General features: G+C 41.9%; 4 protein-coding genes and 1 pseudogene across 5 annotated transcripts; 2 read left to right on the plus strand and 3 right to left on the minus strand.

The window, feature by feature from the left end:
* The first annotated feature begins 4,097 nt into the window (after nucleotides 1-4,097).
* Nucleotides 4,098-6,998, plus strand: LOC147883195 (uncharacterized). Its single transcript, XM_087400051.1, has one exon. The coding sequence runs from the start codon at nucleotides 4,577-4,579 to the stop codon at nucleotides 6,896-6,898; it is 2,322 nt and encodes a 773-aa protein (XP_087256177.1). The 5' UTR covers nucleotides 4,098-4,576; the 3' UTR covers nucleotides 6,899-6,998.
* Nucleotides 6,999-22,328: 15,330 nt separating this feature from the next.
* On the plus strand, nucleotides 22,329-35,166 carry ATERDJ3B (DNAJ heat shock family protein). 2 transcript variants are annotated; one of them, XM_087399360.1, is made up of 11 exons: nucleotides 22,329-22,417; nucleotides 22,533-22,914; nucleotides 23,093-23,241; nucleotides 23,402-23,525; nucleotides 28,719-28,833; nucleotides 28,926-29,042; nucleotides 29,158-29,244; nucleotides 29,395-29,454; nucleotides 29,622-29,699; nucleotides 29,952-30,023; nucleotides 34,775-35,166. In XM_087399360.1, exons 2-11 carry the CDS (start codon nucleotides 22,844-22,846, stop codon nucleotides 34,934-34,936), a joined length of 1,035 nt encoding a protein of 344 aa, XP_087255486.1. In that variant the 5' UTR covers nucleotides 22,329-22,417; nucleotides 22,533-22,843; the 3' UTR covers nucleotides 34,937-35,166. The 2 variants fall into 2 exon arrangements, with proteins under 2 accessions (XP_087255486.1, XP_087255487.1); XM_087399361.1 differs by having other exon boundaries at nucleotides 22,339-22,417; nucleotides 22,536-22,914.
* Nucleotides 35,167-51,026: 15,860 nt separating this feature from the next.
* Nucleotides 51,027-71,006, minus strand: LOC147883197 (large ribosomal subunit protein eL20z-like). The gene is made up of 4 exons (XM_087400069.1): nucleotides 70,129-71,006; nucleotides 69,584-69,662; nucleotides 52,952-53,066; nucleotides 51,027-51,451 (listed from the first exon to the last, which is right to left on the minus strand). The coding sequence occupies exons 1-4, from the start codon at nucleotides 70,346-70,348 to the stop codon at nucleotides 51,401-51,403; spliced, it is 465 nt and encodes a 154-aa protein (XP_087256195.1). The 5' UTR covers nucleotides 70,349-71,006; the 3' UTR covers nucleotides 51,027-51,400.
* Nucleotides 71,007-87,641: 16,635 nt separating this feature from the next.
* On the minus strand, nucleotides 87,642-111,266 carry LOC147883198 (uncharacterized; annotated as a pseudogene).
* Nucleotides 111,267-113,544: 2,278 nt separating this feature from the next.
* On the minus strand, nucleotides 113,545-116,114 carry LOC147883199 (uncharacterized). Its single transcript, XM_087399778.1, has one exon. The coding sequence runs from the start codon at nucleotides 116,029-116,031 to the stop codon at nucleotides 113,710-113,712; it is 2,322 nt and encodes a 773-aa protein (XP_087255904.1). The 5' UTR covers nucleotides 116,032-116,114; the 3' UTR covers nucleotides 113,545-113,709.
* Between the last annotated feature and the right edge of the window lie 28,065 nt (nucleotides 116,115-144,179).

The following is a 144,179-nucleotide window of genomic DNA, read 5'->3' on the forward strand; positions in this document are numbered from 1 at the left end:
TGACACGGCCAACTGTATTCCCCATCTTCTGAAAAATCCTCATATTAGTCCTCCAATGCTCTAGCCTTGCTCCTCAACTTCTTGATCTGAGATACTTCCTCCCCTGATCATGCTCTCTATGCCATCTGCATGCTTCCCTCAAGGTTTCTCTAAACTTCTCTTATTTCTCTCCACATTCCTCCTCGTCCTCATCAGCATACTCTTCAAGCTTCTTTTTAGTGCGGCGAAGCTTGCCTTTCAAGACATTGGCACAATATTCTAACGTATGCCCATATTCCGCGTAATACTGACAATACAAGCAATTGGCCAAACCGATGCTTTGCATCACCGCATTTGCCGCAAAGCTTCACCATTGGAGTGGGGATAGTCGCAATCATCATTGTTCATTCTCATAAAGCTATCGTGGTAGCCAAAGTGTTTATGGAGAAATCCATAAACATGAAATTACACACACACACACACAAATTTTGATTAGTAAATGTATCTCACAGAAACACTTATTTCTTTACACACACACACAAGTATACTTCCGCCACTATGAATTATTCTTTTCTGTAACCCCCCATGAAATCTCTCCTTTACACTATCTTTTTAATCAACCCATGCACCAAGCACACTAATCCTCCCATACCTTCACGAATCCCTTCTGAACCCATGAACTCATTTGCTCCTTAGTCCACTTGTGACTTAAACATTATATAGATATATATAATCTAAGAATCCATATGGTTGTCTATGTTCCTAGGTAAAGCGATAACAAGCTAGGGAAAACATGCATTACCTATCTACCCAATCGTAACTATGATTTGTTTGGATGGTCACAGGTAAGTGGACCCTAACCTCGGAACGTGGACTGCCTGAGGATTCGACATCCTTTTTCAATATCGTGTTTGTCAAACTCAATATTATTGAAAATTCTTAATTTTGGTGATTTTTTTTTGCAAACTTTGGATATTGCATTTTTCAACTTAGTTGTCTTAAACATTTTTTCCTCATATGTTTCCCTTTAAAAAAAACTTTTTATCCAATTGATGGAATTAATTGTATGGCTCAATTATTGATGGGACTTTTTAATCTAAACATACACTTTGATTTCCAAGCTAGCCTTTGGTCAGGGCTAGTGGCATATAATTAATTCACATCCATTGGATAATTCTTTAGCATGGAAAATCCCTGGTCATTTTATTATCCACCTTAGTTTTTACTAACCTTTATATCTATTTTGCAGAAGTGGTTTACGCATTTACTATTGGCATCATTTTTTTATTTTGACACTTATGATATAGATCCACTTTTATTCACATATAATCAATAGGTGGGGAGTAAGTTCCACGTGGTGGGCTTACTCCCCACCATGTGGTCTTACCCTCTAGGTTGGGGGTGGGCCACACACACACACAAATTTTGATTAGTAAATGTATCTCATAGAATCACTTATTTCTTCACACACATACACACACACACACACACACACACACACACACACGTATACTTCCGCAACTATGAATTATTCTTTTCTGTGACCCCCCATGAAATCTCTCCTTTATAGTATCTTTTTAATCAACCCACGCACCAAGCACACTAATCCTCCCATATCTTCACTAATCCCTTCTCAACCCATGCACTCATTTGCTCCTTAGTCCACTTGTGACTTAAACATTATATATATATATATATATAAAATCTAAGAATCCATATGGTTGTCTATGTTCCTAGGTAAAGCGATAACAAGCTGGGCAAAACAGGCATTACTTGTCTACCCAATCGTAACTATGATGTTCTAACATCTAGTTTGTTTGAATGGTGGCAGATAAGTGAACCCTGACCTCGGAACGTGGACTGCTGCCTGAGGATTCGACATCTTTGTTCAATATCGTGTTTGTCAAACTCAATATTATTGAAAATTCTTAATTTTAATGTTTTTTTTTTGCAAACTTTGGTTATTGCATTTTTCAACTTAGGTGTCTTAAACATTTTTTCCTCATATGTTTCCCTTTTAAAAAAAATTTAATCCAATTGTTGGAATTAATTGTATGGCTCAATTATTGATGGGACTTTTTAATCTAAACATACACTTTGATTTCCAAGCTAGCCTTTGGTCAGGCTAGTGCCATACAATTAATTCACATCCATTGGATAATTCTTTAGCATGGAAAATCCCCAGTCATTTTTTTATCCGCCTTAGTTTTTACTAACCTTAACCTTTATATCTATTTTGCAGAAGTGGTTTACGCATTTACTATTGGCATCATTTTTTTATTTTGACACTTATGATACAGATCCACTTTCATTCACTTATTATCAGTAGGTGGGGAGTAAGTTCCACGTGGTGGGCTTACTCCCCACCATGTGGTCTTACCCTCTGGGTTGGGGGTGGGCCACGCACACACAAACATTTTGATTAGTAAATGTATCTCATAGAATCACTTATTTCTTTACACACACACACACACTTCCACAACTATGAATTATTCTTTTCTGTAACTCCCCATGAAATCTCTCCTTTACACCATCTTTTTAATCAACCCATGCACCAAGCACACTAATCCTCCCATACCTTCACTAATCCCTTCTTAACCCATGTACTCATTTGAACCTTAGTCCACTTGTGACTTAAACATTATATATATATAATGTAAGAATCCATATGGTTGTCTATGTGCCTAGGTAAAGCGATAACAAGGTAGGGAAAACATGCATTACTTGTCTACCCAATCGTAACTATGAAGTTCTAACATCTAGTTTGCTTGGATGGTGGCACGTAAGTGGACCTTGACCTCGGAACGTGGACTCCCTAAGGATTTGAAATCTTTTTGTCAAACTCAATATTATTGAAAATTCTTGATTTTGGTGATTTTTTTTTGCAAACTTTGGTTATTGCATTTTTCAACTTAGGTGTCTTAAACATTTATTCCTCATATGTTTCCCTTAAAAAAAAACTTTTTATCCAATTGATGGAATTAATTGTATGGTTCAATTATTGATGGGAGTTTTTAATCTAAACACACACACTTGCAAAGAATACACATGGATTACTACCATAATCGTACTCATTGCATTACCATAGCCATTGCACAATGCAACTGCAAGAGGAGGTCGAGAGAGACAACCCTCACACACACACCCTTTGACATCTTACTATGTGCATATGCCCTAAAATACTAAGGGTGAGTTCCTACAATTAACATCCTTCCCAAACATATTCTATAGAAACACAAGAGATTACCAGATCCCCCCACACACATCGTATGAAAAAGTCACCCAATGGGAGCTCACAAAAAAGGATAAGAGTGAAAATCATGGTCTGTCAGGTTTTCCCTCTACATTGGTGAGAATGAGAAAAGGACAACTTAAAGACAAAGAACTGCATGCCAGAGATGCAATTGTAGACGCAACATTGAAAAATTATTGCAGTCAAACGTTGGATATAGTGACTTCACTTGCCTAAGAACCTCATTGGACTATAAGCACAAGCTCAAGAAAAACCGGTTTGTAATGTTAAGGCAACTGGGGCCTCCTTCATTCTTCATCACATTCTCGATTGAACAGAGGCAGCCAGCATGACCATGGCTTGCTGTGGGTCGACAATGCACCAGCTTAAGGAAATTCTTCTAATGAAGAGGTGATTAGATTCATTGACATACATAACAACAAGCCTTTCACTACTGGACTTGCTGAGGCAGGACCTTTAGACGCATAAACACCTGAAAACTTGCAATAAACGTGGCAAAGGATGTAGATTTGAATTTTTCAAGGGCTCCTATGTGAACCACACAAATATTACTTCCATTAGAGCAAGAACTTCCAGATCAAAAGGATAAACAAAACTTCGAGAGGATTATCAAACTACATCCACATTGGAACTTGACTTTGAATCATTCATAGATTACAACTATTAGCCCTACTCTCAATGACCAAACAATGGAAATTTTGCTTAAAAAGGCAGCCCAAGGACTCACACACTAGCTTGTGATTGGTGGATTGTGTGTTTGTGGGATTTTGATTGTCCACCGTTCGATTTGTTGTGATCGTGTGGTTGTTGTGTGTGATATATCTATTGTGTAGTCTTTGTGTTTGTTGTGGTGAGGTTCTGACGGGCATGCTCGCCCCAGAACAAACGTTTTTGTTCTGTTGATTAAAAGTTTTTGCTTGGTCGGGATTCTCTAGAGGCTATTGTCATGGCGATGCTTTTGCATTTCTCTAGAGGCTTTTCTTGTGGAGTGCTACGATGGGATTTTTGGTTCGGTTTCCAAATTTTTGTAGCTTCTGCGTTCTGTGGCTATATATTCGATGGATGGCTTGGTTGGTTTGTGGGTGTGTCTTTCAGTTTGGGAGTTGAGGCTAGGGAAGTTGGGGGTTCTGTTGTAGATTCTATTGTTAGTGATGTCGGGGTTGCGTCTGCTGGGTTGGATGGACAGGCTGCTGGTAGTCATTGCGGGGTTGCATCTTCTGTAGGTCGTGTAGCTGTGGGCGGGGGACACTCATCTTGTTATTCTTTCTTTTGCCACACAACAGATTGGTTGTGTTCAGCTCTCTAACTGTTGGCTCCCAGCAACAGAGCCTCTTCTGAAAAAGCATGGGCGACGACCGGCAGTGCTTACAGGAGGGCTGGGACAAGCGGAAGCACACCGTTGCCTTTGATCCTTCGGAGATTCTGACTTCGGACAATGTCCGTCGTTCTCGAATCATTAGTGCTGTGGTCGCCAGTGGGGGCACCCTCTCTGAAGAAAGGGTTACGATTTTGATGGACAGAGTATTTAAATTTCCTCCACAGACGTTACAGCATATCTTTGCGGCACAGAACATAGAAGAATGGATGCAACGGATCATAGAGAGCTTGGTTGCCATTGACGATGATAAAGCCGACGCTCCCGCCCAGGGTCTTTCTCCAACCGAGCTGGATCTTCTCGAAAAGGCCTTCGACAGACAATATGAGGACCCAGAAGGCTTCGTTGTCTCCTATGTTCAGCAGTATATTGATCGGTGTTTCAGAAACTGGGCTCAAGATACTAAGACCTGGTATGCGCCATGCGCTCCAATAGTCCAGTCTAGCGGCTGGGGAAAGTCTAGGGCAATGAAAGAGGTTGCACATGCTGCTAGCGGTATGGTGGTATTCTATTTCTCGTTGCTTCAAGCCACATCGACAGGGTACCCTCCCTCGCACCCGCAATTGAGACAGCACTTTGTGACGATGACCAAAGTTGAGCAGGCTTTCGCCATCTTCCGGGCCTGCTTTGATTGGTTGGCCAACGAAGAAACGTTTCCAGATAGAGCCGAGCTGTTTCACAGACAGCAGACCAAGGACTATGGTGGCATACTAGACAGACTTTTAGAGCGACCAGAGTGCTCTTCGGACGAGATGAAGCTTGCATGTTCTGCTGTTTGGAACAAATTCGAAAAGTCCCTCAAAAAATCTGATGTTCAGTTTTTGTTCGTGATAGACGAAGCCAGGGAGCTTCTTACTCAAGCCCATGGTACAGGTCAGAGAAGCTTTACTGTTTTTAGAAGAGCCTGCGCAGAGCTGCCTCTCAAGATTGATGAAGCTCAATGCATGGGATCGTTTGTGTTGTTTATTGATACAACTGCAAGGGTGAGCAATTTTACCCCTGTGAATAGGGAGGACCCAAGTGCTAAAGTGAGGATCGGTCTCCAGCAACTTTTTGGGCCGTTATCAAGAATGCCCACGTTTAATATACTTGCTACATCACAACCCACCACTCTGAACGAGGCTGCAGCACCAAAACGTTTTCTCGTTCGTGGCAGGCCATTGTGGGCTGCTTTTCTGGAAGGTCACAATACAAAAGAATTGGTAAATCTGGCAAAAGTCAAGCTTCTTGGAGGGCTAGAAGTAAAGTCAGTGCAGGGGCAAGAAAAGCTGAAGTCTCGAGATATGTCATTAGTGTTTCTTGGCCGTCGAATAGGTGTGGATGTTTGCCCACAGTCAACGGTTGCTCAAGAGCTGGTTGCATCACATATGCGCATCTGTCTGCATACATCAGCAGCTAGAGATTATGTGCTTACCCATGCGCTACCTGAACCTGTTTTAGCTGAAGCAGCAGCACAGGTTCTGCACAGTGAAGTCTTGGTTACTACACAACTTCGACATTTAAACTCTCTACTCCTGAATGGCATTGCGAGTGCAGGAGAAAGAGGAGAGCTAGTAGCACGGTTTTTACTACTTAATGCCATGGACAGTTTACAGAACTGGGAGGCTTTCTCTACTCCTCAAGGGTTGGAAGAGTTTCTTCAAGCTTTCTTGAGGAACTGGATGGGGTTCACAAAGTCAGGCCATCTGCAAAAAGCACGTGTGTTTTTCAATGCATTTTATCGCTTTTATGGTGGATACCCTTCAAGTGGCGTTCTCAAGACTTTTATAAGGAATTGTGCGGCCATGATATGCATTAAAGGGCAGGAGGCATATGATCTCATCATACCTTTTGTGTTGCCTAATGGTAAGGGAGAATATGACATTGGTGATAACAGCTGCATAGGTTGCATAGCAATCCAAGTCAGAAACAGGAAAAATGTGGTTGATTCAGTAGGCACCCTAAAGGACATGGGCACTTATCAGAGAAGAGTCTTTCTTGAGGGGGAGGCCGTGCCTAGTGTTTTGATTTTGTTGCATGTGGGGCAGACGATAGAAGCAACAAAAGATTCTCCTAAAAAAAGAAAAAGATCCAAGAGAGAAATGAAGACACAGTTGGTAAAAGAGACAGTTAATGTGGTCGAGTTTATAGTGGAGAGTTTGGATGAAGTCCAGTGCCCAGATGAATATATGGAAGTGCTCCAATTAGTGCTCAGAGAATCACCAGAGCCCATGAGCATTTTGGAGGCAGAGAATGTTGAGGTGTTAGAGTTGACTGCACTACGAAGGATAATGCAGGATGTGTATCCATAGGAGGCAGCAGATGCTCTGGGAAAAAGAAAGGGTAGTTAAGAGTCTTTCTTCACGAGAAGGCTGTGCCTAATGTGATTTTGTTGAATGTGGGGCCATGACAATATACTGCTTCAACTAAACTTTTAGAGTCTAGTAAGATTACAACTAGCAAAACCTCAATGCTAAAATACTACCAAACCTTTACCATGGTTGTAATTTAAGTTAATAGTATATTGAACTTAAGAATACTCCCAATTATTTTTTAAAAAAAACTTGCAAAGATGGAGATGTGGATACACTCACTCAATTTAACAACCGTATAGAACTCAAGACCTTTCGTTTGAGCCTTTATAGGTGCTTTCAAGAAAAGTGAAGTACAACTCAATTAACTTTAATTAGAATTCAGCTCTCCTTCCTTGCATAACCAGAAATCCTATAGACAGTTACACACTAATACCAAAAGTCCTAGACAGTCTCATGAAACTTCCCATTCTCAAAACAAAATCAAGTATCTTAACATAGCCCTTAACGCCTGACTCTAATTGATGAGGTCCAAAACCTTACAGACATATTTTTTTACAACTGGATTGTTAAGGAACCCTTCTTACAGTGATTGGGTCTCTTCTTGATTAAACGAGTTTATTTAGAACTATTGCAGTTTGCTCTCGAGATGAGAACATCTCGTTTGTTAAGAGGGAGTGAATGTTACATACCAACTATTTCAGAGTTCGACTCTAGTTAATTTTGGAATTACTTAGAGACTTATTTCTATTTATTGGTATTTTTTGTATGTGAAGCTGATGAATCCATTAATGAAACCAGCTTCTTCCAGCCCTCCGCCAACATTACCAGAGGTCGATGCCCTCCCTCGTCCTGCCACTCTCTGAAGAAAGGGTTAGGATTTTGATGGACAGAGTAATTAATTTTCCTCCACAGACGTTACAGCATATCTTTGCGGCATAGAACATAGAAGAATGCATGCAACGGATCATAGAGAGCTTTGTTGCCATTGACGATGATAAAGCCGATGCTCCCGCCCAGGGTCTTTCTCCAACCGAGCTGGATCTTCTCGAAAAGGCCTTCGACAGACAATATGAGGACCCAGAAGGCTTCGTTGTCTCCTATGTTCAGCAGTATATTGATCGGTGTTTCAGAAACTGGGCTCAAGATACTAAGACCTGGTATGCGCCATGCGCTCCAATAGTCCAGTCTAGCGGCTGGGGAAAGTCTAGGGCAATGAAAGAGGTTGCACATGCTGCTAGCGGTATGGTGGTATTCTATTTCTCGTTGCTTCAAGCCACATCGACAGGGTACCCTCCCTCGCACCCACAATTGAGACAGCACTTTGTGACGATGACCAAAGTTGAGCAGGCTTTCGCCATCTTCCGGGCCTGCTTTGATTGGTTGGCCAACGAAGAAACTTTTCCAGATAGAGCCGAGCTGTTTCACAGACAGCAGACCAAGGACTATGGTGGCATACTAGACAGACTTTTAGAGCGACCAGAGTGCCTCAATGCATGGGATCGTTTGTGTTGTTTATTGATACAACTGCAAGGCTGAGCAATTTTACCCCTGTGAATAGGGAGGACCCAAGTGCTAAAGTGAGGATCGGTCTCGAGCAACTTTTTGGGCCGTTATCAAGAATGCCCACGTTTAATATACTTGCTACATCACAACCCACCACTCTGAACGAGGCTGCAGCACTAAAACGTTTTCTCGTTCGTGGCAGGCCATTGTGGGCTGCTTTTCTGGAAGGTCACAATACAAAAGAATTGGTAAATCTGGCAAAAGTCAAGCTTCTTGGAGGGCTAGAAGTAAAGTCAGTGCAGGGGCAAGAAAAGCTGAAGTCTCGAGATCTGTCATTAGTGTTTCTTGGCCGTCGAATAGGTGTGGATGTTTGCCCACAGTCAACGGTTGCTCAAGAGCTGGTTGCATCACATATGCGCATCTGTCTGCATACATCAGCAGCTAGAGATTATGTGCTTACCCATGCGCTACCTGAACCTGTTTTAGCTGAAGCAGCAGCACAGGTTCTGCACAGTGAAGTCTTGGTTACTACACAACTTCGACATTTAAACTCTCTACTCCTGAATGGCATTGCGAGTGCAGGAGAAAGAAGAGAGCTAGTAGCACGGTTTTTACTACTTAATGCCATGGACAGTTTACAGAACTGGGAGGCTTTCTCTACTCCTCAAGGGTTGGAAGAGTTTCTTCAAGCTTTCTTGAGGAACTGGATGGGGTTCACAAAGTCAGGCCATCTGAAAAAAGCACGTGTGTTTTTCAATGCATTTTATCGCTTTTATGGTGGATACCCTTCAAGTGACGTTCTCAAGACTTTTATAAGGAATTGTGCGGCCATGATATGCAGCAATAAAGGGCAGGAGGCATATGATCTCATCATACCTTTTGTGTTGCCTAATGGTAAGGGAGAATATGACATTGGTGATAACAGCTGCATAGGTTGCATAGCAATCCAAGTCAGAAACAGGAAAAATGTGGTTGATTCAGTAGGCACCCTAAAGGACATGGGCACTTATCAGAGAAGAGTCTTTCTTGAGGGGAAGGCCGTGCCTAGTGTTTTGATTTTGTTGCATGTGGGGCAGACGATAGAAGCAACAAAAGATTCTCCTAAAAAAAGAAAAAGATCCAAGAGAGAAATGAAGACACAGTTGGTAAAAGAGACAGTTGATGTCGTCGAGTTTACAGTGGAGAGTTTGGATGAAGTCCAGTGCCCAGATGAATATATGGAAGTGCTCCAATTAGTGCTCAGAGAATCACCAGAGCCCATGAGCATTTTGAAGGCAGAGAATGCTGAGGTGTTAAGAGTTGACTGCACTACGAAGGATAATGCACGATGTGTATCCATAGGAGGCAGCAGATGCTCTGGGAAAAAGAAAGGGTAGAGAAGAGTCTTTCTTCACGAGAAGGCTGTGCCTAATGTGATTTTGTTGAATGTGGGGCCATGACAATATACTTCTGTAAGGTTTTGGACCTCATCAATTAGAGTCAGGCGTTAAGGGCTATGTTAAGAGAGTTACTTGATTTTGTTTTGAGAATGGGAAGTTTCATGAGACTGTCTAGTACTTTTGGTATTAGTGTGTAACTGTCTATAGGATTTCTGGTTATGCAAGGAAGGAGACCTGAATTCTAATTAAAGTTAATTGAGTTGTACTTCACTTTTCTTGAGCACCTATAAAGGCTCAAACTAAAGGTCTTGAGTTCTATATGGTTGTTAAATTGAGTGAGTGTATCCACATCTCCATCTTTGATAATTTTTTTTAAAAATAATTGGGTGCATTCTAAAGTTCAATATACTATAACTTAAATTACAACCATGGTAAAGGTTTGGTAGTATTTTAGCATTGAGGTTTTGCTAGTTGTAATCTTACTAGACTCTAAAAGTTTAGTTGAAGCATTTTTTCTTACAACTGGATTGTTAAGGAACCCTTCTTACAGTGATTGGGTCTCTTCTTGATTAAACGAGCTTATTTAGAACTATTGCAGTTTGCTCTCGAGATGAGAACATCTCGTTTGTTAAGAGGGAGTGAATGTTACATACCAACTATTTCATCGACTCTAGTTAATTTTGGAATTACTTAGAGACTTATTTCTATTTTCGAACTCTAGTTAATTTTGGAATTACTTAGAGACTTATTTCTATTTATTGGTATTTTTTGTATGTGAAAGCTGATGAATCCATTAATAAAACGAGCTCCTTCCAGCCCTACGCCAACATTACCAGAGGTCGATGCCCTTCCTCGTCGTGCCACTACAAATGCAGCTTCCTTTGCTACCCCCAAGGGCACCCCAATTGCCCCTCGCAGCCACACCATGCCTACTCCTGTGCATAGTTACCAGCCGAAACGGAAACGGAAAAAACGGAAGAAATGGAGTTTCCGGGCCCCGTCGAAACGGAAACGGAAGAAACAGCAATATGATACAATTTATGTATAAAAATTTATTTTTTATACATAATATAATTATCAATAGAGTGCAAATCATACATAATACAAATTACAATTATCTATACTTGAAGGCTGAAGCTTCAGCCTTCAAGCATCAATGCATCATTCATGATTCATGCCTCTATGATTCTAAATTCTTGAATGATGCTTCAATAATCTGAAATCAACATGTATCATAGAGTCATGACTAACAAGTATGGCATTACAAGAATCTGAAATTTAGAAGTTTGAAGTACTTTAAAGTTTAAACTTAGCACACAAGTTGAAACTTGAAACTTGAAAGTATTCAATGTCCAGACTCCATAGATGATCATGATTCATGATCCACAAATTTCATGATCATGACTCATGACTCATGAGTCATGCAAGACTCAAAATAAAAGCACCCATGGATGATATAAAAAAAAGCAGCAGGACTATTGATCATCTGCATCATCCATGGACTCCTCGTCATCGTCATCCTTTGCGTCCTCAGATAAGCTTGAGGCATCTGTATCACTGTCTAAAGAAGAATCATCAACATCATGATCAGGACCATCGGGTGCAACTGAAGTACTAGCACCATCTCCAAATGGTTGAGTGTATGATCGTGTGTGGTGTGCTAGTGCTGACAGTTCCTCATATAACATGGTGTATATGTCCAGCTCCTCCCGTGGGATATCTGGTATGGCCTTCATCTTCTCCATGTCCACCTTGTCTACATTCACTTGGCAAGGTTCGGGGCAGCCGGCGGTGAACTCAAGGAGACGGAGGTTGCAATGACAAAACACCAACCGCTCCAATTAAGCCATGCTCAATCTGTTCCTCTTCTTTGTGTGAAAGAGGGCCCAAGTGCTCCAGTTCCTCTCACAAGGACCGAAACTGCAGTCCTGTGAGAGAACACGTATAGCAAGGCGTTTCTGCCATAAGCCAATTAAGGTGAGATAAGTATCAGGAACTTGATAACTTTAAACATATTTGTAGTAGATAAAACTTCAAATTACTGAATGACTAAGCTCCAACTAGTGGCGTTGGAACTTGTCTCTTAGACTCTTACCAAAGTAGGAGTACAGTTGCCATATTTCTCCCACCAGGAGACAGGTTGCAACTGTGTCTCTCGGAGCCTAGCCGTAGGTCGACCAAAGGAGAGGCTGTGATTGCGGAACAATAGAAGTTCATCCTCCATTCTTCGTTGCATCTCCAAGTCACCACCCGTCCAATTTTGTAGATACTGTTGCATCCCCTCCTCCAAGTCGTCATTCTCATATTGCTCTTGACTACGCCAGAGCGGATGCAATACATGTGCCACCGCATGGATTGGGCGGTGGAACCAATTCCACCGCTTATTCCATATAGCACGGATGGACTCAACCCTAAATCATGCCACAAGAAATTAGAATGCATTATGCATGCAAAATTCATAGACTATAGATAATAGTACATACATAATATATATCTGAAAATTCCAGGCTTCATGATAACAAATTGCCATTTAGTAACTGCAATAATTATACATATTACAAAAGTAAAAAGTCTTACTTATCAGGCGATAGGGAAGTGTTTCTATTGAGGGTTTGCATCTTGCATTATCCTCTATCTCCTGAAACAAAACAACACCTTCGATTAGTGAGTCACCTGTATGCAAAAATTTCTTTAAATGAGAAACATGAAACACTAGATGCACCTTACAATCCTGTGGCAATTCTAATTTATAGGCTACCTTGCCTATTCTTTTTAGAATTAACCATGGCCCACAATATCAAGGTGATAACTTAGCACACTCTCCTGCAGTCAAAGACTTACAGTGCGAAGGAACTCTAAGAAAAACTTTTTCTCCTTCCTTAAATTCTCTAGCAGATCGATTTTCATCCGCATACGCCTTAGCTCTATCCATAGCTTGGCGGATGTTAGCTCTCGCAAGTGCTAGCATCTCCCGCATTTGAACCACAAAGTTTGCGGCACTAGGCACTTTCTGAGGTATTCCAACTATAGCTGGATTCGCTGGTCTATAACCATAGTTCAGCTCAAACGGACTGAACCCTGTAGATGAATGTTTTCTATCATTGTAGGCAAACTCCAACAATGGCAACCACTTGTCCCATGTATGTTGCCTCAATGACACATATGCTGTAAGCATATCCTCTAAAATTTGGTTGATTCTTTCTGTCTGACCATCCATTTTTGGATGATCCCCACTACTCATTCCCAGCTCAGTCCTTAGTGTCTCAAATACCGCAGTCCAAAAATGACCGGTCAATTTGACATCTCTGTCTGACACTATGGATTTGGGTAATCCATGCAGACGAAATATATGTCTAATAAACAAATCTACTACTTGCGGGGCACTAACAGACTCTCTAGTTGGAATGAAGTGAGCCATCTTGGTAAGACGATCAACCACCACAAGGATAGAATCATATCCACCTTGTGTCGTAGGCAGACCTACAATAAAGTCCATGGAAATGCTCTCCCACTTATCTAGTAGTATCTCCAAGGGTTGTAAAAGTCCGAGTGGCTTCACCCGTTCTGTCTTACTTACCTGACACGAAAAACAACATGTCACATATTCACCTTTTTTCATGTTCCACCATGCAGCAAACATAGCATCAGTAGCAAGATCTTTATGATTAAATTGGAAATTATTTCTGAATATCCAAATGAACCAGAGTGCATGGGCCCTGATGACGAATCAAGGCTCATGCCTTATCCTGCAAGCATCTCCTAATAGAATGGCTTTCCAATTAAGAGGTTCACTACATTCCATCTGGATAAATTTCCATACTTTCTTGGCATGAGGACAGGCAACAAACAAGTGGAAGACATCTGCAACAAGGTTAATGCATCTCATACACTTGCCATCCCCTTTGCCAATGCTGAGACCTCTTGAGTTAGACCATACAGATTTATGAAGTATTAGCCATGCCAGACAAGACATTTTCTCAGAGACATTTTTAGTCCAAATTCTGTGGGGATCTGTAGTACCATTTGGTTCTATCATCATTCAACTTCCATCTATTGTTGAGAGTTCTGAATAGATCCTCCATATCAGCAGTAGGAGTTGGGATGGGTAATAAAGAGGAACATCCCACCCAGCTGAACTCCTTGCCATATGCACAGTACTGAACCTCCCTTCCAAGACACCTCCGCTTGCCAGAGATCCAATCTTGCCATAATCAGTCCTTGCCGTTGGTTAGATATAGAAAACTCTCTTCTTATTTCAAGACAGGTTTTCCATCTGATATGTTCTCTACTCCACAGCTGGCCCCAAGTTTGAAGCCCTTTCTTGAATAGCTTAACTGCAACTGTAAATTGCTCATCTGTCAGAGTTGTAGATCTAAAAATGGAGGACAGCCAGATAGAATCAAGTAACATGAAGTTACCTTTGCCAGTGAAGAGAATGTAGGCTTTTATTTCTTCAAAAGCTCCCCAAATGGATTTCCACAGGGGACTCCCCTTGGGTTTACAAGGTTCGAGGTTAAAAAGAGCAGAAACAAAGGGATGCCTTTTCCAAGTGGGTGCTCTGTAGGGTCTAATGTAATTCATGTTTCTCAAGAGAAGTTGTGCCCAATCTTCCTCAGGATGAAGAGCAACTTTGATGATCCAAGTGGCAGACAATTTTTTAGCAGCAGAGGAGATGTCAATCACTCCTAACCCCCCCTCCTCTTTGGGTTTAATACAATACTCCCATCTAACCTTAGAAATCTTAGTGGACCCCCCCCATAAGAAAGATCTACATAATTTGATCAATCTTTCCAAGGCAGTCTTGGATGGAGACCAACAAGATAGATAGAAAATGATAATAGAAAATAATCTGAGAATCCTTGACTACCAATTCCCAAGCTTGAGATGCTGATGTGTGCTGAGAGAAAAATCTGTTTCAGGCCACCTTAATTAGTTTTTGTACCCTCTTAAGTTGAAAGAGTTTAGGGTCAACTTTGAACTAGGATGGACTCCTCTCCCCAAGTCCAAAATCATATATCAGTGGACAGGCTTGTGGTCAGACAAGCTTAGAGAAGAGTATGTTACAACTCTTAGAGAAAGCTGTCTGTTCAAGAGATTTTGCAAAATATAGAATCTGTCAAGTCTAGCCTCCCTTCTACAATCCCCTATCTGACTGTTGCACCAAGTAAACTCTCTGTTATTACTAACATCCACCATCTGCCAGTGTTCTTTACATTCTTCCCAAGCAAGTATTTCAGATTCTGTGATGCATGTGCCCATCCCCTTCCATCTGTCTACTTTGCTCTCTACCATATTGAAATCTCCCATTATAATGCAATTGCCATCTGGGTATTGCAAGGATTCCCATAACTCCCTCCTCTCTAGAGCTGAATTGGGAGCATAGACAGAAATGACAAAAATGTCAATTTCTTTAACACAACATTGCAGCATTAACCATCTGTTGTGAGCATTTGTAATGACTTGAGAAATACAATCCTTGTAGTGAGACAAAATACCTACAGTTGTCCCTCCTTTGCCATCCTCATGGGAAGTAAAAAAACCAAGTCCTTCTTCTATCTATGACTTGTAGCCTGTCTTCAAGAGTAGACCTACTTGCCTTGACTTCTTGCAATGCTAAAAAGAGAGGTGAGAGTGAATTAGCTCTTAGCCAAAAAGCTAATTCTTCATTCTTCTTCTGTCCCTTTTTAGCCCTGGGGTTGGGGCTATTCACTGGCACTGAGGTTACCTTAGATTGTCTTCTCTTATTTTGAAATACTATGAAGGATTTGTCTTGACTAGTGAGTTCCTGAGAAGGTATAGTATCTTGAGCAGCCTTTCTTGGATCATCCTTTGTGTCTTCTTCACTAGCTTCTGCCTCTTCCATGGCATCTTCCCTGTTAACATCCTCTTCAAATTCTTTTGACCAACCAGCCTCTATGACCATGTTATCCTCTTGATTGACAGTGGCTTCCTTCTCCACACTTTCTTCTTGCTCCTTGAGTGAATCAAAGAAATTTTTGCTGAATGTTTCTGTCTATCTGTTGTCCTTTTCACTCCTCTTGTTAGACACCTGTCCAGTAGGCTAGCCCTTAGAAGGAGGGTTATGTGTTTTAGGGACCCACTTTTCAGTAGGGGAATGCTATTTTGTAGCATTGGCTTCTGGCTCCTTGGCTTTGGGTCTCTTTAAAGGACACTGCTTGACCACATGTGTGGATAGACAACACAAAAAGCAAGAATGAGGAGATTTTTATAAGAAAGGGGTTGTTCCCTGAATACACTACCATTTCTATTAAGAATGGTACATGTACCTGGCATCTCTTCTGCTATGCCCATTTTGATGCAAATCTGAGGATTCCCCCTAGGGTTGATAAAGTTTTCTTACTCTACTCCAAGAACTTCTCCTAGCCCACTACATAAGAGGGAAGCGGGTTACATAAGTACAAAGGCAAGTCTGAGAGCTCTACCCATATAGGAATCTTAGTAAATCTAGGAGAGTCAGGAGAAAAATCTTGGACCACCACTCAAGATATAAAGGCTAATTTCTAATAGTCCAAAGACTGTTTTGCATGGCTTTGGAAGCCATTTCTGGTTTCTCAAAAAGAAAGACAAAAAAGCCTTTCTTGAGGAATCTTACATTTAAAACATTTATACCTTTCCTAATCCAGTTCATCTTGATCTAGGATTCAATGAAAGTGAGAGGGGGTCTTACTCCAGGCAAAAAGCCTACTAATGCATGAGTTCTAAGCCAGACTAGGGAGTCTTGAAGAAGATTGTCATCTAAAAAAGCTTTTACCGACTTACCTCCATCTGCTGAATCCTCTCCATCAGGATGTTGTGCTCCGTCCTCATCTGGTTGTGAAGCATGTCGGGGTTTTGAGATGCCCGATGACGGGTGGTCTTCAACTTCTTTCTCGCAGGCTGAGGGTAGCCTCTTGTCTCCCATAATCTACCCAATATCTTCTCTATCTCCTCTTGTGTCCTGGCTTGAGGAGCCTCCACTGAGGGAGGGAGCTCTGTCTGCTGCCTTTGGTCAGGGTCCGTGTTATCTCCTACTTTATCATTTTGCACGGTTCCAGTTTCATGTGTAAGCTTGGAGGGAGAGCTGGTACCGGTGCCTGTAGCTCCACCTTCACCTTTGTCATCAACTTCTCTTTGCTGGAGGGATTGCATGAGATGCTCCTTGTGTAAACCTCTGGCCACCAAGGGCCTGTCTGCACTAGAAGGGCCAGTAGAAGTACACGTTCTCGGGGGGGAGGTTGAAGAAGCCACCCCATGGCTTCTGAGCTGCATGCACATAAGAGGGGCACACAGCTCCTCCTCGTCCTCCTCTTTCGCCGCAGACAACCAAGCTAGTTCCATGTCTCAAAGGTGGCACTTCTCATTCCGGAGTCTGTTTGAATACAAGTGTAGGGAAGCGAGTATCATCTGCTAAATTGAAGCGTTCTAGCAACTGAGGTAAGCGAGTGTCAACTTCTGAGAAATTCGACAAGAAGTCACTCTCAAAAGGTCGATGAGGTAAGTCAAAAGCGATGTTTGGAGGGTTGATGGAAGTGGAGGCATACGAACGAAGGGATCTAGCATCCCCCTCATGGCCTCTATCACTATCTCCATCATCCTCTGTCTCCATCGCTTACTACCCTTGTCTCTGAATCTACAGTTTTAGTAAATCAAGAATCAAATATGAGATCATCAACAGGTAGAGCATGATTTGCTATGCATTTTTGCTTTTTATTGGATGCAAGATTTCCTTTGGGATCAAAGTTACAACAATTGAAGGGCTATCTTTGTTCCACAGGGTGACGTGACAAGGTGCAGCTAGGTAGCAATAAATGCCACATGTCACTATGAATGATTAGATTAGGCAAGTGTCTACTAAGGATGTGGCTATGCCATATGCCATGAGTGATTGGACTATTGTGATCTCAAAAGTGGTGACTAAGCACTCTAGGAGATGTGTCAAAATGACTTTTATGTAGATTCAAGAGTGCAAAATTGCCATCTGTCAGGTGTGAATGATTGTATTCTAATGTAGTAGTAATGATATGGAATGGCACTGGACTACTAGATGATGTAGTAGTGTATGTGTGGTTCTTAACATAGCAAAATACCACATATCATATGTCACTACGTGTCTTGCTAATGGTTTGTTGGCTATGTTTTGTTGTTGTGTCACCACTAGATTGCTTGGATGATGAATAGAGTCTAGACGATCATGTCTAATGAGTAGAGTCTAGACTATAATATCGGATCATCACTGTAGCAGGTTGCAATGGAGCTAAGTAGAGTAGGACAATTGACTAGCAGGTTGCAATGGAGCTAAGTAGGAAGATAGAGAAATAGACCTAAACACAGAGGGCAGACGTAGAGCAAGAATGGTGTGAATCCCTACACAATGGCACACACCCAAGATGATGGCACCAATTATAGGGCCTGTTGCAATATCTGTCTGGTGCACTCTATGTGGCTCTGGTCTAGTGGCTCTAGTATGGTCCTAGGTAGAGGCTTGTTGTGGGTAGAGCTAGGCAAGCAACAAGAAACTATAGGCCTAGGCAAAGGGTATCCCCACCCAAAAAATGTATACCTGCATAGTGTAGAGGGAAAGTGATGGCTCAAGGCTGAGGAAGGAAAAAGTCATGGTGAGAGAATTGAGGAGGTAGCTAACAGAAATCACGGGCATAGGTACTAGAGGCACGGAAGACGTGGCGATGCACATAAAGAGGGAGTCTTTCAACTGAGCTATAGCTAGCTGGAATAGAGGCATTGCTATTGATTCAGAGGTAGCTACATGGGGGACTGTGGAAGAGGTTGAACCTACAACCAATGTGGGTAGACTATAGGAATAGAGGCATTGCGTTTAGAGGTAGGGGATTGAGCTACACAGGAGACTATGGACGAGGTTGAGTGGGTAGAAAATAGGATTACAGAGTATATTGAAGGCAGCAATAGTCTACTACAAGGATGAAGAGGCTGTCAAAATCATCAGCAAAAACTTTGGGTAGCTAAGTAGGTAGAGATAATGATGCTACAACCTATGGTAGTTGTAGGTTGTCATAATTAGGCCATGTTGTTCAAGGTGGTTGTAGGGTTGCGAGATTGGAGAAGGCTTACTATATTGGTAGGAGGGGTGTTGAAGGCTTAGGATTGTTGAAAATACTGAAGTTGATTGAGCTTTTAGACAAAGCTGAAGAAGACATTGAATGGTTGAAAAAGCACTCTCCCTCTCACTATCTATCAAATTGATGACAATCTTGGAACACAAGAAGCTAAATCCTCTGAACTAAAGTATCTAGAGCTAAAAAGCTTAGATCAAGGTGATGTAAAATCCAAAAGTGTAGCCCTCTCCCTAAGCTACAAGATGAGCACAAGAGTTATTTGCAAAGGATACAGGCTATGAGGATGCCTTAATGAAGGGCTTATGGCCCATTCCTTCTTTGTTGATCCCTCTAATGCACTTTGTGTAATTGCTCGGATCTAGTGATATCGAACTAGATCAATGATGCCTTGATACACTCTCCATACAAAGGGCAAAGCACCATGGGTTATGATACCATGTTAAGGAAGTAGGGGAGAGAGGAGTGCACATGATCTGTAACTGTATTCTACTTTGTATTATGAACATGATAAAAAATATACACATCTTTACCCCTTCTAGAATAGTGCAATTTATATATTCTCAACATTCTACACACATAAATGGGACGTAAATGTCCATGTCCACCAATTGAGCAACTAAATTTAGCTACATGATTCATTAGATTGTGCTTGCTTTTAAGCATTCAATAACTTTCATAATCTAGTAAGTTTATATATCAAATGTGCTATCAATAAACTTCACTTGATTATATTTGAAATTGACATTATGCAATTTGATGTAAAAATTATGAGCTCCTTGTTCATGTAAGGGCAATTTGTGTGTTGGAACTAGCAAAGATGACGTCAAATTTGCCACACGTTGATGTAAAATAAATGATTGCCACCAAATTTGCTAGTGCCATTATTACATCTCCACACAATAACATCATTAGCATGACATAAAATATAAAAATGACATGAAGTCCGTAGGAATCACATTAGTATCTTGATCCTTAGTTAAAGACAACATTTGAAAGTACTTTTCACAATCTCCAACAAATTGATTTGCGAAGAATGAAGACACACATCAAAGCATTTGAAGACTATAGCATGGCTCAATGATAGGTAACAATAAATGACTCATCTTACTTTAGACTTAAATTTGGATACAAGAGTAGAAGTGGAAAGTATATGGGTAGGCAATAAGAATGAAAGAGCTTACATATGGTCACATATGTTATAACCACCAACACAAATGGTGAATCATTTTCAACTAAGAAAGCCATGAACATCAATTAACTATGGTATAGGGAATATGCATATGTATTTATGTTTCTTGGCATTGACAAACTTATGACTTGATGAGCATCATTTTGTAAACTTTATCTCTTGTCTTGTTTTTTTTTCTTTCCCATTTCGCATTGGTCTACAATCTCGAGCAGACCATGCAAGGAAGTGGGGGGGGTAGTAAAGGATCACTCTATCAAGATACCCAATACCACATCCATTCTACGGTTGAATGAAAATGCCTACTTACATATGGTTTTTCAAATAGACGTGAGTTAACCAACCCCTTTTGTTTGTAAATTTTGTGAAAAGTTAAGAAATATCCCCTCTTGATGATGCCTGTTCCAAGATGACTTTTGTTGAGGCAGCTTGTAGAAGGAAGGAAAAGTATTAAAAGCTAGTTGGAAGCAATGACAAGCAGTAATATACAAAAATTAGGGAGCAATATTGCTTAATGGGTATGACATTCATGCTTTTATTATTTTGTGTACCACATCATAGTGAAGCAATTGCTCGAACTTGGTGCAAGAGTTTGTGTCTACTTGGCGATGAAACTTAGGGTTGTATCTAAGGTAGCAAGCCATGTGATCAATGCAATTGGACGTCAAGGTGAACATCATTATCAGTAGTGAGAGGTTTCAAGGGTAATAGGTTGCATTCTTGGAGCTAGCAAGATGTGGACACAACTTTTGCAAACATTTGAAAGTGAATGAGTCATTAAAATGTTGGGTGAAGGTTTAAGGCTCATGCATTCAATTGGTTAAGACATTGGTGCTTGGTTTAAAAGCTTTGGTTCATAAAAAATGTAGTGAATTCATGATATATTGGGGTCCTTTTAACTAAAGTCTTTGTCATGGTTGATCAATGTCTTGTAAATGCTATTTTCTCTTGTGTTAGATTTGTATCTCTCTATTATTATGATTGACTTTTGCATTTCAATTATGAGGTGCACATAGTGGGAAACCTTAAAGCCATTAGCCATACGTAAGGGCTTTCTCGATGATTTATGTGTCCAAAATATATGGTTAATACCATATCCAAGTTGCTCAAAGTCAAGCCCTTTGTAGACATATTGGGGTTCACCTTAATGTTTGTTTTTAGATTATACTTTGATAGAGGATTTGTCAAGCTCAGATCTTGATGTAAAATGATAGCCTCCACATGCTCGTAAATAATTCCTCTAGTTGCTAGATCATAGATGGTTTGTGGTTTGCTTATGTTGGGCAAGAACGGTTGACCATGCTTGTCAAAATTATTAAATAGATTTTGTTGTATTAAAAGCAAGTCTAGTTGTTGATGGCACTCATTATGTTCGGAGCTTTTGTCATCCCCATACTTTTGGTTAACTTTGTTTGTTTAAAATCAAAAGGAAAATTGGTGAAATCTTTATGTTTGAATAACTTGATGATTTTGTGCCTTATCACAACAAGATGTTGAATCAAAGTTTAAGCAAGCATATAAGAAATGAGAGACACAAGCGAGGTAACATAGAATTGCTAATGTGGTTGTTGCATGGTGTAGGCCTATTTATGTTGGGATGGAAGCTCTTGTAATTGTGATGATCAATTTTTGACCCTTAGGCGTTGCAAATTCTTTCAAAGTTAATAATGTTGATTTTTAGGTCATCTATTGGGTTGTAAATGGTTTCGTTCATATTCAGTTGTACCACTTAAAAGGCCACACAGATGCGATCTTTATTCCTTATTTAATAACATGTATATATATATTTTACGAGTGCCTTGACCCCTAGCTAAGAAGGAAAACGCGATGCACGGACCGACTCGACCGTGTGGGGGATTGGGAGACTTGTACCACGGTTAGGGAGGAAAGCCGGGGTTAATCTGTACTCTAGTTTGAAGGGGGGGGGGGGGGGGTAAAGAAAACCCATTGTTATTAATGCCCGTTTTAAAAATAAATAAATAAATAAGAAGGGGCCAATGGGACACGTGGCGAACGGTCGGGAAGCTTGGTGTTTAGAGGGCGCTGATTGGCTGGGGGGGGGAATGGGAGATGCTGATTGGCGGAGGCAAAATATTTTCCCGAATTTTAAATAAATGGGGGCAGGGGCATTAAAAAAAGAGATGGAGGAAGAAAAATGGAGGGTGGGATGGGGTGACACGTGGAGTAATGGAGGGTGGAGATGGGGGAGGGGTCGGTCAAAAGAAGAAAGTTTGTCATTGTCGTCGTCTAAACTCGTCTTCTTCATCGTTTTGCCTTTCAACCAACGAAATCGTTATCGTTGCTTATTAGAGTGTGGAGCAGACGCAGAGATCCGGCATAGCAGAGCTTTAGATTGGCAAGCACTAACATTTCCTTTTCGTTTTGTTGCATCCATTCCTGCATTTCTCAGTAGCTCCTCCTCCCGTCCTCCAGAACGTAACGAAACGACCATCTTCGCTCTGTTGAAGCAGCAGGAAAAACTCCTGTGAACCAGAACAGGCAGCATGCTGATGCACTACAGAAAGTGAGAGAGACGGAACCAGACAGGCGCAGAGTCATATTGAGGCAGACGGCCACCTGCTCGCAGAGAGAAAGATTGTATATTTTTCGAGAAGTTCCTTCAGAGTCCTTCTCGGCGCACAATTTCACCTGGTCTCCAAGAGCTTCCACAGACATATACCCCCATCAGAAGCATCCACATCCCTTCCCAGTCGCTCCGGCAATGACCGTTTCGGTTCTGTGGATTTGAGCCTTTCTCCTTGAACAATTCCAACCTAGCACCATGCGGTTTTTCAGAGCGTTTCTTGTTGCGCTGGTTTTCACCGCAGCTTGCGTGCAAGACGCTTGCTCTGGGTAAGCGTTCTCTGCATGCCCTCATAACTTTTGTGCCAGATCCGTCGTTGATGGTTCAATTCAACTGACAACGACATTGATCCGTTTGTGTCGGCTTAAAAGCGCTTCATGTTAGAATTTTTCTCTAGCAGTAAATATCAGAATCGGAACGACCTCAAGTACATCGATTTTTGTGCAGGAAAAGCTACTATGATGTTTTGCAGATACCTAAGACCGCTTCAGAGGAGCAAATAAAGAAGTCTTTTAGGAAATTAGCTTTGAAATATCATCCTGACAAGAATGCTGGGAATGACGAGGCCACGAAGAAGTTTGCGGAGATAAATAACGGTAAGCAGACCTGAAAGGCACGAAGACTTCCAGATAAGTGTGCTTTCACCCGAGACCTTCGCAGTGTCTTCGTTTGCGTTTATATGCGGCTGACTTTCGAATAGGAGGCACGCACGATATTGTGCAAGTTTAACTTGTTTTCCTGATCTCATGAATGCAGCTTACGAAGTGTTAATTGATCGAGAAAAGAGGAACATATATGATAAATATGGCGAGGAGGGCTTAAAGCAGAGTGCTGGTAACAGAGGAGGTGGTGGAGGCTTTGCTCAAGATATATTTCGGCAGTAAGTTCTTAAGCATGCACGATTTTGTAATCTTATGCGTAAACTACTAATCAAAATTGCAAAGGAAACCCCTAGAATAGAGAAAAAGGAGCTGTGTCTCCTGCCAAAAAGTATTGGCAGTCCAAAGAGCTTGAAAAATAAGTATATTTACCTTGCTATTGAATAGCGACGAGATAGCTCCTTCATTTGAAGGCATCTCTCCCTGTGGCCCTTTACACTGATGCCACCTGTATGCATGCAAGACATGCAGATCGCAGGAAGGATCTGGGGAAGCTGCATGATTTTGCATCCTCTTTGAGACAGGTGCTCGGCCCGATGAGCACCATTAAGGTCCATGCATCCTAATGAGGGTGATTCACCTCAGGAAGTATCTGCAGTGTTCAAAGATGTGGTTTCCAGCATCTTTTAGCTTTTCCCCTCCCAAGGTGTTTTCATGTTCCTGCTGGAATGAGCATGTTTCTCCATAAATCTGCATGTTCCTAGAGCTGCTTCGTTGGGAATATCCATGGTGGGCACCTTACTTTGTAGTCATGCCCCTCTTGAAAGGGCAGAAGGCTTGAGGCCATTGAAGAGAAAAGTGTGAGCATCCTAAGGATCAGCAGTGAAAAGTGCCTACAGTGGAAGCTAAATCAAAAAATTCCTCCTATAACAGTGCGACCACATCCGCCATGCTGGCAAGGTCAATTGCCATTGGATTATTTTGGCTAGTACAACACGCACAAAACCTGTTATGGTTGCTTTGTGAATGTCAGTGCTTAGCCTATCATGCTTTGGTAGTGGAAGACTTTCATAGTGAACATAACAGAAGAAAGGAGTTATGTTGGTAGTGATATTATTCATTTTTGGACTCAGGAAATTTTTCATATGGGGAGCTTTGTGGGCCGATCTGGTTGGATGAGGGGCCTACAGTCTGCTGTTTTTTGGCCAACCCATTGCCTGACAGTCCCACCATCTGGCCGATTAGCTGGTCCACTGCTTGGATAACTTTGTTTTCAGCCATTGTGTTGATGAAAAATCATCCCTATAACTGTCCTGGTGTGGCCCAGTGACCCAAGCTATGGCCTGTTGGTGGATGGCTGGCTTCAAGGGAGGAAAGTCAAGCCCCATATCACCTCCCTCTAAGTACGCTGATATCACAGTACACAAGAGTTGTGTACTGTGTTGTGTTTTTAGAGGATCAGTTTCGGCATGTTCCTGGATTCATCTAGATATATGCTTCTGCCTTATTAGCGGATATGCAAATTTCACTGTGTGAAGTTCATGTTACGGCCTACTGATATTGCGATAAATTCTTTCAATCTTAAGTGGTGTGTTGCCCTATCAACTACATCGTCTAAGCATTTTTTTGCTTAGATGTTCATCTGGGAGAGACTAAAATGAAATCATTTAGTCTTCACAAGCAGTTGTAGCTTGAACGAAGAGTTTTGATTAGCCTTCTCTTGTAGTGCTAGCCTTTGTCATAACTGAGTCGGCCCTTCACCTCTGGAGTGCCGATAGAAACTCAATACGAAGACCTTTGTATACATGGATGCTCAAGTATGTGTGGGTGTGTGGATTTGTATTTGTGAGAGCATATGTTTATACTATGGTCTACACCCACTGTTGGGCGCTGATGACGTCAGTGGGGATGCCATAGTAGCTAGTCCCTGCTATTTGTGATGGAGTTTATGGTTCTCAACCTTATGAGTGACTATCATGAGATTCAAACTGCACTATGTGTCGTGTTCTTAGAGGATGAGTTTGGGCATGTTCCTGGATTCATCTACACACACACGCGCGCACGCGCACGCGCACACACACACACACACACAAGAGTCGCCTATGATACCAACAATGTGAGATCTCAGGTTTGGCTTCCAGATTGCAGACGCAAAAGGAGGTATCAAGAACATAAGGCAGGAAAAGGAAAGTTTGGAATGGAAAAGTAATGCGGCTCCACCTAAGCCATGGTCACAAGAGCTGATGATGGATGGGGCTTTAATTTTGTGCCATGAACTAGTTATTCTTTTATGTGGCTTTTATGGTTGAGGCAAGAAAGCCCCAGCCAGCTTCTTGCATCTATTTTGGGAGAAATTTTATGGTGATCAACATCTCTTGAACATTCCTTTGGAATTTGGGAGCAATGCTTTCTTATTAACCATATCCTACCTGAATGGTGGCTTGGAGTGTGATGCTTTTGGCAAGACAAGGGGACATCCTCTGCTTTGGATGGAGGTTGGAGTTGCCAGTCTTAATCATCACCCCCAAGTTAGTTTATTAAACGTGAAGCTCCCTTACATCGTCTATATCTTTCACATGCATCAGTGCCACGTAGGATGCTTTGTGGCCATACACTTGTTTGTGCATTTGTACCCTAGTCCTGACAGTGCAATGCCCATCCAAATGGGGTATATATAATCATGGATCCTTATGCAGACAACGTCGTTCTTTTTCACATCTTTTAGAGGATCAAATCCCTCTCTAGATAATTTCCTAGTTCCTCACAATTAATTAACTCACAAGGATGCACTAGTAATGTGTGACCACCATTGCTTCCATGTTTTTTGACCACCTCAAAACGCCATTCCTCTCTATATTATACCTTCTGTCCTTCCCTGCTTTTGTCTGCAGGTTCCCTTTCCATCATTGCTGCAAAATTAGGTCTGATACAAGCTAGCTCAAACCTCTCTCTCTCTCTCTCTCTCCCCCCCCCCCTCCCTGTGTGTGTGTGCGCGTGTGTTTATCATTGGCCCATTTAATGTAAGTTGTGTACTCACTAGAGAGGGAAGTAGAGCATGCAGGCTGTATTTAGAATGAAGGCCTTGCTCAGATGCAGGGCATATGACAAGTCGTTGTGGTAAACTGATTGTTATTAGAAAAAGAAGGGACCATTCTGAGTTTTTATCCCACACACTAATTGATTGTTTTTTTGGGCCCCTTTTACTTTTTCAGTTTGTAATGGAAAAAACTATATCAATGACTTGAGGTATCTTTACTCCTTGCTCAGACATTCCAAGGTTTTTAAGGTGATCTAGGTGCCACATGGCAGCATATGGTCCATGTCACCCCATCAAATATAGCACTAGGGCTTGTTAGTCGGCTTAAAATATATAGGCATAGTTCCTCAATTGAGCCCTCCCTACCTTCTCCTCGCAGGAGTCAGTGTCATTATTTATCTTGTGATGTAGATGTTTTAGATCATCTATGTATTCTTTATGCTTCTCTATGTGTCATGTGAATATGTTCCCCTTCCCCCTTTAAAAAAAAATGTAAAGCTTGCACCTTGAATTTTCAAAAATAAAATTCTTCTGAAGCTTGTGTCCGATTCCTCATTCCCGAATGCTACGTACCTACAAGCATGTATATATATATCTAGATGAATCCAGGAACATGCTGAAAATCATCCGTTAAAAATAGAACACATTGTGCAGTTTCAATATCATGGTAGTCACTCATAAGGTTGAAAATTTTAAACTCCATCACGCATAAACTACAAGCATGAGCCTAGATGTACGATAAGCACCTTGATTTTTGTTGCTTGGCTTCTTACAGCAAGCCAAGGCTCTTGTTTCCTCTCCCTTCTCTTCTTCTTTCACCTAGAGGTACAAAGGACACTAGTTTTAGGAAAAGCGTGGGTATTTGGCTTTTTTTTTTGCTTCAGGCCTGAAGAGTTAGTTCCAATCCACACTTAGAAGAGCAGCAGATCTAGCCTTTTGACAGCCCAATCGGCAAGTTTGGGTAGGATAGCTTCTATTTAAGCAGCTGGTCAGTGAGTTTTTTCTGTTGTGTGTGTGTGGGGGGGTGTGGGAGGGGGAGGGGGGGGAAGGGGAAGACATCAACAATCAATGCATGGAAAGCATTAGAAGTAGCTTCTATGCAAATAACATATCTAGAATCATAATGCTTCAAAATCAGTTCAACAATGCAAGGACATTGTCACCTAAAATAGAGCCAGATGATCTTGTTTTGACTGAAAGACATTGTAGACCAATTGACATGAAGTTTTACAGTGAGCTTGAGCAAGCAATTGGGTTTGACATCCTCACACAATCCTAGATGGAAAATCATCATTGTTACAAGTTTTGTTGCTCTTTTCTTAGCTACAGCAAGCGTTTTCACTAAGATGCTCATCAATTTGTGATTATGTTGACATTTGGAAAGTTCAATATGAGTATGGATCCTCTATCATGTCAAGAGCATGAGGAACTTGGGTCGCTCCACATCATGAGCTTCATGTTGATGGACATTCACATATTTTTGACCCCCCTCATACCCGCCTTGATGTTTATGATATGGTATCCCCATCCAACAAACTCAACATCAGATTGCTTCTTCTCAACAGCAATCTTCAATAAATCTGCTACAGATTGCCTCAAAATTGAGTATAGCTGTTGGTGAGCTACCTGCAGAAAAATCAAGACTGTATAGCTGATCCTGTAACGTGACAGCCCGAATAGAATAATTCCGAGCATAGAGATCTCTAACTTGAACCACAGTTCATAAGCACTGTTTAAGGTTTGCACCACCCTTAGGCCTCGTTCGTAATGGTCCGTACCAGTGCTGAAGTGTCTTGGAATCAAGGTCCTCCAATTCCTCAAGTCTGAATCTGTTCTCCAATGCTTTCCCTGTGTTCACTACTAAGGAACTTTTATCTGGTGATCGTAATTATGTTGTCCTTGATATTGAAATTGATGAGTTTTAATGCTAATCGAGCTTTCTGTTTTGTGAGATCTTTTGCCTCATATACTACCAAGCATGTTGTTGAGCGTGGTGTAGGAGGTTTTGTTCTGTTACTGAATGACTAAACTCGTTTTTTTGAAGTAAAGGTTGAGATTTTGCACTGTGAATGAAGTAATGCTGAGTTTTCTGTGGCTTTCAAAATCAAGATAATCACAAAAGTGGTGAGATCTGCTGTCACAAGTTTGACTGTATTGTAAATAAGTTTGTTTGAAAAGTCTGTCATTTTACAAGCACAATGAAAGAAGTAATGCTGAGTTTTCTGTGACTTTCAAAATCACATTAATCAGAAGAGTGGTCAGGTCTGTTGCCATAGGTCCAACTGTAGTGTGAATAGGTTTGTTTGAAAAAGTCTTTCATTTTACAAGCACATATCTTCTCTTTAGTTTTCTTTTCAGACATGTGAGAGTTTAATTATAACGCCTTTTTTAGTCCCTTCTGATTGGAAGATTATGTTTGACTATGCTTCTGGTCTAGGTTTTTTGGTGGTGGCATGGGTGAAGAGGAGGAAGAAAAGACTCCTAAAGGAGATGACGTGGTCGTGGAAATATATGCAAGTTTGGTGGACCTGTATGTTGGAAACACAAAGAAGGTGAGCCAGAATATTCTTGTAAGCTTCAAAAATTAGGCTTTCGATCAAAGTAATGTTACACGGAGTTGCTAACTGGATAGATTTTCTATCAGATTTGGAGGGAGAAAAATGTTCTAAAGCCTGCACCAGGCAAACGGGACTGCAATTGTAGGAACGAAGTGTATCACAAGCAAATAGGGCCTGGAATGTTCCAACAGTTTACTCAACAGGTGCTGAAGAGAAAAAAGGAGTATATTTTGCTGTATATCCTGCACTATTTGGAAGTGACTTATTCTTATGCACGTACAAAATAGTCTTTTTGATGCTCACAGAATTCCTTTTCAGGTTTGTGAGAAATGTCCAAATGTGAAGTTTGAGCGGGAGGGGTATCATGTTACATTGGACATCGAAAAGGGCATGCCAGACGGACATGTAAGGCCTTTTCCCCTCTCTTTGTGTTTCTAACTGCTTTCGACCAAAGTAATGTTACACAGAGTTCCTTGGCCGGATGATTTAGGAAGGTGGCATATTCACAATGGTGTACCTTTTTTACTTTTTGGATTTACTGTTGTCGATATGCAGGAGGTTGTTTTTTTCGAAGATGGGGAACCTATAGTAGATGGGGATCCTGGCGATTTGAAGGTAGTATAGATCAAATGGCCATATTAATTTTTTGTTTATGCAGGGGTGTCTGTTATCTCTCTTTCTTTCAAACTGCAAATCAGATATTAGTTTTGAAGATGAAACTAAATTTGAAATAAGTTTAACAGTGGAGTTCCTTTATGATCTGACAGTTTGTGTTTTTCCAGTTCAAAATCTTTACTCAAAAGCATGACATATTTCAGAGGGATGGCAACAATCTTCACACCTCTGTCACTATTTCTTTGGTATGAAGAGTCTTGGAAATTCTAGTTTGCAATGTTGCTTTGAGCTTTGAGTGTGCTTATGTATTCATATAAGAGAAATACACATGCACACAGTTATCCACACCGTGTGAGGCCACACGTGTGCACACGGGGATGAGAGAGAGAGAGAGAGAGAAAGAGAGAGCCACTTGGTGGAGTTTATTGCAGATGTATAACTTTTTGTTGATAATTTTTCCCAAGTTTCTTGTGGTTTAATTATATATATCTCTGTAGTTGGATGCACTGGTGGGCTTTGAGAAAGACCTGATTCATCTGGATGGTCACAAAGTCAGCATAGGTACAAAGGTAAGTCAATTTCCAAGCTTGATCACTGAATTTCGGTTGATTAGATCTGTAGTTGCTAACAGCCAATACTGCTTATGAGGAACCTGGACCTCCTTATTCTTTTGTTTCTAGGTGACTACGCTGATGAGCTAACCAGTCTGCCCCAAGGGGGGGGGGGGGAGAGAGAGAGAGAGAGAGAGAGAGAGAGAGAGAGAGGATTTCTTTTTTACCCAGATCAGGCTCCATTATTCGAAATTATTAGTTGGGATAATGATAGTGCATATAGGATCTTTTAATGTTTGTGAGATACAGTTTTCATGTTGACCAAAAGATCTCATTGATTTATATGATGGGGAATCACACACTACTTATGCAGGTCTGCTACTAGCATGCGCGCACGCACACACACACACACAGTTTTGCATTAACGTCTTCGGAAGTCCTTTCGAACCTATTAGATTAAGTACAATCAAGAAAGTAACTTCTACAAGCCACTGTGGGCTGAAGCAAAGGGCTTGCTAAAGCCCTTGCTGAGTACTAAGCTAATAGTAATAATCTCAAAATTAAGACATGCAAGGCTAGTGCTCCAAATACATATCTGGCCGCCATGGTGGTTCTTTGAGGAGGCACGAAGATGTCTCGTATCAATTTGGACGGTCTCCTTTGAGAGGAGCAGTGATGGGTTGGACCTCCATCGTGCGTGCTTTGGTCAGCCTTTGCATCATGTGTGGTGGCTCCACCGCTCCGCTATTGATCCATGCTGCCCTCATGTTGGCTATCTCGTGCTCCTCTACCCCACTATGTCCTGGGGCTGACTCAAAGGCATAGACGTCGGTGACATCACTGTGCTCGATCTGTCTCATGTGGCATTGTCACCTCCTGTTGTCTGTTTTGCTGCAGTAAAGTCTCTTTGTGTCGTAGCATCTCCATCAAATAGTGGCCAACGCAGACCTGTTCATGGAAGTTGATCAGCCGAGAGTGGCCTGACCCAATGTCTTTCCTGAAAGAGACAGTGGTACCATCCTTGGGGGCGCAGGAAATTGAGTTCTCTTTAGAACAAGTTACTTCCAAGGTACCAACAACAAATTGTCAAGAGTGGCAGCGGAAGATGTAAGCAAACTGAAGCTACAGAATCACACAGAGAATACTAGAGACAACAAGATGTGCCACAAACAGATCTGCTGTAACTTAGCCCATAAACCAGGGCAGCAACTGTAATACAAGGAGTCCTGAACAGGATGAGAAACAGGAGCTGCAGAAGGGGCTGAACTGGAGCAGAGGATCTGGGCACAAAGAGGCTGGAGCCTGAGAGCACGGAGGCTGGAGGAGCCTGGAACGAGGAGCCTGGATGAGACTGGAGCGAGGAGGCAGAAGCCTGAGGTGAGGAGGCTGGAGCCTAGGAACGAGGAGGCTGAAGGAGCCTGCAACGAGGAGGCAGGAGGAGCCTGGAGCAAGAAGGCTGGAGGGGCCTGCAACGAGGAGGCAGGAGGAGCCTGGAGCGAGGAGGCTGGAGGAGCTGCACCAGAAGATCTGCAGAGGGAGCGTGGGCAGCCAACAGAACTGCTGAAGGGAGGCTCCGGTGAAGATGGCCAGGAGCAGGCTGAGACAAGAGCCTTGAGGAGCTGCTGGAAGAAGTGAAGGGAAGGAGGCCCTTTTATAGGGCAGGCCAGGGGGGAAGTCGGCCAGTCTGGCTGGACCGACCAGCCTGGTCGGTCAGGCCAACAGGGCCGACCAGCTGGTGGTCGGCCAGCCTACCCCCTCTGGCCCCCCTTGCTGCATGGGGGCTGGTCGGCTGGCCACGCCTGCCACGCCTGGAGATGCTGAATCTCAACACAAATAGCTAGGCACAACAATAATCGGCCACTGCCAAAAGATTAGGAGGACGAAACACAATCATACGAAAATTCTGTAGAACCAAACACAGACGTTGGGGATCTCATAGTAGGCGGGGCAAGTACATAGGAAGTACTCCTTTGTCTCCACCTCTGTCAATGTGCATAACCTGCAAATCCGCTGCTCTCTAGGTACGCTTGTGGCTCTCCCTGCCTTGATCCTCAGTTGATGGGATGAGACCCGCATTTGTCCGATGGTGATCCTCAGTACGTGTGAGGCCCGTCTGTCCTCCGAATACTGGGGCCTGATAATCACTCCATTATTTGATACACTCAGGAAGTGATCATGGCAGAACTAGATCTTTATAGAGTTATGCAATTGTATGATACGGTTGATCTCAACTTGCAGGATCTGGAGAGATGGGGCAGCCAAGCTGTATTGAAAGGGTGAATGTCAAACCATCTAGATATGTGTGCGTACGAGGCTTTGCTAACCCCACTCTCAGCTCGTCGTCTGGATGACTCTATACCAACCTTTGTAGCCTCCAACTAGGCAAGGCACATACCCTATGAAGATATGTCATCGTCTAGAAGATGGCATCAAGCTGAAGTGGGGTCATAGCGAACTGTGCCTGTATGATTTGGAGGGACCAAGGGCTTACTCCGGATCATCCTTGACCCCATAGTCACCTGTAGCCTCTCGAATTTCCGCCAATGGGTTGCCGATAGGTTGTGCTCCTAGAAGGGCACTACATACATGGCTGTTGGCCTCACAAGTGTGTTGCATAGACATACCTTCGTCGGGGGGTCCTGGAAGTGTGCCTGAAAGCACTGTAGCTCTAGTCGATCCGAGCTCTTTGCCCTCATGTGAATCGAGCTCTGGCTGCACGAGTCATCGTGAAAACCGGCTCCGCAAAGACTGTAGGTATATGACTGTATGATCCCAATTTGCTCCCCTTGGTAAGTGAAGCTGTGTTGATGAAGTACCGCCCATGAGGTGTTGAAGATCATAACCTTGGTCTTGCCAAGTTTGATTGTCAGGTCTCTAAATCCCTCTAGGGCCTCTTCATGTCTCTGTAGTCCTATCGCTAAAGAGGAAACAAGGACTATGTCATCTGCACATAGCAGTATCTGATCATTAGATCAGCAGGCAAGGATCCCTCCCCTCCTGAAAGTTTGATCTCTTCAATGTAGAGCCCAAAGAGTGTCATTGCAAGGGGGCATCCTTGCTTCACTTCGGTCTCATGCTACCCTTATACATCCCGAGGTATCAAGCCTCTGAGCTCTCCTATTTGGGGGCTTACAGGTGGGCCATTGACCCTATACTTCCATCATCTGCCAAGTGAAAACGTTTCAGAGGTACTAGGGTTTGCTTGCTGTTCTCACAAGTAGTTCTGGAACACCTACAAGAGTGGAGAAATATGCAGACAAGTAGACAGCCAAAATCAATATATCTTTTGTGCTCCAAAATGGACAGATCATAGAAAAGAAGTTACCTCTGAGTGTAGTCCACACATATAGTGCAAGGCTGCTCGGATGTTGGACCAAAATGGGCCCTTACTGTCCTACTGCTGCAAAACTACTGCTGTTCCTTCAACTGAAATCTTCTGTGGCTGATGGGAGACCTCCTGAATGATACTCTACAATGTTGGACGGGGGTCTATATATCGGTGGATCTCCCCCGCCCCCCTTCCCTTGCGACCTCCCCCGTTGCTGGCCAAACCCTAGAGAAGGCCTGTAGCCACCGACCAGGGTTTCTGAATTTACCCGTTTTGATGAGCCAGATGGCCGACCAGGTCTGTGGATTTGCTGATGTGTTCAGTGTCTTACCAGGCCCAAATCTCATCATGTGTGCCTATGAAAGGCCTCTTCCAGCCAGTCCAAACCGGCCGACTGTTTGGGCCTATGGACAACCCCAGAATGGGCATCCTCCATGACAGTCCCTCGTGAAGTGTTGCATCCTTATCATGGCACCACCAAATCCAACCAGGAGCCTCCCTTTACTGCCCCATGTGGCAGCCAATTGTACTACCCACATGGCAAGCTGCAGTGCTGCCCAGGTGGCAGCGATGACTTCTCAGATCTTTCCTTTTGGCATGAGCTTTAGCTGCTGATGTGCCAGATATTTCACCCCACCTTGTCCTTCTATATGGGGGCTCATGTGGTGAGTCGACCCTGTTCCTTGAATGATATTGGGTGATCTTCATTGTACTTCCATAGATTTGTATGTGTGAGAGCATATTTTTATACTATGGTCTACACCCGCTGTTGGCCCTGATAATGTCAGTGGGGATGTCATAGTGCTAATCTACGCGCTAAGCGTGATGGAGTTTATGGTTTTCAACCTTACGAGTGACTATCATGAGATTGAAACAACACTATGTTGTGTTTTTAGAGAATGAATTTGGGCGCGTTCCTGGATTTATCTAGATATATACTTCCAATGTAAGCATGGACCTCGTGAATTTTCAATAGAGGATAGGTATGGGGCCTGGGCACGTCCTATATAATGGGGCCCAAAAAACTAGTCAGCTAGAATGCCCATTTAGTGTTTTGTCCTTGTGTATGTTCCACTTGTTTATGCTCTCTTATCCAGGGACGGAAGAGATAATTTGTGATTATATGAGGACCGTTTGTTGTTTGCTGTTATATTAAATTCTGCTTTTACTGCAGGGTGTGACTAAGCCAAGGAATTTAAATTTTTCCTTTGACAAAATGATATGTTTTTGGCTGAAGCATGGACATCTTTAATTTTCAATAAGGATAGGCATGTGCAAAGCCTACATAGCGGGACCCAATAAACAAGCCAGCTAGAATTCACATTTAATGTTTTTGTCGTTGGTATGTTCCACTTGTTTATGCTCTCTTATCCAGGGAGGGAGAGAGAGACTTTTAGGAGCTTTTGTTATTTGCTGATAAAATTTTCTGCTGTTACTACAGGGTGTGACTAAGCCTAAGGAGGTGAGGCGGTACCGAAACGAAGGAATGCCTGTTTATGAAAGTTTAAAAAAGGGTGATTTGTTTGTTACATTCGAGGTGGCTTTCCCAGTCTCACTCACAGAGAGTCAAAAAGCTGCCATTATTCAAGTATTTAATAAATAAAGCCTGATTTTTTATGAGCGCATCCATGCGACTCCAGTTTTGTCCTATACAAGCACGCAGAAGCTCCCAAAGTTACTGTTTTAAAACATAATTAGAGTTCCAGTTGCATCTGTGCAAGAAGGATATGCCATCCTGAAGAGCAAGACGGATTTCTTTGATGTGGATGCCTGTACGATGTACCATTAAATTTCATCAAATTTAATTGAGCTGCTTTAGTAGGCTTTATCCATTTACTGTGCTTTGTGAAAGGTTCTATGGTCGTCTTAAAGGGCTCGATTCTTGAAGTGGAGAATAGGACAGCAATATAGTCAGGAAGGGGTATCAGTATGGTGATTAAGTCCTGATTGGATTCTCTTTCTTGGATCAATCTTTGTTTTGTTCAAAATCGAGGGTGCTCAAAGTAGGCGTCTTCACAAAATAGTAGGACATTAGACCTAGTCTATGTTGAACAGATTTACAAGGCTTTGGTTGATGGAAAGAAGCCAGTAGTGTCAAAGGTGGTTGTCCCTCTAAAGGCATATTGGCCAAACAAAGACAAAAATAATAGTATCAGTTTTAAGAAACCTGAAGATTTTCTATTAGAATTCACCAACTTCATCGGACAACAGGTTCCTTCTTTGTAGGAAGGACAAAGTACAATGGCAGATCCAGACCGACGGATAAAGGATGCCAAGTTCTATTTCTTAACTCATTGCACTTTCTTTGGAGGCCTTCAGTCAGTTCCTCAATTCCATTGGTACGCTGCATGCATATGTATTTTCAAGAATTAAAAAAATATATCTGATTGAGTCAAAAAAACTTAATCATGATATTCATGCGTTGTGAAAGATCACTTCTACTTCAGAGATGTTGGAGAAAGCACAAACCATATGGGGTTATGTCCATTCTCCCATAAGCACTTTAAAATGAATTGCTACTAAAGCTGAAATTAATGAAAGCATGGTTCATATTAAATGAAAATTTTCATGTCATGTTATCTAATTTTTAATAGTAATTAATGAAATTAATGAAAGCATTGTTCATATTCTCATGATATTCATGTGTTGTTCAATGCCATCTCCTTTCTGATCTCTTCTCCTATTTCTACTCACATAGTCAGTTCAATTCTCGAAACAAATGCTGAAATAATTTTATGGCTCTAAATATCATCCACCTCTATCTTTTCTTCCTCTCTACCTTTTTGCAACAAAAACATAGGTGAATTGTGAGACAAAAATATAATAAAAATACAATTTTCAAAGCGAAATCACTTCATTACCTTGAAACTATGTGTTTTTTCTTTTGAAGTTGATTCTCTATGCTCCAATAAGGCAGAGAAAGAGGCAAAAATGATGAAACACCCTTTTTTGTACTTCTTTTGAGAAGAATCAGGTTGCACCTTGGGTTTCTAACCTCTCTCTCTCTCTCTCTCTCTCTCTCCTCCTCCCTCCCTTCCTCTCTCTCTCTCTCTCTCTCTCTCTTTCTCTCTCTCTCTCTCTCTCTCTCCTCCCCTCTCGAGCCCTCTCGCTCTCTTTGTCCCTCCTCTATCAGAGAAGAGGCAAATGTCAAAATAATGTTATGGCTCTAAATATCATCCACCTTTGTCTTCTCTTCCTCTCTACCTTTTTGCAACAAACATATAGATGAATTGTAAGATGAAAATGTAATAAAGAGACAATTTTCAAAGTGATATCATTTCATTACCTTGAAACTATGTGTTCTTTCTTCTAAAGTTGATTCTCTAGGCTCCAATAAGGTAGAGAAAGAGGTGAAAATGATAGAACACCATTTTTTTATACTTCTTTTGAGAAGAATCAGGTTGCACCTTTCGTTCTCTCAGAAGAGAGTAGTAATGTACGGATGAATGAAAGTGACAATGAATGTATGGATGAATGAAAATGATAATGAAATAGGAGAGAAAAGGGGCATATAAAGCATGGATGGAAGTTTTTCTTGAGAGATTTTTGCAAGTGTAAGAAAAATGTGAACAAAGAGGAGGGAAAATGACTAATCAAGAGTAGAATAGAGATAGTTTGAAATAAGGTGCTAGAATATGGTGGGAATGGCTAGCCCATTATGCAGGGAGGAGTTTGAGAGGTAGCACTCATATGCCAACCAAAGGTCGAGGATTCTAAAGGACGCATGCTAGGTCAATAGACTCACTTTGGATGGGCACAGTGGGGCAATGGACCAGCCACATCCTTCGGGGCTTGGAGGCATATTCCTAGAGACGCAGAGGCCAGAATGCATGCCCTCTCTTATCTTCAAGGGGTAGGCACCTAGGTGGTGGAGATTGAGGCAACAATCCTTGATTTGTGGCCAAAGGGATTACAGAGTCCTTGGACCCCACTCTGTCAATCAGGATAGTTCTCATGGACAGGGGTACTTCTCAAGATAAACTTCTTTCAGGAGTCTCTTGGATCTTGCCATTGTCAATTTTATAGGGTGGGACCTAGAGGCTTATTGCAAGTAGATACGAAGTTGGAGGGTTTGGAGTGGCAGAGGGTTAGGATAGTGGGCTGCTTGGGCAGGACTTGGTACATAGATCCCACCATAGTCTTATCGACCCCAAAGGGAGGAGTGTGGCACTTGTGTCTTTGGAAGGACCCTCCGTGATATCCAATGGGATCCCGGAGAGTATTTTTGGTTCAAGGCAACAACGTGAACACCTCCAGGGAATGACATTGGTAAGAGTAGGACGTGCCAAGGGAGGTTATTTCTCAATTTTGGCTTCACCTCTAGACAAGCCTGCACCCATGCAAGATTTCCTACCTTTTTTGGCTAATGGCTCACGAGGGTCTACCCATCGACCCCTAGTTGAAGGAGATGCAGGTAGATGGTAGATGTATATGTTGCACAGGAGTCCTGGAAACGATCCCTCACTGTCTATGGGGATACCCAATCGCACAGCGGATATGGTTGGATTCCCTTTAGAATTGTGGCTAATACACAGAGGATGATGAGGGATTTCACTAGGGGGATGACAGCCTCGCTCACAGAGGGAGGACACGCTTTCTCGATTGATCCAATCTCACTGTCATACAAGATACATGCACATCAAGTCTCTTGAATAGAGATCTATGATGCATCTCTGCCCTCCTAATCATGTGTGCGTTGACTCTACCAGAGGATAGCATTTGGGAGACAGTGTCTAGCATTATTGCTTGGAACATTTGGGTCGCTCAGTGCAGTTGGGTGATGGGAGAGCAACTAGTCTCCTCGATGGCTACCTTAGTTACCATTTGGCAGGACATCATTGTAACTTTGCCACCATTTGGGAGCACGGTACTCCAGGTTTAAGAGCAACCATTGAAAGGCAAGAGCGTCTCTGCAAGGCATGGCCTAAAGGAATCTTGTACACCCTTTCCACCATGAGAGATATTCAGTAGATGTATAGATCACCACCGTGGTTGCTAGCCCCTATTTCAAAATCTCTCCAAGCAATGTGCCAGAGATCTAAAAGTAGGCAAGCTATCCTATAGCTAGCAACTTGTCTCTTTTGTATTTACCATCTACAGGTCCTTTTGGAAGCTATTTTGTGCAGTGTATTCAAGCATCAATAGAAGTTTCTTTTTGCGGGGAAAAAAAAAACCTCTAATTTTATAATTTGAATTTGGGATGTTGTATAGCAGATTCTAACTTTTTTTTGGCAAACACTTCCCCATAGCACCAAATATTTAGACATGAGTTTTGAAATAGTCCTATAAGCTCTCAGTTGACTCTTCTCATGCCTACTTTTCTTGAATATTTCATTCATTGGATGCAATTTCTTCCATCGAAATATATTTCATGAATGCTAATGTTTTTTGCAATTTCCCAATCTCATCATTCAGAGAAGTGTTTTGCATTTGTAAGTGAATTTCATCTCCCGATTAAGCATCTGATGTTTGAATCTTACATTCAATTTGTGATGGTCCTTCTCTATGCGAGCTTATACTACGTTTCGTTCTCAGTCATCTGAACACTTGTAGCTTGCACAGATGATACCAAATGTTTATCCCAAGCCTCTAACATTGCAATCCTTCTATCTCTTTTGCCAACAAGATTGATATTGGGTGTGAAGGCTACTTGCTCCATGACCATTTGACCTTTGACAACTAGCAAACCATTCGTATCCTTAAATAAGAAACCTAATAAAGCTAGTCAACCCCTGGAATTGTGAAGCCTGATAAGAATGTGGATCTACTAGCTATATCTTCCCATCTAGCTACAAATCCGTATGTGTTTTTCCTTAATTTCAAAGACTTAAAAAATCACTTTCACTTGCTAAAGACAATTCGTTCCTCTTTGGAAATGGCGCATTATCAACATCAATTTGAAAATGGATTTCCACATGTTTCTTACTCTTAGGGACCTCTGTGGTATCACACTTTCCACCTAACATAACATAACATTGACATCAGTAAACATCATACAAAATTGACATGTTTCACAAAGCATCAAATTAAGCAAGAATAAAAACAATCTACAAATTGAAATCTATAGTATTCAAAACACATCTACATGGTAAAATGACAGCAAACAATCTAATATTGCATATAAAGGCAACTTATAAATAACAAATAAAATAAGCTTGCATTAAGAAAGTTTAGAAGCACACGACTTCGTGAATTATAATTATAAACTAACACAAATTACATTTAAAAACCACAAACATTGAATCTAAAACAAAGAAATTTTTTATGAATGGACCACATTAGATTCTTGGAATAGGGACCTTTGAAGAGGAAACGTGATCCAACAACTTGTCCTACTCAGTGGTCCCTCTATTCTAGGCTAAAGTTAATGGAGCTTGCTCCAAAACAAATTATGTGCTTCCAAATATCTCAAAATATATTTCAAGCAATCTTTTGTAGAAAACTACAAGTAATAAGAGTGTGTGTGTTTGAAACTAGTTCCAAAGTGACTATGAATTTATGCTTTTATTACCCTCCATAAAATATTCTTGAAAATAAATTAACTAATTAAACATTTTCAGATAATGTAATATAAAAATATCCACCCAAAATATCATATGTCAAGAAAATTGTAATACTGTAAATATATCCACTAAAAATATCACACGCTATGAAAATATATAGTTGCCAAATAAAGTTGACTTTCTTTAGAAAATTTAATAGCATAGTAGACTTATTAAGTTCTAATAAATACGACACATGTTACATTTAAAACCAAATTCCAATAAATATAACACAAATTATAGTTAAAAACAAAAAACATTATTAAACTATTAAATCCAAAACAAATTTAGAATATACGAATGAAACTTACTAGATTCTTGAAGTAGGAACCTTTGAAAGTGACATGACATCCATTAGCTTTCTCTCCTAAATGGACTCCATTGTATTGGAATCTGGAGTACATGGAGCTTACTCCAAAACAATTACAGCTCCCAAATATCCCAAAATCTTTTTCAAGAAACTTTTGTAGAAAATCACATATAGTAAGAGTATAAGTTTTTGGAACTATCTACTTGCTTGAAGAGGACTTTTAAAAAATAGGTACACTATTCTCCCATGTTTTGGTGCATGGAGGCTTAATTAACCTATGTTTATCTATGGCTTACTTTATTTATACTTTAATTAACATATGTTTCTCTATGGCTTAATTTATGTATGCACTTAATAACCTATGTTTCTCCATGGCTTAATTTATTTTATGCATAGACTATGTCCAAGGGGGGCTTCCCCAAATGTTCAAGAAAATATTCAAACCCAAAACCTTCTTTTTTCCATGCGTGAGCTCTACCACCAAGCTATAAAGTAATATTATCTACCCCTTTCCTTATAACAATATTATAAATCCTCCCTCATTCCCTCTGCCCTATGTCCTTTCCTCTTTAATGCCCTTCATAAAGTAGTCCCCCCTCCCCAATCTCACACATACCTTCCAACTTTAATGCCCCTCCCCCTCCCCCCTTTATTCAATTCAAGATTTCCCCCCTCTGCTCGCGTGAGACTAATTATTGCCCCTCCCCGTCCCCCTTTATTTAATTCAAGCCGTCCCCCCTTTATCCCTAAATATTTTGCCATCATATACTAGTCCCCCCTCCCCTTCCCCTTCCCCCACAACACTAATTAATTAATAGGGGTTTTTTTCTCACTAGGGGGTCTTATTCTCCCTTGTTTGAACAAGTACTGAACCCGTTCTTTACACGGGTAGAGATACATGACCATCCTCAATCACTCCTTATCTGAAGGTGGATGTTCCCTAAACTAGCTAGAAGAAAGCATTTTCCTTAGGGAGTCACGTTCATCATTCGATCAATTTCTTATGTGAACGGTTTCATAACTGGTTGTGAATGCAAGAGGTTGCAAGGGATCCATTTTGTGCATTGGAAGAGGACCATCATCTCAAAATCAAGCAGAGTGCATCAAGCACTTTGTTAAAAGGCACACAGATGATCACTCCTTTTAGCTCCTTCTATAAATGCAACCCTATTCTTCTAGAGACTATCCTATTTTAGTCAGTGGAAGAGTTTCCAGTAATCCGGCAATGGTGGTGGTTTATAAATTAAATGGCACAAGGTATACCTCATTCTCCTCTAGATCTTGAATGATTTTGTGCTAGCTTCTTTCGTCAATGCTAGATTCAGGAATCCAATTTGCTTCCTTTGTCTAGATCCAATGGAGCTCTTGTTTGTCTGCTTTGCTAGAATCAAGGAAATGGATCAACCAAAAATTAATTCATAAATGGCCAAGGCTGAAACAAATGCATATTTTAAACACTCGAAACTCCTTTTTGCACATGCATTGGTCAACATCCTCTTCAAAATTTCATTTCATCATGATGCATGATGTTGATCATTAGAAACTTGGATTGGCTTTTGAAATTGTGGCGACGTCTTAACCCAAGGCTCTGAGACCTTCCATCTCCTCCCTTCCTTCCCTTGACCTTCCATATCCTCCTTCCTCCCAAAGTTGCCTCTTGTCTTTCCACCTCCTCACCAAAAAAGGCCTGCCTCTTGCTTTTCCACCTCCTCTTGGCTCTCAAAGCCTCCATCTAGGAGCTCCTTCTTTGTGACACATGCCAAGCTCTTATTCTCTAAGCTACCACGTGTCCTCTCTTGTTTTTTCCTTATGTCCATGGTTAATAGGTTAAAGATGACTCTATCAATTACCCTCCATAAGAATTCCTTGAAAAAAAACAAAGTCTCCAAGCGCAGTCAGCCTCTGTATCTAGATAAGTGGTCTCCATCCTTCAGCCCAGATAACCCCCATTCCACTGTTCTCTTGATCTGGGTAGAGCTTCCTGATTTTCCTTTCTCGCTTTGAAATCAAGTGGCTTCGATTTGAAATAGCCTAGGAGAGGTAGTCAGTGTCGAAAGAGAGCAGTTCATTAATCCTAGGGGGAATCCTCAGGTGTGCGTACAGCTAGATCTAGCTAAAGAGTTACCTAAAACCATTGTAATCCTCAATCGAAGGGGTGGAGTGATCAGAGAACAAAAAGTTCTATACAAGAACACACAGTTAAGAACTGTCCGACCACACAGTTAAGAACTGTCCCTTAAAGCGATCCAATCCCAAGGGAACGCTGAATCTCCTCAGGTTCCTAAGGAAAAATGGACTCCCAAACGGCCAAAAGCTCCCTTGCATCCAAACATCCCTACCAAACCCAAAAAGGACAGCATCCCACTGCCTGAACCCAAGCTTACTCTTGACACCCCTATGAAAAATGCTTTCAAGGCGTTATCAGAGATAGTCCCTAACAGCTCATTCCCAAGCTTGAACTGGGAGAAGAATGGGCCAAGGATTTTGAGGATGAAGTCAACAAGAGCGATGATATGTTGACAGAGGACCTTGATGAATCGGAGGAAGATCTTCCTCTTCCTCCTCAAGCGGATAAAGATATAGTGTTCAAAGGAAAACCTATGGCCATGGCACACAGTAAGAGGATATTATGGATAGCCAAAGGTCCTACTGCGCATGGAAGTAGCCCAAACCCAAGGGGTATAAAAAGCATGGTAACTAAACCCATTTCATTCCTGTCCCTGAACATTCATGGTCTCACTGACCCCAACAGGGCAGGTATCTTGGCCACTTGGCTGAGAGAAATTTATCTTTCTCCAACCTTTCTGGCTCTACAAGTGGTTAAAACTACAGGAGACGCTCTAGTCGCACGACTCAGATGTATTGATAAGAGGAGGACTTGGTATGCCACCTCTCACGAAGAAGGTAGAAGAGGATGTGCTATTGGAATTTTGTCACAGTATTCCCAGAGCGTCCTTGATATTGTGGTTGACACAGACAACAAATGGAACTTGTTGAAATGCCTTCTCAAAGGAATCAAGTTCTCAATAGTGTTAATTTATGCCCCCACAAGCTATCGTGAGAGAAGCACTACTTGGCTATCCTTATCAGATCTAAGTGATGAGGTTGTTTTGAAAGGAGACTTTAACGTGGTGGAAAGAAGCACTGATAGATGGCTGGGTAAAGGCACCACATTAAGAGGTTCTGAGATCCACTCATGGAGTGACCTTACAGATTCTCTTCATTTGGTTGACATGAAATGTGCAAGGGATCTAACATGGTCCAACAGGCAGATAGTGGAGGCAAGGAGAGAAGCAAGGCTTGACAGAGCCTACCTCTCTTAGAGTCTCCTACAATCCACCTCCAGCTCCAAAAATATTGTCTATTTTACCCTCTCAATTTTTTATCACAAACCGCTTTTGGTTCAGTGCAACTTTGGGTCACGAACTAGACCCTCATCCTAGTTTAAGGCTGACCCTAGCCTTTTCCAACTAGGAACTGTACAAAACAAAGTGAAGCAGCTATGGAATGCCCTCAAATTCAATGATGAATCAGCTGCAGACTTTTGGCTTACGGAACGTTCTTAAAACACAGGAAATACTAAAGCAGGCTAGAAAGCTCAGAGATAAAGTTCGCCGCAAGAGACTAGATGATGTCCAAAAGAGTCTCGATGTTATTGAAACTCATGTGTGCAGCAAAGACACTCAAGCTCAGATTGACCTTTGCCTTGCCAAGAGTGAACTGGTCAGACTCGATCTCATAAGATATTCTCCAACTAGACTATACACCAAAAGATGGTGGGCAGGCAAACCTGATAGACTCACCAAAAAAACTTTCAAGCTCATTCGCAAGAAAAGAGCTGTTAAGGAAATTCCTCTTCTTGAAGTCAGTACAAACAGTTAGGCACAGTCTGACATTGAAAACAGTGACTTCATTTGTGAACATTTTAAGAACCTGTTGTCAAATACTATGCATTTAGATGAAAAAGTGGTATGAGCAAGAAACAGATGTCAGTCTGCATGACAAGGAGTAGTCACAGGTCTAGATCATCAGAGTTTGGAGGCCCCTCTTATGCTAAGGGAACTCAAGGAAGCAGTGCTATTCATGAATGAAGGCAAAACCTCGGGAGAGGACAGTCTGCCGATTGAGTTTCACAAGGTCTTTTGGGATTGGGTAGGCCCCAGGCTCCTAGAGGTGTGGCAAAAAAGTGTTTTTACTTTGTGTCTTCGTGAACACCTGAACAATGAAATAATTAAGCTGATTCCCAAAGAAGAAAGAAAGGACTTGATTAAAAATTGGAGACCTCTAACTATGCTTAACTGCAGCTACAAAATCTTCGCTAAAGCTTTAGCCCTAAGAATTCAACACAAGATGGACAGATGGATCTTGCAAGACCAGAAGGAATTTATAAAAGGGAGGCACCTCCTGGAGGCTATTGTAAATATATGGAAAGGCTACGAACATGCTAGTGAGACGAGTCAAGATATTTGCTTTATCAAAGTAGATTTTGATAAAGCATATGACAAGCTTGACTGGGAATTCCTAACGCAATCCATGAAAGACATGGGTCTTGGTCCAAATTTCATTTGCTCGATCAAACTTTTGCTTTCAAATGCCTCAGCCAAGGTATGCATTAATGGTGAGATGTCCTCACCTTTCCCATTGAGAAGATCCATTAGACAAGGCTGCCCCATTGCCCCTCTCCTCTGCCATAGAGGTGGAGTTTTAGCACCAGACCCAAGAGTGAAGGAGGACTGGGGGTAGTAGACATCAAACAAGTGGTGGCGAAACTGGCTGCTACATGGATTCTCAAAGTACTCCTAAGCCCTGAGCTTGATTGGGTGATGCTTCGTGCATGGAATTTCAAGCATATTCGACCTGTCAGAGCCAAGGGCTGGAAAAAATACCCAACCTTGTCTGCTGTTTTTTGTCGCGAACCCTGCTCAACAAAGGGAAGTGACTTATGGAAATCTATTTGGAAAGCTCTCGAGTCAATCAAAACCCTTTATGCCTCTAGACTCCATATGGGCTTCCGCAATTCACAGAAATGCTTTACTCAGCAACAGTGACTTTCTCAAAGCTTGCTTCCTTTTCAACAAGGGCCTACAATCTTGGGGTCAGTTGTGGCACAGGGACCAACTCACATGGAAAAGCATGCTTGAAATCAAAAGGGAATTCAGACTCACCAATCAAGATGGACTCTTTTTCACCACTAGATTATCACCTTGGGAAGGAAACATGCAGTGGAAAGGGGGCACGGTTCTTAATTATGCCTTAGAGTTTAGTTGGATCCTCTCCCCCCACCTGCTTCCTATGTCTTACCCCTTCGATGATATTGAAGACTTGATCCCCATTCTAAATTCCCATTGGAACACCTCCGACTTCGCTCAGTGTTGGAAGCGGAGATTCCTGTATATTTGGTCAAAAGCCATCCCGAAGAAGATGTTAACCCTGCTCTGGCTCGTCATGCATAAGGCAGTATGGACCAATGTAAGGGGGCTGAGGATTGGAGAAGGTGATGGCAAATGTCGACGCCTCCCGGGATCTCAAGAGGATGTTTTTCACTTATTTGTGGCATGCCCTTCGGCTAGGAAATTCTGGAAAAGAGTGGAGTTACAACTAGGAGAGCCAGTCACCTGGAAAGAAATACTTCTTGGGGATGCATCAAAATTCAAGCACACACATTGGGCACTCGTGCAGGCACATGCCTTGTGGTTTGTTTGGGTTTCTTGAAATGAGTTTCAGTTCAACTCAAATATTACTAACACAGAATGTCTATTTTCTAAATGGTTAGCAAGCATCCCAGATCTATGACAGTGACCTCGAGCGTTTCTTCACGGAGATTTAGGACCATGAACAAGAGCACCTCAAGTCCTTTAACCAAGAATGCCATTTCAAGGGATCCATCTACTATGATACTGACTCAGATTGATCTTGTGATTGATAACCAACTGGCTGTATCGGGTTGTGCAGAACTTCTGTTATAACTGTACTCTTTTGATCATGATTGTATATCTTCTGAACCGCTTAGAATATAATCTTTTTTTTCTCAAAAAAAGCGTGATGGGCGCAAGCGGGAGTCTACATAAAACTTTCGCCAATTGAATAAAAACTTCCAATATTATAGTGGCCTCCACTAGCCAATATTATGAATAGTTTTATTCACCTTGTCCTTCCATGTCACTAATTGAAGGGATCTCTTATAGGGCCCCTTTTTTAGTCCAAAATTTTAATATTGTGTTGATTATCTTCAAAGACGGAGATTTGCAAATCTTGCCCTCTACTACCTCTGAGCTTTGAGCACCATCATACTATCAAACTTATGGATAGCCTAGATTCTCATGATGCCCTACTAACACTCCTAAGGATAAGAGGAGGTTGCACCAAGCAAAAAGAGCATTGCTAGTATATGTTGACAACAGAAGAGTGATGTGTGTTTGGGATGCTAGATGGACGTTGGCTATTTAGTGAAAGCTAGACCATGCTGTGAACTAAGACGAGCTCAAAGTTTAGGATCTAAAAGAAAAAATTGAAGCTAATCCACCCCAAAGAGAGGCAAAATTGCACTTCAACCCCTTCCTTCAAGAGGGTAGGTTTCCATTAAATTATTCATAGGTGGGTCAATCTTATGTCATGGGAGGAGGCCCGCAATGCCATAAGGGGCTTGAGAATTTGCCTACATGCCACTCGTATACTACTTAAGAAACTCCATGTCTTCGTCAAGGGAAGGTCACAAAGAGTGCCACCACGTCATTGAGTAGCGGAGTTCTAGGAAAAGGCTCGGATCTCTAAAGTGGCACTAGCATGATGCTCGACTAATGTCTTCATTAAGGAAGCCAAAGCTAACATTGCCCTAGGTTGGCCACATTGACGACTTCTTCATCCATTAATATTTTTGAGTGCTCAATTAGTAGTATTATCATCAATTGGAGTTCGGTTCCCAAACCTAGAGTGAGCCAAATGCACGACCTAATTCACGGAGCATTAATAAAGCCTCATGGCTTTGATCATCCACCTACGACTAGAGTGGGCAATGTTTAATGTTGGTCGTCCTCACTCCTTTACATTCCCTAGGATTGTTAAGTTCTCAAGGAGCACAACCACCATCAATGGATAGTGCCAAACCTAGGTTGGAGCTAAATCCATGATCCATCTCACATAGCATCGGAATGAAGCCCCAATAGCTTCACTCCTCCAATCATGCACTTACAACGAACAAAGTGGGCAACATCCGAAGCTAGCCACCCCCACTCCTTTGCATTCGATAAGATTTTCAAGGTCCTCAATAGCACAACCATGATCAACGCATTCAAACTTGAGTCCCAAACCAAATCTTTGACCTAGCTCACGAAGCATCAAAATTATAATTGCATCCCAAACCTAGAGCAAGCTATCGTCCTCAAGGCATGGAGTTCCTTCTCTTCTCCATCCCCTGACCTCCTTAGTTGGGTGTCCAGCAATAGCAAGTAGCACAGTTTGTTCATGACCAAGGCTCCCATCTACAATGACGCTAACATCGTTCGAAAAGAGGGACTCAATGGAAGAAGGCCACACCTCAAGTGGTTTGATGTCCCAATTCAACTTCACCTTCAACAACACTTGAATCACCACATCATCGTCAACTTTGCAATGGATCAATTGCCATGTCATGCGCATCGTCTCCCATTGATTTGATTAATAGCCATGGCATTGCCAAACCCCAAGCATTGTCATCATATTTGATGCTTGGATCCAACGTCAAATCATCACCTTTTGGGAGCTTGACCTCGACTTATAAACTCGACTTCCATTAGCATCAATATAGTCCATTCATGTCATAGATTGATCGTTGCCACATCATCTATCACCGTGCTCAGATTCGACTTGATCAACCTCCTCGATCCATTGACTCTGTCGAAGGCCATGTCATCACTTGGATGAATCGAGACCAAGTCATCAAGTGGCTCAAGCGACTCATCAATGCCATCTAAATCTTAGCTCCAATTCCTTGGCCGTATCAGAGTTACCAAGAGCAACTCTATGAGAATGTGGGTTTGGTATCTGAGCAGCACTCCATACACAGACATTTCAAGTAGACTTCACACTATTACATCAAATAGCTAGGGCTTTTCCATTTCTCTCTCTTATCTTGTGTGAAAGGATTATGGAACGATTAGTGCCCATGTATTTGACATTAGAGGGTTGTAGCTCCATTTCCCCTCTATGTTTCTGGTTCAATGTGATCTTCTGGTTTAAGTACCATCAAGCAAAATTCGACACCCTCGTTTTTTTAATTTGCAACCTTAACCACAGTTAAAGCGCCATTGTGTATCGATCGATTCACATAGTCTTGGATCCTTCTATCATGTTCTTTTTCATAGTCGTGCACTTTGAGCACCTCACCCTTAACACAAAAGTACATTAGTCTTAAACTTCAGTAGACGAGCCCTCATACCACGGAGCCAAGATTTTTAGAGGGATAGTGGCGAACCCTCATACATTAGAGCCGAGGTCCATTTAGAGGGGGCCCATCTTCCTCACATAGTAGTCCAAAATACTTCCCTACTTGCTCCATAGGCCCCAAATATTTCATGAGCCATGACACATGCAAGACATAATGAACTCTGGAAGTACGAGGAATCTCCAACTGATATGCCACTTCACCAACTTTCCTCAATAGCTTCTATGGTCCTTATAATACTTATGGGCAAGCTTATCATGAGTTTTTCCTTTCAAAGATGCATATCTTGATTTGTGAAGCCTTAAGATAACATAATCCACCTCAAGGTGAAGATCCCTTTGATGTTGATCAAGATATTCTTTCACTCGGGCTAGAGTCCTTATCATATTGTCCTTGCACTGTGTAACAAGGCACTATATTGGCCAGATTATCTTTAGCTTGCTGGTTGGTACATGCCTTATCAATAATGGCGGATGGAACATGGGCTTTGCAACCATACATCGCCTCAAAGGGACTCCTACCAATTGAAGTATGTTTTGTGTTGTTGTAACAAAACTTAGCTACATGTAGCCACTTGTCCCATTCATATTGGGTCAAGCAATAGCACCTAAGGTACTCTTCCAACCATCTATTAACTCTCTCAGTCTGCCCATCTATCTAAGGATGATCTGTTGTACTAGGTGTCTTGCAAAACTGTGCCATAAACTTCACCTCATAGTCGTTGTAAGCTGCAGTTTGAATACACTTTCAGTTTGAATACACTTTTCATAAATTGTTGAGCAACCGTTGGGGCTAAATATTGAGTCTTCGTGGGAATGAAATGGGCAACCTTAGTGAGCCTGTCAACAAACACAAATATGTTGTTCCAAACCTTCGAAGCCATAGTCAGACCTAAAATAAAATCCATGGGAATGTAAGTCCAATTCCCTTCGGACGTAGGCCATGTTGGAGAGACCCAACAGGACTAATGTTCCACTCCCTGTTTTGTTGACGTGTCTTACAGCTCTGCCCATATGTAAATACATCCCTGTCCCTTCCAATAAAAACTTTGCTCGACTTTTTCATAAGTTTTGAATAGGCCTATGTAGCCAACCATAGGAGATGAATACACCTACCGCAAAACTAGCACCTTTGAAGTTAAGTTCTCAACAAGAAATTTTCTTCCATTTTATACAATAAACCATTGTGCAAATTAAAGTTTGGAATAGTCGTGACAGTCAGGGGTTTGCAAGGCCTGTTGAATCCAATCCTTGTAACTCTCTGAAATTGATGATAAAGAGCAACCCACATCTTACAAAGTCTCTGTAAGTCTACCACTATTTCTCTTTGCCCAGTTTATATCCAATATCAATATCATGATTTTGCACCACCGTCTCTGCTTAAGAGATAGCTAGGTCCGAGATAGGAAGTATCTGAGAGTACTATGGTCAATTTCGGCCATAAAATAGCTGCTATAAATGTCATGATGCCACTTTTAATTGCATGCAGCTAGGTCATAAATGTGATACTTTGACTCCTTGACATCCAATTAGCGGCTTTCATAGGCTATAACTTCATGAGTGGTGTTTGCCCTCTGTTTGTGGGTGGCTATAGTGGTATTCGTCCTCTGTTTGCGGGTGGCTATAGTGTTGTTTGAGCAGGTGGCTATAGTGGTCTTTCAGCTATCGATCTCCACGGCCCTTTACTCCAGAGCTCTCTCCCGGTAACACTAAAGAAGAAAGCGATTGACTCCGCTTAAGAACAGCCCCGATGCCACATCCACCAACATCTGCTTCAATAATAAAAGGCTGGGAAAATTCTATGCATACAAGGATGGGTGTTGATGTCAGGGCATCGTTAAGGTTTTGGAAGCCTTTCTCTGCAAGGGCAAACCAGAAGAAAGCTTTTGTCTTTGACTGGTCAATAAGGGGTGCAACAAATTTCTGCAAAGCCTTCCATGAACCTCTTGTAGAAGGAAGCTAGCCCAAGGAATCCCCTCAACTGTGTGGGGGTGGGCCAAGTGGGCCAATCCCTTAATACACTTCACCTTCTTGGAATCTGCTCTTATTCCATGGCTGCAACCCAATCCCACCGCAGTTTCAACACACCCCCACACAGCAACAGCACATATTTGTGTGTACTCTTTACAGGTCTATCTCTATTCAATCAGCAGTTAGTAGGCGACAGAGTGAATGAGGCTTCTCCCTATTACAGTTGTAAGCAAACATACATAACTCACAAGAAAAAGATACGAATGTCCATCCTATATTGCCGCATTCTATAGATCCACATGCTGAGTTTTATTTTGAAAACTTAAAGCTTTGACTTAGCAGCATGAGTTATAAACTAACATATTAGGGCACTTTGGTGATCGTCATGGATACACAGATCCAGGAATCTGCAGACCTCTCAATCCCTTGGACCAAAGACCCTAAGAAAAGGCTGCAACCTCAAAATCCATGACAAAAATTTGACCATTATGAGAAATAAAATAACATTATTTTACAAGCCGGGACATGAAAACCCATCTAGGCTCTGCTCACTTAAGAGACTTGACAAAAAACAAGGTACACATAGATGAAAAATGAAGCGTACTTAAACTCAAACATCTATTTTAGGTTGACTTCTACAAGATTAGCAACTTCCACACAACAAAATTAAGTTCAAACAAACGTATGCAGCAAGTATAGCACAAATTTATCGTGCATCCACTTTGAGTACATGCCAGCTGCACTGCACAGAAGTAGACCCTAGAATTGAATACATCACTGTAACATATTCATTCTTGGTCGAGTCTTCGGTTTTGTCCTCCAATAATCAACCGGCGTGTGTACTACCAACAATAATGGCAATGAGTGATAAAATAGCCTGTCATAACGGTACAATTTCAATTAGATTGCTTCTTGCATACATCCTATATAAATAAAATATTTTCAAACCACGACACCTATAACAATTTATTACAAGATTTACTCCTGCTACAAGTGTTGCGAGCTTTGGAAGATGGCTTCGAATTGAAACTTGGCAACAATTCCACAGAAACAGAGACAGAACAGGATGTCATGCTAACCAATCCAACATAAACAGGCAACTCCGGACTCCAAGGGGGGAGGAGAACCATTGGAACACTCCCAGGCCAATAGCCACACAATCCGATGTAAGAGTAAAAAAGTAAGTCAGGGGTGTGGGGAACAGGATATCATGCTAAACCCATGCCACATAGAAGCACAACAGGTAGCTATAAGCCCTCAAAATTGTTACGTTAACAGTGACATAAGTAGCTCCTCATCAATTTAACCAAAGCTGGAAAGGATTAGTCTTCGGTCTATCATAGCAACTGCTGCTGCTATTCTCTTCAAGCTCGTGCTTTCAAGAAAGACCTCATTAGTCTTCTGTCTATCAGAGCAACTGATGCCGCTGCTCTCTTCGAGGTTTTGCTTTCAAGAAAGACCTTAACGAAAAGCCCTTCAAACAATAAAGAAGACAAAACTATCTTTTAATACCTAATTATTGGAGGAGAGGATTGGCCTTCACTCGATCATGGCAAAAAATTTCAGAACCACCGCTTCTTCCCTCCTCAAGGTGGTTGCTTTCAAACCAGACCTCTTGACCAAAAAAATTCACCATACACAGGGCAAGCTTGCAGAACCAACAATGAAACTTAAATCATTGAACCAACAATGAAAATTAAATCATTGCAGGGGAGATCATCAAGCTTGCTTAACCAACAATGAAAATTACATCATTGCAGGATATTCAATCTATCATGGCAGATGGCAGCTTAACTCTTGGAGTTAATGAAATGAAGATTAAGCTCACTAAGTCTGAGTCTTCAACAGCTCTTACTCTCTGACACAATGTCCAGAACAAGCTGCTTGGGAGATACTCCCAGAGCCTCTGCAACCTTAAACTGCAGATGCCAGGGTTGGTTATTTCTGAGATTATCAAGCAGAGGTAGCCCTACCCTTTGGGGCAAGTAATACCTTCATCAAATTAAAAACATTTTGTCCCAGTCTATCCTGGTCAAGAAGACCTTCTCAAGCCTAAGTAGTATGTTCAAGAATGGACAACCATGCCCAAACTCTCAATAAATTAGCCTTTTGCATCTGACTTCCTTTCCCATTCCTGTGTTTGTGGCTTAGAGTAACTAAAACTTAGTCTGAATAATGTGCATGTGACACAAGCCATGCAACATTGATATACCTTCTTCCTGTCTTCCCTTTTCGCTTCTTTCTAATTAGGATTCTTCCTGTGCATAATATTTTACTCATACAAAAAAGATTGACTATGGAGAAGATTAGAGAAAAATCTCATGCAAAATATCACATCCACAACGAAGGAACTGACAGTTATTGAAATGACACTTACAGCTACGGTGCAACAGACAAGGCCAACACGCTCTCGGTGGTCATGCCTTGTGCAAATCAGAATGATGGCTCCAACATACCATGGAATTGAAGCTAGAAACCATCCAATAATAAACCTGCCATGTAACAGAGAATTGTGCTTTAAAAACACACACTATACAGCAGAGAAATGTATTGAAGTTTTTGACACAACAAGAAATTTCTAAGCAATATAATCACTTCAGTAAACTTCAATATGTATTTGTAACGAGAGAGAGAGAGAGAGAGAGAGAGAGTTCTTACAGAAAAAAAGTGTGTTGTGAGAGAGAAAGAGAGAGAGAGAAAACACACACGTGCACACGCATTCTTCATGATCTTGACTTCTTAAAAGAAACAATTTGGTCCTATGAAGGTAGATATGCTACGCTGGGATCATTGCTGTCCCCCTTGAACGTAACATAAGTATGCTTTCTAAGACAATCTTTTTGTTGGAGAAATCATAGCCAAAGAGTGTGTTGGTGTGTAGTCTGATGTGCTGTACTAGGAGATCTAGTGGTTTGATGTATGAGTGCCACCTGTCACCATGGGACTTATCCCATATGCACTAGGTACTTGAGTGTGTCTGTCTAGCCTATAAAGGCTTGTACTTCACTTGTCCCATTGATGATGATGAATGAATGAAAGCCTTTCATGGTGTCTACATTTCAGTATCATTTCTTCTCTCTCTCTCTCTCTCTCTCTCCATGTTTCCTTTATGGTATCAGAGCCAGGTTAGTCCTGCCCTAATCTGCCCTGCCACGTCATCTTCTTTTCAACCCTAACCCTAATTTCGCCTATGCTCTCCCCTCCTCTCAGCTAGCTCTTTTCGCCTCTAGTCTGCCTCCTCCTTGCAACCATTTACTTCTGTTTTCACCTCCTAAATAGCCAACAGCCTCTTCATTCCTTGCTGCCTTCATAGCCGCCTTCATTCAAGCCCTCTTGGAACTGTAGCTAGGCTCTTGGGCAACCTCCCTGCTTGCCAGTCAGCGCATTTCCCAAGGTGTTTCCTGCACGCACGGTCATTCAAGGGTTTCATCACCGAATCTAGGGTTTTCTGAGCTGCTGCTGTATAGCCACCTTCAGCAGAGCTATTTTCAAGCTATTTCCAGCACTCCAGCACACCCACAGCAAACGTTTTGACCTGCTAGAACAGTTCAGAGCGGTCCTGCTATTTCGGACCTGCTGCAGCACTTCGAGCAGTTATAACGACCACAACAGCTCCTTTTTCTGGTTCAGTTCTGGTTTTCTTGCTGTGTTTTTAGTAGGGTTTGCATTTTGGAGCCTCCCAGGCCATTGACCATCTGCTGGAAAGGTTTACTCAAGCATTTCTTCGACCGCCTTGCATTTGTGAAGGCTGCTGATCCATTTCAGAGCCCGAGACCAGCACATTTATTTTCTGGTTATTCATTTCAGTTTGCTGCCCGCCTTCACGAAGCCATTTTCCATCATGACTTCCTTGTCTGCTGGTTCCTTGCTCATGGAAAGTTCAAGGGGGAAGGCTTTCCCACATGGCGAATCAAGATGCAACTGCTCCTTATGTGTGAAGGAGTTCGGGATGTTGTTGAGGACGACAAAGTTGATACCTTGATCACCAACAACGCAAGTTATGGAAGCAGCATAATGCAAGAGCCATTGCCCTCATTGGTCTTTGCTTGGCTGACCCTCTCATCCATCATGTGGACTTCAAGTCAACTTGTAAGGAGATTTGGGATCGCCTTGAGACATTATTTGGTAATAAAATCACCAACTCCAAAGTCTGTTTGAAGCTCAAGTTCTATGATTTGAAAATGGAAGAGAGTGATGAGTTGAGTGATCATCTCAATCCCTTGTTCAACAACTCTTAAGTTTGAAAAGCGGGCCTCATGATGAAGATAAGATGGCTGTCCTTATGAAGATTATGCACGGGATACCACACTTTGAACAAACACTTAAAGTCCTACGCCTTGCCACTACCACGTTTGATGATATGGTGGCTCTACTCATTGAGAAGGACCGTCGTAATAAAGAAGCTATTCGTGCCTCTGCTGGTGATCAAGCATTTGCTTCCACAGACAAATGGAAGACCAACAAGAATATTATTTGCAGGTTTTGTAAAAGAAAAGGATATATTGAGGCTAATTGCTTCAAGAAGAACGAACTGAACAAGAGAAGCACCAAGCCAATCTTATTGCTGAAGAACGAGCCAAACTTGAAGAGTCCCCTGAGGAGATCCATGCAGCCACAGCTGAGGTTCACGGCCTCTCTCTTGAGGAGCATTATGACTGGGATTCTTGGGCTTTCTAGGCCCTATATGCTATGTGTTTTTGTGTAAAGGTTCTCAGCCTTGAGTTGTCCCACTAAAATGAATGCGTTTGGAGTCAATAAGAGGTACTCTCCCATAGGTTGTCCCCAAAAAATGATTGTATGGTTTTTTACTTTGGTATGATGGTGTTGACCACCGAGTTCAGAGTAAGGGGGGGTGACGCCGAGTCATGGTCTACTTTTACCAGTCGCATTGAATGCATTTGGAGTCAATAAGAGATACTCTCCCACAGGTTGTCCCCCAAAAATGATTGTATGGTTTTTTACTTTGGTATGATGGTGTTGACCACCGAGTTCAGAGTAAGGGGGGGTGACGCCGAGTCATGGTCTACTTTTACCAATCGCACACTGACTGAGAAGTCACTATTACACAGGAGGTGTTGGATAGTTGGACTTGCTCTTCACAGTATTGCGGTGGAGGGGGGATCGGTCGACTTCTAAACGTGTTGGGTCTCACACTCTTTGCTCTGAAGGGGGATGCTGGAGAAATCATAGCCAAAGAGTGTGTTGGTGTGTTGTGTGATGTGTTGTCCTAGGAGATATAGTAGTCATTTGATGTGTGAGCGCCACTTGTCACCATGGGACTTATCCCATATGCACTTGGTACTTTCAATGAGTGTCTAGCCTATAAAGGCTTGTACTTGACTTGTCTCATTGATGATGATGAATGAATGAAAGCCTTTCATGGTGTCTACATTTGAGTATCATTCTCTCTCTCTCTCTCTCTCTCTCTCTCTCTCTCTCTCTCTCTCTCACACACACACACACCATGTTTCCATCACTTTTATGGGAAACGTTTGCTGAAGCTTTACAACGTTATAATTTAGGCATATTGATATTCGATATTTCTTTGTTACCAAACTTGGAATAGTATCACTACTCATACTCTTAGAGGTTGTGTGTAAAGATTCTCCTTCCTGGACGAGATCGACATGATGATTGAATGTAAGAGCATGTGGCAACAGAATGTGTAACTTGGGCTGCAGCAACCTGCAAGTCATGAATGGATGGCTTGTCAACAGGTCTCCCATTGAGTTCCCAATGGTAGTCACCTGTATGTGGCTGGTCACACAGTTCACCTCATGTTATTTTGCCAACCTATACTCGTAGTCATTTCAAGGACTCCAGTTTCAATATTAGCTTCACCCACAGGCTCACTGCCGCCCATTTGACAAAAGCATGTGTAAAATGATGAGGTGGAAATACCCTGAGCGTCTTCTTGGCTACATTGGCAGCAAAATTTTAAGCATAGCATTGAAGCATTTAAAATTAGGCCACTCCAACCTTTGGTCAATGATCATCGGAGCCTTCATTGCAAGTGCTTTACAGATGGGAGATGACAAAGGTTGGAGAATTCTAATTTTAACTTAGAATTTAATGAGAACTTGTACCATAAACATGGTCATATAAGGTCTAAATAAATTTTCTATTCAACAAATTTACAACATCAAGTTGAGGGGTGGAGAATTAGGCATTTATGGTTCTCATATCTCTAGTTCTGTGGGAAAGAATGAAAAGTACCATGCTACTTGGAATGTGCAGCTTCAACTAGGTTGACAGACGAGAACAAGGAATAGACATGACATACATATATATACGTGTATATATGTGTGTGCGTGCCCCGCACACTTTTTTTATTTTGGGGTGAAATCCATCTGTCAATATATTACAAAAACCGTCCCAAAACTAAGAACTCCAAACATCATAAGACATCTTTACAAGACAAGGAGGCCGGATAATCTATGTCCCACGCTTGCAAACAATCATTAAATGATTGTCGTAAAGAGGCACGGAAGAACTGATATTTAGCCAGAGGGGGATCACACCAGACCCGATGATTGTGGTCCTTCTAGAGGGTCCACTTTGGAGACAGCCTCTTTGTACTATAAAGACACATGGATTTCACCCCAAAAAAAAAGTGTGTAAATGGCTGTCCCTTTTCATGGGACTGTTCTTTGTAATATAAGGACAATTTAGTTTCACCCCAAAAAAAAGTGTGCACGCGCGTGTGATGTCCACGTATGGACAGAACATGGCTAGTGTTACGGAAGTCAAGTTAACCTATGGTCTCGTGTTCTAACCGTATGATAGTTAGGACACGTGGTACCTTGGTACACTAAGGGTGGTCTTACGCTTGAGACACCTAAGACAACCTACATCTATATAAGTGAGTCGTTACTCACTTGGGTGACGAGTCATTCTTGGGAGTGGGGCCTTCCAAGAATACCTAGGTGGGTTGAAAGCCTGTCTAGACCAGTGTCTCCTAACGCATCTGTGCGCAGATGGTGCTGTGTGCTATCGGACGCGTTGTATTATCTGGGATGGACTATGGTCAGAGGTGCCTGAACTCTAGCTTGGGAATGATCCTAAGGGATCTACAGTTGGGTGGTGATGCACTAGCTAACACCATATGTGTGACCGTGTTTGTATACAAACGATCGATTGTGTTTGCAGCTTAGCACAAACATAGAGGAGGTCCTAGAGCCCTAGGTAAGCGATGACTAACCTAGGGGTTGTTTCATTTGGTATCAAAGCCATATCTGACTTCTTGTTTGTTATAGCTTCGTTTGTTTGCATGACTTCTACAATTGCATGTGTGTGTGTGTGTGTGTGCCAGACACAGATGTGGAGAATTCGAGGATGCTTGAAATCGATTTGTTTTGCATTGAGGTATGGCAGTAGGGGCTGTTTGCAACATGCTTTCTTTGGATCGTTTCAGCTTGCTGGAATTTATCAGATATTCTTGTTGAAGTCCTTGCGAGGGTAGAAGCTAGGAAGCGATTAGAGCAGAGAAAGGGATGATTCCCTGCACAACTTCATAGTTGTTGTAAGCTCTGAAGTTTGCGCCTTCTTTGCAGCCAGGAATTCAAATTTAGAGCTGATTTCAATGTTGGGGTAAAGGCACTGGCCACCCTATGTAAATAGTACTTTATGTTGTACTTTAGTGTAGGACACTTAAGTACACTAAGTACACATTTGTACTTAGATGTACTTAAGGGTTACTACCTTATCCATAATATATATGTGTGTACTTGGGGAGGTACCACTCACTCATTGTGATTATCCCCACTATTGTGTGTGTGCAGTGAGTCTCTCTACTCCCTACTCTATCTCCCTCACACTCTATTAACTGGTATCAGAGCCAACGGGCTCTCTCCCTCCACTTCCACTCCCTCCTCTCCCTATCCTACCCCTTCCGTACGGACCGATCCGTACGGCCGTACGACGTCCGTACAACCGTACGGACGGATCGCGAAGGGCGGCTGCAAGCGCGGGTCGTACGGACGGAACGCGAACGGCGGCTGCAACGGCTGCAACGACGGACGGAACGCGAGCGGCGGCTGCAAGTGCGCAGGGTGCAGCTGCAACAGCGTAGGCAACGCGCAAAGGCGCGCCTGCAGCGGCGGCTGCAAGGACGCAGGGCGCGGCTGCAAGGCGCAGGCCACGGCTGCAAGGCGCGGCTGCATCGGCGTGGCCAGGACTGTAGGTCGCAGGCCACGGCTGCAAGGCGCGGCTGCATCGGCGAGGCTAGTGCTGTAGGTCTCCTCCTCTACGTGGAATCCAGCATCGAAATCCAATGTGCTGAAGATATCTTGCAACAGCTGCGTGCACTCCAAATCAAAGCAGGAACAAGTTCTCTGTCAACATTTCGAAGGTACTGTTTTGCACTAAAATCGAGTGCATAGTACAGCAGGCAGGGTACCGTGCAAAGGTACGCAAGGTGTTCTATTTGGGGCAGGGCTTACACTCGCACTGAGGCATTATGCCGCAAACAGTGTTGAGACAGGTCTTATCACTTGGCCAGTGATTGTACACAGTGGTGGCACTGAGAGTATGCATTGGACAGATCTGTACTTGATACTTGCAGTGTATGCTTTGTTGGATGCAACTAAATGGATTTGCAGTCAAACGCCTTGTGTGAGCAGTAGCAGTTGATGCCATTTACTGTGTCCATGCACGGAATGTGCTGCCAATTCAAGGGGCTTTTGATGCTATTATGCTTGTGACAAATGCTTTAGCTTGTTGCTGAAAGTCCAATCGCATTTGGTACAGATTTGGTCGATTTTGACCAAGTTTGACTTTAGTCAAATTTGGGGCTTTTGTAGCCTGACCGGCAATTTGTCAAGTGGGAGCACTCTACATGCATCAGGCTATCTTGTGGAGCACTATTATGCTTTGAAAGTGCAAATTTGACTTACACTGTTTGATCAAAGGTCAATCTCTCAAATTGGAGGTCACATTCCTGATTTTCTTCATGCATTCAAAGGGCTTTTGAGCCACCTTACTTCCAAACTGCAAATTCAGTTGGGGGGGAAGTATCTGAAGCATATGAAGGTCTAAAATCAAAGATTTTCATCAAAAAATCAGAGATTTACAGTTACTGTTTTTTGACAGTCCGGGACTGTCAAACAGCAGGTTTGACCATATTTGACTATCAGAAAAGTCAAAAAGTACTGCTTTTTTTTATTATATCAGTTCTGGATTTTTCTGGAGCGATTTGACGCAGCTGTACCGCACTTTCGCCAGCGAAAAAAGACAGGAACAGCTTGCTGTACTGTTTCTGCAGCAAGTGGGAGAAAAATATTCAGTTGGTTTTGTGCCACTGAAACAGTACCAAGTTCACTTTTGATCGTACTTCCGCTGCGGGGGAATTTTCTTGGAGTGACTAGTGCTTAATTGCACGACTACAGGGAGTCAAACTCTACTTTCTTTACCATGAGTTCCGGCAGCGACGTGTCGTCCTTGTTTCAGATAAAGAAGCTCGAAGGAGCTAAAAATTACGACATATGGAGGACACAATGCTACAATGTGCTGATGCAGAAGGACCAGTACAAGCCTATAAAGGAGAAGGGTGTTAAGCCCTCCAACGTTACTGATGAGCAGTGGGAGAAGATGGACGGCTTGGCCAGGTCTACCATTATGCTTACAGTTGTTGATTCACTGGTTGTAGGCATCAGGGATGAACCTACTGCGTGGGAGATGTGGCAACGTCTTGAGGATACTTATGCCAAGAAAAGTGCCACGGGAAAAGCTTACTGGCTAAAAAAGCTTGTTGGTCTTCAAATGAAGGAGGGGACAGCTATGTCCACTCATATTATTGAGTTTAACAGCATATTCAGCCAGGTGATCAACCAGGGGTTGAAGCTCGATGATGAGCTGAAAGCTACACTCATCCTATGTTCTCTACCTGAGTCATGGGACACATTCAGGACTTCTACCAGCAACTCAAAAGCCATTCTGTTATTTGCAGATGTGGAGAGTGCTCTTCTACAGGAAGAGATGAACAGAAAGAACAATGCTATTGGGAAGTCAAATGCTTTGAATGCACGCAGCAGGTCCAAAACACGTGGAAAAGACAAAGAAAGAGAGAGGAGCAAGTCCCGCTCTAAGAGTGATCTTGTATGCAACTATTGTGGCAAGAAGGGACATATTGAGAAAAAGTGTTTTCAAAAGAAGAATGACCAGAGAGCCAAAGAAGGCAAGGCTCAAGGCAAGTCTAAGGGCAAAGAAAAAGAGGAGCTGAATGTTACTTATGTTAGTGACAGTGACAGTGGACATGAGATATGCTTCACCTCTTCACTGGAGGCTCATACACTTCATGCTGGTGATGGATCAGATATGTTTTCCTGGATTATAGATTCAGGTGCTTCCTTTCATGTGACATCCTACAGAAATCTGTTTGTCAGATATGCAGGAGGGCAAAAGGGAGTGGTCTTTCTTGGTGATAACCATGCATGTTCTATCATTGGCATAGGTGATGTCAGGCTTGTGCTTGAAAATGGCCAGCAGTTAATGCTCAAAGGGGTCAGGCATGTTCCTGAGGTGAAGAAAAACTTGATTTCCACAGGGTTGTTGGATGACGATGGTTATCAAACCACCTTTGGCAGTCAGAAATGGAAAATCAGCAAAGGGGCAATGGCTATTGCCAGGGGTCCTAAGGTTGATACTTTGTACTCACTTCATGCTGGACATTGTCCGCATTCTGATGTAAATGCCACCGAGCTGCCAAAGATTTCATTGTGGCATAGCCGGCTTGGCCATATGAGTATTAAGGGAATGGAGCAATTGGCTCATTTTGGTTACTTGCCGAGTCTAAAATATTCAGATTTACAGAAATGTGAATTTTGTCTCTACGGTCGTCAAGTACAAATACCTCATAAGAGAAGGTCAGATCAGAAATTACAGCTCTTGGAGCTAGTACATACAGATGTGTGTGAGATGCCTACACTCTCTTTAGGAGGTTCAAAGTACATACTGTCATTCATAGATGACGCCACCCGCAAAGTGTGGGTTTACACTCTCAGAAAGAAGAGTGATACGTTCAAGGCTTTCACTAAGTTTGTTGCACTGGTCGAAAATGAGACAGGCAAAAAACTGAAAGCCTTACGATCTGACAATGGTGGAGAGTATTTGTCCAAAGAATTTCAAGAATTCTGTGAGGCAAAGGGTATTCAAAGGGTGTTGTCTGCACCATATGATCCTCCACAGAATGGTACAGCTGAAAAAATGTTCAGGACCATTCAAGAGAAAGTCAGATCCATGTTGTCACATGCTGCATTGCCCCACACATTTTGGGCTGAAGCTGTAAAGACAGCTGTGCACCTTATTAACAGGTCACCAAACAAGAGACTATGTGGCGGTGTGCCTGAACAGGCATGGACAGGCAAGCCTCCGTCTTACAAACACCTACGGGTCTTTGGTTGTGTCGCGTATGTGCATGTACGCAGGGAGGACAGAACTAAACTGGATCCAAAGTCTCTTAAATGCATATTCCTAGGTTACGGTGACAAAGGTGAGATGGGCTACAGGATTTGGGATCCCAAGAACAGAAAACTTATACGCAGCAATGATGTCGTGTTTGATGAAACCATCATGTTCAAGGAACCTGTTGTACAGCAGGGACCTTTAAAAGTAACTATTGATGATAACAGGCATCATGGGCAACACGAACAGGCTGTAAATCAGCCACAACAGCAGCATAACCAGCCATTAAATGATGCTGCAGCAGGTCCTAATGGACAGCCAGGTATGGCAGAAGACATCCCAATGGATGAAGCACAGTTAGGTGATCTTCCTGACATGCAAATGCAGCCAGGAGACATGGGACAGCCACCTTATCTGGGTGATGAACAGGCTGGACAGCCAGCTCAAGACGATGGTCATTGGGTTAGAAGGTCAACTAGACCGACGCAGCAGCCAGAAAGATTTGTTCCAGGCATTGATTATTTGATGCTCACTGATTGTGGAGAGCCTTCATGCTACAGAGAGGCTAGGCAGAGGGCAGACAAGGTTCAATGGGATCTTGCTATGAAGGCTGAAATGGACAGCCTTCACAAGAATGGCACTTGGGAATTGGTATCCTTGCCTACTGGTAAGAAGGTACTGCCATGCAAATGGGTTTATCGACTTAAGGTCACACCTGGTGAAAAGCCAAGGCATAAAGCCAGACTGGTTGCCAAGGGGTTCAAGCAGGAATATGGTGTTGACTTTGACGAGATATTCTCTCCTGTTGTTAAGATGACAACACTTAGAACTGTATTAGCATTGGTTGCACATGCAGATATGGACTTGGTCCAAATGGATGTCAAGACAGCATTTCTTCATGGTGATTTACATGAGGAAATTTTTATGCAGCAGCCAGAGGGTTTTACAGTGAAGGGCAAAGAGAAGCTTGTATGCAAACTAAAGAAAAGTCTTTATGGTCTAAAGCAGGCACCCAGGGAATGGTATCATAAGTTTGATACATTCATGCGAACCCAGGGTTACAGGAGAAGTGACATTGATCACTGCTTGTATACCAAGAAAGCTTCAGATGGCAGTTTACTTATCCTCATTTTGTATGTGGATGACATGTTAATTGCTGGAAAATCTCATAATGAGATGAATGCCTTGAAAAAGAGATTGCACCAGACCTTTGATATGAAAGATCTTGGTGATGCCAACCATATATTGGGTATGCGGATACTTCGGGATCGGGAAAAGCGGTTGCTATACTTGTCTCAGAAGGAATATATTGGCAAGGTCTTGCAGAGATTTCACATGGAGGGGGGGAAGAGTATTGGTACTCCATTGCCTCCTTATGTGAAAATCAGTGCTTTGGACAGCCCTCAGACAGATGCTGAAAAAGCTGAGATGTCAAAGATTCCGTATGCATCAGCATGTGGCAGTCTCATGTATGCTATGGTTGCAACCAGGCCCGATATTGCGTTTGCAGTGGGAGTGGTTAGCAGATACATGGCTAAACCTGGCAAAAAGCATTGGAATGCAGTAAAAGGTGTCATGAGATACCTGAAGGGTACACAGGACTTGTGTATATGTTTCGGCAGTCAAGATGCAAAAGTGCAAGGTTATACAGACTCTGATTATGCCGGTCACCCTGATACCCGGAAGTCTACTACCGGATACGTTTTCACTTTCACTGGAGGTGCAGTGTCGTGGGTATCTAGAATGCAGCAATGCGTTGCATTGTCTACCACAGAAGCAGAATACATTGCAGCCACTGAGGCATGCAAGGAGGCTATATGGCTATCTCGGTTAGTGGCAGATTTGGGTTATCCATTGGAGATTCCATTGTTGCATTGTGACAGTCAGAGTGCCATACAGTTGGCACGTAATCCTGTCTTTCATGCAAAGACGAAGCACATAGATGTGAAATATCACTTTATCAGGGAGGTGCTTGAAAACAAGCAAATTAAGCTTGTTAAGGTGCATACAGATGACAATCCGGCAGATCTGTTAACCAAAGGGTTAGCTGCAGAGAGGTTTGCACACTGCAGATCTCTTATGGGTATTGGTTGAGGCCAATATTCTTTCTCTCCTTGAGGGCACACTGCCTTTAAGTGGGAGGTTGTTGGGGTAAAGGCACTGGCCACCCTATGTAAATAGTACTTTATGTTGTACTTTAGTGTAGGACACTTAAGTACACTAAGTACACATTTGTACTTAGATGTACTTAAGGGTTACTACCTTATCCATAATATATATGTGTGTACTTGGGGAGGTACCACTCACTCATTGTGATTATCCCCACTATTGTGTGTGTGCAGTGAGTCTCTCTACTCCCTACTCTATCTCCCTCACACTCTATTATTCAAAGTCCCTGGTTGAACACAGAAGTTGAAACCACCAATTTAGAAAATGCTGAATTCCTTAATTTTCCCTTTGAGAGGAACTCGAACCATCACTAAGACCTTCCCCGAGGGTAGGCCAAAAAATTCCATCGTTGAACTGGTTGGACCTGTTGGAGGTGATGCGACTGCAAATAACGGAAATCCGCAAGCAATTTGGGCGATGAATTTCCCTGTTTGCAGTGGATCTACCAGCCTGGAACTGTCACGAATCTGTTACAGGGCTGTAGAAGGCAGATTAGACAGCCTAAAACAGTGCACATCTGTTTTAAACAACCAGGTTGCATGTGTAACATGTAATTACCTTTTTAGGTTGGTTGCATGCCTTAAAAAAGTTACTTTAGCAGTCGCGACTGCTAAAAGCCTCTACTTTACGACATGAATTGTGTGTCAGTAAGCTTCATGCAAGCACAATGCGTGCATGCGTGTTTACTTGCCATGCAAACTTTTCTGGGACTGCCACATGAGTTCTAAAGTTGACAAGTGGCTACATGCCTGCATGCAAGTAGGAGTACTTTTGTGTAAAGTGCCATGTGTGGTATGCATGTTAAAAGTATCCCTACTAGAACTAAAGTTCTACCATTCATTTTTAGCAAAGCTAAATTTAAGTGCTAAAACTACTTTTCGTCGGGACCAACCCTTTTGGAGAGTTCTAAAAGGAAAGTAAAGTATGTGGCCTGCATACCACACTTTTTCCCATAGCCACCTAGCCCCCCTGCATCAGCCCATGCGTGCACTACATCTTGGGCTGAATTCTGTGAAGCCTTCACAAAATAATTCCTTCAAGAACCTGATGAGTACGACAACTTTCAGAAGCTCCAGAACTTGTTGAAGGGTACAAAGTCCCTGGAATCATACATCCAAGACTTTCGGGACATCACTGCAAACTTTCCCAACTTCAATCAACGAACAATACGCTTGTCTTTGTAAGTAGTTTGCAAAAGGATAATCAGAATGAAAGCCGAAGAGACAATGAATCAGGCTATCCACTTTGCGAAGTCTTATGATAGCATCTTTGGAAACAAGGATACTGGATCTTCGTCTGTAGGATAACTGTACGAACCGTCGAGCCGGTAACTCTAAGCCTCAAAAGGCTAATTTCAACAAGCAAATATCGGGGCTCTTGCTAAGGAGCCTCATACCAATTCTCCAACATAGGAGGAAGTCCAAGCGAAGGGCCTCTGCTTCAAGTGCAGCAAGCCGGGTCACTTGTCGAACGCTTGTCCGTTGAACAATGGTAAGGGAAAAGGAAAAGCGGGTATCCCAATTGTTCTCAATAGCCACCGCTACGTGGTTAATCTTGTGCATGGAGCTATAGAGTCCTGGAAAGAGATGGTTCTAGAAGCAATGGATTTTAATGAAGACTAGAATCATAGAGCAGTCGAAAGTTGATTCTTCACCATTTGAGGTCTTCAAAGATGGCTGATTTTCCATTGTATTTACTATTTAATTATGTTTATAAAAATTGTCTAAATCATCTAATTTTGTAAAAAGTGATTCCAGTTTGAGAAAAGCAAGTTCGCTCTGGGAAAAAGAGCTGATTTTAAAAGTGCAAATTTCCATGCGATTCTGCGATCAAGACCAAGAGACAGATTTTGAGATTAAGATTGTGATTCGTTTTGCACCTCTGATTGAGATTGAGATTGTGATTGAGATACTGGAGAGATACTGGAGGTAGAGGACCAGGGTGGCAAGATGGTACTTCTCTCTTCCAATTGAAGTGTTTTTTCTTGTAATAGTTCTGCATCGGAATAAAGAAGTTCCGTCTTCTCCAATTTCGAATTGGTCTTTTGTGTGAATTCTTGATTTCTATGACTTGGCGCGCATTACAACCACCCTTAAATTCTCACTTTCTTCACCCTTGAACCCTTGTAAAGATAATAAAAGTGTGCTAATCCTTCCCTAATAAAGACCCCTAAACTCAGTCTCCTAGAATATTAGTCACACCCTGAAATAAGATTTGATGCTGATGAAAGTTTGCAAAGGAGGTGATCCAAAAGGTGGCCTTGTCAATTATGTACAAATTGATGGGTTACCTCCCACTTTTGTCCTTTCATACACGTCAGCTCCAACAAGAAAGATCCCTATAAGACTATCTGAAATAATGGATGGCATGACAAGCAGTCGACCACCTTTGCAAAGAGACCAAACACGAAAATCCTCAAAGTGATAGCTCCTTCAATGATGAAGCTGTATAGCTCATTCTTTCTAGTATCTTGGGCATCTAGCATCAGCTTCCCCAACCAAAAGTGGAGACCCCAATGACTACAATACTATCATGGTGAGACACCTTTTGACTAAGCCAATGGATAATGTTTGGTTATGCAGAGGGATTCGAGCTTTAGGCATTGAGGTTGCTCTCTTAATGGCATTTGACGTTGTCCTCTACACACTTAATCCAAACCCTCCATGATAATGAGGTAATTTGAACAATCAAGGCCTAATAATACGAGTACATCACAAGCCTGCTAGTACTAAAGGATATTACCGGTACTATGGATTGAAACAAAGACTACCAGATCGACCCGTGGCAAAGTCACAAAATTGGATTGGCCTTGCATAACTCGTTGACTTTGCAAAAGCCACTAGGCTCAAGCATAAAACTTCAGCTCCTCTTTTGGCATAGTCAATAAGGACTCGCAAACCCTTAGCCAAGGTAGGTAGTGGTGTAAAGGCGTGCCGTAAGAGGTCCATAAGATACAAGACTCACTCTTCAAATTTATATGGATTAGTTATTTTGTATATTTTTATTTTTCCAAGGGGGAGAAATAGAATTAAAAACTATCACAGATTCACAAGACATGTATACGTACTCATAGGAAACATAACCATCATTAACAAGCCTTACATTACAGAAATTTAAACTGCCTTGAACCATGACAATTGAGTCTAGAGACGTTTAACACCTAACACCTAGTACAGATTGCAAGTGTGAATACAATTGAGACATCATGTATCACATATGATATAACTCATAACTCATAACATAAGAACTTGAGCGTGGATGAGCATTAAGCATGAGACCACCACCCCCAAAAAAAGGTTTTTTTTTCACACCTCTTACGAGTAAGAGATGTGCCACAGTCACTTAACACCCCTTACCATAAGGGGGGTGTTTTAGATCCTACTATGCTCTTACCTCAACTACAGTTATGGAACCTTACGATTTGACCATTTCCATTATGTTTTACTAGCTTGCTTGTTCTCCTTCAAGCTTGCAAGCTCAGCCCCTTCCAAGATTTCTTGTGGAGGATCTATGGCTAAAACATTTGATCTCCAATACATTTGTCCATATCTTGCCTCACCGCACCTCTCCCTTCCTTCTAACCCCTTCCTTAACATGTTCTTTTTTTCTCTTCCACAACATCTCACCACTCTTTCCACCATCATTGATGCTTCCCTTGCCTAATCGCTCAGGAATCTCCGAATACAAAAGCTCAACATATTCCATCACCATTGAGAAATTGAACCGATAAACCCAAGATCATGCAAAAACATGCAATGCCAATGATCTTGAAAGCCAACTCTGTCACCTTACCAAGGCCAGGCAATGCCTTATGGTCTCAATCGCAGATCTCCAAGCCTCAGACAGAGTGCTTTCAACTTTGCTCTCCTATGCTCATCTTTAGCAGCATCTAAGGTATTGCAACCTTTGTATAGCTGGCTTTTATGGATTTGAATTCCCCTTGAAACCTCTGTTCATTTCAACTATCCCAAACTCTCTAATTCCCAAGCTCTCACGCTTGACTCAAACCCTAGCTTCTGTATAGCATGCAATACCATATCCCTTTTGCATCCATAGCAATGATGAGTCATCATTATGCTTCCTTCCAAACTTTCAAGTACAATAAATAATTTGAACATGCTGATAATTGATTTTCCAAGGCTCACGCCATACTTAAGACATATTGCCTTATCTTGCTTACGATCTTCTTCAACTTTGCTCTCCTACGCTCATCTTTAGCAACATCCAAGGTATCGCAACCTTTGTATAGCTGGCTTTTATGGATTTGAATTCCCCTTGAAACCTCTGTTCATTTCAACTATCCCAAACTCGCTAGGCTTCTGTATAGCATGCAATACCATATATCCCTTTTGAATCCATAGCAATGATGAGTTATCATTTTGCTTCCTTCCAAACTTTCAAGCACAAAATAAATAATTTGAACATGCTGATTTTCCAAGGCTCGCACCATACTTGAGACATATTGCCTTATCTTGCTTACGATCTTCTTTTTGGTGTTCCCATGTGTGGTACCTTTTTGTGTCCATCACAACAATTAGTCTTACTAGTTGCATATCTCGCACATTGTGATGTCAGATTCTTCCAAAACCATGCCAAATTCTTTCATCACTCCATGGGCATGCCACCATCGGTGACGTATGTTGGTGTCACACCATCGATAACAGCTCTCTCCTTCCAAAACCACATATAATAATCACCTTGAGAAGTACCTAGCAGCTCGGAGAATTTTGTATTCAATCAGGCAATACAAAATCTCATCCTCACATGCATTCAAGAAGTCATCGACTTTGCAACTCAGGATAGAGATCAGTCCCTCATTATTGAGCTTTGAATATCCACAACACATCCTACGAATTGGAGTCCACCATAGTGATTCTCTCGAGCTTACCATTGCAAAACTTGTTGGCCAAACCAAACTGCCGGTGTTGCCCCAGTCTCAAGGACTTTCTTCCAGCCAGGGATTCAATAACTTATTGCCTCTTTGTGGTTCAACTTCACTCATTTAGGTTCATCCATCCAACGCTCCCATCTGCTGAGCTTCAACTTCATTCCCAGGGTTTTTATAACATATTACTACATGGTCTATAATTTTATTCCGGCAAGCTCATAATCAATCTCCTTTTCAGATACAAGCCAGAAGCCTCTAAGAAGAGGTCATATACGAGCTGTGTAACCAGCAGGCAGTAGAAATAGAACAGTAAGCATGCCCTGACTCATCTCACAAGGACAAATTGGACAAGGCTACGACAAAAGCATTGGCACCTTCTTATAGATACTCTTCGTTATGCATACATGGATGAAGCTGTGAAGCACAGTGCCACTCGTGAAAAGGTTTCTCACGCAAGTAGTAGAAGAATAGTATATATGGATGCTTATAAAAGATCGATCTATCAATCTTCTCATTTTGCACTCGCTACTAGTTATCCAGACAGATACTTACAAAAACCAACCAACGCCGATTCCGCAACAAGGAAGCCGTGGAAGCTGCTCAGCAGGTCTCCCCTCAATCACCGGATAACCTACACACAAAAATGACCAACCTCAGAAAAAGTACAAACTTATGAAAGCAAGATCTCTGCTCATCCTAGCACATGTACAATGGTGGATCCAACAATTACATATGTATGGACAAGCATGAACGATCTTAGTATCTTTGAATCTGACTGTAAAAATGTTTTCACAAGGCTAAAAAGCCTTTTTGAGACATAGTATCCTATCAAGAGACATTTAACGTATATTCCATGCCATCGCAATTCGTGCCAGCTATTTCAAGGTAACGCGGATGCAGCGCACGAAGGATCGCACTTGACCAAGTTGTATGCACGGAGTTCGTTGTTTACCTTGACAGAAATAAAAACTTCTCAATAAGTCTAAAGATTTGAAAGATGACAACTCTAGACCCATAAGTCTGCAGCCGTCAGCAAACAATGAGAGGATTCACAAAGCTTTCAGCAGAGACTTATCACAGCCTGCTAGAGACGATACCTGGGACAGTCTGGTAGCCATATTGCGGAGTCTGGCTGGGGTGTACAGGTTGAGGGAAGCCAGGAGGCGCAGGCTGGGGGTAGCCTGGGTTGCCCTGAAACGTGCCATAGTAATTGGGAGCACTGGGCTGCTGATAAAGAGGTGCAGTGTCCTGCGACTCCTGGTCGCTCGTCTGGTAAGGGGAGTAGCCCCTGTCGGTTGAGCTTCCAGCTTGCTTCATGGTCGGTATCACCAAAGGGGATTTTTGAAGAAAGTCGTCTCGGGTGCAACAGGTCGCTTGCTCTCTTTGAACGCAAGCTGCATATACCTTTTCTGTAGATTCTGAATGGCAAAACTCGGAATGCGAGCGTGATGAACGTGATCGATGAGAATGCAGGCGGCTATTCTGAGTAGCTTGCGGAACACGATTTCGAGGCTGATTCTTTGTGTGCGTGCATCCAAAGTTAGGCAGAGGATGACTCGATCTTGCAGGTTTTTCAAGGACGAAAGTTGCTCTAAATCTCTCCCGTCTCTCGGCAGACTATTCAAGAAAGGAAGCTGCAACAGTTGTCTCCTCCGCGCCCCTCTCACGCACACTGCAATGTCTTGCAGGCGATTCAAGAAAATGAAAGCTGCGACGGTGCCTCCACACCTCTCTCTCGCTCTCTCTCACACACACACACGCACACTCTCCACAATCACGCTCTTTCAGCTTCTCCACAGAGCAATTTTTGCCGCCATTGTTGCAGAAAAGAAAGGACCAAATCTGAAATGAAGAGCAGGAAATGCTATCATCAAACAGCATCCGAGCAGAATTGTGCTGCTGATGATGAACAACTTACAAGCATTGACAGGGAGATGGAGATGGGGATGGGGATGGGGATGGGGATGAGAAAGGCAAGGCGAGCACGTCAATCGCCATTTCTTTGGCTGCTTTCCCATCTCTGCACGTGGCACTCACTCTGTGGCACGTGTATCTATTCCTACTTGCTCACATCATGACTCCTCTCACCCACTTCTGCAGCGTAGCCGCCGCACCTCACCTGAGCTCGCTGCCCGCGTTCGATTCCCTCACAGCCGCATCCCACGCAACAACTCAAACACTCGTAGAGTTATTTCAAGAATCGATATCGACAACTTGCTCTCTTTTATCTCTCGTGGCAACTCGAACCCCCCTCACCGGTTTTGGCCAAAAAAAATTCCCCGCTAGCATATCATCACAAATCCCAAGGTGCAATTCCCTCAAAATGACTACCGAAGGCCTAGAGGGCTTCTCTAATATTCCTATCCCATGCTAGTCAAAATGGACCAGCAAAGCCTGCGCGGGACCCTAAAACACCCTACCACCTGTTTGCTTAGGCCACTAGCTGCCCACATTGGATTGTTTCCGTCAAGAACACCCCTCCTGCCACCATAGCGATTCCGCCCCTCGTAGATGGCTAGGGCTGTGAGTGGGGGGGGGAAGCCATAACAACTTTGGACGAATGAAGCGCACCCCCATCTCATGCACTCCTCTTGATTCTCAAGGCACACATTCTAAAGGAGACGTCGTTGTGGCCACACGCAAATGATACATGTGCCAAAGCAGTAAGAATTAGACGTGCACTATAACAATCCCTTAGATTGCTCATCTCTAACAAGGTGTGAATTCCACAATGGCCCTCCTTTATAAAGGAGGATATATATTTAAGGTTTACAAATGAGTAAGTTCTATGTTTATTACTAATGTGATGTGTATTGATCATGGAGTCAATGCATACATGTATGTAATGGAATGGTCACTCCAATATGCATAAGAGGTCCCACATGTTGTGAGCTGAGATGGGATATTGCTCCAGATGTGGTCTAGTTGGCTTCCGTAAATAGTTGTTGGCTCCTCGAAATGCAAATTGCATTTATATTGGTTCATGATTTGTCTGAGATTTTTGGAATCATTGTTGGTTTTTGTCATGTCAATGTTGAAGTCTCCAACAAGGATGATATTTTTTTTTTGCTCTTGAGCCTTCGAAAGCACTTGGTCTAACATTTGGAAGAACAATTTGTTGTTTACTGGTGGAGGTTTGTAAATGTTGAGGACTATGTATTCACAACTAGATTTAGAGATACGTGCTTCTATTATTTCTATACCATGTCGTGCGTGAGCAAAATAAGAATGGATTTTTATGTCCTTGGCTATGAAGGTGAAAGATCTAGAGGAGGACAGGTTTGTTAGGCACGTGAATTTTGTGGGCATAAAGTAATTGAAATTGGGGGTTCGGGTTTCTTGCAAACATATTATATATGATTGTATCAAATGCTTAGTCGCACTTATGTCCTCCCTGTACTTGGTGAATGATTTGTGTTGAGTGAATGGATACTGATGTTGTATGTTTGGGGAATTTGCTTGGCTTCTCTTATTGTGATCCATTTTGATGGCGTATTCATTCTTTGAATTTCTTCCACTACATCTTTCTCCACATGGAAATTTTCATTGTGCAAGGGTTCTAGCAAGTGAAGGTTATCAATATTCCTAACACGTGAGAGTGTTGTGTAAGCAAGTCCATGTGCACACACTCCTTTAGGGGAGAAAGCCAACCTATCCATTGTAAGTCCTTGTGCTCGGTGTAGGTTGTGTAGGAAATTGTTCTCGTGTAAGGATGCTTGTTTTGGAAGGTCCAATCTGAACTTCCTTTGCAATACGAAAGATAGGGGTCTAATGCGGGTGAATGTTGGTAGAGTATGCGTTGATGTTTTTCTGTCTTGTTTGTAGACTTGTGTCTTGATGTGGGAATTTCACCCAAACAATATCTTTTTCATTCCATGTACTCATGCTCATGAACACTCCATTTGCACCATTTACAAGGCCATCATGCTGGTTGATATTTCCAGAGCAAAGTTCAACAAGCATTCCCTCTTTTATGTGAATGGTTGTTTGGAGACCATTAGTTGCTTTTGGGTCTTCCGAAATTATCTTGCTATCGCAAACATTCTCGGAGGAGTGATCTATTGTGTTTATTGTGTAAGCTTGGCCTTGCGCAAGTTGAAATATTGTTTCGTTGTGTTTGTTCATTTGTGCGTTTGTGTAAAATAGATGAGGGAAAGTGTGGTCTTTTGGAGGTGGATGAAAACAGTTTTTGTTCATGTAATGAATTTGTTCTTGTGTGTGAGTACATTTCCGAAATGCATTTACAGCATTTATGAATTCATTGTTATTTTGCCTCATAGTTTTGTTTAGCTCGTAGAATTTGACTTTGTTTCACCAATATGTGTTGACAATAGTATCCAATGTCTCATCACTTTGTTTGAACACCCATGCATCTTTAACTGGCTTTGCTTGGTAAAAGTTGCCACAGGTGATGATATCCACACCACCAAAGAAGTCGTCGAAGTTACTTTTAAGTGATCTCATTTGAAGGTTGGTGAAGTTAAGGGTTCGTCTCCCGACAAGAGAAATCTCATTAAAAATGAGTAGTTTTAGGTTCTTGTACAGTGCTCTTAACACATCTAGTTTCTCACGTGGAAGCATGGTGAGGTTGTTCTTGCTGTGAACAGGTAAATGGAGTGCAGAATGTATTGTGATACCATTGATATTGAAAGCCGCTTTACCTGTGCAGGCTAACATTAACACCTTCAGCAAGTTGATATCACCGTCTAGTATTTCTTGATTGTAGAATCTCACCAACCCTTGAACTATGAGAAGAAGGAGATATGTCTTTCCAGTTCCCGCTCCTCCTGTTATGAAAAGGTTGATCTTCTCATTGGGTTGGATTCTCTTGTGCAGCAGGATGTCGTCAAATATTTCCCTTTGCTCGTTGTTCAAAGATCTTATTTGCTTGAAGTACTCATCATTGACATTAGTATGTGTTTCTTGGTTGAAATAATTAAATTATTTTGTTTTTGATGAGTCGTAATTTTGGGAAGGTCCAAATCCAAGTCGTATGTATGTTGGTTTTCGCTTTCAGTAATTGGAGTGCATGCGTCATTTTGTTCACTTCTATTGTTTAGGTTTTCTATGTTCTCTTGTGATGGTAATAAGCTCCCATAATCGAAGTTGTACAATGCCTTGTTTTTGTTTATAATTTCTTCTCTAGAATGATAAGCTCTTTCCCATGTGCCAAATTCAGCAAGTTGTTGGTCCTCTGATTTTTTGAATGGATAATATAACAATAATTGCTCTCTGTAGTAGTTTGTTGGGTCCTTGACTCTGTTGAATTTTACAAATCTTATGACTTTTGGTTTGGATCTTTGCTTTGAATTCTTGTTAGTGTGGGTGAACTTTGCTACGTAGCTTGCTAAGCAAATATTTTCCATCTTTTCCCTTCTTGCATATTTGAAAGCATTTGTGAATATATCTTTTGGTTCTCTTTTTAAGAAGAGTGTAGGTTTCTTTAGTTTGGATCTTATTGATAGTAGGTATGTTGGAGTGTCCATATCTAGTCCATTCATCCATTCATTCATACTAAGTGTGTCATTGAAAGAGATCGAGGCCATTGCCATCTCAACTTTACCATACAAGTTTTTGTAGTAATTGTTCTTGTCTGATTCCAACGGTGTTAATATCATTGTTTGAAGTAGTGGAGGCTTTGGATAATGGAATCTACAATTCTTTCTGTTGTTTTTCCGACAAGTGGATGTGTGCTTATGTGTTTGAATTTCTTTGATATTGTCATTCAAGAAGTCTTTGTTGCATGTTATTTGCTCGTTGACCTCGGATGTGCTAGAGTGACCATAAATAGGAGCACCTTCAATCCAAATAATCCCATGTTCGTGTTGTCTCCCCCTACTTTGAAATTCGGTAACAAAGAAGTAGTCTTTGAGAGCACCTACAATGGATGTATCACTTCTTAAAAGGGAAAGCATTGCTTGCATCTTGTGATTGTAATAACGAGCGCACACGGTAGGGTTTTCGCGTATGAGTTGGCGCACAATATATGGTCAATATTTTGCGGTGAAGAAGTGTTTTTGTTGGGAATTGAATAGTCTCTCTGCAAGCATGACACAAGAGGCAGGAGAATGTTATAAAAAGTGAGGGGGGACCTATTTGTCGCATCATGGCGAATGCCTCCTTTCGTAATCTCTCCTTGTAATCGGGTGAAGTACGCAAGGATTCGAAATCTCGAAAGCCTATCTGAGATTGTAAAATGTTTTCAATGTTTGTGTTGTTCTTCACATCCCTTGCAACAAGATTCTTGTTGTGTAGCATGCCTTTGCGCAAACTAACCCAGATAGATTGCATGACATGATGGAGGACTTTCATTGATTTAAAGAATAGATTTGGAATGCTAACAATTTATGCTTTAACAATTTCTATATATGTCAACTTCTTGTTGCCTATTGATCTTGCTTTTCCAAGAACGAAGTTGGAAAGTTTAGTTCTTTAGAATGCTTGTCTTGAAATAATCAAAGTGGTTTTTGGTTCTCACATGGTGCTACATATCGAACTTCAGATTGAAAATCTACTACTTGTTCAGCAATTATAAGATTATGAATCAATGCGTCTGTGCTACCAATATCATCTTCATGTTGTTCCAATAACTCTTCCATGGTAGTTTGATCCCATGTTGTTTTGTTGTTGGATAAGAAGTTCCACATGACTGAAACCTGAGCATGCCAAACATATTGGTCAAGAAGCGGCCCTCAACTTTCTTGGTGTAAAGTTGCGACATAAGATACTGGGTGTTTTCCTCCAAGAGCTGAATGGAAGGTGTGGGCAGTTGAAGCACTTTGTCAACAAGCTTGTCTCGCAAGATCACCTCAATTTCTACTCCCTCAAGTGTGGTGATGGCAGCTTTAAGCTTAGGAATTTTCAAAAGAGAAGTATATTTATCACAGGTCATGCAGAAACATTTGTCTAACTTCCTTGAAATTTTATTTCTTTGCACACGACGCAAACTAGTTCATACAGGTTAGAGTTGACTCCCACAACTGGTAGCACTCCAATAACCTGAGAAATAATGAGAGTGGTAGATCATTACAGCAATGAAGCATCCACATACTAACCTTCAAGTAGAGGTAAGAGAATGCACAGAACCAATCAATGGAAGGAGGAACAGCAGCATCTATGTTACAAACCTGGTTTCTGTAACCAATTTGTTGTATGTGTGCAAGGAAGATCCAAGATAGATATGTAGCAAGAGAAGGTTCTTTGACTGTAGCAATGATGGTAGCATCCAACATGTTCAACACGATAGGTTGTGTGTTTTTCTTTGTCCCCACATTGCGAAGAACAAAATTACACTCCCCAAAGTTCTTGAATCTGTCTACAACCTTTAAGTAATCGGATCTCCTCTTGCTCCAAAAAGTGAGCTACAAGAAGAGCAACCACACAATAAGTTGCATCAACATACTTGAACTGAAAAGAGAAAGGACACCTATCCAAACAATGAGAAGCCCACCGTTATCAAGTCATCCGCAAGAGCGCCGTCTCCAATTATCAACTCATCTCGTTGCTTGAATGATGTTCCAATCTTGATGATTGTGACCGCCAATGTCACCAATAGGAGCTGGCTCCCTTCCCCCTTTGTTTATAAGATCCTTGCAAGCCTCCTTGTGTTTCGAGATTGTTGTTTCAGGAAGGAAGTATGGCTCTACACTAAAAGATGGGATCCTTTGAATGCGTGTTGAAGGATCACTAGTCGGTTGTGCCACCATCATTATGAACACTTTTCACACACACGAAAAAGTTCACAACACACACACAATCTCCAACATTAAGGGTTTTTACAAAATCTACATAATACACCTCATCAATGTGCAAAGTTATGCATCCAATCCCCTTCTTATCAGCTAGGTCTACCTTTAATGACTTTGGGTAACTTACATTTTGTAGCACATAAGTCCCATACTTATTGAGGACTCTCCCCTCAAAAACTCCATTTTTTATTGTTAAATCTGTTAAATTACATGACGCAATGGAACAGAAACTGAACAAAGAATAGAGAGTACACAACAAACTGGAGATGAACAAAATTTTCCTTCAATACTGATGTAGTACAAATGATGGCTCCGTCCACCCGTGCGCTCCCACAGTGAAGCTTAGATGGCGATCTAGACAGATACTAGGTGAAGAGCTACTAGCTGGAACATCTGATCTAATCACATACAATGGACTGGGGAGATCGCCTCTTTATAGCTATGAGGACGGTAGTTGGATCGACGTAGTCGGTGGAGTCGACCAGTCGACCTAGTTAGTGGAGCCGACTAGTCGACCTAGTCGATGGAACCGACTAGTCATCCATGGAATATTCAAGGAATATTCCCTATACCGTCGCTTGGACCACTGGTGGTTACGGGTGGGGCATTGAGCATATCTAACAAAATCTATGTCTTGAATTGACAAAGTTTTGGCAATAAGTAGGAGATCAAGAGAAGGCTTCTCATCCTCCAACTAATTCTCAGGTGAAACAGGGAGAGTTAGGGGCAAAGGCTTTAAGAAAGGTGGACGAGTGGAAGTCTCTCCCACAGCAGGTTGGAACTTTAAGTTTTTGGCAAGAACTCAATACGCTCATTTTGACATATGTCCTCTTTTCGTGGATTCATTGTAGCCATGGTTTGACGCTATCCATTTCTCGTATAGTGTTCTTCAGACGAACTGTGTAGTGTTTCCCTTCTCTGTAGAGTCTCTCTCTTCTCTTTTGTACCAGTGTGTTCATCTGGGCTGCAGTCTGTAGCCCGTTTGCATCGATTCTACCAGCCATTCCTCACAGCTTTGTTTTTTGCCACTCTATCGGTACAGTGTTGTTCAGATGAACTGTGCGGTGTTTCCCTTGTCTGTAGAATCTCTCCTCTTTTGTACCGGTGTGTTCATCTCAGCCATTGTTTGTGTGCTGTCAGCATTTGCTTGTAGCCCCTTTGCATCTCGCAGCCAGTCCTCACAGCTTTGTTTTATACGGTAGCTCTAAGTACATCCAATTCCATGGTTTCATTTTCTGCAACTTTATTGGATTTTCGCATTTGTTACCAGAATACTGCAGAAATATATGGTGCATGGATTCTATTGCAAAAATTTTTAGTTGATTTAAATTAACATGTGCAGTTATAGGCACCATTTGTACGATGAAAAGATATATTTCTGTGATTTGATATTAAATTCTCTTTATGACCAGAGCTGGGTTTTTTTGGTTACTGTTAGTTAAATACAGCTAATTAAATACACCATTATTGTTTTTTGGTTAAATACAGCATTAGCTCTTGTGATTTCAGTTAACAGCATGCGACTTATACATTGGAGCTATAAATCTTTAAAGTGTAATATGTTTGACTACCATTTATATTTTAAAGATAGTTTTTAAATGATAATTGTAAATTTTTATAACAGATGTGAAGGCCTTAGCTGAACAAGGAACCCTTGTGTTATCCACTGATCAGTCACCCAGTAGTTTGCATAGCACAAGTCCTTCATTGCTAAGTGGTGTTGCCTCTTTGTTGGCCTGCTCTCCTCCACCTGTAGTAGCAGCTGGCTCCCCTAATTATAGGTTGTCTACAAAGAGAGCATTGTATAAAAGTGGAGTGAATGAGGATAACAGCGTCTATATTTCACAAGACTAGTAAACCTAGAAAAATTTCCTGCCAAAAACTACAGTGTCTCTTTCAGAAGACTAAACCTACAAAAAATTTGGAACACATATCTTGTGACCACAAATAGCATGAGAAACATCAAAACAGAGAAGCATAAGTGCCAAAAAACAGAAAGTTAAACAAGGCACCAATAGCTCTATCACATGAAAGAGGACCAGTACCATTCGTTGCGCACAATCGAAATGTTAAACTCAGAGAACAGAAGAACGAAACCAGCACCTTCACTTTCTACCATTTCGACGTCTAGGGAGAAAGGATGAAACAACGCTCCACTCATATGATGTGGACTAAAGACAACGGAGAGGTTGAAGGCGAGTACATTCCTCACAAATTTATATTGTTAAGGAGAGCACAAGCGTCCTGAAGGAAACATGAACGATTAAAGAGACACATGCACTTTTGTTGAGAAGATCTACAAAATCCCTTAAACATCAAAGCTTTCGGAATCTGTTGGGTGCCAGCAGTATCGAGATAATGTTTCTTCCACAGGTGAGATATTGCATGCACTCATACCGCCTCCTATCCTTGTAGATTGGATCAATGAACATAATCTATAAAAGACAAGACCGAAGATCAGTAAGAGCCAGAACCTTGGAGTAATAACTTTAGCAGGCATCTCTATACGTAGGAGTATTGAACGCATGCAGGAAAGAGAAATTGCGAACACAAACTCCTATCGAAGCAGCACCGTCCACAATCCTCAACGAATGTCAGAAGCTGATACTGGCCGCCACTCCGATCTTGCCCCCGCCATTCAACAGGTAAGATATGTGTAGGCAGAAAATCTAGAAGGAGCATGTAAGCAAGAGAGGGCGGCGGCAGAGAAGAAACGTTAAGGGCGCATCGAAGAAGGCTGCACAGGAGAAGATTGTGCGAGGCGGCGCTAAAGAGAAGACCTTTATAACCTCCTAACTAACACTAACCCAGAAAAGCTAACCCAAACTATAACCATCTAACTACTACTAACCTAGAAAAACTAAACCAAACTAAGGCATGCCACACAACCAAAATACAAACTAACCATTAACCACTCCAAAGCATCACTAATACTTGTTTACCAACTAATACACTCAATAACCAACAACGTTCCACCTAATTGAAGTCAACAAGACTTTTTCAAAAAAGAATATGGACATCTACACAAATTTTGGGACTTTCCATAAAAGCCTTGCAGGGCCAAAAATGTAGTTGATGTTGTTGCAATAGCTTGAGATCACATAGCACCACCCCTCAAAAGGAGGGGATGAAAGAGAGGAAACTTGGGAAATGTTTCTCCTTGACTTTTACTTTTTAATGCACCTTTTGGCATCTAATTCACAAATTTTGGGGGATGCATGATAGGGCCTTTAACGAATAATATAACTTTAGTTCCAAAAAAAATTAAATAAATTCATCCATTTCTTTCTGATATAGAAAAATGCAAGGGAAGGACTAGACATGCACGAAAATGGAGTCAACTTTGAAGGTGAGAAGGGAAGAGAGAGCAAAGTTACACGAGAGGTGAGGAAGCCACGGCATCCCAATGGTAGGGCTATCAGCCTACCAGAGCCACGGCCCTTGTTCTATCCCCTTGGGGGTAGAGGCAGGGCAGGGTGCCCCTCGATAGCCTCAACCAGGTGTGTGTGAGTTGTGTGGGTGGGTTTTTCTTTAATAAATAAAATTAATTACAGGAGGGGGGGGTCACTCCCTCCAAGGCTCCAACACATGCAACTCTAACTACAAAAATTGAGCACCATCCCTAATAGGGTTAATAAAATAAGTTAGCAAGCCTATTAGGGATAACACAAACTAGCTAAAACAAAAGATAAATTCCTTCATTGATTATTTAAGGGGGAAAGAGAGGGTAGAAATCGGAGGAAAGGATACAGGATAAAAACAAAATGCATATAGGAGAGACAAAAAGGGGGAAATGGAAAGAGATGAGATGGGTCAAAAGGGGACATAGAGGCAATGATTAAGAGAGACCATAAAAATGGAAGGAGATGAGATGCGTGAAAAGGTGACAAAGAGGCAACGATTAAGAGAGCCCATTAATTAGTGCACATGTCAATGCATCCCCATTTCTTAGTCACCTAGTATGAATAACTCATATGAATAAAAGAATATCTAAGCACTTAGTTTCTTGAAAACCATATTCCAATGTGGGAGGTGAATGGCCAAACTGTAGGCATGGAATCAACTCTTTTAAGAAAGCAATAAATGCATTCTATAAGTTGCCAAAGTGGTAAGCAACCACAAGAGTATGCAAAGTTGGTAAGTCACAAATTGTTGAGCCCATCCTAGACATGACAACAACAGTTATACCAAGGCCAAGTCTTTCTTTGTCATTAGGCAATTGTCATTGTGCTATCAGAATTTCTTCAATGTCTTCCAATTTCTTAACCTTTCTTATCCCATCACATGCCCAATTTCTTATCCCATCACATGCCCAATTTGATACTAAGGTGAAAGAAAATTGGATGCCGTAATTTGGTGCCAGCTTATCTAGTACTTTAATATGGATTGTCATGCCACTATCTTGACTATGCTCATACATTATGGGCTTTTAGTGGTGGGTATGAGGTTAACTTAAAGTGGATGTACCAGTTTATCAGGTACTTTAATATGGATTGCCATGCCAATGCTCATACATTAGACTTGAGTTGACTCATGAATGTGCTATCTGAATCTCTCCATAACTCAATTCCAAGACAATAGTGCATAAGTCCAAGATCTTTCATGTTGAACTCTACAGATTAGTATTGTTTTAGTTCTCTGATGAAGCTATCCCTGCTTCTTGTCACAATCAAATCATCTACGTACAAAAGTGCAATAGTAATGTCTTCCCCTTGAACTTTGTAGTGGAGAGTATGATCTGCATTAGATTTCATGTATCCTAGATCAGCAAAATACTTGTCAATTCTGCTGTACCAACTTATGGGTGCTTGCTTTAAGCCATAGAGACTCTTCTTGAGATGGCAAACCTTATTCTCGTTTCCTGGTTCAACATAACCTATTGGTTGTTGCATGTAGACTTCCTCGTCTAGATAACCATTGAGAAATGCATTCTTGACATCGAGCTGGTACACATTCCATCTGCTGAGTGTCGCTAGTGATATCAAGAACTGTATGGAATCCATCTTAGCTACTGGAGCATAAGTCTCATCATAGTCCTAACCATATTGCTGTGCAAATCCTTTTGCAACTAGTCTGGGTTTATATCTCTAAATACGGCCATCTGAATTATACTTCACTTTGTATACCCATTTGTTTGCTATGGCCTTCTTTCTTGGTGGAAGGTCGCATAATTCCCAAGTATTATTCTTATACAAAGCATCCATTTCTTCATTCATAGCAGTTTGCCATTCTGGCTTGTCCTACTGCGTCTTTGAACTACACTAGCTCTTTTGTAGCCATGATGGTAGTCATAAGAGCATAGTTGGTGGTTTCCACCTGAATTGCTTTGCCTTTCTGAGTATATGTCAATCTGGCTGGAGGTTTGCTTTCCCTAGTAGACCATCTTAGCTGCTTTGGCTCTGCTTGGGGTGTTTCTGGCAATTCTTGCTCTTCTTCATCAACCTGTTCTGTAGATGACTGTGAAGTCGATGCTTCTATCTCCTGTGTAGGTGAGGTTGAACACCCCATGGCCATTTAAGGGCTCACAATAAAACGTTTTGCTCAACATATCACAGAACACGGCTACCTCAACATCTGCTATGTAAATGCATCACGTATTGCAAGCTTCCCCAGAATATCACGTTGTGTGTGTGTGTGTGTGTGTGTACCGGCCCTTATCCCATGGTGGGCACAACACCATAATTATTGTGATGGTAGACACCCCAATATGGGAAGTGCCTACCATTCTCCACAATAAAGCTCTTTATATAAAATCATACCTTCAAGGAGTTCTCTAGTACTTTAAGTAGCGCTCCAAGAAACTCCGAGGATGTTAGGAAATGTTGTATGAGGTGTAATATTTTTTGCTTTTTGAAACCATTGTTGGTCATTAAACTGACCATTTCTAAAATAGCCGTAACAGCCTTGGCATTATTGTTGCATAAGTAGGGAATAGGAAAGATCTAGGAAAGGATCATTTTGTAGGCTTGGCCAATAGGTCTATTAGATTGAAAGTGGATAAATCTGGATATAGGAAAAGGAAGTGCTTTTGTTTTATCAAACTTATCCACTATAAAGCTACCATCTCCCTAAATTTCAATAGAGAGATTCATAAAATTTGTGGATAGTATGGTTTCCTTAATCTCAATGATAGGAAGCGGATAAGTCTAAAAAGGATTATTTGGATCTCTGATAGCATTTGGATGAAGAAAATATTTTATATAATTGTTGTTAATACATAGAATATCATCAATGTATCTAAACATGTGTTTAAAGAGTGGTAACAAATCGATCCTACCAAGTCTCATGAGCCTTAAAATGAAAGAAGACTCATACCAAAAGAAATATAAATTGCACCATAATGGGGCGCATGAAAAACCCATTAGAATCCCTTTAACCTATTTCCAAACTCTATCACCACATTGTACAGAATGAGTGAGAAGCCATGTTTGTAATAAAATCAATTTATCTTCATCTAGGCAAATAGAACCTTGTGTATTTGTCATATATTTGGACCACTTTGGTTTACCCCATGTTCCTTTTGACTCATAAAGATGTGTCAAGATGAAGGGATGCATGGATTTTTGCTTAAAGGTTACAGTAACTACTTTAGCAGGTATGGTAACTAATTCATCCTCCCCATATAGAGGTAAAGATTCATAACATTTTGCTATGTCTGCACAAAAGACGGAGTTGACCTTTGTCAGTAGATTAAGAGATACCTCAAATATAGACTTGACAATCCATAATAAAGACGAATCCTCCTTTAAAAAGGTTTTTGCAATCAAGGTTTTGCTACGTGCCCATTCCTTTAAAACATTCAAGGGAAGAATAGATGCAGCTATGAGCATTGGTAATCCACCTATGAGATCTTTTGTGTGGTTTAAATATTGAACATAAGAAAGGTAGATTATCATGAGATGGTGTCACACTACATAAAAGGTGAATTAAATCCTTAAAGAGATTAGAGGCAACTTGGGATGGTCCATGTATTTCCATCCATGCAAGGGTTGAAGTCCAGCCCATTAAGTCTACGGCCAGCCATATCACGTATCCAATGAATGCATTCAAATACCATTATGGTATTAGAGCATTTGTCAATATTGAAAGTTTTAAGTTGGTCAGCACAGTCCTTTAAGAAAGATGACATAGCTGATTATTTATTGACCAAGTTGCATTTTGCCAATAAATCCATCCAGAAATTACTAAGGGACCTAATGGCTGGAGAAAAAAGACAAGGTTTACAAGGGATGTGATTTAAGCCCTTGTAAAGTGTTTGTCGAATAACTTTACTTTGAAAGATCTTAATATCTAACGTTTGAACATGTGATCCCGATCCCCCGTCCACTTCCATAGTAAACGTTTTAAATTGTTTAAAAGTAGAGCATTTACACTTATCTTCTTCCTTTTCCCATGACACAGTATGGAATACCTCTTTTGAATGAGTTAAGAAGTTTCCAACTTATTGGTTTATCATACCCCTCCATCCAAAAATGGGATTGGAAAGTATAATAGCTGAACTGGGATAGAACTTATTAAAGCGAGAGGAGTAATAAAGATGCAAGATGCCAACGGTTTCTTTATTAAGAGAATTTTAGGTCATAAGCCTTTGTCCCTTATTAGAGCTAGAGCTTGAAGTTGGAGTAATCTCACCAATTATTAGCACCGCATTGCTGGGGGTATTAGAGGGTGGTGTGGATACATCCATAATGTCTTGGCAAGAAAAATTAGATCCACGGCCACTATTTTGGCGTCCTCCTCTTGTGAAACTTCTTCTAGATTTGGCCCCACCTCGAAAAGGGACCGGATTGCCTCTTACATTGTCTCTGCCACCATATTTTGGCTTCATAAGGTTGGCACTTTCTCTTGAAAAGGAAGGGGGTTTGATTAATTTGTAAATCATAGTGAGTCCTTGCTCGTTATTTTTTGAAGAAAAAACTTTGGCCTTTGGATTTTCTACATATTCCAAGACCCCTTGAATCATAAACTCTCTCACAAAGATGAAAGTGACAAGACTTTCAACTATGGGTTTTGTCGATCCATTCAACCAAATGAGGAATGTAGTAAAGGATGCTGCTAAACTCATATCCAGGTAAAAGAAATCCAAGTGATTCACCATATACCATATAACATGGTTTGCCCAAATGAGAGAGCTACCACATTTGTCAGAAACACAAGCACACCCGAGGAATGGTTGTAACCAATTCCACCACAGGGATTTGTAATTTGCAGCCCTTTCTGTACTGGAGTTAAAGTCTCCCTGAACAAGTAATAGTATTTTGGAGTTAGAACATTTCCTAGCATCCATTGTAGAAAGTGCAGGTGCACAAGGAATGCTTACCTTTTTGAAAGATGTTAATGTGACTCCTTTGAGAGCAGCCTATTTGCATTTATCCACATCCCCATTAGATAGTGAGCCCCAAAATTTTAAGATATCTATGCTCAAAGGGGCTAATAAATTCAAATTATTAAGAGTCCACATCTTGTTTTGATGAGTCTCTTGAGACATCAAATTCCACCTCTCGAGCAGGCAATGTAGGAATGCATGATGATCCTTGTAGCGTGGTGAGATTGTCCATAGCTTCATGTTCTACTAAAGTAGTGAGTAAGATGGAGAAAGTATCCAACTTCTCTTGCTCAGATCAAGAAAGAGAAATTTTTTTGAACCAAGGAAGTTTGGTAGTGACCGTAGGTATAACGGTAGAAGATAGAGCCTTTTCAATTCTAGGCAGTATTTCTTCATGATGATGCACATTGACATCATCGTTGCAAATGATTTCATCTATCATAGTTTCCATTTCAGAAAGTAGTGCATAGGCTATTTTTGTACTCTTTTGGCTTGTATCAAGGACCAACGACCATTCTTCAATGCCAAGGGTATGTAACAATGTGTTATTACCTACTTCCTTTGCCACCATGTCATGCTCAATGATCTTTTTGTGTATCTCCTTGTTATCGATAAGGGCCATAGTAGCTTGTACCACTAGACTTGGAATCGAAAGATTATCAAAATATTCTCTTATTTGCTATAGCTGTAGACGCTTTGGGATGGCTAATAAAAGATCAGGTGGTAATGGAGGAAATCAATGGTATAAAGCAGCTCGTAAACCAGCAATTTGCAGATGATACTACTCTGACCATCAGAAACACAGATGTAGATATACAAAGAGCTATGGATTGTATGGATATCTTTTGTACTACATATGGATCCAAAATAAATCACTCAAAAACTAGTTATGCCCTGTTATCTGGAGACCCCCAAAATCTTCTGGAACAAGCTGTAAGAGAATTCCTCATGAATAGATCTTCAAACTTTTGGGTATCCCTATGGGTCTCAAAGTTAAGATGAAAGACAGATGGGATTGGTTTCTAGAAAGATTCAAAAAAAAAAGATAGACTCGGGGGTTTGTAGGCAAACTTGGCAGGAAGAAAGGTAGTATTAAATCACTATATATACCCAATTGCTATCTTCTATCTCTCTTGCTGGTGTCCTTCCAGAGTAGGCTTAGAAAAGTTTATAAGAATCTGTAGATCCTTCTTGTGGGGGGGGGAGTGACACTAGAAGAAGAATAGCCAAGGTCAAGTGGGATTTCTGCACCAGACCCAGAAAGGAAGGAGGCTTGGGTGTTATAAATATACAGTTAGCAGCTTATAAATTAGCAGCCACTTGGATAATAAAAGCCATGACTGCTCCTGAAAGTGATTGGGCTAACCTCCTCCTCGGAAACTTCAAGTAAGTTAGACCCTACAAAGCCCCTAGATGGAAGGACTATCCCCTTCCCTCAGCCATAGGGAATCCAGACCATGCACAACCAAAGGGAGCCAGCTTTGGAAAACTCTATGGTGGGCCTTTGAACAAATAAAAAGCCACATTATCCTCTCTGGAAAAGGGAGATTTATGGCTTTAGATTCAATCTGGGTTTCTACCGTCTTCACCAAACAATAGTTTAGTGATGATGACTTCCTGAGGGCATGGCGCTTGGTAAAGAAAGGGTTATCTTGTTGGGGAGATGTATGGGACAAGACCAACTTCAGGTGGAAAACATGGCTAGAGATAAGAAGAGAATTCAGACTCAACAATGCAGCTCAAGAGTTGATTATGAGCAGAATATAGCTATGGGAGGAAGACATCGTTTGGAAAGGGGGCAGGATCCTCAACTTCACTAGAGGGTTTGGCTGGGTAGGCAGCTCATCCCTCTTACCTATTCCCACTCCCTCTAAAGACATTGAAGAGATTGTGACTAAACTTAATGCTAGATGGAACAGTTATAATAATGAAAGAAAATGGGGTACCAGATTTGAGCTGATCTGGGACAAAAGAATCCCAGAGAAAATGTACACTTTGTTATGGTTAATTCTTCACAAGACTTTCTGGACTAACTGCAGGAGCCTCAAAATTGGTAAGGGAGATGGTACATGCAAGCGTTGTTTGGGTATCAAGGAGGACATGTTCCATTTGTTTATAGCTTGCCCTAGAGCAAGAAAGGTCTGAAAATTTGTGTAATTAAGAATAGGGGAACCAATAAACTAGAGTCTATTCTTTTGGGAGATGCACTCAAACTTCCTTATGCTACATGGCTACACATCAGGGTACATGCATTATGGTTTATTTAGATTTCCAAAAATGCTTTTCAATTCAATGAAGAGGTCGTGCATGTTGATCAGATATTTTTTAATTGGTATGAAAGCTATTCTCCTACTAACGGATCACTATTTGCTGTGGTCTAGGCCAAGTTCTTGTTGGACCAAGAATTTCATAATTATAATGATCAAGTCTCACAACTGCAGGCAGAGCTTGAAGACCACGTCTAGGATGTAGGGAGGTGTTCCAATTCAGGGATATTGACATGCAAGCATATCTCCTTCCATCTCTGTTCCCCCTGTTAAAGCAGAACCCACTGTCTAGAGAGCCCTCTCTTGCACATACATATTCTATTACACTGTTCCTCTGTGCCTAGTTCCACTACATCAAGTTTTGCTACCAGGACAGCTGCAGCCTTGGTGGTTACCAGGTCATCAAAAGCAAATTTTGTTCCCAGATCAACTGTATGTTTTTTGGGCATCAGGTCAACCGCATCAGATCTTACTTTCTTTGGTTGGATAAGGAGGCATCCTGGCCTCAGGATATAAGATACAATCATCCTTCAACAAATAGAGCAACACGTGATAGAGCAATACAATCATCCTTCAACAAATAGAGCAATACATGATAAAGCTTGTGAATCTGAGCTTAGGCTCATCTCCTCTTTCGCTACTAGATATTTTGTTTCTCACTTCTATACAGTGGTTTTCTTGTATGCAAGATAGATATTCCTCTCTAAAGGAGAATATTTCGTCTACATTTGACTTCATTGCACAAATCATATGATTATAATATAATCAACTATATCTTTGCCAAAAAAATATATTTATATATTCTCTCTTCACCAGATCAACATGCCATTGTAGATCCGTTTGAAGAATAACCATAAGATGTAGTGTTAGTCATATATTCAAGGAATCAAGGTGACCAAACCCCGATGGCAATATTTGTGTGTGTGTTTAATATTTAGATTAGAACCCCTCAAGAAGGTCCAAGAATATATAAACAACATTTTTACATCAAATGATATATGAGAGAAGGTATTACTAGAGACAAAAATATGGTTGAATCCTAAATCGAGAATATTTCTAGGATTATAAAGAAAGTATCCATGACAGAACCTTTGTACTACACTTCAACCAGCAATGTTGATACCTGCCACCATCCAACAAGCTTAAGTTAGGATAGCTTAAACCAGAAGGGAAGACATGTGTCATAGCATTATTGGACTTGTTATCGATGTCCGAAATATAAAGTAAAAGATTAGACCACTGAAAATAAAAGGATTAGGAAAGTTCCTTAATCCTCATACACATTAATTATCCCTTTAGAAAGGTATAGCCATATAAAAAAGCTAATGCCATTAGAAAAATATAGGAATATACTTTTTTATAATAACAAATTTCCAACTTGGTAATGCCTTTTCTCTTTGAAATTCTAATTTTCTAACAAACCCAATGAAAATAGAATTTTAATAAGGAAAACACGGTGAATGATTCTAAATCATTCATAAGGCCTTCCCTAGATTCAAAATAGCGAGGAAGATGTGCAGTGTGGAAAAGAGAGCAGAGATCGAAATAGCGAAACAGGGCAGATTGACGAATTGAGAGTGATGAGGGGGGGGGGGGGGAGTGAGAGAGAGATGTGGAGGGTTTCTAGAAAATTCAAAAATAAAAAAAATGTCCATTTTTGCTTCTTCATGAATCGCCTTCACTTTGACCTACCTATGGCAGGCCAAAAACCCTAGCATAATGGGTTCCAAAAGGGCCATCATAGACAACTATCCAAAGGTCCCATGGTCCTGTTAAAAGGTACCATGGTCCAAAGATATAAATAATAGGTCCTAAGGTCCCCTTAAAGGACCTAGACAAATTAGACGAATAGCTTTTATTAAATTTTAACGTAAGCAAAGTATATGGTCACGTAAATGTCCTTAATGTTCCTTTCATGGCTTGTGGCCTCAGGACCCGAGGTCCCTCAGAATCCAGACTCCTGCGTCAAATGCGCTGGACTGCGTAGTCTTTTAGTTGGAGTCCGTGCGGTCCTTTTGCTGTTCTGCGCACAATCCATTAATGGTACGTCCATGCATATTGTGCATAGCTCGTGTGTGCTCGACGTATGATGGTCTTTTGTATGATAGTGCGGTGTCAACCGTAGCTCTTTTTGCTCAAGGTCCACGACCCCGCTTCTATGTATCACAGATTCGTCCTTGTACGAGGATACGAACTAAGCCACTACCCCGTATTTTATTATTGCATACCCATGCTATTGCATACCCATGCTCCGGTTATCGTGCACAATGTGCAGCACGCAACCCATCAATTCTATAATGAATGCCAAGCTAATTGCAATGTAATAGGCTCCTAGAAGTCGCCTTGACCCACAGACTTGTGTAACTAGTACCTAACGCCTCAACTTAAGAATCGAGATTAGTAGCTATAGATCACAGCACATAGTCACAATACAAGTCGTACTCATGTACATTAGGAGGACGGTATACTCTTACCTTTAAATCTTTTGAGCATTCGATGCAAAAGGTCACGACTTACGAAGTCCACGATCAAAGTATATGGCCAGTCGACTATTCCACCATGTCGTGACTTCTATGCTCCCAACATGTTATTTATAGTTGTGTCCTCCCCATAAATCAAGGGTCCCCCAAGAAATGAAGGGTCACCCATGAAATAAAGAGCCACATTGCCTTTTCCTATTCCTACACCCAAAAAATTAAGGGTCACTTGCAAATTAAATCCTTTTGCATAAATTCTTATTTCTTAACCAATAAGCAATGGTTAAGAATATGCTATTTATCAATAAGCAACCATTTGTGTTTGAGTGATTTTGTCACAAATAAAGGTCATGCGCTAATTGATATATGACTTGAATTTTACATGGTTTAATGCTTTTATCCCTTTTTTTTTCATTTTTTCTTAGTCCTAAAAAACACTTTTGTTAGAACTCGCTACACATAGAGAGAGTTAATATTTGATCATAACATGCCACGATCTTTTTGACTTGTTAAATGTTATGCCAAAAGATGGCAATGTGTGTGTGTGTTTAGATTAAAAAGTCCCATCAATAGTTGAGCCATACAATTAATTCCATCAATTGAATAAAAAGTTTAAAATGAAAAACATATAAGGAAAAAATGTTTGAGACATCTAAGTTGAAAAATGCAACTAGAGTTTGCAAAAATTTTGATCAAATTAAAATTTTTTAATAATATTGAGTTTGACAAACATAATATTGAAAAAAGATGTCGAATCCTCAAGCAATCCAAGTTTCGAGGTCAGGTCCACTTACTTGCCACCATCCAAATAAACTAGGTGTTAGAACATCATAGTTACGTTTGGGTAGAGAGGTAATGCCTGTTTTCCGGGGCTTGTTATCGCTTTACCTAGAAATATAGACAACCATATGGATTCTTAGATGATTAAAAAAACAATTTCGCCACAAGTGAAGTTTAAGTCACAAATGGAGTAAGGAGCGAATGAGTGCATGGGTTAATAAGGGATTAGAGGAGGTATGGGACGATAAGTGGGCTTGGTATGTGGGGTGGTTAAAAAGAAAGTGTAGAGGAAAGATTTCAAGGGGATACATAAAAGAATAATTCATAGTTAGGGAAGTATTCATGCGTGTGTGTGTGTGTGTGTGTGTGTTTTCGTGTGTAAAGAAATAAGTGTATGTGTGTATGAGATACATTTACTAATCAAAATTATTTTTGTGTGTGTACACGTACGCGTGCACGCGCGTGCATTCATACTTCATTATTGAGCAAAATGTCTGCATCTATGATACATGATAGCTTTTTAAAATGCATACTTCATTTGGGCTGCATCTATGTTGTGTGCAAAGTGCTTGCCACTTCTTAGAGCTTCCGACTGCCATGCAGGCACTAGTTGGAAAAATGTCAGTTTGAATAGTAGATGGGAAGACCAAATATGTCCGCAACATAAAATATATATAAAGGCGTTAGTATTAGTTTAGTCGCCCTCCCCCGAGAAAGAATTACTGTAAGGTAAAAGGTTGCGACAAAAGTATTGAGGTGGTCATTGGAGGTTGTGAATGCAGTGTATGTCGAAGGTTTAAGGTGGCGACTGCGTATCTTACCCAAGCCAACATATTCGTGTGTATCATGTCCAAAAGCTCAAGACATGCATACTCTACATTATCACGCGTGAAGAACTCTGTGGTGGGTACTAGTTCATGATGCGGGAAAAAGTGATGGCATGAGCTACGAAGGCAAAAGATCGTGTGGCTGCTCATCGACAGCTCGTGTTCGAGGACTTGCCATGCGAAGTAGATGCATTGGAGGAGCAGGTGCCAGAGGCGTGCGAAGTGTTGCCAGCAAAGGTCGAAGCAACCCAGGCGCTCTCAGAGGGTACTCAGGGTCATTCTCCTCCCAAATCACAGATTAAGGAGCCCACCGATGAACCTTCCAAAATGTGAGTGACTTCAATTGTGGTGTGTTGTGAGTGCCGTCGAATGCCACCTGCGTGCAATGCTACAACACTCCAACGCTCCGAACAACGCTGGATTTACCAACTTTGCCTATGCCAACGCTCCAATGTTGTTATGTACTCCAACGCTACGATTCTCGTCCCCCCCCCCCCCCACCTGAATTTGCACACTGCGAACAATGCTATGGCTCCCCCCCCCGACCGATTTGCGCTATGGATCAACGCAACGAGCCCCCCACCCCCCCTGAATTTGCTGGGTCCCCGCGCTTGTGTAAGGCTCGAATATGTACCCCCACACAGCCAGTCGAATAACACATGTTTTCCATCCTGAGAGGCATCAAAAGACCAAGAGGCATACCCAAAAAAGCAACCACCTCAAAAGTAGAAGCAACCAAAGTTTTCGAGGTCAACGTCACAATAGGGGTGGCTGGTGCAGATATTGAGACCGCTCTGCTCAACGATGTGGGCAAATTCTTGCATGAGGCATGCCATGCTGGCCTTTGTTCTTCTAAGAGGGGGGGCACACTGTTTCACCTCCATTTACAAATGGTTTGCCGCATATCCACACGCAACATCCAAGGCGTCAACAAACTCATCCAAAGGTACATAGGTTGGGACAATGGCCAATTGGGAGGGTGATTATATGCAAGAGCTTGAAGCAAAAGAACTTACACACCTTCCACGGAATGTTTGGGTACTATATGAAGGACTACGGCAAACCTCACTTCCGAACCACTTACAAAAACATTGAACAAGAACACATGAACATCGACATGGACATGTATGCAAAATACAGTGCAGAGGACATCCGGAGTCGTGTTTGCTTGACAAGCTCGAACATATTTGAACGGGCGTTCATGTATTCAAAGTACAAGATGGGCTCCCGATTGGTCACAATACTCGACAGGTGCGTCATTCACATGCTTCGCACCGGGAAGTACTACCCCTCTGCCTCATGGGTGACCCTGTACCAAGGACGAGGCATGGACTACTCCCGTACATATTCCTTGTGGTGCACCATGGTGACACCCACGACGGTCACACTTTCAGATGTGGGCAGTATTTTATTTGCTTTTGACGTCCCCACCACATGGCCACGATTGGACTTGCACTTGCAAGATACCTGGTGAGCCGCTCCTCATTACTTTGATATTTCAACCAGATCCCCCATTGCTACGCGCATCCCCTCACCTATCGATGTTCCCAGTCCTATCAGCTCCAGTGATATTAGTCCGATGCTAGAGGTCACAGTAGACACTCCAAGCTCCCCAGCATCGATATCCCTTCTGAGTGCCCACGCAACCCTGATCGTCGTACAGGAAAAAAGGCCGCTGTGCTATAGACTCCCAATGATAACGACGACGACACCACCCCAAATTAGCTATTTTATACCTTTGATGTCTTGTGCGACGAAGGGGATCCATATTGCGTAGCGACACTAGCTTGCATTGTGCTACTTTCCATTTTTGTTTTCTGTAATGCGCAAGCATCATCTCCCCCCCCCCCCCCCTTAATATTTTTCAAAAAAGCAAATTTATTTTTTGGCATGTGAATTTTCTGTGTGCAAAATAAAAATACTGGTGTCTTCGGTCCTCTGCGATCGGATCACGCGTCAACCCGCTACGATTTTTTGAGCATAATGTACCCATAATGTAATAAGCACTTAAGTAGAAGCAGATAGGTATATAGAAAACCAAAATTAGCACACTTAGGTATTGGCTCAAGCAGATATCTTAGCAAATTAAAACAGAGCCTTGATGCGAGATGCAAAATTAGGCACTCGGAAGAGGTGATAACAAAATTGGGCTCAAGGCTCTTGGCCAGGTCCTCGAAGCCCTTGGCGAGCTGCACCTCATCCAAGCTCGTCTGGAACGAGCCATCGCCTGCGTGGGCCATGGTTTGCAGGATGTGCTTGAAAGGGTCATTGCCCAACATGATGGTGTAGCCTTGCATCCTGTTGCTTCATCCACCCCACCAAGTACACAAGATCCACACCGCCATTGTTGCCCCGTTGCTCAAAAACACCACCACCAAGATCTTGTTCGCCATCTCCGCACCTCGCATGGATTCCGCGCATAATCACATGAAAACCCGTTTCGTCCTCTTCGAAACCTCGAAACGCGAAACAGACGAAACGTTTTGAAATAGGACGAAACGCTCTCAACGAAACCTTTGTTTCGCCCAAATCAAAATAAACATTTTTGCCCTGTTTTTTCTAGAATCCAAGGTGTTTATGTTTTGAATTTCCTTTTAGTATCTTGACTTTATATTTCTCTTTGTTCACTCTAACTTAAATATAACATATCTTTTTGTACCTATAAGGGTATATATTAAGTATCAATTCGAAACCTATCTGTTTCGTCTGACAACACGAAACGAAACGAAACAAAACCTGTCAAAACAGCAAAACGGCAAAATAGACGAAACCTTTCTTGCGACTATGATCCCGCGAGTACCTCCTCCGCCCTCTGCAACCCCGCCGAGTAGGTCGTGCCCCTTGAAGCTCCATACCTCAGTAGCCCATCCACAACGGCCTCCGTCAGCTCCTGCAGCTTTGTGGCCACAACCACTATGTAGTCAAAGAGAACCACCGACGACGTGTCCTTCACGGCCTGCAGGCTTATCGCGTACAAGCGGATCTTGATGAACTGCGCCATAGCCTCGTACACGCAGCCTAACCTGTTAGCATGCCCATTGTTCACGAATTTTGACAAGCTCGGGCATATACACCGTCAAGGAACGGGAAAGAGAGATGGGGACCTCTCAAAAGAATGAGAAAGTACAAACCCAGTCCCAACCCCAACAGAAAACACCAAATGACCTAAGAGAGAGAACATACTGTCATAAATGTGGGAGTGACCATAGTCCCTGCTGTCCATGGAGCCTGACTTGTCAATCACAAAGATTACATTGTGCGGAGCGTGCTTCGAGTGATCACAAGCAAAGTGATGTCCATCCTCCGTCACATACCCACTGCTTGATCCTCCCAACTGCATGCCCCCCCTTCTTGGCACGGGCATGCCAGAGCTTCTCTGTGCAATAAGACCTCCCTGCGCCAGTTGAAGATCCCTGTGCCAAATGCTCGTCAGACCTTCAGACGTGGCCACCAAGGCTTGTTCTGCTTCTTCACATGGGTCCACAAATCGGATGTAATGCCAGTATGCCTCGTGGGTCAACTCATCCAGGAGCACATCCCTGCCCAGCTCAGAGCATTTCGAGCTGGTTGCCATGTGCCTAGCTCCATTGAACAACTTCTCTGTGCAACACCCTCCAGTTGCACCTGGACATGGCACCAAATGAGTATGTCCTCTTGTCGTGCTTGTGATTACTACTGTCAGCTTCCTTTTGGGCATGGAGGTTTACATAAGACGGTGCATGGCAACATGACTAAGATGAAGTTTGTGTCTGAAGAAGAAGACATCGGAAATATGCATGCAGAGTCCAGCAAGGCTGAGATGTGCATGATGCACTGCAAGGCCATTCCTCACATCACAGAAATGCACTGCATTCTTGTTGGTATGAGGGCCGCCATGGCACCTTTTTAATGGACGGATCATTATGCAGCAGGCTTTACGTTGTTTGGATTGCGCTGACACATATTCATAGTCAAAATTCCCCCTCATGGCAACTGCGTGTCTGTTTGCACATGGCACACCCCTGAACCCTACATACAGCACTGCATAGGGCAGAATTTCTCATGGCAGGCATGCCTTTCATGGTCACCCCACTCCAAGGGAAACACACAATCATTGTTGCAAGAGGGTAGTGCACACACATATGTGCTGTCGAGAATTGCAACGATGGTCACCTTCATGGTGGACCCTTAAGGAGCAAGTCTTACTGCAGTTGGACGCCTTTGCAGAGAGTACACAAGGTTTGCCGCATGTGTGCTTCCGGCGCTTGCAATCGTGGGTTCCATCATGCCCGGCAGGGTCATTGCATGCGAGTACCATCCAGCCATGATCAAGCTGGTCAAACATCTGCTCTTTATATTCCTCAACACAAAAGGTGCATTCTTCTTTGCAATTGTGGCTTCCTAGGCAAGAGTGATCAGAGTATGCCCTTTCTCTAGGATGCATTTCAAAAAGCAGCTCTAGCATTTGCAAGAACAGAGGACAAGCTTGTTTTTCATCTCAGATAGTCAGGTAAGTATGTCCAGCTGTAGCTTCTGGAGATCACTATCTTCTGGAAAATCTTAAGTATTGACTTGTAACCATGCAAGCACCCTATTTCTCCTCATCTCAACCACACCAGCTAGGAAGCTTACATATGATGATAACCAACTCTCATCAGTTCCTTTGTGTTGGGAAACTCTGGCAAATGCCTCCTTCAAGGGGCTCGGTATAACTCCCACGGCCTCATTAGATTCTGCTGCAAGCTCCAGACCCGCATCCGTGTAATAGTCAGAGTCTGACCTGCTACATGTATGGGCTCATCTTTCAACTCCTCCTGACTATCAAAGTTCACAAGCGGCATTCCATCCAAGCAGTTGCCAAGCCTAAGAGCACTTTCTAGATGCACTCTGATCAAGCTGAGCCTCATGGCTATTCGCTTTGAATCTACAGGAGCCCAATCTCTTGCGCTTATTTGGGCAACCACCAGCTTCAAGTCCAGCGTGTGGGAAATAGTTTTTCAATTGTTTCTCCAATGTCAGAAATGCTGTCATGAAACTCTGGGCGTTGGAAGGGGGGCATTGCTGCAATCTCTACCTCCCCCCCATACATAGTGGTAAGGAAGTTCTCCTTGGACTTGTTGCATATCTGGTGGATCTTTTCACAGAACTCATCCTTGAGATCCTCCACATCCAAAACATCGACACCCTTGATGGACATATAGAACAAGCCCTTGAATAGCTTCACATCAGCCTTCACCAACCTCACACCATCCTGAAACCGTTCTGTCTCTTTATCTAGATGAAAATCCTGTGCACACACAATAGATAGACATGAAGACATGAGGAAAGGACATGCACTTCAAAATGGGGAAATCAATTGTTTTTCAGTGCCTTAGAAGTGAATCCTTGTTAAAGTGTGCACAGTAACTCCTTGTTACAGTGTGCACAGTAATCAGACCATGGAAGAAAGCAATGGCACGGAGCAAGTGACCTTCTTGTTGAATATGGTCACATTGCTGATAGCAGCATTCAGGATGGAAAGGAGCATGTCCTCCTGCTCACGTCGCTCAAAACTTCCCAGACCCTCAAAATATAGCAACGCATACATGCAATTGGGTTCACAGATGGCAGTCATCCACACCCCATCTGTGACCTTCCTCCTGCTACATCCAGCAAAGAACCAGCCAAGTGATTAAGAAGGTAGGACTTTCTACTGCTTTGCTTGCACATGGAGGATATCACTTTAAAACGCCGTTTCCAATCAGCAAGAACTGGGTCTTTGCTGGGAACAAACTCCATCCACACAAGCTCTTTGCTTCCTGCAAACTGTGATAGCTGAATTTCAATGCCTGTCCAGTCCATACGCTGAAAAGACTCGTCAAGGTGGAAGGCCTTGAGTGAACTAAGGCCCCGATCATACATGGCCATGAACCTTGAGGCCTCATCATACACCACCAAATCAAAACCCCTCTTATATTGCCTCATAGGATTTCTCCCAATTAGAGAAACTCCGAGCCTTGGGCACAGATAAATGTGCAAGTCTGACTTACCTTTAGCTACCACAAACTGTAACACTTGTCCTCCCTTGAGTAGCACTACCTTGCTGAGAACCTCCTGGCTTGGGTCAAGAACCGCTAACTCCAATGGCTTGCTGCAGGAAGGAACCACTGCATGACTTGATGTTTGCCCATTCATTAGTTGGTCCAAGTCTCTCTTATCTGCTATCAACTCAACAGCTGTCCATGTGACCATTTCTTTTTTAATCTCTTCAATGTCATAGTTTAAAGTCATCTTGGTAGATGATGAACTACCCCATGGGATCCATGTAGAAAAATTGGAGAAGCCTTTATTCGAGAAGCCTTTCGATCTCACTCTCAACCTGCCCTCCTGAGACTGCGTCGAGATTGACACCTGCTGCTTCATTGCTTGTAGCAAGCTGGAAAAATCCTTTTCTGCAGCCTTGTCCCTGAGCGATCTCTCCATCTTGCTACCAATGAGTAAGCGTATGTCTTGCTTTACCATGATTCTTATCACATCCAACAGTCCATCCTGTACAAGGCCCAGGCTGCGGACATGATCTTATTGTGCATAGATGCAGATGATGGATCTGAGGGGGGGTTCATGAGGTGCTCTATTATCAAGGAAAAGCCTTCATCTTTGATGTCCTTTTCAAAGTTAGCTTTAGACCATGTCTTCACATCTGAGGTTAGAAGAGTTGTGACGAACTTCTCACTCAATGTAAGTTTAGCACCAAGCTTTTCCACTAAATAGCTGGTTGCCATCACTTGTTTCGAGCTTGTTTCTCCAAGGACGGAGGCAATTTTTTATCCAAGAGCCCATCCATCCACAATTTCATACCAAGACCCTTTTCAATGCCACTTTGCTTCATGCAAACGGACCCTAAAAAGGGGCATCTAGGCTTCTCCTTCAAGTTTAGGAATGCTATTGTTACCATGACCTTGTTCTCCACACCCGTGAAGATAGCTGGTTCTGCTCTACCCTGACTAGAGGCTTGGCCAGGCTTTGGACTGAAGTATACAGTGTACGTCACTTCCTTCCTCTGCTCTGTATTTCCACCCGGCATTGCCTTAATTGTGACCTGCTGCATGAAGCAAATGGGTTTTCCAGTGTTGTTACCAGCAACCAAAAACACATCATAGGAATTGAAATCTTCCTTCGTAAAAGACAGCAAAGACACTCTCATTTTCTCTCCCTCTCCCCCTCTCTCAACAGATACAGTAGGGCCCAGGACAATCATCGGGCTGGACCCCCCCGAAAGGTTTTTATTACTTGAGAGAAAACTGAGTACAAGAGTTCAACGTGGAAGCTGTTCATACAAAATTCAAACGTGAATGAATCATTACATGAGCTCTTAGGCTCTCTTTCTTAGCAACAAGCCACTTGTCAAACTCTACATTACTTTCCTAATTACATGCCACTAAGGGCAACTCTGGAGTCTTCGAAGCACTTGGTCACGCGAACCGCCTCCTAGACTCTTGTTAGGCTCCCGTAGTGCTTTCAACGCTCTTGATTATAATTAAGAGGCTTTGACCAAGGATCGAGGCGCCTTAATTATAGTCAAGTCTCTCCAACCGAAGTTGGCACAACTCTCCAACCAAAGTTGGCACATCTTGGTTAACCGTGGTTAACCCTCTTGGCAATAAACCAAGTCTCGTTGACCGAAGTCAACACTCTCTGACCGTAGTCAGCTCTATGGTTCTCTGATTAACCGCAGTTAACCCTCTTGGTAATAAACTAAGTCTCCCGACCAAAGTCAGGTTTGCTTGACCAGAGTCAAGTATCTTTGACCGTAGTCAATTCTTTGACCATTTAAAAAAAACTCTTTAACCATAATTAACACAAATGGAAAACTCTTTAATTATGATCAAATAAATGGTCAACTGTACTTTGACTTAATATATTTGCATTGTGGGGACATCTCCTTGGCTTCTATTCAGTTGACCTCAACTGAAAAGCTTCCTTGTAAACATCCAAAAGCTGTGGATGATCGGACAACATGTCTTCATCCATCCACTTGACATCTAATGCCGTATAATTCTTGAATTTTACAAGATACCTGTAAAACTCCTTGCCCTAAGGGCCTTTGCGTACAATATGATACACAATCTGCTCTAGTTGAAGAACCTCCTCCAGCTCATCCACTTCTGGTGGATCCTCTAATATTGGCTCTGTAGGCTCTGTCCCCTTGAATTTCTTTAGAAGACTCACATGGAATGCATTGTGAATCCTCCAATGCTCTGGCAATGCCAACCAGTATGCAACCTCATTTATTCTTTCTGTAACCCTGAAAGGACCATAATATCTGGAAGATAACTTTGCATACACTTTCTGTTTGTCTTTGAACTTACAGAGCCTAGCTTTCTCGAACTTTAAAAGTACCCAATCCCCTTGAGATCTAGCTGTCTCCTATGCTTATCTGCAGCTCTTTTATGTTTCTCTTGAGACCTATCGATTGCTGTCCGGACTTGGCTGTAAGCTGTATGAAGGTCTCTCACAAACTGATCAGCTGCAAATATTTCTTCCTTGGTCCTCAGGATAGGTGGCAGAATCACCTTTCCATAAATGACCTCAAAGGGAGCTTTCCATGTAGAGCTGTGTACTGTATTATTGTAAGCAAACTCTACCAATGGTAGGTGCTTTTCCCAGTCGGAACCTTGGTCACCCACGTAGCAGTTCAGCATATCCAATGCTGTAGAATTTGCTACTTCACTTTGACCATCTGTCTGGGGATGGAAAGAAGAAGAAAAATTCAGATTCGTCCCCATGTTATCAAATAAAGCTCTCCAAAATAGACTGGTCATTCTGGGATCTCGATCACTGACAATGGACTTAGGCATACCATGGTGCTTAAAGATCTATGCCATGAAAAGCTTAGCCATATGATCTACCTTTATGGTTTTGCGAACCAGAATGAAATGAGCTTGCTCGCTGAATCTATCAATGATAGTCCAAATCCCATCATTCCCTGACTTTGATCTTGGCAAATCAAAAATGAAGTCCATTGTAATACTTTCCCACGGTGCCTGAGGCACGGGAAGAGACATAAGTAGGCCAGGTGCCTTCCGTGTATCGTACTCTTCACTTTCTGACACGTAAGGCATTCAGTAACAAACTAATGTATATCTTTCCGCATCCCTGGCCAAAAGAAATACCTCTCTAGTGCTAGAGTTGTTGTAATTCCTCTATGTCCAGCATAGGGAGGAGCATGGCATTCCTCCAAAATCTTTTTCCTCATCTCTTGGGTGATGCATAGGCAGTCATCTTTCATTAGATACCCATCTTTCAGGGAATAGTGACTGGTGGACTGCCCCTCTTGCATTTGCTGTAAAATCTCACCAAAATCTGCATCATTAGCATATTGCTCCCTCATGTCTTCCAGGTCCTGATGATAGGCAATAGTCACATTATTGACCTGGGTCTTCGGGACAAGGCATCTGCCACTCTGTTCCGAATTCCTGGGGTATGGACAATCTGAAAATGATACATTGACAGCATATTTGCCCATTTCATATGCTTCTCGGAAAGTTTTGTCTGAGTTAGAAAATATCTCAGACTTTGGTGATCTGTTTTAACAGTAAAATCTGCACCCAAAAGATAGTGCTTCCATGTGTTCACAGCATGAACTATAGCCAACAATTCTTTTTCATAGATTCCCAAATATCTTTCAGCATCACGCGATCTTCGGCTCTCGTATGCTACTACATGTCCATTCTGATGTAATGCAGCCCCAACACACTCTCCACAAGCATCGCAATCAACATCAAAAGGTTGATAAAGATCCGGGACTACAAGAATAGGCTCTGTAGTCAACTTCTCCTTGAGTGTATTGAATGCTTTCTTTTGGGATATTCCCCATGTAAAGGCTGCATTTTTCTTAGTAAGGTCATGTAATGGAGCTGCGATATCAGCAAAACGCCTGATAAATCTCCTATAGTAGGAGCAAAGTCCCAAAAAACTACGGACTTCATGCATAGTTTTCAACTCAGGCCATTCTTGGATGGCTCGGATCTTTGCAAGATCCATTTGTATCCCATTCTTGGATATTATATGCCCCAGATAATGAAAAGAATTCACTTTTCTTGCTATTGGCAAAAAGCTGATGATTTTGAAGTTCTTGAAATACCAAAGCAAGATGTTCCTTGTGCTCTTCTTCTGTCTTTGAAAAGACTAGGATATCATCAAAGAAAGTACCCGTGAAATGCCTGTACTTTCGGAAGATACGATCCATCATTCTATTGAATGTGGCTGGAGCATTTGTCAACCCAAAAGGCATCACTAAGTATTCATACAACCCGAATGTAGTGTGAAAAGCTGTCTTATGCACATCTTGCGGTTGTATCATAACTTGATGATAGCCACTCTTCAAGTCTGTCTTCAAGTCTGTCCTGCTGAAAACTGTTGCTCCTCTAAGCTGGTCAAGCACATCATCTATGCGTGGTATCGGAAATCTATTTTTGATGGTCATCTTATTCAATGCACGATAATCAATGCACATTCGAAAAGAACCATCTTTCTTCTGTACTAGAAGTACTGGTGAGCAAAAAGGAGACGAGCTGGGCTTAATCAACCCTTTGGACAGCAAGTCCTGTACCTGAGCCATAATCTCCTCTCTTTGAGTCGCACTGACTCTATAAGGTGGTCTATTTGGTGGCTCACTACCAGGAATTGAGTCTATCTGATGATCTTCTGGTCTCTCTGGGGGTAACTCCCTTGGCAAAGCATCGAAAAAGCAATCTTTAAAGTTTACAAGAAACTGAATTTTATCTTTGTCTGCATCATTCATTTCAGCATGCATATCATTTTCTTTTTCTTTTACAAAAACCATGTACGCAGAAATTGCAAACTTTATTGCTTTACCACATGTAACATCAGATACAATGGGGATAGTCTCCCCTTTATTCCTGGCAACTAAACGTGGTTTTTTCCTCTGGATAAAACTCAGTACCCTCTCAGGGTATTCTATTGTTACTTCCTTTCGATGGAGCCACGGTGTACCAAGTACAATATCATGCTTCTTGAGAGGAGAGATTAAAAAGTCCTCCTGATTTACATAGCTTTGCACATGGACACGAAGCTTTCCAATCAAAGGAGTAACTTGCACTGGATTCCCTTGGAACATTTGATCAGCATCAAGAGCTCTGCATAGCTCTTCAATTTTTATCCCTAATCTCAGGGCTAAATCTTCATATATGAAATTGTTTGTAGACCCTGGATCAAATAGGATTAATGCTTGCTGATCTCTTATCTTTCCCCATGATAGCAAAAGCTCTTTTTCCTTTGGGGTCTGAGGTACTCCCCAAAACATCTGGGACTGCTTCCACCATTGGCCTCGGTGGTACTTGTGGCTTTTTCTGCTCCTTAGAACCCAAAGGCTTCTCAGGGAACTAGGCAGCCATATGCCCCTCTTTCCCACATTTAAAGCATTTCCCATCTCTACGGAATTCAGCTATTTGTTCAGGAGTGAATGGGAATTTGCCTTTATATGACTTTGAAAACTGAGTACCCCTCAGCTTCTAAGGCTGAAACCCTTTCTTTTCAACCTCTTTCTTTTCTGATTTTGAAAAATCAGTTTTCTTTCTTTCAGCACGTCCTGCATGCAAGGATAGTACCGTGGATGGATCTTGTAACGGCACAAGACTAGCTACTGAAGCTGAGTGCATAAGGTCTTGAATGTTCTTTGCCCCCAAAGCATTCACTACTGCCTGAATTCTTGGACTGAGACCTGCTCTGTACTTTCTCATTTGGATTCCTTTGGAGATCTTTTTGAAAGGTGCAACCTGCAAATAAGCATCCCAAAACTTTTGGTTGTACACATCCACTATATCGCCTGCATCCATATGCAAACTGTCCCAATCTTAAAGAACATGATCTCTAAACTGTTTAGGCATAAACTATTGGTAGAAGGCTTTCTTGAAGTCATTCCATCTCTTTGGGGCTGACCCATCTATGGTCTGTGCACTCCACCATGCACTAGCTGTCACTGTCAAGTGCAAACTGACCATTCTTAACTTGGAGGATTCTGAAAACTTTTCTGTACCGAATGCAGCATCAAACTGCCTAATGAACTGCAATGCTTTGTCTGTATGACCATATTGTCCATTATAGGTCATAAACTTGACAAATTTACCTCCCTCTTTGAATTCCTTGGTCTCTCTGGAAGACTTACTCTTCCTAGACTTCTTGTGTTTCCTTCTTTTCCTGGATGGTTTATCTGATGAAGAAGAAGATATAGAAGTCGAGCTCGAGGTAGACGGTGAAGGACTGGGAGATCGGTGATAATGCCTCAATCTCTTCCTGATATGAGACCGTCCCCTATGAGATCTCTCTCTCTGTGGCTGTACACGAGAGTGTGCCTCTGGCATTGGCACATCATAAGCTACATTAGGCATATTTTCTACTTGAAACAAATGCTGAGCTCTTGGATCCCTTCTGAGATTTTCCATCTCTTGCATATGAGTGTGGAAATTCTTGCTGGTTTTGCTGCACACTTCTTTGTCTTGGATGTGCATCACTATCTTGTGAATCCCACTGGATAGGTGATTGGGCCATTTTCTTACGACTCGTCTCAGATCTGCAAGTTTGTCACACACACTGTGTATGCAACTCATGCACGCAACCTTTGCTTTTCAGAGAGAAGAAAAATTACCTCAACAAGAGGTGTCTTGCATTCACAATCTATGCCAATACCAGGCTGTCAACTCAAGGCATATACCCACAAGGTTGCCAAGGCATCAACAACTATATTGCCCCTTTTCTGGCTGCTGCAAAAAGCATTGAGTATGCATCTGATTCCCTTTTCTTGAGCACAAAGGCATGCATTCCTTTACTTGTGCAAATCTCTGATTTTTCTCTGATTTCTGCTTTTTCTGACAGTAAATACTTTCTCAGATAGGTGAAAACTGTTAGCAAAAACAGTCTCTGCAACTGTCTTTTTTTTTTTCTTTTTTGACAGTAACCAGATGGGTAACTACTGGTTACACTAACCAGATCAGTCCTGTTCTGGTCTGGTTACATTGACAGACTAGTTAGTCTGTAACTTGGCCACTAACTTAACCAAACTGGCTAACTGAACCAGTCTACTCTAGTTAATTAGTCAGTCTGGTTAGGCTGTCCTCTGACCAGATCTCTAACCAGGGTCAGCTAACTGTGCCACGTGTCAATCACACACGCGTGGGCGCCATGTCACCTGTCACATGTTCTGCCACATCAGCATCTGAGCTGGCTGCTGCCACGTGTACTGCCACGTCAGCATCTGAGCTGGCTGCCACATGTACTACCATGTCAGCATCCCTCAGGCCTGCCTTGCTTGCCACATCAGCGCCATGTGTCCGATCTGCCACATCATCAAGCCTAATGTTCCAGACCTTCTAGCTGGTTGACGTCGCACGTCGTGCCGACGCCCTTCTTCAACAACGCCTAGTGCCCGCGTGAAGAATCGACACTTTCCATCAAGGATACACCTGCATGGGAGGGAGTAATTGCCACATGTGTAAGCGTCTTTTGTCCCTACTAGCCCTCCGCCCGGGGCGTCAAGCAATTGTCTGTTCCGTCGTTTCCTTTGCCATACATCCCCGTGAAGGTGTCGCCAACCTGATCAGCCTTTGTACTGAGGTTCCATTAATTGAACCTGCAAATGACGGAACACCATTCTACGTAGGCGCTTTAAAAGCCTATCGCTAATCGTCGACATAATTAGTGCATCCCTCCCCCCGTTGGCTCTTCGTCACTTATAGACACAGCGGGTCTATGCTCTAGTGCTCTGACGAAAAGAAAAGTCCGTAGGTGGATGCAAGCTTGCCCGCCATCGGCTTCTCTTAAGAAATACAATAACTGATAGCTGCCAGTGCTCAAAACGCCATGTTAGCTCACTGCTCTCCACAGGCCAACGTACTCCGTCGCTTCAATCGTCACCTTCTTAAGGAAGAGGGTGAGCCTATTGCTCTGATACCAATGAAATCTTCCTTCGTAAAAGACAGCAAAGACTCTCTCATTTTCTCTCCCTCTTTCCCTCTCTTAACAGAAATCCTCGGGCTGGACCCCTTCGAAGGTTTTTATTACTTGAGAGAAAACTGAGTACAAGAGTTCAGCGTGGAAGCTGTTCATACAAAATTCAAACGTGAATGAATCATTACATGAGCTCTTAGGCTCTCTTTCTTGGCAACAAGCCACTTGTCAAACTCTACATTACTTTCCTAATTACATGCCACTAAGGGCAACTCTGGAGTCTTCGAAGCACTTGGTCACGCAAACCGCCTCCTAGACTCTTGTTAAGCTCCCATAGCACTTACGAAAATCACTCTTCCTAGTACTTGCAACAATTAATTAAAGCGCACCACCATGGCACCCATTAATTGTTAGCGCTTTGCATGCAAATAACACATTGTGGACTAATTCTAGTCACGGTGGGCGTCGCCACTGAACACATGTGCACACATAACAAATATAAAAATATATATTTATTCTCTGGTCGACCGAAGTCAACGCTCTTGATTACAATTAAGAGGCTTTGACCAAGGATCGAGGCACCTTAATTATAGTCAAGTCTCTCCAACAGAAGTTGGCACATCTTGGTTAACCGTAGTTAACCCTCTTGGCAATAAACCAAGTCTCGTTGACCGAAGTCAACACTCTCTGACCGTAGTCAGCTTTGTGGTTCTCTAGTTAACCGCAGTTAACCCTCTTGGTAATAAACCAAGTCTCCCCGACCGAAGTCAGGTTTACTTGACCAGAGTCAAGTATCTTTGACCGTAGTCGATTCTTTGACCATTAAAAAAAAAACTCTTTGACCATAATTAACACAAATGGAAAACTCTTTAATTATGATCAAATAAATGGTCAACTGTACTTTGACTTGGGATATTTGCATTGTGGTGACATGAATGACTTCCATCAGGGCTGAGACTCGACAGGTTAGCACCACTAAACAACAATCTACCATGCTGCATACCAGGTTCACCTGACCAGATGCTACAAAGCTCCTCCTCCAACTTCGAGAGTTCTAGTAATAAACAGGCACCATAGTCACAATCCACCTTGTTGACATTGCAACACAGATCATTTACTTTCAGCTCCTGATCATTTCCATCAACAGCTTCTTTACCAGCAATGTTTGGACCCTCTGAACAGTGGTCATTTGCTTTCAGCTATTGTTCATGTACATCACCAGCTCCTTTACCAGATATATTTGGACTATCTAATGCGTTGTGAAGCACACTCCTTTGCAGGTAATATTTGGACCATCCAATGCATTACGAAGCACATTTTCTTCCCAGGGACGTCTTTCTAACAAGTAATGTGGCAGCACACGCTTGAATACATCTGAATCATACTATTTAAATCGTTTTGCTTGGATTTTTTGGCATCCAGACGTTGCTTCCAAGCCTCTTTGGCTTCATTGTACTCTCTCTCCAGATCTTCTTTGCACATGACCCACAAGACATTGACAAAATCATCATCTGGCAAGGCAGTGCACTCCACAAAATGAGAGGCGAACAACGAATTCAAGACAGGTTGAGCATCAATGGAATGATAGACTGCCTCTACTTTAGTGTTGGTGACCACCTTAGCTGGAATGTGCATGCAGATAAGCAGGGCAGTTCTGTGGTGGCCTTGGGAGAGCATTGACACGTCCCAGCTCTCCTGAAACCTCTGATCTGCAAACAAACACACACAACGTGAGAAACTGAGCAGGTTGCTCACCACCCAACCATGACATCTACGGGATGTGATCCCGAATCAGGAGATGTCCCCTCCGAGCCACGAGCTGAGCTACTGGCACGAACTCCCAATCAGATCCAAACCAGCCTGGTGTCCCATACCACCAGGTGGCGCTGTGAAGCCTGGGATCTGCCACTGGGCCTTGGGCTACTAGGCTAAGATGCAGGCGTGCGCCCGCGACTCAATCCAGGATCAGACCTAGCACCAGGGAACGAAACTTTCTCCCATCGGCACTCTGAGAACTAAACCCCCTGGGCCCGTTTTATAGACTCGGGCCCCAAGTGCCAAAAATAGCGAAGACCTATAAATAGTTCGTACCCTTGCCACTCAACCCGGGAATCAAGCCTGCCTAGCTCTAAGCCTCCCCAGGTTACCTGAGCTAGTCTTGTGTACCCAGTACACGTCAGATACCAACCCTTACGATAACGTATTTCAAAATCAAAATCTTGCATTAATTCTATCCATCTAGCTTTTCGTCCCCTCAATTCAGAACCATCACACACATACTTAATTGACTGATGATCAGTCAATACAAGAAACTTTGAACCATACAAGTAGTGTCTCCAAACCTTAAGAGCATACACTACAGCATAAAGTTCCTTCTCGAGTGTGGGCCAACGATATTGAGTGTCGTCTAGCTTCTTACTCTCGAAAGCTACAGGTCTGCCCTCTTGGAATAGAGCTGCCCCAATCGCATAATCACTCGCATTGGCCTCTAAAACATAAGGCCGGGTAGGATCGGGTAATGCAAGAACGGGTGCTTCCTTGATAGAAAACTTCAAGGTTTCAAAAGCCTTGTTCATTGCATCATTCCAAGAGATCGGTTGGGTAGACCTGCATCCATGACCTTTCAATATGTTTGTCAGGGGTGCCGTGATATGTGAATAATCATGCACAGACTTCCGTAGAAATACCGTAAATCCTAGGAAAGAACGAAGTTGTTTCACAGTCTGAGGGATAGGCCATTCTAAAACCTTCTGGATACGATCATGCTAATACCTTCAGAAGAAATCTTGTGTCCTAAGTAAATGATCTCCTTCATAAAGAAGTCACATTTACTCATCTTGGCATAGAGCTTATGCTGTCTTAGAATAGCTAAGACAATCCGGAGGTGTCCTATGTGATCCTCAAGCGTTCGACTATATACCAAGATGTCATCTAAGAACACTACAACAAATTTGCCCAGAAAATCCCTGAACAAATCATTCATCATTTGCTGAAATGTGGCAGGAGCATTGGTCAAACCAAAAGGTAATACAAGAAACTCGTAGTGACCATACCTAGTTCGGAATGCGGTTCTATCTATGTGTTTTGCATAGATACGGATTTGGTGATAACCCGTACCCGCAAATCAATCTTAGTGAAATACTTCGCTCCGGCCAAACGGTCTATCAGATCATCGGAACGAGGTAGAGGGTATCGATTCTTAATTGTCACTTTATTTAGTCGTTTATAATCTATACACATTCGCCATGTAGAATCTTTCTTCTTTCTTAAGAGGACAGGTGCACCCCAAGGTGATTTACTTGGGCGTATATAGCCCATATTCAGGTAATCCTGTAGCTGGGTAGCTAACTCATCCTCCTCTACCTGGCTCATCCTATAAGGTGGTACACTAATAGGTTGAGCCCCTTGGACTCAGTCTATGCGATGATCTACTACCCGTTCTGGAGGTAAACCTTCTGGCAGTTGAGCAGGGAATACATCCTTAAAACTATCTAACAACATTCTCAATTCACGGTGTTCAAACACACTTAAATCATTCTTGTTAATTACAGAGACAACAAATGAAGAAAACACACTGATAGACATCATAATGAGAAGTGTTTAATATATTCCGAAGCTGCATCGCAGATACAATAGGTCTCTGAGATGAGGGAATATTATCACACTGAATACAAAATTGGGTGTCCTTATCTACAAAAGAAAGGGTATGCTCCGTCCATCCAATCCGAATATTGTGGGTTTTAAACCACTCTATTCAGATTAACAAGTCTACATGCTCCAGGTGCATAACACAACACGTAAGAGCCCCTGTGTAAGCTTGAATCCGGATAGGAAGCGCTTCAACCTTGCGATCCCAAAACTGCTTCCCAGCTGGAAGCTGCACCTCATAGGTGTGATCGCTAGGTACTGTGGACAGCCCCATCTTCTGCACAAATTTGTAATTAACAAAGTTGTGAGAGCTGCCCGGATCAAAGAGAATGTGAACCTGTTGCAACATCCCTAACTTCTCCATAAACTCGGAAAAGATCATGGGAACCAAACAACGAAGTATTGAAAGTGCAATTACAAGAAAGTGGGCAGGTAATGACATTTACAGAAATACCTGTCATCGAAACTTGGTTCGCTCCCTTGGCTTTGGTACCTGGACCTGCCTGGAGCTTCGGTCCGAGCGCTAACTTTTGATTCTTGCGCTTTGGACACTCATTCTTGGTGTGGCCCCACTCCTCGCAGTAGAAGCAACGTCCATCTTTCTTAAGCTTCAATGTGAAGGAAACGGGCTCGACCATTCTTTGCCTGAGTCAAGTGTTTCTCGGAGGCGTTGTCCGTAGACTTCGTCTCCCCGGTACCAGTCGTAGGCTGAAAGAACTTTCATTTGTTCTTTCCACTCGTGTCGGAAACTGTAGTTGCTTTTGCACCGGCCATGGTATCATCATAAATACGCGCGTAATTCATGGCCTCTTGCAACGTTGTACATTTGTTGTTCTTTATTTGCAACTTGTACGAATCTGGCAAACCATCCACAAAGAAACCTAACAAGGTCACTGGATCCATCTTTGTGGCCCTGGTCTGCAGATCTCGAAACCTTTGAAGATAGACTTCAAATGACAAGTTCAGCTTTGACATATCGAGGGCTTTAAGCTTGCCAACGATATCATAATCGTCCTCCTTCTTCAGAAACTCCTTCCTAAAGACCCCTTCGAAATCTATCCATGTATCCAGCTTAGGTTGGAGTTCCTTCCACCATAGCAGAGCCTTACTTGACATGAAACCGGCTGCAAGCTGGATTTTCTTCTCATCTGGGTACGGGTGGAACTGGAAGTGTACCTGCCACTTGTGTAACCAAGTGTCAACAACCTCCTTCGTTCGAGACTTTTGATCTCCCGAAAAAGGGTCTGGAGTTATGTTCGGACCTAGCACTGAAGCCATGGCATCCACATGCGTGAGTGCCTGCACAATGCTAGCCAGAAGGGTGAGAGTCGCTTGAATCCCTTGGAGTTGCTGTGTCAACCCCGTTTGATTCGCATTAACCTGCTCGAATTTTCCATCCAAAGCAGTGGTGAATTCACTGAAGGCCTTCTTCGTAATCAGATCGTCATAAAGATCCTGGTCTTCCTCTCCCACAGGAGTGTAATCCAAATCCTGTTCTCCCATGGTGAATTCGGGATTTGCAGAATTAGACATATCTGAAATCTGATTTGAAACGAATATAAACTAAGAGAAATAAGCGGGGGAATCGTAGCTGAAAGGGGAGTGGAGCAGAGGAAACCCGGCCCAAGAGATGCTGACGGAAGAAGATGCTGAAAACTGGCGAACCGCGGGCACAATAAACCCGGACTCTTCCTTTTGCTGAATTCGCTGCAGGCTGCAGTGTACGGAATCCTGTAGCAAAACGTTTACCGTACAGGTGACGCAAACTGTACGGATGGCTGACGTGGCTGTATGGTTGCTGACGCGATCCGTACGGTTGCTGACGCGATCCGTACGGTTGCTGACGTGATCTGTACGAACACTGACGCAATCCGTACATTTGCTGACGTGGGCGTACGGTAGCTGACGCAGGTGTACGACAGCCTGTCGCAAGTGTACGACAGATGACGCGGGCTGTACGGTAGCCTGTCGCAGGCTGTCCCGAATCCCGATGGCGCAATCAAGACGTTGGGCAAAGAGGGCTCCTCACACAAGGCTTGTGGCTGAGCTTGGAACCTTGCCTAGCTATATAGGGAATAGGGCAGCTAATCTTGGAAGCCCTGCTTCCCGGAAAAGCTCACCCTCCCAACTTTGGAGGGTGGTGCTTTTTCAAAAAAAGCATCACCTCCCACAGAGTGGCCGCACCTTGTTCCAGCCTCTTGCGAACCTCCCTGCCCTGGCCGAAACTCCTTCCAGCCATGGCGCACCAACACAGCCTCACGCCTCTGCATTCTCGACCCCCACGCAGCCCCGATCAGCCACGATCTGCACGCCTGTCACTCAGCTCCTCTATCGCCTCTCCTTCCTGCACCTCCGCTCCCTCCCAGCTACGTTCATCCCTCTCCCTCCTAAACCCTTCAGCAAATTCGAATCACTCTCCTTCTTCCTCCTACCTTTTCCCTACATCCTGACCACCCCTGATAACCCATGAACCAACCAGAATTTGCAGCAACAAATTTCGAATTTTGGGGCATACCTGGAGGAAGAAATCGTCCAAAGTACTTGCATCAGAAATTCCTACCTCAGGAGCTGGCTCTGATACCAACTGACACGTCCCAACTCTCCTGAAACCTCTGATCTGCAAACAAACACACACAACGTGAGAAACTAAGCAGGCTGCTCACCACCCAACCATGACATCTACGGGATGTGATCCCGAATCAGGAGATGTCCCCTCCGAGCCACGAGCTGAGCTACTGGCACGAACTCCCAATCAGATCCAAACCAGCCTGGTGTCCCATACCACCAGGTGGCGCTGTGAAGCCTGGGATCTGCCACTGGGCCTTGGGCTAGGCTAAGATGCAGGCGCGCGTCCGCGACTCAATCCAAGATCACACCTAGCACCAGGGAACGAAACTTGCTCCCATCGACACTCTGAGAACTGAACCCCCTGGGCCCCTTTTATAGACTCGGGCCCCAAGTGCCAAAAATAGCGAAGACCTATAAATAGTTCGTACCCTTGCCACTCAACCCGAGAATCAAGCCTACCTAGCTCTAAGCCTCCCCACGTTACCTGAGCTAGTCCTGTGTACCCAGTACACGTCAGATACCAATCCGTGCACATGACAAGCATCATGATCACGGGCAGCACTGGCAGCTATTTGGGAGGGCATGAGTTCATGGAGGAGCATAGGCATATTGAATCCTGGCAGAAGCTTGAGGTCATCTTCTGATTCCTTGCGGAGAGAGATTTGCAGCCTCTGGGTTCTCTGCTTTCGGCTGGGGATGCTCGAGCTGCTGGACTGAGATGTGAGGGGCTTATGTTTGCACCCTGCACGCATGCACACACACAGCTGCAAAGCTCCATCAGATATCTCACAAAGTTGCAAGCCACATCCTTCCTGCTGGCTTCGTGCCCGACCTTGTTCCCAGGCCAGCAAAACAAGCAAATTCGATTCTTTTGTGGTGCACATGCAGTGTACAGGCCAGGCTGAAGGGCATCTGCATTCATGCTTTCCAAGACCCTTCGAGGTAGCAAGCCCTCTTCTTTGAGTGACTGAGTGCATTGAAGCCAAGCTTGGCAAGCTTCCCTTGTTTATCAAGGGTTGCCGATCTTGGCAAGAGCGTGTTACAGAGAGCTGTGATTTGCCCCTCAGGGATGAGCACTTTGTCTACGAAGGATAGGTCTTGCTTGTCGGAGATGATTTCTATCAAGCAAAAGATGGTAGGGGGGTGGCTGGTTAAGCTTGCAGCACCTCCATTCTCCACAGGAGTAGGCATGGTGTGGCTGCGAGGGGCAATTGGGGTGCTCTTGGGGGTAGCAGAGGGAGCTGCATTTGTAGTGGCAGGACGAGGAAGGGCATCGACCTCTAGTAATGTTGGCAGAGGGCTGGAAGGAGCTGGTTTCATTAATGGATTCATCAGCTTCCACATACAAAAAATACCAATAAATAGAAATAAGTCTCTAAGTAATTCCAAAATTAACTAGAGTCGAACTCTGAAATAGTTGGTATGTAACATTCACTCCCTCTTAACAAACGAGATGTTCTCATCTCGAGAGCAAACTGCAATAGTTCTAAATAAACTCGTTTAATCAAGAAGAGACCCAATCACTGTAAGAAGGGTTCCTTAACAATCCAGTTGTAAGAAAATATGCTTCAACTAAACTTTTAGAGTCTGGTAAGATTACAACTAGCAAAACCTCAATGCTAAAATACTACCAGACCTTCACCATGGTTGTAATTTAAGTTAATAGTATATTGAACTTTAGAATGCACCCAATTATTTTTAAAAAAAACTTGCAAAGATGGAGATGTGGATGCACTCACTCAATTTAACAACCATATAGAACTCAAGACCTTTAGTTTGAGCCTTTATAGGTGCTTTCAAGAAAAGTGAAGTACAACTCAATTAACTTTAATTAGAATTCAGGTCTCCTTCCTTGCATAACCAGAAATCCTATAGACAGTTACACACTAATACCAAAAGTACTAGACAGTCTCATGAAACTTCCCATCCTCAAAACAAAATCAAGTAACTCTCTTAACATAGCCCTTAACGCCTGACTCTAATTGATGAGGTCCAAAACCTTACAGAAGTATATTGTCCTGGCCCCACATTCAACAAAATCACATTAGGCACAGCCTTCTCGTGAAGAAAGACTCTTCTCTACCCTTTCTTTTTCCCAGAGCATCTGCTGCCTCCTATGGATACACATCGTGCATTATCCTTCGTAGTGCAGTCAACTCTAACACCTCAACATTCTCTGCCTTCAAAATGCTCATGGGCTCTGGTGATTCTCTAAGCACTAATTGGAGCACTTCCATATATTCATCTGGGCACTGGACTTCATCCAAACTCTCCACTGTAAACTCGACGACATCAACTGTCTCTTTTACCAACTGTGTCTTCATTTCTCTCTTGGATCTTTTTATTTTTTGAGGAGAATCTTTTGTTGCTTCTATCGTCTGCCCCACATGCAACAAAATCAAAACAATAGGCACGGCCTTCCCCTCAAGAAAGACTCTTCTCTGATAAGTGCGCATGTCCTTTAGGGTGCCTACTGAATCAACCACATTTTTCCTGTTTCTGACTTGGATTGCTATGCAACCTATGCAGCTGATATCACCAATGTCATATTCTCCCTTACGATTAGGCAACACAAAAGGTATGATGAGATCATATGCCTCCTGCCCTTTATTGCATATCATGGCCGCACAATTCCTTATAAAAGTCTTGAGAACGTCACTTGAAGGGTATCCACCATAAAAGCGATAAAATGCATTGAAAAACACACGTGCTTTTTCCAGATGGCCTGACTTTGTGAACCCCATCCAGTTCCTCAAGAAAGCTTGAAGAAACTCTTCCAACCCTTGAGGAGTAGAGAAAGCCTCCCAGTTCTGTAAACTGTCCATGGCATTAAGTAGTAAAAACCGTGCTACTAGCTCTCCTCTTTCTCCTGCACTCGCAATGCCATTCAGGAGTAGAGAGTTTAAATGTCGAAGTTGTGTAGTAACCAAGACTTCACTGTGCAGAACCTGTGCTGCTGCTTCAGCTAAAATAGGTTCAGGTAGCGCATGGGTAAGCACATAATCTCTAGCTGCTGATGTATGCAGACAGATGCGCATATGTGATGCAACCAGCTCTTGAGCAATCATTGACTGTGGGCAAACATCCACACCTATTCGACAGCCAAGAAACACTAATGACATATCTCGAGACTTCAGCTTTTCTTGCCCCTGCACTGACTTTACTTCTAGCCCTCCAAGAAGCTTGACTTTTGCCAGATTTACCAATTCTTTTGTATTGTGACCTTCCAGAAAAGCAGCCCACAATGGCCTGCCACGAACGAGAAAACGTTCTGGTTCTGCAGCCTCGTTCAGAGTGGTGGGTTGTGATGTAGCAAGTATATTAAACGTGGGCATTGTTGATAACGGCCCAAAATGTTGCTGGAGACCGATCCTCACTTTAGCACTTGGGTCCTCCCTATTCACAGGGGTAAAATTGCTCACCCTTGCAGTTGTATCAATAAACAACACAAACGATCCCATGCATTGAGCTCCATCAACCTTGAGAGGCAGCTCTGCGCAGGCTCTTCTAAAAACAATAAAGCTTCTCTGACCTGTACCATGGGCTTGAGTAAGAAGCTCCCTGGCTTCGTCTATCACGAACAAAAACTGAACATCAGATTTTTTGAGGGACTTTTCGAATTTGTTCCAAACAGCAGAACATGCAAGCTTCATCTCGTCCGAAGAGCACTCTGGTCGCTCTAAAAGTCTGTCTAGTATGCCACCATAGTCCTTGGTCTGCTGTCTGTGAAACAGCTCGGCTCTATCTGGAAACGTTTCTTCGTTGGCCAACCAATCAAAGCAGGCCCGGAAGATGGCGAAAGCCTGCTCAACTTTGGTCATCGTCACAAAGTGCTGTCTCAATTGTGGGTGCGAGGGAGGGTACCCTGTAGATGTGGCTTGAAGCAACGAGAAATAGAATACCACCATACCGCTAGCAGCATGTGCAACCTCTTTCATTGCCCTAGACTTTCCCCAGCCGCTAGACTGGACTATTGGAGCGCATGGGGCATACCAGGTCTTAGTATCATGAGCCCAGTTTCTGAAACACCGATCAATATACTGCTGAACATAGGAGACAACGAAGCCTTCTGGGTCCTCATATTGTCTGTCGAAGGCCTTTTCGAGAAGATCCAGCTCGGTTGGAGAAAGACCCTGGGCGGGAGCGTAGGCTTTATCATCGTCAATGGCAAACAAGCTCTCTATGATCCGTTGCATCCATTCTTCTCTGTTCTGTGCCGCAAAGATATGCTGTAACGTCTGTGGAGGAAAAGTAAGAACTCTGTGCATCAAAATCCTAAAGCTTTCATCAGAGAGGGTGCCCCCACTGGCGACCACAGCACTACTTATTCGATGACAACGGACACGGTCGGAAGTCAGAATCTCCGAAGGATCAAAGGGGACGGTGTGCTTCCACTTGTCCCAGCCCTCCTGTAAGCGCTGTCGGGCGTCGCCCATGCTTTTTCAGAAGAGGCTCTGTTGCTGGGAGCCAACAGTTAGAAAGCTGAACACAACCAATCTGTTGTATGGCAAAAGAGAGAATAACACAACCAACCTACCCTCCGCATAGATCGTTGGAGGTGTGCAAATGAGTTGTTGCATGCTCATGAGCTCTTCTAATTGTTTCATGCCTTCTGTTGTAATGCTATTGAAGTCCCCCAATACGTAAGTCGGAGTTTGTGGAGGATTTTTTGCGAGTGGTGGCTTGTAAATACTTTTCTTTGACTTTCCGATATCGTCAACAAACATCAAATGCCATCCTTGAAGACTATAGTATTCTTCTTGGTCGATTTTGTGCGATAGATCATAGACCCACATGGTCCATTGTCCATGCCGATTCTGTCCATAGACGCTCCATTTCGTTGATGATGCCTCGATCCATCTTTATGTGTTTTCGTTCAACTTTTTCTAATAAGAATAGATTGTTTGGGTCATGGATTCTAGACAGTGTTGTGTAGACCAGGCCATGTGTCTAATAACAGTTCCCTGTAATGGTTCTTGGGGCCCTTCGTGCTGTAGCTGTTGTAATGTATAACATTTTGGCATCTTCGTGTCCTTGTTTTGTTTCCAAGGAAAGAGAACTCACTCGCGTACTCTGCCACAACCAAACTGGAGGGTTGTTTCATATACTTTTTTATTATGCCATCGAAGAAGATATCTTGGCTGTCAGGGTCCATTTTCTCTAGCTACCAACTGTGCTTAAGTAGCAATGTTCAATCTTCTGGAGGGCTAGTGTGCATGAACTCCTTGGTGTTGCTTGTTGTGCACTGATGTGTTGAGTATTGAGAATCACATTGTTGAACTTGTGCAAAGTTTCATTGGCAGGTATTTTCCCATTGAGTGTTTTGTTCAAAGCTTTTTTAACCACTCTACGGTGGCCTTATTAGCCTTAGCGATGTACGACGTACAGTAAGCTGCATCTCCATGTGGGATCAGAATAAATTGGACGTTTGTATTTGCTCCCCATAGTTTTGACAATTTTAGATTGAAATCGCTATGTGTGAGTCCTTGGGATGCCTTTTTAAGCAAAATTTCCATTGTTTGGTCATTGAGAGTAGGGCTAATAGTTGTAATTTATGAATGATTCAAAGTCAAGTTCCAATGTGGATGTAGTTTGATAATCCTCTCGAAGTTTTGTTTATCCTTTTGATCTGGAAGTTCTTGCTCTAGTGGAAGTAATATTTGTGTGGTTCACAAAGGAGCCCTTGAAAAATCCAAATCTACATCCTTTGCCACGTTTATTGCAAGTTTTCAGGTGTTTATGCGTCTAAAGGTCCTGCCTCAGTAAGTCCAGTAGTGAAAGGCTTGTTGTTGTGTATGTCAATGAATCTAATCACCTCTTCGTCAGAAGAATGTCCATAAGCTGGTGCATTGTTGACCCACAGCAAGCCAAGGTCATGATGGCTGCCTCTGCTCAATCGAGAATGTGATGAAGAATGAAGGAGGCCCCAGTTGCCTTAACATTACAAACCAGTTTTTCTTGAGCTTGTGCTTATAGTCAAATGAGGTTCTTAGGCAAGTGAAGTCACTATATCCAACGTTTGACTGCAATAATTTTTCAATGTTGCGTCTACAATTGCATCTCTGCATGCAGTTCTTTGTCTTTAAGTTGTCCTTTTCTCATTCTCACCAACGTAGAGGAAAAACTTGACAGACCATGATTTTCACTCTTATCCTTTTTGGTAAGCTCCCATTGGGTGACTTTTTCATACGATGTGTGCGGGGGGATCTGGTAATCTCTTGTGTTTCTATAGAATATGTTTGGGAAGGCTGTTAATCGTAGGAACTCACCCTTAGTATTTTAGGGCATATGCACATAGTAAGATGTCAAAGGGTGTGTGTGAGGGTTGTCTCTCTCGACCTCCTCTTGCAGTTGCATTGTGCAATGGCTATGGTAATGCAATGAGTACAATTATGGTAGTAATCCATGTGTATTCTTTGCAAGTGTGTGTGTTTAGATTAAAAACTCCCATCAATAATTGAACCATACAATTAATTCCATCAATTGGATAAAAGTTTTTTTAAAGGGAAACATATGAGGAAAAAATGTTTAAGACACCTAAGTTGAAAAATGCAATAACCAAAGTTTGCAAAAAAAAAATCATGAAAATCAAGAATTTTCAATAATATTGAGTTTGACAAAAAGATGTCGAATCCTTAGGCAGTCCACGTTCCGAGGTCAGGGTCCACTTACCTGCCACCATCCAAACAAACTAGATGTTAGAACATCATAGTTACAATTTACAAAAAAGAATAATTCATAGTTGTGGAAGTAAACGTGTGTGTGTGTGTGTGTGTGATTCTATGAGATACATTTACTAATCAAAATATTTGTGTGTGTGTGGCCCACCCCCAACCCAGAGGGTAAGACCACATGGTGGGGAGTAAGCCCACCACGTGGAACTTACTCCCCACCTACTGATTATATATGAATAAAAGTGGATCTGTATCATAAGTGTCAAAATAAAAAAATGATGCCAATAGTAAATGCGTAAACCACTTCTGCAAAATAGATATAAAGGTTAAGGTTAGTAAAAACTAAGGCGGATAAAAAAATGACTGGGGATTTTCCATGCTAAAGAATTATCCAATGGATGTGAATTAATTGTGTGGCACTAGCCTGACCAAAGGCTAGCTTGGAAATCAAAGTGTATGTTTAGATTAAAAAGTCCCATCAATAATTGAGCCATACAATTAATTCCATCAATTGGATTAAATTTTTTTAAAAGGGAAACATATGAGGAAAAAATGTTTAAGACGCCTAAGTTGAAAAATGCAATAACCAAAGTTTGCAAAAAAAAATCATTAAAATTAAGAATTTTCAATAATATTGAGTTTGACAAACACAATATTGAACAAAGATGTCGAATCCTTAGGCAGCAGTCCATGTTCCAAGGTCAGGGTTCACTTACCTCTGCCACCATTCAAACAAACTAGATGTTAGAACATCATAGTTACGATTGGGTAGACATGTAATGCCTGTTTTCCCCAGCTTGTTATCGCTTTACCTAGGAACATAAACAACCATATGGATTCTTAGATTATATATATATATATAATGTTTAAGTTACAAGTGGACTAAGGAGCAAATGAGTGCATGGGTTGAGAAGGGATTAGTGAAGATATGGGAGGATTAGTATGCTTGGTGCGTGGGTTGATTAAAAAGATACTATAAAGGAGAGATTTCATGGGGGGTCACAGAAAAGAATAATTCATAGCTGCGGAAGTATACATGTGTGTGTGTGTGTGTGTGAAGAAATAAGTGATTCTGAGAGAGACATTTACTAATCAAAATTTGTGTGTGTGTGTGGCCCACCCCCAACCCAGAGGGTAAGACCACATGGTGGGGAGTAAGCCCACCATGTGGAACTTACTCCCCACCTACTGATTATATGTGAATAAAAGTGGATCTGTATCATAAGTGTCAAAATAAAAAAATGATGCCAATAGTAAATGCGTAAACCACTTCTGCAAAATAGATATAAAGGTTAGTAAAAACTAAGGTGGATAATAAAATGACCAGGGATTTTCCATGCTAAAGAATTATCCAATGGATGTGAATTAATTATATGGCACTAGCCCGACCAAAGGCTAGATTGGAAATCAAAGTGTATGTTTAGATTAAAAAGTCCCATCAATAATTGAGCCATACAATTAATTCCATCAATTGGATAAAAAGTTTTTTTAAAAGGGAAACATATGAGGAAAAAATGTTTAAGACACCTAAGTTGAAAAATGCAATAACCAAAGTTTGCAAAAAAAAAACACCAAAATTAAGAATTTTCATTAATATTGAGTTTGACAAACACGATATTGAAAAAGGATGTCAAATCCTCAAGTAGTCCACGTTCCAAGGTCAGGGTCCACTTACCTACCACCATCCAAACAAATCATAGTTACGATTGGGTAGATAGGTAATGCATGTTTTCCCCAGCTTGTTATCGCTTTACCTAGATGGATTCTTAGATTATATATATATATAATGTTTAAGTCACAAGTGGACTAAGGAGCAAATGAGTTCATGGGTTCAGAAGGGATTCGTGAAGGTATGGGAGGATTAGTGTGGTTGGTGCGTGGGTTGATTAAAAAGATAGTGTAAAGGAGAGATTTCATGGGGGGTTATAGAAAAGAATAATTCATAGTTGCGGAAGTATACTTGTGTGTGTGTGTGTGTGTGTGTAAAGAAATAAGTGTTTCTGTGAGATACATTTACTAATCAAAATTTGTGTGTGTGTGTGTGTGTGTGTGTGTAATTTCATGTTTATGGATTTCTCCATAAACACTTTGGCTACCACGATAGCTTTATGAGAATGAACAATGATGATTGTGACTATCCCCACTCCAATGCTGAAGCTTTGCGGCAAATGCGGTGATGCAAAGCATCGGTTTGGCCAATTGCTTGTATTGCCAGTATTACGCGGAATATGGGTATACGTTAGAATATTGTGCCAATGTCTTGAGAGGCAAGCTTCGCCGCACTAAAAAGAAGCTTGAAGAGTATGCTGATGAGGAGGAGGAGGAATGTGGAGAGAAATAAGAGAAGTTTAGAGAAACCTTGAGGGAAGCATGCAAATGGCATAGAGAGCATGATCAGGGGAGGAAGTATCTTAGATCAAGAAGTTGAGGAGCAAGGCTAGAGCATTGGAGGACTAATATGAGGATTTTTCACAAGATGGGGAATACAGTTGGCCGTGTCATGCAAATGGTATAGCTAAGGAAGAGGGAGAAAAAAAAGAGAAGGAAGAGAGAGAGAAGAAGATAAAAGAGGAGGAGGAATGGAAGAAAAAGAAAAAAGTAACCTTTGTTGAAGTGGTGAGTTTCATAGTTGATGGGATCTATGAGATGGACAAGGGACAGGGCATGGAAGAGAATGGTGGCAGTGGAAGCCAGGATGGCGGAGATAGCCAAGAGATATCGTCATCAGTGATTTCCCTTTCCGTTGTAATTCCCCAAGATGATGTGAGCTCTCACAATGAGATAGTTCTTCCTACATCCATCGACTTGGAGAGTGTAGGAGATGATGTGATTTGAGAGTATTTTTCCTTTCTTAATTCATCAGTGCTAGTACATGATGACATTTCATGCAAACATATAGATGTGGAAGCTGGAAAAGAGGCAATGGAGTTTGCCACCGGACACATACATGTAATTGTGGAAGCCGGAGAAGAAGCAATGGATTTTGCTACTGGACACAAAGATATGTACAAGCCGAAGTGCGGCAGTGAGATCGCATGGGTGGATTCTCATGTGCGATGAGTGGAAGCAGAGAAGTCAAAGTTCAAGGTGGATTCCTTGTATTTCCTCCTTGCAATGTGTTGTGATCATAGTCAAAAGAAAACATATGAAGAGGATGAAGTGTCCAAGAAAGACAATGATGGCTCATTCGACGAGTTGGTCATAATGATGGGTAGCTTCATTACTACTATGCTCGATGAAGATGGTGAAGAGAAAGGCTAAAACTTTGAAGGCTTATGCTACATATGATGGTGAAGGGTCAATCATGGAGTTGGTTGATGCGGTGGATTATGGTGATGTTTCTTTCCTTATGTCTTTTCATAAAGAAACACATATAGATGCTCTACTTATTTCTTTGCCATACAATGAAGAAGTGTTGCATGATAGTGCTGATAAAGAAGAAGATAATGTTATAAAGAGGAGTGCCACGACCGAGGGGCTTGATGCTATCCGTGCGGAGGTTGCAATTGAAAAACATGAGAGGCTTGATGCTTGCCGTGTTTGCATGGTGGATGCCAATGTCGTTCCATTCATGGAGCCTACTTTCATATATGATGAGGAGTATGTCATGGATGATGTATGTGATACTTTCCATGCAGATACATTGGTGGAGTTATGATAGTGTGTATGCACTTGGAGAGGTTCTTGATGTGGAGTCTTACATGCAACAAGAAAGAGAGCCAGTGTATGTGATCTCAGAGAACATCTATGTGGTGTTAGTAGCGGTCCATATTTGGGATGGACAGATTCCTCTACACCGATAGCCACTCTTACCAGTGTGCTATCTTGTTAGTGTGTCTTATGGGATACACATTCATCTTGAAGGCCTTCCTCATGCTTGTCGATGCATAAGGAAGTTGGAGCTGCATAACTTTTATGTCTTTCTTTATAGGATGGAGCAATTGAGCAATGTGCTCACATAGACCCATTCGTAGTTATAGAGGATTCTATGGGTTTGATTCCCATTGAGTCATTCTATGCTCATGATGATGACATTCAGTGGTTTGATAGGTTGCTTGGCGATGATGGATTTTCTGTCAGTGACCCTACCATGAGGTGGATGCAGCTTGGTTTGATACCTTGCTGGATGATGTAAACCATTGGACACAAAAGGAGGCTCTCATTGAGCCCATACAGGATGGAGATGTAGTGCATACTTGGTCTTGAATCACTCACTTTTGTGTTTCTTGGTAGCTTTCTTTGGAGATGATGTACTAGTGGTACAATTGAGCATACTAATGGTACATGTGCATGTAGCAGATGCAAGAGTTCATGGTGAGGTCACTCCGTGTCAATGGAGTGACAACATTCTCCTTGATACACATGGGTTCTTTGCCTTGGCCTATGGACAAAAATAAATTGATGTAATTTTCATATGAGAACCTACATTTCCTTTACGCAATGTAATAAGTCTTTTTAATAGTTCTTATAGACAAACTATGTTTCGAGGTGGACTGAACCTTGGTACTACACCAAGCTCTTCTTTCTATTCTTCAGCATAGTCTCCACTTGGTGCAGGCACTAAGTTTGAGAGTCTATTTGCACTATTAGAAAATTTGACTTTAGGAACTAGGGAATAAATTGTAGCCTTGTGTGGATTCGACTCTCAGTTTCAGATTGACTCCCACCGGGTGTGCCAAGTGTTAACCATAGGAACTCAAAACTCACCCTTAGTATTTTAGGGCATATTCACATAGTAAGATGTCAAAGGGTGTGCGTGTGTGTGAGGGTTGTGTCTCTCGACACCCTCTTGTAGTTGTATTGTGCAATGTCTATGGCAATGGAATGAATACAATTATGGTAGTAATTCATGTGTATTCTTTGCAAGTGTGTGTGTGTGTAGTGAATGGTGTGTGTGTGTGTGTGTAATTTCCTGTTTATGGATTTGTCCATAAACAAAGGCCAACTCCTCACAATGCTTATCTTTGAAGATGCTTAGAGGTGAGGAGCCTTCAGAGGAGTGATGACCACTAGTTTATCCTCGAACTCTACCACGTGTTGGCTAGTGTATATGCCATGCATGAGGGTGTCAATGTGTAGATCTTCTTCTTTGGCAATGCAATGCATCCCATCAGGATTATTCTCTTCCATTTGTTGAGCTGCTTCAAAGTTAGATATATGCTCGATCCACATCGGGCTTATCTTGACGTTGCTAGCTTTGAAAAGTAGAATATTAATTATTTCAATTAGTGCATGTATTATCAAGGTGGGTTGAACTAAACCACTAATGTAGTTTTGGTTGTACTCTAGCTTCCCCTTAATTCCTACCAAAATTGTGGCACTATATTGTGGCAATACTCGTTGAGCCCTATCGACATTTGCAAATGTGTTAATGAAACCTCCATGGAGTCCATATTGCCTTTCATACGATAGGTCCCTAATTTGCACAAATGGAATTCAAATTGAGATCGATGTCGTTCAACATGCTCATGCACATTGACCTACAAGCTAGTTTCATGTTGTTATTGCAGAATATGGGGACCTTGCCCTTCTTAATTTGTTTTGAAAAGTTCATACAAAGCTGATCGCCACCTTCATTTGCCACATCCTTTGCAATCTAGTGTTCTTGTAGGAAACCTCGTATCAAACTTAATACCTTTCTTAGTTTTGGGGAGAATGTTAAAGTCCCTTATCATGCACATTCAAACTTAGGGGTGTTTGCTATTTTCTTCAAGTATTGTGACACCGGACATGATCTTGGTCTGCATCTCTTTCGAGCACCACTCTTTTGCACATACCAAAGAATGTGTCTCACTACATCAAGATGACCCTTACAGGGTTATTGCATAAACTAGTTGATCACCCCTACTGTATAGCTCAAGTCAAGGCATGTAATCATCAAATAGATGAGACTTCTCACAATTTTCATGTACATCATCACATCCTGGACATAGTCCCATAAACCATCACATGTGCATTTTGATCTAATGGTGTATTCACTTACAACCTATCATGCCATACTTCTTTAGCATATCCAAGGCATACTACCTCTGCACCATCCATATGCCATATGGTGTATCTATGACCTCGATACATAGAAAGTACCAAAGCTTTCCCAAGCCTTTCATTTCAAACTCCTTTGAAATTTTACTCAATAGGGCTGAAATCTCTCTTGTATGGCTACTCGTAATAATCAAGTCATCCACATATATGACCACAACTACCAGCCCTCCATCTACATGCTTTACATACAAAGAATAGTATGCATTTGACTGGCTGAAATTCATGAGTTTAGTGACTTATTGATCCTTTCACACCATGCTGGAGGAGTCTACTTCAAACCATACAAAGCCTTCTTCAACCACCATATATGAGAAGGGTATTGTGGGTGCACATACCCGTTGCATATACCCTTCCTCCTGTAAATCACCATTTAAGAAAGCATTCTTGACATCCGCCATAATTTTCAGGCATACATGGATACTAATGCAATCATAGTTTTGACAATAGTCATCTTTGCAACCGGATTGAATGCCTCATCATAGTCAAGTTCATGCGTCTGTGCGTAACCCTTAGCAACCAACCTTGCTTTATACCTTTCCAAAATGCCATTTGACTTACATTTGACTTTGTACACCCACTTGCACCACCAAATGGATTTCTTCCTTGATGGTAATGGCACTAGCTACCACATCTTATTGCGTATGCATACCAACATATCCATTTCCTCATCCATGGCTGCCTCCCATTTGGGCTTTCCAACCGCATTCTGAAAACACATAGGTTCCTCATGCTGCATCCCATAAACCGTATATGCATAATGCATATTCATGTATCTATTGTAAGTTAGTCTATCAATGGGATAATGAACTCCCTCTGACCTCCTCAACTGTGGTACATGTCTCTTATCTTGCCGTGTGTGGTGGTACATACTTCTCTACTTGCCTGGTATGTCTAACGCTCTCTGTGCTACTAAATTTTGGTCTCTTGTTTCATGATGATAGTAGCTTGTTGTTGCACTGTGTCTATCAAGTCTCTATCTTGGTCCTCGGCTACTTAGCTCTTTGTTTCACCTCCATGATCCTGGACATAAAATTAACATCCTTCTTCTTTAAATATTCTAGCCGGCGGGCTACCATGACTTCATGTTCTTGTTTGATGGTGTCAATGTCAGCTCGCAACTTCTTTGTGTTTGGGGTGTGGATTTCTTCTTTGTCCTTGGTAGGAGCCATGATTGGAGAGGTGGTTCAAGGGCCTTTTTTTTTGTTAAGATGATGGGGGGAGGAGCTTCATGGGCTGCAATGAGGGTGTCTAATTTTTGGCTCGTCTCTTGGATAAGTGAGAAAAGGGAGAAGGACATAGAAGATGGCTTTGGAATGGACAACTGTTGAGTAGGTGGGAATGGACAACTGTTGGTGTGTTAGTAGGTGGGAATGGGGGTGGGGGAGGAAAAAATGCTGGGGTTTTCTCTTTCTAGATGGATGACACGAGATAAAAAACAACCTCTTGTAGTGCGAGGTCTATGGTGGTAGGAGGATGGATGTTACTACATGGGGATGCATGGTGATAGGACTAGGTGTATAAAGAGTGGAAATAGTTGATGTAAGAGTTTGTGGGCTAGACACATCAGTGGGCAAAATTACAGGGGAAGAGGTGAGGGTGGTGTGGGGCTTGGGTTTCTGGATAGAGATGGGGTCGGAGATCTATCTACGGAGACAGGAGTAGCAATGGGGGTATTTGCAATAGTAGGGGGAGGGAAAGATACATTAGTAGTGCTCGTAGGCAGGGGACTCTTTTCGGTGGAAGAAGAGGATTCACCTATGACTTTGTTGAGTGTCTTAGATTCCTTTAGCGCTTGTTGGAACTATTCCTCTTTGATGGGATCACTGATAAGAGATCCTTGCTAAACAGGTTGTGGTTCAGATTGAGCGTTCTTGTGTATCCTGTCTTGTTCTTGTTCTTCTTGATGATGGTCATGTAGGCCTTAGAGTAGATAGGGGCGCTGGTTGCGCTACTTGCCAAAGAAAGTCATTCATGATTACAAGAGGCTCTGTGCAATCCTTATTTTGAAAAAATTGATGAACCTACTTAGGGTAGGGCCAATATGAAGAGGGGGTAGAGGTCTTTGTGCCTACAATGCCTTCTACCACAGACCTCCAGAATTTGTTGTAGTTTTGAGTGCTTGCTCTATTTTTTATGGTCTTATTTTGTGGAAGCCGAGTTGCTTGTGTCTATTGCCTCAGTCCGTAGAGGATGGCATGGAAGAATCTGTACTTCTCCAACAGCACCGGATCAGTGACTTGAGACAAGGACTGGCCATCATTTTCTGGCTTGACAAGTGCCACAACATTGTTAGCTTCAGGGGTATGCTTGAGCCAAATGCATGGGTCGAGCTTGTGGGGCAGACTCAATGCTTGGAATATGGACACCTATGACATAAAAGTAGGCATTACCCTAGGCCCACTGTCGGTATCCATGAGCATGTATGGTGTTATGAAAGATGACTACATATACAAGGGATAGGAGAAGAGTGGGTATAAGCTCTAGTAGAGGCTACCTACAGCCACCTACCCACGGGCTTGGTGGTACTTAGCTCTATGCCTATATAAGCACCATATAGGGGGCGGTGTGAGAGTGAGCACTCTAGTTGTATTGTTTATGCAAGCCATGATTAAGCACTAATCACCATCATTAGGCACTAAGAGCTTGATTAGGTGCACATTGACTATCTCCTACACTATAGGAGGCAACTCCACTACCACCAATAGTCAGTGGAGGGCTCTTCGAGGGCAAAGGAGGCCGTATCTACTCTAGGGTTCAATTGGCACACTCAAATGTCACCTCAATTGAGAGGTATCTCCCATAGGTGCAGCGGCATTGGCCATTTTCTCAGTGCAGGTGTAAGAAATCCTAAAGCTTTGGTCATATAAGGTACGTAGCCAACATTCAAAACTTGCCTAGCCCTGTAGGGTAGTACACTTGATGCGTGTCCACTTCAAGGTGAGTAACTTGTACAAATCAAATTTGTTTGGGTAAAATCTTCCCTTATCAAAGGTGACTTGAACTACCAAGTTTGGGCTCGTTGGTGACCCGTGCGCCTGACGGGAGCTGCTGAAGGAGTTGGGGGTACTGTAGCTACCATGGGATCTTAGTAAGAGCTCCACATTTTTAAGTGACTATTGTCACTAATCACTTTGTTAAGGGTTTTTTTTTGGGCTCTAAGCTTGATTACCCTATGATTGGAGTACAAGTGGAGGAGTCACAAGCCAACCTCTTCATCAACATAAGCTTCATACCTCAACACCAAGCATTTTTCAAGTTCTCACTTCTCATGTGGTCAAGCAATGTCCTTTAAAGAGACCCAAAGCCAAGGAGCCAGAAGCCAATGCTACAAAATAACATTCCCCTACTGAAAAGTGGGTCCCTAAAACACATAACCCTCCTTCTAAGGGCTAGTCTATTGGACAGGTGTCTAACAAGAGGAGTGAAAAGGACAACAGATAGACAGAAACATTTCTTTGATCCACTCAAGGAGCAAGAAGAAAGTGTGGAGAAGGAAGCCACTATCAATCAAGAGGATAACATGGTCATAGAGGCTGGTTGGTCAAAAGAATTTGAAGAGGATGTTAACAGGGAAGATGCCATGGAAGAGGTAGAAGCTAGTGAAGAAGACTCAGAGGATGATCCAAGAAAGGCCACTCAAGATACTATACCTTCTCAGGAACTCGCTAGTCAAGACAAATCCTTCACAGTAGTTCAACATAAGAGAAGACAATCTAAGGTAACCTCAGTGCCAGTGAACAGCCCCAACCCCAAGGCTAAAAAGGGGTAGAAGAAGAAGGTTAGATAAATCATTAACTTTCTTGACTCTCAATGTCAGAGGCTTAATGGATCCATGTAGGAGTGAAGAATTAGCTTTTTGGCTAAGAGCTAATTCACTCTCACCTCTCTTTTTAGCATTGCAAGAAGTCAAGGCAAGTAGGTCTACTCTTGAAGACAGGCTACAAGTCATAGATAGAAGAAGGACTTGGTTTTTTACTTCTCATGAGGATGGCAAAGAAGGGATAGCTGTAGGTATTTTGTCTCACTATAAGGATTGTATTTCTCAAGTCATTACAGATGCTCACAACAGATGGTTAATGTTGCAATGTTGTGTTAAAGAAATTGACATTTTTGTCATTTCTATCTATACTCCCAATTCAGCTCCAGAGAGGAGGGAGTTATGGGAATCCTTGCAATACCCAGATGGCAATTGCATTATAATGGGAGATTTCAATATGGTAGAGAGCAAAGTAGATAGATGGAAGGGGATGGGCACATGCATCTGAACTACTTGCTTGGGAAGAATGTAAAGAGCAATGGCAGATGGTGGATGTCAGTAATAACAGAGAGTTTACTTGGTGCAACAATCAGATAGGGGATTGCAGAAGGAAGGCTAGACTTGACAGATTCTATATTTTGCAAAATCTCTTGAATAGACAGCTTTCTCTAAGAGTTGTAACATACTCTACTCTAAGCTTGTCTGACCACAAGCCTGTCTCACTGATATGTGATTTTGGACTTGGGGAGAGGAGTCCATCCTGGTTCAAAGCTGACCTTAAACTCTTTCAACTTAAGAGGGTACAGAAACTAATTAAGGTGGCCTGGAACAGAGCTTTCTCTCAGCACACATCAGCATCTCAAGCTTGGGAATTGGCAGTCAAGGATTCTCATATTATTTTAAGAACAGCCATAAAAAAAAGGGCATAGATAAGGGCTCAAAGAATGGATTATATCCAAAATTACATTAGCACTTTAGAGCAAAAATCCAGAAGGGTAATGAAGAAGCTCATGAAGAATTGAATAAGGCCAAAAGAGAGCTCAGAAAACAGGAACAAATTAGGCTTAATGAATCTAAAGTTTACTACAGAGACTGGAGGGCATGAAAGATTGACAGACCTACCAAGGAAACTTTTAGAATTATCAGAAGGAAAAGGTATCAAGAGGAGATTCCTCTTCTTAAAGGACCAAATGGCTCTCACCTAAGCAACCCTGAGGAAAATATTGAGTATATTTAGAATCACTTCAAGGATTTACTTTCTAACACCTCCCCTCCTAATGAGGACACCCAGAGGGCAAGACAACTCTGCCAAATAATAAGGGATAAAGCTATTAAATCCTTTGATCTCCCCTATTTAGAAAGACCCTTCAGTCTTGAAGAGTTGAAAGAAGCTGTAAATGTTGTGGCTGATGGGAAGACTCCAAGGGAAGATGGTCTTCCCATTGAGTTTTACAAATCCTTTTGGGAACTAATTAGGCCTTACCTTTTACTCCTTTGGCAGGAAAGTGTCAGAGAAGGTTGTCTTCCTCTTCATATAAATGGAGGAATTATAAAACTGATCCCTAAGTAAGGCTTTAAAGATAAATTAAAAAATTGGAGACCCCTCACAATGTTAAACTGCAGCTACAAGATTTTTGCCAAAGCTTTAGCTTTAAGGATTCAAAGCAAAATGAAGGATTGGATACTACCAGAACAAAAAGGGTTCATCAAGGGACGTCACCTTTTGGAAGCTATCATTAACACCTGTGAAGGGTGTGAGTATGCTAAAGAGACCAAACAGGATATATGTTTTCTTAAGGTGGACTTTGATAAAGCTTATGATAGGTTGGAATGGGATTTTATCATACATTCTCTGCAAGATATGGGCATGGGCCCCTCATTTGTTTCTAGTGTTAAGCTGTTACACTTACCAATGCTACTGCTAGGGTCAATGTTAATAGCATTATGAGTGACTCTTTTTTTCTCAAAAGGTCAATCAAACAAGGGTGTCCTCTAGCTCCTCTTTTATTTGCAATTGCTGCAGACTCTCTAGGATGGCTCTTTAGAAGTCAGATACATGAGGGAGCTTATAAAGGGATTGAACTCAGCAATGGTAAACAATTGCTATGCCAGCAGTTTGCTGATGACACTACCTTGACTCCTAGAAACACTGATCAAGATGTCGTTTGTGTAATGGACTGCCTAGAGATGTTCTGTCAAGCCTCAAGCTCATCTATTAATCACTCCCAAAATAGGGTATGCCACACTCAGTGGGGAAGATCAGGGGGTCCTTCAACAACTAGGATGCAAGAAGTTACAAAAAGGTACAATATTTAGACTCTTGGGGATACCAATGGGATTTGATGTCGCAATGGGACTAATTTCAAAAGAAACTAGATAAATGGAGAAGCTTCCAAGCAAATCTGGTAGGAAGGAAAATGGTTCTCAATCACTGTCTCTATCCTATTATCATTTTCTATCTATCTTGTTGGTCTCCATCCAAGACTGCCTTGGACAGATTGATCAGATTATGTAGATCTTTCTTATGGGGGGGGTCCACTAAGATTTCTAAGGTTAGATGGGAGCATTGTATTAAACCCAAAGAGGAGGGGGGGTTAGGAGTGATTGACATCTCCTCTGCTGCTAAAAAACTGTTTGCCACTTGGATCATCAAAGCTGCTCTTCATCCTGAGGAAGATTGGGTACAACTTCTCTTGAGAAACATGAATTACATCAAACCCTACAGAGCACCCAATTGGAAAAAGTATCCCTTTGTTTCTGCTCTTTTTAACCTCGAACCTTGTAAACCCAAGGGGAGTCCCCTGTGGAAGTCCATTTGGGGAGCTTTTGAAGAAATAAAAGCCTACATTCTCTTCACTAGCAAAGGTAACTTCATGTTGCTTGATTCTATCTGCCTGTCCTCCATTTTTAGATCTACTACTCTGACAGATGAGCAATTTACAGTTGCAGTTAAGCTATTCAAGAAAGGGCTTCAAACTTGGGGCCAGCTGTGGAGTAGAGAACATATTAGATGGAAAACCTGGCTTGAAATAAGAAGAGAGTTTTGTCTATCTAACCAACAACAAGGATTGATTATGGCAAGATTGGATCTCTGGCAAGGGGAGGTGTCTTGGAAGGGAGGTTCAGTACTGTGCATACACAAGGAGTTCAGCTGGGTGGGATGTTCCTCTTTATTACCCATCCCAACTCCTACTGCTGATATGGAGGATCTATTCAGAACTCTCAACAGTAGATGGAAGTTGAATGATGATAGAACCAAATGGTACTACAGATTCCACAGAATTTGGACTAAAAATGTGCCCGAGAAAATGTCTTGTCTGGCATGGCTAATACTTCATAAATCTATATGGTCTAACTCAAGAGGTCTCAGCATTGGCAAAGGGGATGGCAAGTGTATGAGATGCATTAACCTTGTTGAAGATGTCTTCCACTTGTTTGTTGCCTGTCCTCATGCCAAGAAAGTATGGAAATTTATCCAGATGGAATGTGGTGAACCTCTTAATTGGAAAGCCATTCTATTAGGAGATGCTTGCAGGATAAGGCATGAGCCTTGGTTTATCATTAGGGCCCATGCACTCTAGTTCATTTGGATATTCAGAAATAATTTCCAATTTAATCATAAAGATCTTGCTACTGATGCTATGTTTGCTGCATGGTGGAACATGAAAAAAGGAGAATTGACTTCATCATTGCATACAGTCTTGAGCATCAAAGACTAAGTGTAGATATTGCCAGACACAAGCTTTCTTGTTTTATTTCAGATGATCATGCAATGATTCCTCCTTTTCTTCAAAGAAGATATGCTTCAACTGGTGAACTCCTTCCCTCCTCCCCAGGTTTAACACCTCAAGCTTCTACAAGCAAAGTTCCCTCTACTTTTGCTGCTGTTGGTTGTATCTTTGCTGCTGCTAGTTCCACACATGTTACCTCTAACTTTGGGAGCCTCTCCATCAACTCCCCTTCTAAACAGACCCAAGCTACCTCTCCAGGTGACAAAATTCAGATCCATGGCTCTTGCTCTTCTACACAAGACATTCCTATTTCTGCTGATGCTACTCAGCTGTCATCCATGTCTATTGAGCCTATACAGGGCCTTGCTACTATTCATGGTCATTCCTCTGACACTATTGTTGCTCAGGGACACTCTTCAGACACCTCTGCTGCTGCTACATCATCAAATAATCAGGAAGATACCTTCAGCTTCTCATTTCATCCTTGAGATGTTTGCTATAGGAGTTTACACTTTTGATTATTCTCAAGATGTAAGGGCTATACTAGCCACAATAGACATTTCTAGTTCTACCCTTTTTGGATGTATGACATGATATAAATTAATAAATATACACTACTTTTTCTACCCCCCCCAAAAAAAACTATAGATTCATTCAGCCTCATTAACAGAACCACATCTTGATCCATTGCAACCTATTCAAACCAGCATATAAAATGAACAAAGATAATCTCTTTTATTGCATTCTCGTTTTGACATGTAGTCTAGTTGTAGACTAGCACATATTTAGAGGAGATCACCAAGCCAAATGAGCCATTGCATGAAACACTAAATCAGTTCCCAATGGAGTTAATCCCCTCAGATTTACCGTGGGCCTAACATATTCATACGCCTAATAAACCACCTCAGTACTTTTAATGATGGATAATTCATTACATCAATGATATTAAAACATGAGTGCCTCAAACCTATTGTGTGCTTAGACTAATCTTAGTTGGATGAATCCTACATGCATATATGATGAATAGATAGACTTAATATTAAATAAATGATATTAAAACATGAGCGCCTCAGACCTATGGTGTGCTTAAACTACTTAAGGTGGATGAGCCCTAAGTGCACACATGGTGAGGAGATAGAGTAAATAAGCATTGAGTTATCAATGTACATAGAGCAAGACACCAATACCAAAACAAGCAAGCAGCATAGACACCAACACCAAAGCAAGAAAGTAGGCTCATACTCATAGAGAGACTTGAGGTCTTGCATATCTTATTGCTTGGAAGTGACCCATTTTGTAGAGTGAAGTACATCCTTGCATTGCTTGCTTATACGTGGGAGAAAAACTCCTTGCACATGTGGGAGATTGCCTTCTTGCACATGTGGTAACATTCTCTTGCTTCCAATCTTCTACTCATACCTTGCCCTATCTTATGCCCAAGGCACCACATATCTCAACACCTCCTTAGGTGCCTTGATGTATAGGCTTCTCAAGGTACTTGGATGTGAGTGACAAAAGATCCATCACTTGACTCAATGCAATGTGCTACTCAAAGTTCGTAGAGTGTGGCATTACAATATGTCATCATCTCTCCTTAGTGCCAACATAGCTACTTAGGTGGTAAGATCAAATGAGACAAGCCTAGGTGCACTTCAAGTATTTGAAGATTATTCTAGCAATATTATTACTACCTCAGAATAGTTGCAAAGTAATATGCTTTTGTTTAAGAACTGTGGACCTAGGTGATGGGAAAGGCCCTGTATGTTCCAAGTGACAATCCTCATTGGTGGGAGTAAGTCAGATGGAACACGTTACCCGACCTGGTGGTACTCATTTGGTGACCTTTTAAAAATTCATAGCCAAAGGTGGTTGATTTTGTCTTTGTAGCTCTTTACAAGAGTCAATTCTTATAGCTCATTGCATCTTTAGCATGTTCCTTGGATTTATATGGTGGGTTAGATTACTACCCAAGTGTAGCTTGTTTATCATTTTCTTCTCAATTTTGACTTGGTGCATTAGGTACATCTTCCTCAATAGTTTTCCATAGCTTTTGTGCATTAAGAAGTACTTCATTTGTGTAGCCTAAGTGTGGAAACACTTTCCTAATACTTCTCAATAGATAAGATTTGCAAGAAACTTCATTTGTGTAGCCCAAGTGTGAAACCCTTTTGTAATGTACTTCTTGATGGATGAGGTGCTTAATGCCATTTCCAAATGTCTTACCAATTGAGTTACATAAATATTGATAGTCTATAATTGTATAGACTATCAATGTAGAGCTTTAAAAACTCATGGTTCCAATATGATGACCATGTAGAGCTTTAAAAACTCATCACTTTTCCTTTTTGGACTACCTAGAAATTCCTTTTGTATTAGAAGTTATGGCTTGCCAAACTTTGATCAAGAGGAAGGGCCAAAAGGGTGATGTGGTGGTTAAGTGTGCATGTTATGTGAAATTGATATTAGATATAATTGTGTGCTAGTGTGGCTATGTGTGCCACATGGCATTGCTAAGGTGGTAGTGCTGGTGTGGTAGTGATGACATGGCACCTGCTAATTATCCTACCATCGTTATTATGATCTCACCTTATCTATTTGCCATGTGCACTACCACGTGGCCTTATTCTACACCACATAGAATCTTCCTCTTGAGAGAGATGCTATGGACAATGTGTGGCTTGATTTTAACATCTTCTTAATGTGCCTCTTCATTAGTTCTATGTGTTTTGAGTGCTTTTGTTTGAATCATGCATCCTCATGCATCTAAGTGGTGTATTTGCATTGTTGTTTTACCGCATCGAGTCTGAGTCACAAGTCTTGCCTACATCATTCTATATTATGTATGTCATTGCTTGCTTGTGTTAAGTCATTGAGTCAAGGCTATGTTGGCTGAGCACTGCTTATCATTGCATTGGTGTCTTGCACTTCTTGCCTTGTTGGTCTAGGTTCTATGTCATCATCGTGCCCCTTAGTGTTTCTTAGCTCTTCTACTTGAGTATTGTTGTCACCTAGACCTAGAGAACCTTTGACCATGGGTCTACCCCTTCATGGTTGTCTGCAACTTGAGAGCTTTGGGCACCTGAAGAAGCTTTAGCTCATACAAGGTGTCTACAACCTTACCAAAGCTCCAATCAAGCTCATATGCAATGCAACTTGCCTTTTCATAGAACCTTTTTGGTTGTCTCTTTTGAGTCTTCCATCTCAAACAATCTTAGCCTCTATGCACTCACAAGATAAGCTCACACTCAAGGAAGTTTAAGAAGCCTTCACCAAAAAAGCACTCACTATATCTCTTTGATACTCAAGGTCTTTCTTTCACAAGAAGACTCCAAAATAATTTCAACAAAATCTCACACACAAAATAGTTAAGAAGCTTTCTCAAACTCTCTAGAAGGTTGTTGCCTCTATGGAAGGTATGACCAAGCTCTAAAACATGAGTACCTTAGACATATTGTATGCTTAAACTAATCTAAGGTGGATGAATCCTAAGTGCGTAGATGATGGAGAGCTAGACTAAATAAGCATAGACTCAAGCACAATTAGGCTACAAGATTGAGAATTATACTCATAGAGAGACTTGAGACCCAAGAGGTTGCATATCTTATTGCTTGAAAATGAGCCTTTTATAAGAGAATTATATCCTTGCATTGCTTGTTCACATGTGCGATAAGCCTCCTTGCACATGTGGTAGCATACTCTTACTTCTAGCTTTTCCACTCATACCTTGCTCTATCTTGTGCCCAAGGCACCACATATCTCAGTAAGTAATTTATTTGCAAAGTTATCTCTTTTGGATTCAAGGCAATTACACGTCTGGGGCACTAGATATGCTACCCTTGTAAAATCACATTGTTGAATATTTTTGTCATGGGTTCCTACACACAAATAGGCCTTGTAAAGCCTCATGACTATTTGTGGCACATTGTTGCCAATATTATATTACAAGTTAGGTCATTTACATACTAGTAATTCCATCATGATTGGGATCAAAGAACCCCTCTCGTATCCATGTAGGTTGGATTATAATTTACAAAATAGTTTGTTTTGAGAGGGATTTAGAGAGAGAAACTCTCACAACTTTGTGTTCGAGATGAAAACTCAAGAACCTGTATAAATATCTCTTAATACAAAAGAAGCTCTCACTCTTTGGGGTTCAGTGTTGTTTATTTCACTTTGGTGTTCAGGTGCTTGTTCTCCTTGGGTCCATGCTCCCTCAACACTATCAATGTGTGATAGCATGCTCTAGCCTTGAAATCTCCCATCCTCCTCCCTCCTCTTTGATCTACTTCTCCTTCTCCCTCCTCCTTGCTCCCTCCTCCTTCTCCTCCCTCCTCCTTTTCCTGCCTCCTTTTGTTCCCTCTTGCTCACTCCTCCTCCTTCCTCCTCCTCATCCTCAACCCTAAACCACATGAATACGTGAAGGAGACTTCTCAACGCTATGCTCCTTCTAAACCCTAAAAACATTTTCTTAACTCTCGAACCCCTAAGATGAGAACTTTCCATCAAATGTTATGATCAACCTTGTTTTTCACCTAAGCTCATACAAGAGCTACTTCCATGCTTTAGCCTACACCTCTCATTGGTGGAATATGACTTCAAGACCTATGCTACATTTGTGAACACCTATGCTATAATGGGCGCTGACATAACCATAGGTGACTAAAGCCCTTGAAATTGGAAATTAAAGAAAAATTGACAACATTTTGGTGCCATTTCCTGGGGAGGTTAGTACTAATAGTGAAAGCAAATCATATGTTTGCTTGCATGAAAAATAACGACTTATGAAAATAGTCAATAATAAATCCCTCAAGGCAAAGGAGTATGAAGATGCTGACCAAATATGAAGCGGGAGAGGAGAAGCATGGAGAGGAGAGGAGAGGACACAACTAGAGATCATACCACAAATGGCTAACTGTATACTATATTAGTTGAAAATATGAATATATCTGTACTCCTTTAGGGTTAGGGTTTCTAATCCTTGTGCCTTTTAGCACTTTTTTTGTTAGTTTTACCCACATTATGAACACATAATGGTGAGATGAATCCTCAAAACCTTCCCTCAAGATTAACATAATGAAGTAGGCCTTCCCTCAAGATAATGATTATGGGCAATGGAAGAAGGATTGAACATTACATTCCATCACACCCCTTTAATGGGAATCTCCTTCCTCTAAGTCAAACCAAGAACTTGTCAATTTTTTGCTATCACAATGTTGCAATGTGATGTCACCAAGTAACACTCTTTTTTTGATGAAGTGCACCCTAACATCAATTTGCTTTGTCCTGGAGTGATATATTGATTCTTAGCTAATGCTTGAGCTGGTTGATTGTCATAGTATATTGATATTGGCCTTGACTTATCAAAGTAATCTATTTTTGACAATAGTCTTCTAAGCCATATAGACTCACATGCACCTATTGTGATTTTTGTTTCCATTGAAGACAAAGAAATACTTGGTTGTTTATTTTGATAACCATGATATAGCACCTTGACCAAGGAAAAATGCACATCCTTGTGTGGATCTCTTGGTCTCATAATCTCTTGCATAGTCACTATTAAATATCCATGCAATCTTGGATGAATTCCTCTTTATTCTATTCCAAACTATCTTGTAACTCTAATGTACCTTAAGACTCTCTTGGCTAAAATCCAATGAAGTTTTTTTGGATTTTCCATAAACTGTGCAAGTGAACTAACTGCATAACAAATATTTGGCCTAGTGATAGTCAGATATATAAGAGATCCAATTAACTGCGAATAGTACTTATCATTTATTGTAGGCTTTTTTTAAACTATGCTCCCTCGGAGTGGCTACAATCTTGCAATCTGCCATATCAAACTTCTTTATGAGACTATCACCTATTTTTGGCAATTCATGAAGGTGATATTTGAGTCTCTCCAGCACTCAATACCAAGACAATAATGCATAAGTACAAGATCTTTCATGTTTAACTCTATAGATAAGACTTGTTTTAGCTTGTTGATGAAGCTCTCATTCCTTCCTATCTCAATCAAATCATTTGCATACAAAAGTGCAATAGTAATGTCTTCCTTTTGAACTTTGTAGTTGATTGTATGATCTACATTTGACTTGTTGTATTCTAGATCAACAAAGTACTTGTTAATTTTGTTGTACCAAGTTATGTGTGCTTGAACTTTGTAATAGAGTGTATGATATGCATTTGACTTCTTGTATCCTAGATTAGAAAAATACTTGTTACTATACCAACTTCTAGGTTCTTGCTTTAAGCCGTAGAGACATTTGGCAAACCTGATTCTCTTTTCCTTGTTCAACATAGCCTGCTAGTTGTTGCTTGTAGTCTTCCTTGTCTAGGTATCCATTGAGAAAAGCACTCTTGACATCTAGCTAGTAGACATTCCACCTACTGAGTGTGGCTAGTGATATAAAAATCTTATGGAACCCATCTTTGCTATTGAAGTATAAGTCTCATCATAATCTTGACCATATTGTTGTGCAAAACCTTTTGCAACTAGTTTGGCTTTGTATCTTTCAATCTACCATCTGCATTGTACTTTACTTTGTAAACCCACTTGTTTGCAATTGCCCTCTTTCTTGGTAGAGGGTCACATAAATCCCAAGTTTTTTTTTGTACAAAGTGTCCATCTCTTCATTCATAGCATCTTGCCATTCTGGCCGGTCAAGTTTGGGACCATACAATTGTATGCTTTGCTCTCTTCACTATAGCTAACCATGATGCATTTATGTGACTTGACATCCAACTTTCTATGATGATAGTCATGTATGTGGACACATGCTATGCAACCAAATATGCAAACATGCCATATGTGTGGCTTATATCTAGTGAATGCCTCATAAGGTATCATACCCGAAATCGATTTGAATGAAATCTAAGTAAGCAGGTAGTTTGCAGTGTGGATTGCTTCTACCCAATATTGATTTGGAAGATGCTTCTCACTAGCATTGCTCTAGCACTTTCTAATAAAGTCGTCCTATTCTTCCTTTCAACTACTAGGTTTTGCTGAGGAGTATCTATATATGTGATGTATTCAAATGCCATTAATTCTATGAAAGTTTTTGAATGCTGAAGACATGTATTTGCCTCCTCTTTTTTATCTCAAGAATTTGATCTTTTTGCCTATCTAGATCTCTACCATGTCTTTGAACTCTTGAAATTTGGAAAAGAATTCAAATTTCTCTTTGAGAAAATAGCCCCAACAATATCTGCTTAGTCGTTGATGAAAGTCAAGTAGTACAATGAACCATTAATGATGTGAGTATGTGCATAACCCCATACATCTGTATGCATCAAATCAAGAATACTAGGTGCTTGAGAGGTTCTTCTCCTAAAGCTGGCTCTTGTTGGTTTACCGGACCAACATGCTTTGCAAACTTTTCTAAGAAACTATAGTTTAGGAATGCCGATTGCCATATTTTGATTTATCAATTACATTAAACTTTTGTTGACATGACCATATCTCTTGTGCCATATTGCAGAAAGTGGCATCGGTTAATGTTGAGATTACATGGCATGCAAGTCTGGTACTGAAGCTAGCATCCTAAACAAGTGTCCTTCTTTGATGGCTTTTCCCACTAGCTAATGTCCTCTAGATTTAACTCTGATTGTACAATCATCTCCATCCAAGATTACTCTATAGTTATGTTTTGTAATTTGTCCAACTGATAAGAGGTTCTTGCTACATTTTGGAACATAAACTACATCTTTCACAAATCCTTTCGTACCAATAAGACTGTTCATGGAAACTATGCCTTTTCTTGAATTGTGTTTAGTGTGTTATTGTGTGTTACTGCAATATAGATAACATTCTTAGGTCCTTTTAATGGTTTCATCTCCATGAACCATTCTTGATAATTTGCCATGTGAGATGATGCACCACTTTCAATGTACCAATGATCTTGATCTGCATGGTCATTGTGATAACTACATTCCCCTTGGAATCACAACCAATATCAAGATACATTGTTTTTGTCTTCTGCATGTCCTCACTAACAAGATACATTGTGTTGGGTTCATTGGCATAATGATTATGAATTTGATGTCCACCACGATTATTTCTTATTCCATGAAAATTCCCTCTATGGCTGCTAGATTGACCTCCTTGATCATATTGCTTTTTGGTGGCAATCTCATGCATAATGTCTAAACTTGTGATAGTAGTTGCACTGAATGTCTGACATGTTGGTGAATGCATTGCCTCTTCCTTGAAATATTCCTCTATTGGAATTATTTTGTCTTGGATGCTAGTGTTGATGCTACTGCAGATGTTGATGCTGGTGTTTAATTCTTTGAGATGCTCTTCCTTTGCCTCTATTTGAGGTTGTGAATGCTTGCTCATTGGATTGACCTTTCCTTGCCTGAATGACCTGTGTCCTGAGTTCCTCACCAAGCAACACTGATTGTATCTAATCAAGAGTTGGAACTTGCCATTGAATGGCAATACTTTGGACTAGATTCTCATATCCCTCACCTAGTCCATTGAGGATGACTCAAACCATCTTTGTGGGCTTTATAGTCTCTCCTACTACTGCAGGAGGCTGATTGTTGTAATTCTTAATCTAGAGTACACAAGCATGACCATGTTCTAGAAACTCTAATTGATCTGGTTTTTGAGTGTCAGAATTCTGGAAGTGTTATTGGCCTCATAAAGAGTTGAGAAGATATCGCATGCTTCTTTTGATGTCAAGGCCATGTTGAGTTGTCCAAGTGATAGGCGTACTTGTCTTTCTTGTCCCATTCTGCTTGTGCTTGGGCAATGACTCTATCCATTGCGGGTTCAATAGGTGGTGCAAGTATAGACCCATCTACATACTATAAATTATCTAGAAGTACAAGTACGCTCTCCATTCGATACTTCCATGGACCATAATTGGAGTTGTCTAACTTAGCAAATGCCTCCAAATTGAGGTTGCTAGTGGTAGACATGATGCTAAATAGTACTCAAAGTGTCTATGACAATACTTGTGTATTAACTACAATTTGAGCTATCGGTGAAGATAGAGCTCCAATATAATCCAATATATTACAAGGCTTGTGTGGCAATAGATGCTGAGAATAGCCTAGAAGGCTTTACAAGGCTTAAATTGTGCATAAATGCCACAAAAATAGCTCATAAGGCTTTATCATAAAGGCATGTAAAGTGTAAAGTGCAATCTGCCCACATTGATACAAATGCCAATGCCTCTGAAAACTCTAAACTTTGCTTATTGAGCAGTGGAAGAATGGGTTTTAGGACATGTAATGGTGTGAAAGTGCATGTGAGTGGGGATGACCCTAATAGGAACTAGTCAAGAATTTTGGGCATGGCTTAGTTGGCTTGGGTTGATAAATACAAATTCAAATGTAGGGATGAATCCAATAGGAAGTAGTCAAGGATTTCGAGCATGGCTTACTTGGCTTGGGTGGAGAAATTCAAATGTACCCTTTACTGATCTATTCTACACCAACATCATAACAATGAAAAGCAAGAATAGATTCTTTTCCTTGTTCTTTTTAATGTGTTGGCCTCATAATATCAATGAAGAGGATTCAATATCTCAAATAAGTGGTTTTTATGTAGAGGTTAAAGAATTTCTAATGCAAGCATCAAAACTTGCATCTGAGGTGACAAATTGATCGATATACTTTTTTGGACCACCCTCAAATTCTTCTTGCATCAAGAGATATGACTTGATCAAGGAGAAGGGGTTAGAGTCCAAAGCGTGCCTGTGAAGAGGTAACTGTGCTGACATGTCACTATTTGCCAAGTAGTTATATGATGTGTCAATGATGAGTAGGCGATTGATGATGTAGCTTGTGATGTAGCTATTTAAAGTGGTCGAGTGACATGGTTGATGACATGGCCTAGTAACATGGCTGCTAACTATGAAGTTGATGATGTGGCCGAGTTTTCTCAATGTATGGGCTACGTGTCATAGTAGTCCCTTGCTCATCGCTTGAAACTTTTGTTGTAGTTGTGCTTTCCTACTATAGAGCACTGACTGCAGTAGGTAGAATTCATCATATTGTCAATTCGAAAAAGCTCCAAAAAAGAAATGAAAATAAGGACCATAGATGGATTTCTATTTCTCTCTCCCCTTCTAAGGAGATGAATTCCCACTACCTCCCTCTCTCCCTCTCTCTCCCTCCTAAGGACATGAATTCCCACTACCTCCCTCTCTCCCTCTCTTGTTGAGAGTTGTGGTGCCATGAGCACATAGATTAAAGGGCAAAGGTATGTGATAAGGAATGTATTAAAGTAGCCACCCTAAGATGTGGACTACATGATGTGGAGATGTGGATTGAGGATATCCACAAGGAGAGATGTGGATCAGAGGATCCCACAAGTGTTGACTATTTAAAGGGCACTCTCTATATAAGAGGCCTATCATGTATTGTTGAGTACAAGAGAAGAAATGCACATTCACTCAAGATTTTGTTTATGAGTCCAAGCTAATCTATCTTGGAACCTAATTGACTTGAGGTACATGTCATGAGCATTCTCTTCATCATGTCTCCATATAGGTTCCATCCACCTTAGAGCACTCCATGGATCCTGAGGCATGCATGCTTTCTCATGGTATCAGAGCTTAGGTTTAGCCTGCTAGATTAGTTGTAGGCTTGCCTTAGGAGCACATGTTTTTCTCCTAGGTTAGTTTTAGTTTTAGATTGAGAGTGAGAGAGTTCTTATGAAATTTTCGTCCATTTTCTCCCATGTGAGATAGAGAATTATGTTCATCTTCTGTGAGAGTTCTTTGGGAGATTATGTGAGAAAGAGAGAGTGCATGACGGAGCGAAGTTTTCATTGAGAGCTTCTTGTGAGAGAGAGGTATTTTTATTTAGAGAAATCTCTCTGTTCTTGTTCTCTTAGAGAGAAAGATACATCAGCGATTTCAAATTTGAATAGCAACTAAGGCACTCTTAAGCTAAAAATCTCTAGTAGCGGCTGACCAAGACTCCAACAAAGAGGCAAGCTTCTTCCAACAAGCCCAGCCTCACAACTCCATATCAATGACTTTCTTTGCCTTCTCTGCCTACACACAACAGCCCAACGAGTTGCCTGACGACCTCAGCAAACCCGCCTCAGCAGCAAGCATAGCCTCAACTACAACTCGCAACAACTTTGGGCTCACGGGCAGCTCCTCTATGTCCCAAACGGCTCTTCAACAACACGAACGATGACAGCTGATTGCAAAGCCAAGCATAGGCGGCTCCCTCCAACAAAGACTCTCGACTCTTCACCAACGTGAAGGCTCCTCCTAAATGCCACAGCCTATCGACATACTCTCCAATGCTCTAAACGATTGCATGTAGCCGAGAGACCAGAACCAATGGGCACCAGCAAGCTTCTCCTTCAACGACCTCGCTCCCATTCTAAGGCTCTAAGCCCCTGCAGCAGTGAAGCCCAGGCTTCAACAAAGCCTCGACCAAATGGCTGGCTTGTAGTAGATACCTCCACACACGGGCTCCTCCTTGGCTTGTAGCGACAACACCATAACAACATCAAGGCTTCAAAAGCAAGTGCTATCTCCTCCGGTGTGAACCTTCATGACGGTAGCTGGCACCAGTAGCAAACGGATGTCCATCGCTCCAAATAGCTTTAAAGTAGCGCCACGCCATGCATACAGCAGCCCAGAACTCTGTAACAAACAACGCAGCCTTCAACAACACAGAGCGGCATCTTGAAACGGAGCCTGCAAATCGGGATAGATGGTGAACAGCCTCACAGAGGCCTCCACAACCAAAAAAACAAATCCATATGCTCACGGACGACTCGCCTCCTTTGAAAACTCTACAAGCAGCCTCACTGACATCCCGTTCGGAGTAGCGCGCCATCTCTTGCATCACCATCTCCATCTCCTTCAAACCTTAGGAGATGACACGTGGAGGATAATATGTAACCAAGGTTGGGTTGAGCTCAACCAGGGTATAGGTAGTGGTTAAACTTTTGCCATGTCATCTACTGACTGTACAGTTGCCACATCACCTGAGTTTACTTAACCAAGGTTAGGTTTCACTAAACTCCCATAGTCCATCTCATCAGCAGTGCCACCTAAGCACAGAGCCCCTTGTTAAACACAGTGTGAGTGCAGCACATGTGAATAGCCTCTGCCACATCATCGAGGCCCCCTCTTCTTCATAAAAACTTTGACAAGCTGTAACTTGCAATCTAGGAGGAATTTGCACATGCTCCAAAAAGGAAAAGTGATAGTCTTTACAAGCTCTATGCGCTTGTCAGATCAGAATAATTGTTATCAATTAGACACTACCATTGTAGTAAAAATGCTGATGGTAAGACCTTTGCAACAAATGGTAAAGCGATGCATGAACGCATAAAGCAAGCTGAAATCACAAGTGCATGAGATGACCCACAAAGCATGGCATCCACACATAAAGTATTA

The sequence above is a fragment of the Dipteris shenzhenensis genome, chromosome 28, assembly GCF_047967505.1.
Source record: "Dipteris shenzhenensis isolate YYH24624 ecotype China chromosome 28, Dip_SZ_1.0, whole genome shotgun sequence".
NCBI classification, from domain to species: Eukaryota; Viridiplantae; Streptophyta; class Polypodiopsida; order Gleicheniales; family Dipteridaceae; genus Dipteris; species Dipteris shenzhenensis.

Bases quoted from the DNA above. Each gene is read 5' to 3' on its own strand.
- LOC147883195 (XM_087400051.1), top strand. From the start codon at position 4,577: ATGGGCGACGACCGGCAGTGCTTACAGGAGGGCTGGGACAAGCGGAAG.
- ATERDJ3B (XM_087399360.1), top strand. From the start codon at position 22,844: ATGCGGTTTTTCAGAGCGTTTCTTGTTGCGCTGGTTTTCACCGCAGCT. The intron at 28,834-28,925 runs GTGAGCCAGAAT...ATTTTCTATCAG, and splicing joins ATGTTGGAAACACAAAGAAG to ATTTGGAGGGAGAAAAATGT. The intron at 29,245-29,394 runs GTAAGGCCTTTT...GTCGATATGCAG, and splicing joins AGGGCATGCCAGACGGACAT to GAGGTTGTTTTTTTCGAAGA.
- LOC147883197 (XM_087400069.1), bottom strand. From the start codon at position 70,348: ATGAAGCAAGCTGGAAGCTCAACCGACAGGGGCTACTCCCCTTACCAG. The intron at 53,067-69,583 runs GTAAGTATCTGT...GTTACATGGCAG, and splicing joins ATCGGCGTTGGTTGGTTTTT to GTTTATTATTGGATGGTTTC. The intron at 51,452-52,951 runs GTAAGTGTCATT...CCGTTATGACAG, and splicing joins TTGTCTGTTGCACCGTAGCT to GCTATTTTATCACTCATTGC.
- LOC147883199 (XM_087399778.1), bottom strand. From the start codon at position 116,031: ATGGGCGACGCCCGACAGCGCTTACAGGAGGGCTGGGACAAGTGGAAG.